The sequence below is a fragment of the Mustela putorius genome, unplaced genomic scaffold (genome assembly GCF_011764305.1).
Source record: "Mustela putorius furo isolate JIRA1106 unplaced genomic scaffold, ASM1176430v1.1 tig00000640_pilon_pilon_pilon, whole genome shotgun sequence".
NCBI lineage: Eukaryota > Metazoa > Chordata > Mammalia > Carnivora > Mustelidae > Mustela > Mustela putorius.
In genome coordinates this window covers 7,956,238-8,078,133 of record NW_025421432.1, presented here as the reverse complement: position 1 = coordinate 8,078,133, position 121,896 = coordinate 7,956,238, and the positions used below count along the sequence as shown (strand labels likewise).

The 121,896-nt window shown below is 41.3% G+C and overlaps 2 protein-coding genes across 7 annotated transcripts; both read left to right on the top strand.

Annotated features, from left to right (window-relative positions):
* Nucleotides 1-928: 928 nt before the first annotated feature.
* POC1B (POC1 centriolar protein B) lies at nucleotides 929-98,284 on the top strand. Of its 6 annotated transcripts, none has more exons than XM_045082977.1 (12): nucleotides 929-1,296; nucleotides 1,879-1,963; nucleotides 22,908-23,079; nucleotides 27,542-27,721; nucleotides 45,782-45,889; nucleotides 46,018-46,133; nucleotides 47,274-47,407; nucleotides 49,469-49,537; nucleotides 50,246-50,398; nucleotides 58,340-58,417; nucleotides 92,702-92,923; nucleotides 96,928-98,284. In XM_045082977.1, exons 1-12 carry the CDS (start codon nucleotides 1,225-1,227, stop codon nucleotides 97,030-97,032), a joined length of 1,494 nt encoding a protein of 497 aa, XP_044938912.1. In that variant the 5' UTR covers nucleotides 929-1,224; the 3' UTR covers nucleotides 97,033-98,284. The 6 variants fall into 6 exon arrangements, with proteins under 6 accessions (XP_044938912.1, XP_044938908.1, XP_044938909.1 ...); XM_004748566.3 differs by having other exon boundaries at nucleotides 1,064-1,239; XM_045082975.1 differs by having other exon boundaries at nucleotides 1,248-1,539.
* LOC106005447 (polypeptide N-acetylgalactosaminyltransferase 4) lies at nucleotides 1,982-7,583 on the top strand. Its single transcript, XM_013054210.2, has one exon. The coding sequence runs from the start codon at nucleotides 2,495-2,497 to the stop codon at nucleotides 4,229-4,231; it is 1,737 nt and encodes a 578-aa protein (XP_012909664.1). The 5' UTR covers nucleotides 1,982-2,494; the 3' UTR covers nucleotides 4,232-7,583.
* Nucleotides 98,285-121,896: the final 23,612 nt, after the last annotated feature.

Sequence of the window (121,896 nt, the reverse complement as noted above, 5' to 3'; positions counted from 1 at the left end):
CCTTCAAGTCAAACTGAAATACTGAATCTAAAGTTATTTCCTAGCTGCTTAGTTGCTATGTACAGTATTTACTAAAACTAAATTCTATCACTAGGTAACCAGAGCACCTATAATTAAAAGATGCAGCACACCTTTCATCTACATCGAACATGCATCTTGCCAGGTGTGGTCCATTATGCCATTTTTTTGCTGCCAATAATGTTTATCTTATATGCAGTTTCCAGCTCTGAGTCCTTCCTGCTTTGAGGGAGGGTAAAAAAGGATACAGGTTTAAAATTCGAAAATGTGACTCTGGGATCTTTGACAATTATACGTAAAATATCTAGGAATGAAGTTTATAACTTGTAAACCTCGGTAACATTTTGTCACTCTATCGACCTCATAGTGTTGCCGAAGCGCAGATACAATGTGTAAGAAAGCCTGCTGTACCAGGGCTATAGTTACCATGTGTCCTAATAATTTAAACAAGACAACAAGTTTCTTTCTAAGGGTCCCAACAGACTTTCAACATGCTGCCCTGCGAGTCTGGGGCTCTAAAGCAAACGGTAATGCGCAGAGCCTAGAAACCCATTAACAGAAAAAACAGTAAGTGGATGCATAGCATTCCGTCTTCATTCAAGTTCATCCAGCATCCATATTTATACCACAAAGCCTAGTGCGTCAAAAGCAGTGATTCAATAAGTTAAAATGTGTCCTCCAGAGGCTTAGTTCCTGTGTGAATATTAATAACTATCGAGCTGCCCAACTTCAGCTCCAAACTCCCTTACCCGGTCATTAAGCAGTTGCGGACCCTCTTCAAATTCGTGGGCGCTGTCTCTTTAACGTGCAGCAGAACTCCGATTGCATCGATCACAGACTCGTCCCCCTTCCCCCCCTCGGTCTCATTTCCATCTCGGTAACTGCTCTCTACTTCCCAGTTTCAAGCAGAGGAGAGCGCGTGCGTTAGTAAACTTTGGCTTTCGTGGGTGGTCACACCTGACCCCGGAGCGTCCCGCTTGCCAGCCCGCGGCGGCCCGGCTTCGGGCCGCGCCGGCTACGTCTCGGGGTTCGACTGGCCACGCCTGGAGCGCGGGGTTTGACTGGGCCGCCGTTGTTGTAGTGACCGGGAGGCGCCGCCGCTCTGAGCAGACGGTTCCGGGCGCCCCACGGTCCCCCTTCCTACCCCATCCCCTCCCTTCCCCGGCTCCCCCCGCGGGCTGGAGCCCGGCGCCGACCGCGCCTCCCATGGCCTCCGCCCTGGTAAGGAGGGGCTGGGGGGCGCCTCCCCGGAGCTGGTGTCGCGGGCTGCGGCGCCAGGTCCGGGCAGCTTTCGCACCTGGCGGGAGATGGAGGCGGCGTCCGCAGCCCCGTCCCGAGAGCCCCTTGCCCCTCGCCCCGGGGCGTCCACATCCCACTCTCTGCTCCTGGGGCCGAGTTCTGGCCAGACCCCGGGCGCTCCTCCCCCGCGTCCCGGAGCCCCGGACGGAGCCGGGGCAGCCCCATGGCCCCTAGAATTCTCCGAGGGTTTCCGTGGAGCGCCTGCGTCAGAATCACCTGCAGGTTTAAAAAAGTAGCGAAGCCGGAGCCCGCGGCCGGGGCCCGGGAACGCGCATTCGGACGAGCAGCCGGGGGGGGGGGGAGAGCCCCGCGGGCACGGCCGACTCTGGGAAGCGCCCGCGGCGGGCTTGGCAGGTTTCCGCGCGGGAGGCCGGCGCCCGGCGTCCCCCGGCGGGGGTCCCAGCGTGTGTCCGCAGGCTCCCGCCGGTGTGGCCGCTCCGGGGCTGGGCTCCGGGGCTGGGCTCCGGGGCCGGGCTCCGGGGCAGGGGACCGCCCTGATCCCGGAACCCCCGCGTCGGAGGTCTGCACCTGCCGGCAACCCTCGGCAACTTTCCTTCCCAGGAGGACCCGGTTCTGGAGCGCTATTTTAAGGGCCACAAAGCGGCGATCACCTCCGTGGACTTCAGCCCCAGCGGCAAACAACTCGGTAAGTGTTCTTCTCCCGTTTTGTGAGGACGGACACGCTCGCCGGGTCGGAAACCGGGCCGCCCGTGCGCCCTGCGCCGCGGGAGCACCCCCGGGGGGACCCGGGCGGGGGTCGAGCGCGGCCGGAGACGCGCGCACCTGGGTCGCGTCGGTCCCGCCCCCATCCCGGGCCCCGGCCGGAGCCTGGCCGGCGACTTTCGCGAACTCACCACCAGGAGGAGTGAGTGGGAAGGGGAGGGGTTTGGTCCTCGGCCCAGGGAGGGTGGGGTGCTGGCGAGAGAGTTTGTGAAAAGTTGTGAGAAGAGCAGGAGGAAGCGGGGACCGAGGCGCGGGGGCTGCGCCGGAGGCCAAGGACTGAGAGGTCGCAGGTCACCCCGGGGAGCTGGAAAGGAGCCGCGCGTCTGCGTCAGAGGAGGGACCCGCTTCGGAGTTCGTCCCTCCCTGAGCCTGGAGCTCCATCTGCGGGTCCCCAGCCCTTCTCCTGCGTGGTGACTCTGGTGGCCGCGTCGGCGCCCTGGCCGTGAGGATCCGGATGGCCGTGAGGTGGACCTGGGCAGGCAAAAGCTGCCTGTTGCTGGCGCTTTTAACAGTGGCCTATATCCTGGTGGAACTCTCGGTCTCCACTTTCCATGCCTCCCCAGCAGCCGACCTTTCCCGGGAGCAGGGGCCCAAACAGCTTTCAGACCCCTGGGAAAAGGCAGAGGATTTGTCTCGACCGCTCTACAAGAAGCCGCCTGCAGATTCCCATGCGCTTGGGGAGTGGGGCAAAGCCAGCAAGCTCCAGCTCAGCGAGGGTGAACTGAAGCAGCAAGAAGAACTTATTGAGAGATATGCCATTAATATTTATCTCAGTGACAGGATTTCCCTCCATCGCCACATAGAGGACAAGAGAATGTATGAGTGTAAATCCAAGAAGTTTAATTATAGGAGACTTCCCACCACCTCTGTTATCATTGCTTTCTATAATGAAGCCTGGTCGACTTTGCTGCGCACCGTCCACAGTGTTTTAGAAACTTCTCCTGCAGTCCTTTTGAAGGAGATCATCTTAGTGGATGACTTGAGTGACAGAGTTTATTTGAAGACACAGCTTGAAACTTACATCAGCAATCTTGATAGAGTCCGCCTGATTAGAACAAATAAGCGGGAGGGGCTGGTTAGAGCCCGCCTGATTGGGGCCACTTTTGCCACTGGGGATGTCCTCACTTTCCTGGATTGTCACTGTGAGTGTAATTCTGGTTGGTTAGAACCACTTCTGGAAAGAATTAGTTACGATGAGACGGCAGTTGTTTGCCCTGTTATAGATACCATTGATTGGAATACTTTTGAATTCTATATGCAGACTGGGGAGCCCATGATTGGTGGATTTGACTGGCGCTTAACCTTCCAGTGGCATTCTGTCCCCAAGCACGAAAGGGACAGACGGAAATCGAGAATTGACCCAATCAGATCGCCCACCATGGCTGGAGGACTGTTTGCCGTCAGCAAGAAATATTTTCAGTACCTTGGAACATATGACACTGGAATGGAAGTGTGGGGAGGTGAAAACCTTGAGCTGTCTTTTAGGGTCTGGCAGTGTGGAGGTAAATTGGAGATCCACCCGTGTTCCCACGTGGGGCATGTATTCCCCAAGCGGGCGCCCTATGCTCGGCCCAATTTCCTACAGAATACTGCTCGGGCAGCAGAAGTGTGGATGGACGAGTACAAAGAGCATTTCTACAATCGAAACCCTCCAGCAAGGAAGGAAGCTTATGGTGATATTTCTGAAAGAAAATTACTCCGTGAACGGCTGAAGTGCCAGAGTTTTGACTGGTATTTGAAAAACGTGTTTTCTAATTTACACGTCCCAGAGGATAGGCCAGGTTGGCATGGAGCTGTCCGCAGTATGGGCATCTCTTCTGAATGTTTAGATTATAATTCTCCTGACAACAACCCCACAGGCGCTAACCTTTCCCTGTTTGGATGCCATGGTCAAGGAGGCAATCAATTCTTTGAATATACTTCAAACAAAGAAATCAGGTTTAACTCTGTGACAGAGTTATGTGCAGAGGTTCCTGAGCAAAAAAAATATGTAGGAATGCAAAATTGTCCAAAAGATGGGTTCCCTATCCCCGCAAACATTATTTGGCATTTTAAGGAAGATGGAACCATTTTTCATCCACACTCGGGGCTATGTCTTAGTGCTTTTCGGACACCTGAGGGTCGACCTAATGTTCAAATGAGAACTTGTGATGCTCTAGATAAAAATCAAATCTGGAAGTTTGAGAAATAGAAGAGCACAATGGCACTCTCTTCCTGAGCTTAGAGCTTTGGGAAAGTCAAAGAGCTGGTGAAGAACCTCAGTAAAGACTGTATTTTATCAGAAATCACCCACTGGTCTTCTGCGAGAGTTCTGTGAAAGCTGTGTTTCCTTTGGTATAGAACACTGAGAGTGGGTGCATAGAGAGCTGCTGTTTAATCTCTCAAAGTGCCTTACTTGGGTTGTCTTGTTTAAGGGCTTCATCAATATGGTTTCTTCTCCTTAAAGATGTTGACTGTGAATTGAGATACACAAAACATTTAAGTGACAGACTTAATAGTACAGAATATAAAAGTCCAAGCAGAATGAGTGATGAGTTATGTTGATGGGTAAGTTCAAGGCCCATCCTTTTAAAAACAAAACTCATAAATATGTGGTTGGAGCTATTGCTATTTTGATTGTATATGGGTTTTGAATTTCTTTTAGCCAGTACATTAAATTTTAGGTGTTTTTTTCTTTAATTTTAATTTTCCTTTAATCAACTAGAAATCAAAGAAAGTTGATCTTAAGGAAAAAGGCCTGGCATAGATGTATGTTTCATTGGAAGAGGGCATTAGTTTGAATGTGAGTTTGCTGGTCTTTTTAACATGGAGACATCTCAGAAAAGTAGACCCACATCTGAAGGAAATGGGGAGATACTTACATTCCACGCTTGGTGAACTGGAGCTATTAGACTTCACTGATTTGTATTGATACCTCATATTGTTCTGATTTTGTAAGCTGTCCTCTCTGTGAACTCTTTTTCGTGTGTGGGACATTTTCTGTTTGCACTTCCTTAAGTTATGAATGTACTGGAGAAGGACTCATTCACAATACTGTGCTTCCCTTTGTTAATGCTTAATCATTTAAAGTAAACACAGTTGTTGGCTCTCTGAAGTTAAACCCAACTGCATTTACTGAAATGTGTGAAACTGAAAGTGGATCTCATGCTAGAAAGGCCGTGGGATTCTTCTAGGAGTTCTTCCTAATTAGGACGTTTAAGGATTTATCTTAACACAAAGAAAAAGACTGGGCACTGGTGTCTGCTGCCTGGCAGCCTGTTTTCAGCACCTAGCACCCAGTAGTGGGTGGGTGGATGGATGGGTGGATGAATGAATGAATGAATGAATGAGTGAATGAGTGAATGAGTGAATGAATGGCTCAGCCATGGAATGTGATTTTCGTCCTGTCCTTTGACCAACTGTTTGGGCCTCAGTTTTCTCATCTGTAAATGTGGGTGCTGGATTTGATCTCAAAGATCCCTTCCAGCTCTGAAATGTGGGTAATGACACGTTACAGTCACTCTTGCAGTGTTTATAACACTTTATATCTCTTCACTTTTAACACAGGTAATGTGAGTGAACAACATTCAGTCCAGTTATGAAGCTGGAAACGAGGGATGGTTTTAAAATAAGTGAGGTGAGGGTCGCCTGAGTGGCTCAGTCAGTTAAGTGCCTGACTCTTGATTTCAGCTCAGATTGTGATCTCGGGGGTCATGGGATTTGAGCCCCATGTCGGGTTTTGCACTAAGTGGGGTGTCTGCTTGAGATTCTCTCTCCCTTTGCCCCTCATTCCACTCTCCCTTTCTCTCTCTGTCTCTCTTTCTCTCAAATAAATAAATAAATCTCTAAAAAACAATTAAGTGAGCTGAGCTCAACTGAAGTGGTTTGGTTTGGATTGAGTGGGAAGTTGTTGTGGTCAGTGTTTGTATTCATTTTATTTTGGCAGTCGTTGAACCAATTTTCTTTTTATCTTTACTCTTCAAACTCTAAAAGTAATCTTCTGGGCTAAGAAGACAAATATTTACTAAAACAAATTATCTGAGAAGTAAGCATATTTTTTTGAAGAAAAAAATATGTTTACTAGTTTTATTTTAGTGCTATATCCAGAAATCACAGGCTGAATTGAGAATTATATTAGTTCACTTTGGTCTAAATTTATGGAAAATGCATACTCCATAGAAAATTAGATGACAGTACTCATAAGTAAAGTTGTTTTCGGTGTGTACATGATGACCAGAGAAGGAACTTTGCAGAATGTGAATTTAAGAAAAGCTTTTAGGGTGACCATTTCAAAAATTAAAAGTGTTATGTATCTTGAACAGCTTATTTCTCTTTTGCTTCTTAAAATGTAAGTGTGTTAATAACTTTCATTAAGTTATTTAGCAACCTTAAAGTTTATCAAAGAAATGTCCAGATTTCATATGCACTGTGTATGGCCATGGGTGTAATTTAAGAAGGAGTTATAAGAATACTCCAGATTTTGCAAAAATGGTTGGTTGACAGCAGTTGTTCTAAACCCACCCTTTCCTCTTGCCCAGTCTACTTTTTAATTTAAATTACCCCTTTTCTTTTTACTCATTTTTTTGTTCTTGTTAGCCTCCTATCAAGTGGAAAGACTAAAATTGATGTATTCTGGAAGTACTTACTGAAATTATTTTTGTTCCAGTGTCTTGCTGCTCCTATCAAAAGGCGAAGGGGGCATTGAAAAGCAAAGTACTTGATTTTTTACCTATTGCCTAAATTGTAGGCTGTGACCCATTAATCTTTTTGGAAGGAATTTTAGGATAGTGCTTTATTTATATCAATAACTTGAAAGTGTCTGGCTCTTCATTCCTCCTGATAGTGTAGGTAACAGAGGAATGAGACTTTCATATTTTTATCTATAGGCATTTCCAATTTAATTGCAAAAACATACTGTAAAATTATAAACAAAATTTATTTTGATTCTCTAATTCCAGTTTATTGGTACCAAAGCTGTCTTTTGCTGTAGACAATGAAGAGTTGACCTTTTAAGTTCTTTAACATACTATTAACAGTTTCAGTGAAATATTTAGTAGACTAGAGGTTTCCATTTTAAATGGTCATTGTCATGTAGTGTCCAATTCTATGAGTAGATTGTCTAAATAGGCATTTCTAGCAGTCATCTTTTAAGCAAATGACAACCTAGTCATCGGCAGGATCTCTGTAACTCAGAATAACTTGTTTGTATGAGAAAATCTGTTTACTTCCCAGGGGTAGGCTCCTCCATATTCATTATATGTTGGCAAATCAAACTTTTCTAGGTTGATGTCAAGAGGTTAAGTTGTAGAGTCTTAGTGGTTTTAGGATCTCAATTTTAATGGATAAAATATTTAGTTTTGACTTGTTTGTCCTTTTAAATTGCTGTTTTAATAATATTTTTAAATGAGCACGAAGAATATTGAGGTTCAATTAATCTCTTTTGAACAATGAATTTTTTTCCTTAGTGATGAGCAGTTTCCATCCTTTTTTTTCCCCTTTTGTTAATGGTTTTTGCAGTATTGATCAGACATAAAATAAAATGTGTGACTAATTATTTTTGCAAATGGATTCTAATAATTTTAGTCTATGGCATCATTGTTTCTATGTACACATTTGTTGATGGTAACAGAGGTGAGTTAAGCTCATAATAGTTTTGCTTGTTTGAAAATACAGACAAAATGTTAAAAAGTCACAATTCCGGAATTATATTGCAAGGTGTCATTAACCAACAAGCATTCTAAAGTGGTGTTAGCACGATTAATGCATGCATTAATTACTCATAAACAAACAGGAAATGATCCGTGAGCTCTGGGACCTATTGGGGGCACATTAACACAAATTTCAAAATGCTAGGCCAAAAAGAAATATGCCTATTCTATAAACCACATTGCCTCACGTTTTCCTTAACCTTCTCTCTGCATCACGCGATCCTAAGTACAATTCCTGTCTACCGGTCATATCTCTCTTCCTCGGTGATTCTGCCTAATGCCCTACACCCTGCCTCTCCTAGCCTGAGACACTGCCTGGGAATCACTATTCTAAGTGAATACTGGGGATTCACTATGCCAAGATGTCAGAGGTCTTATAGCCACGTTTAGGATATGTATAGTTGAGCTAAACAAATTTTTACCTATCTTTTGTTTTGTACGTATAGTCTAAAGTGTTACTATAAATACGTATGTTATAATCTTGCTGTCTTACTAAGTGACGGCAACCCTGTGCAAATCATTTTATCTCTCTTTCAGTTTCATGGAAGTGAGAAAAGACTGGGAAAATCATAGAAACAGTATATAATGTTTGCAAGGGGCTGGGGAAGGGAGACGTAGAGAAGGATTGCTAATGGCAATTTTGTTTTGTTTTTTGGGTTTTTTTTTACATGTGTGTGGGCAGGGGGAGGGGTGTGATGAGAATGTTCTGAATTACATAGTGACAATGGTTGTACAGCTTTGGGTAAAACACTGAATTATACACTACCGAAGGGTGAATTTATGGTATTTGAATTATATCTCAATTATTTAAATAAAAAAATTAGAGGAAAAGAAGAGGCTGGAGAATTTCATGTATCCCAGAAAAGATTTCCGTGTCCCTCTGTGCCTATTAGACTTTAAAACAGGCCAGCAGGATTTATTAACACTTGAGTCATTTTGTAATTCATCAGAATTAAGAAAGCTAATATATATGTGAATTAGGCTGTGAGTACAAATGAGTTTGTATTGGGATGTTTTCCTAAAACTTCAGAGAAACCTCAGTCAATCCTCTTGAACAGGAAGTGGGGATTATTATAAAAAGTGAAATGAGTTCCTGAATTATATAGTTGTCCACGGCAGAACTGAAGAGTAGACAGGTCCTCACAACTTGCTAATAATCAGACGCTACTTTTCCTTTTGTGCCAAATTCAATCACTTTGTCAGGCTGACCTGAGAGAGTTGTCTGCTGCAGGCCAGCGGTGTCCTTGGCTCTCTGGTCATCCTGCTAACCCTCTCATTTGCACGTATATAATCTTGTTCAAAGAGGGAAATGGGAGGTACTCTATTTATTTAGTATTCCTTTATTTTGTTAATGCTACTGGTGCCAGATACTGGCTTGTGCTCTGGGTATACATACAGAGGTGAACAAAACACGTGTGCTTTCTCAGGGGGTAGGAAGAATTCACAGTCCAATGATAGATACTGGGAAGCACATAAATCATATACCAGTACAATGTGAAACAGGAAAAGAGGGGCATGGTATGAAGGAAAGGAAGAGTGCTTTGAGGAAGAACAGTGGTGACATAAGTTTATGGGGTTAAGAGACACTCCTTTGTTGGAGTTAGATATCACTCAAGACCTGAAGGAGGAGTTAGCAAGGCAAAGGCTGGAGAGAGAATAGCATACGCAGAAGCCCAAAGTGGGAAAGAACTTGTCCTTGATCAAGGAAATAGAAGAAGGCCAGAGGCACCTGGCTGGCTCACTCAGAAGAGAGTATGACTCATGGACTCTGGGTTGTGAGTTCAAGCCTGGCACTGGGTGTAGAGTATGTACATATGTACATAACGTACATACATACACAAACATTTAAAAAATTTCACTTAAAAAGAATTCCAGAAGGGTAAAGCCGGAGAGCAAAGGAAGAGAGAGAGCTTTGGTAGATGAGTTTGCAGGGGAAGGCAGAGGCAGCTCAGCTAACGTCTTGGAGGCTAGAGTGGGTCAAATGGTAGCCCTTTAAACATGTTCCTGAAACCTGTAAATATAACTGTATTGGGGGGGAAAATGTTCTTTCCAGATGTTATTAAGAATCTTCAAAAGAGATTATCCTGGATTATCTTGGTGAGCCTTCAATCCAGTGACAAGTGTTCTTATGAGAGACACACAGAGGAAATACGAGGAGGCCACATGAAGCCAGAGGCAGGGATTGGAGTCCCCCAGCCTCAAGCCAAAGAACTTCTGGAGGCCTCAGACATTGGAAGAGGCAGGGAATGGAATTCCCTTTAGAACTTTAGAGAGATTCCTGCCAACACCTTGATTTTGTACTTCTGGCCTTCAGAACTATACAAGAGAATTTCCTTTGTATTAAGCCTCTAAGTTTATGGCAATTTCTTTTTTCTTTCTTTCTTTCTTTTTTTTTTTTTAAGGTTTTATTTATTTGACAGAGAGAGAGAGACCACAAGTAGGCAGAGAGGCTGGCAGACAGCGGTGGGGGGAAGCCGTCTCCCTGCCGAGCAGAGAGCCCGATGCAGAACTGGATCCCAGAGCCCTGAGATCATGACCTGAGCCCAAAGCAGGGGCTTAACCCACTGAGCCACCCAGGAACCCCATTGTGGCAATTTCCTATGGCAGCCACAGAATACTAAGAGGCCATGTTTTAGGATTTTGTTCTGAGAGTTCTAAAAAGTTGTTGAGGGGTTTTAAGTAAGGGAATGAATGGCATGATGTGATTTATACTTCAAAAAGATCATTGTGGCTACTATGTGGAGACCGAACTATTAGTAGAGAAATCAGTTAGGAGCGATTTTAGTAATAACAGTAGGAGATGATGATGGTCTTCAAACTAGGGTAGTAATCTGGGAAAGAGAGAAATCTGGGAGTTATTAGCATAAAGATGGTATTTAAAGTTGTCAAAAATTCAGAAATAAGAGGTAAAACCAAGCAATCCCTGGAACAGTTGTTAATAAAAGTTTATTGTGTGCATACCATAAAGACAGTTTGCAAACTGGGAGCAACTCAAAACATGGCTGGCATGAGGCTCAGAGGTACATTATGAAGCAGCTTTTATGGTAAGAAAGCAGTGACTTTAGTCTTCACACTGATTGCTTGTAATATTAGAATTCTCTTAAATGATAGGGTGTTGGTCTGCAGTTACCTTGGGAAAAAGTTCAAGTTTTGCTTAAGATTTCCAGGGACATAAGCAAGAAATGACCCAGGTCAAGTTAGTTTTACAAAATAAGCTACATTAATCTTTGTATGACTGAATGGGTTTTGTCTGCTCAGGGAATTTTCAAGGCTGGTCTCCATTTGTTTTTGATTTTAGCAAAGTCATGGGAATATTTGAGGTCACCTGGGAAGAACATAGAACAATGAGGGCAGATGGGCCAAGGCTGAGCCCTAAAGATCTCCACCCTCTAGACCAGAAGAAGAAATGGCAAAAGAATCTAAGAAGGGATAATCAGAAAGATAGGAGAAAAACCATGACAGCAGGGCATCATGAAAGCCAAGGTCCAGGGTGGGGTAGAATTGTTGAATTGGGAGGAGAAGATATTACATAGTCATTAGCAGGGGCACCTGGGTGGCTCAGTTAAGCGTCTCGGTCTTGATTTTGGCTCAGGTCATGATCTCAGGGTTGTGCGATTGAGCCCCCCATCAGGCTCCATGTCATTAGGAGAGTGGGGAGGGGACTCTTGCAGAATGAGGCACTGCTGGACAGTATGGAAGATCCATGTGAAATTAGTGGTTCTGAATTTACAGTGTTTCCAATCTGTTTGGGGTGCATCTAGCCCTTTTGACGGGTACAGATACCGTCCCAGGAAAGGCAGAGTGATTGGGACTTGGCTGGGGAAATCTGAAGGAGGGAGGGAGGGCCAAGGGGTTGAATATATGTGTAAGAGAAGGATTATCAGTTGGATAAGGAGAGAAATGAAGATTATTAAGTGGAGGGAGACATGGAAAGAGCCTTGGGGAGAATATAGGTCAATGGATTGGAGTTCTTCATGCGATAGAAGTTACTTGACTATGCTATAAGGAATGCAGGTTGTCAGAGGATGATGGCTTTCGATTCATGATCTGCGAAGTGTTCAGGTTCTGCTGATGACAAGATGCAGGGTGTGCCATGAACAAGGTGCGGAGGAAGCGTGGAAGTAAAGGGCTTTGGAGAGTCTTAGTTATCCCCTTAGTCTGAAATGCTCTTCACTCTTCACTTGGCTTGGCTGACTCCTTCTTGCCCTTGATGCCTCTACTTAAAATGCTACTGATAACTCCATCTGAATTAAGTATTCTACCCCCCACACACACTATTCTTTTATTTATTTATTTGACAGACAGAAATCACAAGGAGGCAGAGAGGCAGGCAGAGAGAGAAGCAGGCTCCCCGCTGAGCAGAGAGCCCAATGCGGGGCTGGATCCCAGGAACCTGGGATCATGACCTGAGTGGAAGGCAGAGGCTTTAACCCACTGAGCCATGCAGGCGACCCCCCCCCCCCCACAATTCTTATTGGGACTTCCTGACTTATCTTTCACATCTGTTAGCAGAAGGTAAAATGGTATGTTTGCCTGTTGTTGGCTTGTTTTCCTCCTCTTCATCTGAATGTCAGTAGCTCCCCATTTAGAGATTTTGTCTATTTTGTTACTTAGGACTTTCCCTGCCCTTGCCACAATGCCTTACGTGTTATGTGGGGGTGAGATATCTTTTGAATGAACTAATAATATCGGGAGTTGGAGAGGAAAACTGTGACCTGGGGTAGGTGAAATGTGAAAGAGAAGATGATTGTCACTTGAAAGGGTTTCAGGGCACTTGGGGTTCCGAAGTTGAGAAGTGGTTGAGAAGAAGGGACTTTCAGGGAGGAAGTGGAGGGTGTAAGGGAGATCATCTAGTGGATGTTCCTCTGGGCAAGTGGTACCTTTCAGAAAGCAGAGAAGGCATAGGTGTTAGGGTCACTAAAGGTTAACTAAGGGGACACCCAAGCATTGTGGGAGTGAGTAAATGTGACTGATGACCCGAGGGGCTCAGGGCTTCAACTTCTGGTCATGACTGGGGGAAATAGAACAATAGAACATGACTGGGGGAAATAGAACATTTAAACTTGGCAGTCTTTTAGAAGGCTGGGTTTCACAGGGTGATTTGGGAAGGATCAGAGGAGAGGGGAATGGGAAAAAACAGTAGCCTATGAAGTGTGTCCATTCCTTGTTCTGGATGAAGGTTCAGTGACTTTCTGAAGCTCTGTAGCCTGGCTGGGCCTGGTTTGGAGTCTGATTCTGGAGCCACATTTTTTGCATTAGGCTAGTTTCTCAGAGGGCAGCACTCAAGTTTATTTAAACATTAGAAAGTTTTAAAAGTACTGTCATGTGGTTTGTAGAATCTATGTTGTACTTTAGAAGTTTTTATTTAAACTTGTATAATTTTAACATTGTGAAGTTGTCACTCTTCCCCCCTTTTTTTCCTTCAAGGTTATCCTGTCATCAACTCAATTCCTATTTATTAGCCTTTGGGCTATTTGTAGAATAAATCATTCTTTAAAAAAAAAAACAAGTTAATTTCTTTCTTTCTTTCTTTCGAATAGGAGCAGAATGAAATTTAGAATTTCTAAGTTGTTTTCCTCTTGGTGAAATCATAGTAAAAGTTTGCCAGATATTCTTTTTCTATTAGGGTTCTTGATGTCAATCTGTGTAGTAGCTTTGTTAAAGTTTCTCCTACTGTTCTAGTTCAAAAAATTACTCCCAAGTACTAAAGTAATCTAGTGTATGCCCTGAAAGGCAGTAGCAGAGTGCCATATTTCTCTAGTTTTGAAGTACATCAGACTTAAATGAGAAAGTGGTTTAAAAAAAAAATTCAGATTCCTTGGTCTCACCCCAAACAATGCTTAATTTGCTAGAAATACACATTTTTTAAAAAACAATTTTACTTATTTATTTGACAAAGAGATAGAGAGAGAGGAAGAGCGGGGGCACAAGCAGGAGGAGCAGTAGACAGAGGGAGAGGGAGAAGCAGGCTTCCTGGCTGAGCAGGGAACCCAGTGCAGAGCTGGATCCCAGGACCCTGGGATCATGACCTGAGCCGAAGGCAGATGCCTAACCAACTGAGCCACCCAGGTGCACCTGGAAATAGACATTTAAAAATATTTATTTATTTATTTATTTGAGAGAGAGGGAGGGTACACACGAGAAGAGGAAGTAAACTCTGTGCAGAGCATAGAGCCCACTGTGGGGCTGGATTCACAGCTCTGAGATTATGACCTGAGCCGAAACCAAGAGTTTCGGAAAAACATGTTTTAAACAAGGTTCCCAGTAATTCTAATGGAGATAATCTATAAATGCCCCATGCTTCTCAAAGCACCAGATTATTGGTTAATTGCCCAGACTTTGGAGTCTGATTGAAATGGGTTAAAAATGGACTCCATTACTTTCTTCATCCATGATCTTGGACAAATTACCTAACCCTGCTAAGGTTTATTTCTTTCCTCATCTATACAAGAAGAAGAAGAATATTCACCTGTCTTGTTATGATGGTTAAATAAAATAATGCTTATGAAGTCTTTAAAAGTACTTGGCCCATAGTAACAACTCAGTAAGGGTGCATTCCGTTATGACTGTCCATCCTCATAGAGATGTGGAATTTGAATAAGTTAAATTAAGTTTCTCCAGGTTATCATTACTAAAGATTATTTTTAAAGCACCCACAGCTCCTTTTAGAACAATCTTACACTAGTAAGATAATTACTTAGTGTCAGCTAGAAGGAAAACATGATTAAATAGTCTCTCTTTCAGGGCAGAGGAATGTTCATTTAGTGCCATCATTTACTTATATTATTACACAGTACTTGGAGAGTACAAACTAATTCTGAAGGTATTAGATAGGTATTAAAGTTGATCTAGCGAAGATTAGAATATTATCTTTTTATTGGGCAGCCTTCTCTCTTTTATCTAAGTTTATAGATATGTGTGCTTGGGAATTATTTATTTTTTTCACTCCTTAAAAATAGTTACAGAAAACTCCTTCTTGTCAATTTCCTTAGAAGATGTCCTTTTTTATTCTTCCTTGGAAAAGGCAGCCTGGAGTCTCTTTTGGGACCAAAAGGCAAGCACGAACCTGGAAATGCAGAAGGAAGTCCAAATTCAGGGTGCCCTCAAATTAGAAATCTGAGTTTACTTCTGGCAGTGGAGTACAAGTGGGACATAATTAGGGTCCAGAATATATAGAAAGACCTCTGAAATAGTTGAAAGATTCAATAATTTCTATATGGGGGTGCCTGGGTGGCTCAGTGGGTTAAAGCTTTTGCCTTCAGCTCGGGTCATGATCCCAGGGTCCTGGGATCGAGCCCCACATTGGGCTCTCTGCTCAGCAGGGATCCTGCTTCCTCCCCTCTCTCTCCTCTGCCTGTCTCTGTCAACTTGTGATCTCTGTCTGTCAAATAAATAAAATCTTTAAAAAAATAAAAAATAATTTCTTTATGAAGGTAACCTGAATTTTTGGGACTCTCATGAATATGGGATAAAAAAGTCCAAGAGGGATATAACCCAAATGTATAAAGTTGTGAAAGATACTATATTATGATCACAGACCTTTTTGTAAGTTTAAAAGCATGTACTCTTAGACCCATTCAAAATTCTTTTGGGAATTAATCATAGTGATATACTTGCACACACCAGAAATGACACATGTACAACAATATGGCATCGTTTGTTGAAAGGGCAAAGCTATACACAATTAGTCTGGTTAAATAAGTTAAGGTGTAGCTACACAATAGAATACTATGTAGCTATTAGAAAGAAAAAGGCATCCTTCCATCTCTAGTTAGGACAGGGTAATTGGTAACTGAAATTGCCCTCCTGCCTGAAAACCACCGAAAAATGAGACAAAATGTATGAGGCAACTGTATTCAGGCATTAAGCAACAGAGAGTGCAAAACTGTGGTGATTACTACAAGGAGGGAAACACACAAGGTGAGCCCACAGTCAGGTAGAGCCGAAGCTGTGACATCCTAGCTGAGCGGAGGCAACAGAGGTCATAGTTCTAGAAATGATTCTGGAAGGTAGTACCTCAAGAATGAATGACGCTTATTAGAGAAGGTCACAGAGACTAGTTTAAGGGACTCTCGCCAAATTTCAGACAGTGTGAGGGTCAAAATAAATAATGATAGCTATGGATTATAATTTGAGTCCATATTGATAAAATAAGTTAATGAATAAGTAGAGAAACAGAGGAAAAAGGGAAATTCTTCCTTGCAATAACAAATTAATTAATTATATATTAGTTCATTAGTTAAATTATTAATATAATTTCTAATTAGTAAGTTATGGAAAGAAGGATGTGTTAGAAGAGCATTAAGGGTGCTAAAATTAGTTGTGATAGCTTATTAAGGAATAGGGTTTATCTCGTCCTAGAGTATCGTCCCCACAAACAACTTGTTGATTACAGAGGGGAACAATACTAACTTCACTAGGCAAAACCACCTAAACAAAGTGATGAAAGTAAATCTCACCCCTAATATGATAAGGGCACAATAAAATTTGTGAATTTCCTATCAAAAACATATATCCTAACTCTAATCATAAGGAGCACCAAGAAGAAAATTGATGAACACCCCACAAAAATAATGGGTCTGTAGTCTTGAAGAATATCAAGGTCTAATAAATAAATAAAATCTTAAAAATAAAGGGGGGTCAAAAATCTAAGGTGGAAGATACAAGGGAGTTTCTTGTATGACCTTTGTAACTGTTCTGTAAGCTTGAAATTATCAAAATAAAGTTTTATCACAACTAGGGAGGAAAAAAATAAGACAGTTCTATGTACTGATAAAACACGACCTCCAATATATACACTAAGTGGGCTGGTGGAGAAGGAGATGCAGAAGCAGAATGGCCCGAATCACATGTTACCATTTGCATAAAAAGGACATGTGAATAGACATGGATGTGTTTAAGCACACAGAAGGATATTCAAACCATGGTTAACACTGATTGCTTCTAGGAAGGGGAACTGGATAGCCAAGGTGTGGAAGGAGATTTGGGTAAATACCAGTGTTAGGTACATGTATCACCAATTGAAAAGATAAGACAATTCAACAACAAACTCAAAAACTGGAAGCAGCACCTTTTCTTTCCAGGATATAGTATTTCTGACAGAACAGACTTCTGAATCCCTTCAGCTTTGGGCAAACCAAGGAGTGAGAGATCTTTGGGTGACTCAAGTTATTGCTACTTGGGGTGACACAGGAACTTTTGGACATTGTGGAAAGCAAACATGTTCTCCATTAGTTTGTTCCTTGTTACTCCAGAGACCCGGCGCTGACCTAGGTGAGCGTGGGTTTTGTTTTTTCTTTTGTCCTAATGAGGATTTCTTGAAACAGTAAATTATTGTTATAGAATATAAATAGTTTTTTTTTAAATGAGTACATTTACTAGTTAACATTTTCTCTTAGCTTCCTGCCTTTGACATTTTATCTCAAAGCAGACCAATCAGATGATGAAGCCTTGACATTTGAAATTATGTAGTAATGTTTATATAAGGTGTGGCTCAGTAGAAATGTATGAAAGCAAATTCCACGTTGACACTATGCAACATTGACATCGATAGTCCAATACCTTTTATTATCATGGTATGAGAATTTGGTGGGAACAGGTAAGGAAGGAGGAAAAATTCAGAAGAAATCTAGAGTGTACCTTGAGCCACACAGTGGCGATCAGACATCTCTGCTTCTGGGGTCTCATAGTTAATAGGGCCTCTGAAGTGCCACCTTGCCCAGAGGTTGGGTTGTCCCTGCCCGTGAAGCACTTGTTCTTTCTGCTCTCTCACTTCCCTTCCCCAGAACAGCAAACACTGCTTTAATGTGGGCCATGCAACCATCGACTCTAATTTTTGAGCACCCACTCTGGTTAAGATGGTCTTTTCCTCTTCTGATGAAACATGTGAAGGCTTGAGCCCTATCCTGTGTCACCTTCTCATTTTAGCTTCTTATTCTTATCCCTCTGAGCCCACCTTACCCCATTAATTTTTGCATCACCATGAGCATCCTATAATACCATTTTTTCCCAGACCTCTTATCATATTGTTAGGGACCCTGCAAATCTTCAGTGAGTTAAAGAATCAATCTCACAACCCCGAGGTCATGACCTGAGCCAGAATCACGACGAGTTGAACCCTTAACCAACGGAGCCACCCAGGTGCCCCTACCTTTAAATATATCTTAATTTTGACTCCTTCTCCCACTTCCATGGCCTCTAGTTTAGTCCAAACAACCTCCTTCTTCAATTTTGTCTCTCTGCCCTGTGTGTATTCTGCATAGAGCAATCCGAGTGATATTTAAAATTTTTTTTCCCTAAACGTTTCATTGAAGTATAAGATACGTAACCATTGGACAACTTGATAAGTTTTCACAATGTGACATGACCGTCTAACCAACAGCCAGAGCCAGGACCCCAGAAGTCCCCGGTACTCCCTCGCGGCCACTGTCCTCCGTATACTGGTTTCTAACTCCACTGACTAGTTTTACTATTCCTTGAACTTCATATGAAATGAAACTTCATGATTTAAGAGGTACACAGTGTGGATATATGACGTGTAGGCATCCATCTTTGATGGATAGTTGGGTTTTTATTTTTAGTCTATTTTGGATCCTATTGCCACAGATGATATTATTATGCATCTTTTGCTAAACATACATAAGAATCACTGTCAGGGATGTATCTAGGAGTGGAACTGCTGAGTCAAACGGTCAATGTATATTCAGTTTCAGCAGATACTCATAACAATTTCCTGAAATGGTTGTAACTCTCAGCATTAAGTGAGAGGTCCGGGTGTCCCACATCCTCATCAAGGTTCGGTATCATTTCTCTCTTTCCTTGTAGTCCTTCTGACGAGTGTGTAGCCAACTGTGCAGTGCACTGTGTTCATTATACTTGCACTGCTGAGCTACTCATGGAATGGACTCCCTTTTCATATGTTTGTTGACCATTTGGGTATCTTCCTGTATGAAGTGCCTATTTAAGCCCTTTACCTATTTTCTTGCTCTTTCTTATTGATTTGTAGGGCTCTTTACAGAATCTGGGTTCAATGCGGATGTCTTCTTCCACCCTGTGGCCTGCCTTTTTACTCACGTGGTAGTATCTTTCCATGAACACAGTTTCTTAATTTTGGTGTAGTACAGATTATTGCTTTTCCTTTGATAATTTAATCATTTTCATGTCCTGTTTGTTGCCTACCCCAGTGGTCATGAAGGTATTCTCTAATGTTCTAGTCTATTAGCCTGTCGTTTTACCTATCCCATTTTTTAGATCGATACTCTATATAGGATTATTTTTGTGTTTAGTATAAAAGGTAAAAGTCAAGATACATTCTTTCCCCTTATAATATCCAGTTGACCCAACATCATTTTTTGTGAAGACTACCCTTTTCTTACTGTAAAAGTGGTAATTTTCTTAACTCAGATCATGAGTCCTCCTTGCTCAAAACCCTTCAAAGTTTCCCACTGCACTTAGCATGAAATAGACGTGTCTTCCAGTGGCTCTTTGCCTGGAATTTGCTTTCTTCTCAGCTTTTGCCCCACTGTTCTCATTGTCTGCTCTCCACAGTGGGCATGCTGGTCTCCTTGCTGTTCCTCAGTCTCTCAAATACGTTATTGACTTGGGCAGTCAGGCATGGGGTTTGTTCTGCCCACGCGTCAGACTGAATTCCTCCTCACTGCGCTCAAGTCTGTGCTCAGATGCCCTTTCCAGAGGCACCTGGGCGGCTCAGTTGGTGAAGTGTTGGACTCTTGGTTTCAGCTCAAGCCATGATCTCAGGGTTTGTGCTCAGTGCAGAGTCCGCTTCAGATTCTTTCTCCTTCTCTCTTTGCCTTTCCCCACTCACACACACTGTCTCTCTCTCAAATATATAAAATATTTTTTTAAAAAGCCCTTTCCCAGGGAGGATCACTAACCACTCCACGTAACACTAAGAATGAAGAATATATGAAAATCCTCTGAACGTGTATGATATTATTAGTGAACTCTTTCCCCGTGATATCAATGCCTGCCAGGCGGCCTTTCCATTCTGTGTCAGATTCATCAGATCTCACTGGATTTGGAAGTAGGACTGATCATCATCTTTGCAACAGGCAGCAGCTCTTTTAAGCCAGTGCAACTGTGCTTTCTTCATTGTTTTTAGAATTTGAAGAAGTGCTTTTGAAGACTTCCATTTTAAGAACTATGAAAATTTTGCTTCCAAAAACCTTCACTACTGTGTGCTTAAATGAATGTTAATTTCTAAGGTTTGGAATTTTGTGGATTTGCCCCCTCTTTTTCTTTTCTTTCCTTTTTTCTTTCTTTTGATGTTATTTGCTGTACATGCTGCACATCCAGATTGTGTATCAGAAGGATATGGATTATTTTTATGCTTTCTTAGTGATAACTGTTGTTAGAGTACCATTGCTGTCTGTCATTGCACTGTTTATTCTCCTGAAATCAACTACTTCTAATTCCCAGTTAAACAGATCATTTTCAGTTTTGTCTGTTGTCTTTCTAGCCATTACAGTCATTTGGAATAAAAATTCAATTTCAGTGAAAAAAATGGGCTAAAGACCTAAATGTGAGCCCAGAAAGCATAAAACTCCTAAAAGAAAATATCGACAGTAAACTCTCTGACATCAGCTTTTAACAACACTTTTCTAGATATGTCTCCTCAGGCAAGGAAAACAAAAGCACAAGTTAACTATTGGGACTACACCAAAATAAAAAGCTCTTGCACAGGGAAGGAAACCACCAACAAAACAAAAAGGCGACCTAGTGAATGGGAGAATATATTTGCAAATGATATATCTGATAAGGGATTAATATCTAAAATATATAAAAGACTTATGCAACTTAACACCCCCAAAACAAATAATCTGATTGAAAGATGGGCAGAGGAGCTGAATAGACATTTTTCCAAAGAAAACATACAGATGGCCAACAGTCATATGAAAAGATACTCAACATCACTAATTATGAGTGAAATACAAATCAAAACCACAACGAGATATCACCCTAAAGCTGTCAGAATGGCTAGAAATGAAAAGACAAGAAATACGTGTTTTGAGGATACGAGGAAAGAGGAACCCTCATGTACTGTTGATGGGATCATAAATTATGCAGCTACTATGAAAAAAAATATGGAGATTCCTCCAAAAAATTAGAAATATATGATCCAGTAATTCCATTACTAGGGATTTACCCAAAGAAAATAAGAACACTAATTTAAAATGATAAATATACCTCTGTGACCTGTAGCATTATTTGTAATAGCGAAGATATGGAAGCAACCCAAGTGTCCACTGATAGATGAGTAGATAAAGTTGTGGTACACACACACACACACACACACACACACATACACAGGAATATTACTCAGCCATATAAAAAGAATGAAATCTTGCCGTTTTTGACAACATGAATGGGCCTCAAAGGTGTTATGCTAAGTGAAATAAGTTGGATAAAGACAGATACCATATGATATTGTTTGTATATGAAATCTAAAAAACTAAACAAATGAATGAACAAATAAAAAAAGAAACAGACCAATAAATACGAAGAACATAATGTGCTTGCCAGTGGGGGAGTGGGCACATTAGATAAAGAGAGGTTGGAGCTACAGAAAATAGAATGAATCATTTGTAAAAGTCGTCTGAGCATGTATATTATTATTATTATTGATCTGTCTCCTCTATGATGTTGCGATTTCTTGAGATTAGGGATTGTGTCTTATTTCTTTTTGTAGATCTTATTTGCGGCATAATACTTTACATTCGAACAGGGTCCTTAGTATGATGCGTGTGATAATACATTGTTTTCCCTATTTTGTCTATATTAGCTCCAGATCATTCAGATTCTAATATAAATATTTAATAATCTTACGAATTGAGGTGGAACATGAGCTTTTTGTATTTTTTTAAAAAGGGGTTAGTATACAGCATTATAGCCTGAAACTTTAAAATTCACTTTAACTATTTTATATGGGAGCAACGCATAGGCCAAGTCCAGGCAAATGTTATCTATGGCTCAAGAAAGTAGAAGGTTTTCAGTGACTTTGTATTCTCTTCTAACAGCAATAGTAGTTGAATTTCACGTTTATAAAGTTGCATTTTTTTCTAGAATTCTGCAGTCTAGACAGTACTTCTCATTGATCTGGTTCCTATTATTGGTGCAATTTGGGGGCTACATGTATATATAAAATTTGATTTGGGACAAGAGTTAGATTGATCTTTCATTTATTTATTTGTTCATTCTTTGTCTGAGGCATTTATTTCCACTATTGGTTGCATTTGTTTTTATTTTCTTAAAGCCTTAAGCTATGGCTTAACATACACGATTCTTTGATTAATTGTAGAATGTCATACCAGAGCAGAAAGAGACTTTCAAGATCACCTTATCCATCTATAAAAGAAATTACGGGGTCAGTTAACAGAATGGGAACACTGTTGGTAGATTCAATTATTATAAGTGATCAGCTTCCTGAAGTTGATAGTGTTACGGGCATATAAGAGAGTATCCTTATTCTTAGAAAAACACAATGAAATATTTAGGAATAAACATGCCATGATGGTGTATTTACTTCCAAATGGGTCAGGGAAAGGAAAGTGTGTGTGTGTGTGTGTGTGTGTGTGTGTACAAGCTCACTTGCATATGGAGAGAAAGAGGGAGCACAAATGAGCAAAGAGTCAATTATAAACCAAATGGAGAATAATATTAACAACAGGTAGATCTGGCAAAGGGTATATTAATCTTCTTTACACTGTTATGTGTTTCCTCGTAAGTGTGAAATTCTCTCCATCTAAACAGTTTTAAATACTCATCTCAGCCAGCCCTCTCAGGAAAAGCATTCAGTCTCTGTGACACAGAGGTTATGTAACTTTCCCAGTCACCCCGAGAGTTAGAGATGGAACCTCTCCGAGTCCCGCGGGCCATGTTACGCTGTGCTGCCACCTTCTAGTAACTTGTCATCGCGCTCCAACCAGATGCAAGGGCCAGTAATCTCGACTTGAGGTTTCATCGGACGCAGCCAAACTTGCACAATAATGATGTAGCTCTGGGTGACTTTTAAAAATACTTTTTCCATCATCTGGTCAGCCCTACAACCCCCAGCCCCTGTGTTACCTGGACATCTTGTCACTAGATATGCTGCCCGCTGTAATGAGACATGCCTACATTTGCATATTAATAGTCATGGTTTGTTCTTCTCTCTCCTGATAGCTACTGCTTCTTGGGATACGTTTCTCATGCTATGGAATTGCAAGCCACAAGCCAGAGCTTTCAGATTTGTGGGTCACAAGGATGTTGTAACCAGCGTGCAGTTTTCCCCACATGGAAACTTACTGGCCTCTGCTTCACGGGACAGAACTGTCAGACTGTGGATTCCTGATAAGTAAGAGAAATAAAGAAGTACCTGATGTGCTCTGGATTTAGGAATGTGAACGAAAATGAGCCTGGCCTTTCCTTCTGCACTTCTTGAGAATGCCGGCGCTCCCAGTATGTGCACCGCACCTAGTCTGAGTCACGTGCAGACGTGGTGCCCTTGTCGTAAAGTTGGCAGACTACCTCATATTGTTTTTTCCCCATTTTAAACTCATAATTATCTCTTCTTTTTGAAATCTATGTCTAACCATGGAAATATACTTAAGGTTTGTTTTTTGGTCTTTTTTTTTTTTTGACAGGGACCTGGTTGTCTGTCCCTTTATAAATCTATTGTAAACTTCAGACTGTCTCGCCAGAGAGACACATATTGACATTATAACTGAGATTTCATAGTTTATTAGCCTACTATCACCCATTTGTGGATTTTTGGGGGGCCTTTGGATATCTGTTAATCCCTGTTGCAGAACTGACTTTTGGTGCATATCATATTATTGGGCTCCGGAGTTTTCTGGCTAAAGAAAGTTTCTGACAAATATATAAATCACTGTGTTTGTGTAAAGTCCTATTCTAGTCTAACAAATCCCTCTTTAAGAGGCTTTTAAAATCCTAGCTGATAGCTTATCTATTTTAAGCAATTATTGAGCCATGTTTTTTTAAAAAAAAGTCTTTGAACTCTTTTTTTGAACTCTTTTAATTATATGTTTTCAAACACACATGAAAACAGAAGGAGTAGCACAGTGATCCCGCCCCCCCATATTCCTCCACCACGCCCAGCAGCTTTCGGTGTCAGCATTTATCAGTGGTTTCACCCATGCCCCCGCTCGCTCTCTCTCCCTCTCTCTTTTTTAGCGAGAGTATTTTTAGAACAAATCCCACACACCATTTCCCGCCATAAATAAGAGTTTGAGCATTTGCCTTGGCGCTGCTGTGGCAGGACGGGATTTGTGGTGCGTGACTGAGCAGTCCCAGGCACCCCCACATGGACGTTCGCAGGGCATTTTCCTGCCAGGAGGCACTTTGTTTTCACCACCACCCAGGGAAACTCCGTGCTGAGAAACTGCACATCACCCTGATGGTGAAAACTACCCGAGAGAACCTGCGTGTTCTCTTGACGCTGTGGGTGGCAGGGTGCAGGGTAGCTGCGGGGGCGGGAGACTGGCTCGGAGTCCAAAAGGGAGAGTGTTTTCTAAAATCCTTAACTTTGGGGATTTAAGGCCAGTGGTTGTACTTTCTTCAGCACGACACCGCTCCCGTCTCCCACTACTAATTCAAGGAGTTCTCAGTGAATAAGCGCCCTACAAGGGTAGAAATGCTTACCACGCACGGCCGTTAGTTGGTACGGGCTGATAAAGTGCCGCAGTTCAGCCTGGGTAGATGTCTCTGGTTCCTCTTTCTACATCATATCCTCGTGGGCCAGCGAAATCGTGGGTCATGGCAGTGAGATGGAGACTGATTGCTCTGTATTGCTGTATAATCATCCTCAAAACTTAGCCGAACACAGTAACTGTCCTTTCCCATAATGTGTGGGTTATCTGGATGGTTCTTCTGCCCCATTTGACGTTAGCTATTACTCAGTTTCACTAGGCCAGGGGGTCCTGCACCCCACTCACACCTGTGGCCTGTGCCAGCTGTTGGCCAGGGCTCCGTGGTCCTCCGTATGCCCTCTCTGCGCCCAGATAAGGACTTCCCTACAGCCTGGCAGCTGTGTTCTAGGACAGTAAAAATGAAAGCGGCTAGGCCTTTGAAGGGCGAGGTCTGACACTGCCACAGTGTCACTTTTGTATCATTCTGCTGGTCAGCATAGGTCACAGCCAGCCCAGATGTGAAGGAGGAAAAATGGGCAGATTCCACCTTGTGTGGGGGGTGCTGCGTGTGGTGCAGTGATGAGAGGGAGTAGGCAGGGGCCGCACTTGCAAACAGCACACCTGGTCACTGGCAGGCCAGGGGAAGATAGTAGGACCAAGCACGGAGGCAGTTCTGGCCCAGAGGCCATCACCATGGGCAGTCACGAGAATGTGGGCAGAAAGGGGACGTAAATGTGTGTGGGCACAGAACCAGTGTCAAGGCAAGGTGAGGACCGATGGAGCCGTTAAGCAGCAGCACAAACAAGGCACTCCTACAGTGGTTTCTTACAGGCTTCCTGTTGAGACCAGGTCCAGGGGTCACAGCAGACGAGAGCCAAGAGGCGGGCCCTTTAGAAAGACGTCCAGCCAGATAGCCTGATGGAGTGTGGAGCGTAGAACTAATGATCAGGGCGGATTTGAATGATTCCAACTGTCTCCTGGCTTCCTGGTCATAGCGGATGCCAGTCTAGTCTTTGTCTTTTCTGTGCTGTATTCTTTGTTGTTTGTTTTGTTTTGTTTTGTTTTGTTTTAAGATTTTACTTATTTATTTGACAGACAGAGATCACAAGTAGGCAGAGAGGCAGGCGGGGGCGGGGGGGGCGGGGAGCAGGCTCCCCGCCGAGCAGAGAGCCCAATGCCAGGCTCAATCCTAGGACCCTGAGATCATGACCTGAGCTGAAGGTAGTGGCCCAACCCACTGAGCCACCCAGGCACCCCTCTAGGCTATATTCTTGAATTCGGGCCAAACTATACTCCTAACTGCCACCCATAGAACTTTCCCTTGAAATTCCACTGGACTAGAGCCTGAATGCTCCTTCCTATTTAAAAAAATATATATCAATTTTAGTTTTTCCTGGTATAATATCATGTATCAGGTGATGGAGCTTTATTACAAAGTCACTTTACATTCTACAGACCACTGGAAGGATAAGCCAGGATGGATCTAAGAACCTTAAGTAGTGAGTCTTCCCAGTGCAATTGAACAAAGTGTATTGAGCTCTTTTTATATGCCTGATATTTTGCTAGATGCTGATCTTATAGGGATGAATAAATCATCATTCCTGTCCTCAAAAAAAAAAAAAACTACAAAAAAACACCCCCAAACTTGGGGCTTCATACAAGAGAAACAGGTCTATTTTTTTTTTTAAGTACTGTATAATGTAATACGTAAAATAGATACAGCAGACAGGGAGCAGTTAAGCCTGCCTGGGTCGGTCAAGGCGGTGAGGGGTGCGTGGGGGGAGTGTTTGAGTGGAGGAAGTAATCCATGCTGAGAAAAAGCAGCGAGTGCAAAGCCAGAGGTGTATTTGAAGCTCGGGGATTGTTCTGAGTCCAAAGTTCAGTGTTGGAGCAGGATGCCTTGCTGAAGAGCTTGGGCATTGTGCCTTTTCTTGGAGCACAGCCAGTGACACGTTTATGCTAAGATTTACATGCACAGAATGGCACTTTTAGGGAGGTAATAAGCACCGTATGTTGGGGACTAGAGGGGGATAGCAGATTAGAGCAGGGAAACCAGTTAAGAAGCTTTTGCGATAATCTCGGTGAAGGATATGGAAGGTGTATCTCCCTTAATGTGAGCGTAGCTGGGATAGAAAGAAGAGGTCCTGAAAGGATATTTGGGCAGTGATAGCAAGATCACTGTCAGTAGATCCATTTGTTGGCCTACTGAGTGTGGGAAGAGAAGGGGAGCCGTTGAGTATGACTTCTCCCTCTACAAATTCTGTCGCCTGCTGTTTTTCAAACAGTTACATATAAATGACTTTCTGAATGGAAAGACACTTGGAGGTGTCTTGGGAACTTTAGAATGCTACCACAAAGTAGTATTTCCCCAGTGCCACCTTGGAACTCCAGCTCTCTCTGCTAGCCTGCTCCTAACTATTTTAAAGTTTTTTTGTTTTTTTTTTTTTTTCCTGGTGCTTCTCCTTAAATAGCACACATCATTTTCTCCATCTCTTCTTTTCCTGTTCTCTTTTGCTCACCCTAGTCAAGAAAAAGAAGCAGCATCTGAAATTCCAGTGTTGAGAACTGTGTTATTACCATTTGTCATTTGTTTTGCTTATGAGCATAAGATTGGGCCTGGCCTGAGCATGGCCTTGGATATACCCCAGGGGTCTCAGTTCTCATTGCTGGTGGGTGCAAACACAAGTGGAAACAGGAAAGTCAGATCACCTAGAGCTACGTTCTGGAGAGGGGAAAATGGCATAGGGGCCATCTCTTCCCTCCCAACCCGAACTGCCAGTCCACACGTGACCTTAGTCCGAAAGCACTTCCTTGGAGCTATTCATTTAACCTGTCTTAGCTTTTCTAGGTTGCAGGTTCTTTAAACTATTTTGCTCTTTCTAGAGGAAGAACAGTAACTTAAAATTCATGGTCGAGATTTGTTCAAAATATTATTCTCTAGCTTCCAGTTAAAACAGCAACTGCATTTCTGGGTGGGACCACCAGGGTCTTTCCTGTTAAGTATCAGTTGTGACTCTAATACAACCAGCTATAAAGAGTGTTGATGAAGAAACTTCTCACACTTTTCTTAATTTTTTAAAATTTTCATATATTTCAAAGTCTGTATGCTGGTTAGATGTTGATAATATTGAAACCCAGAGTTAGAAATATTGAACTGTTTATTTCCAGGAGAGGGAAATCCTCCGAATTTAAAGCTCATACAGCTCCCGTTCGAAGTGTAGACTTCTCAGCCGATGGCCAGTTTCTAGCTACAGCCTCTGAAGACAAATCCATCAAAGTATGGAACATGTTTCGCCAGCGTTTCTTGTATTCCTTGTACCGACATACGCACTGGGTGCGCTGTGCCAAGTAAGTATGAAGTTTCGTCGTAAGGTTTCCACATTTTTTTCCCTGCTGTAGTTCATGTATACCCTCCCCTCTCCAACCCCCAGAAAAGGGGATTGAGGACAAATTCATTCATTCATTCATTCAGTAAATATTTATTGTGTGTCTGCTATGATGTGCTGGGAAGAATAGGAAACAAAACAGTCAGAACCTCTCGCTGTCATGAAGCTGATATTCTAGAAAGGGGAGACAAACAACAAACAGGTAGGAAAATGGATTGGAAGGGGGGGGCTGCAGTTTTAAACAGGGTGTTCAGAGACTGCGTAACAAAAAGGGTGGCCTTTGAGCTGAGACCTAATAGAAGGGGAGGGGGCAAGGCTTGAATATATTTGGGAAAGGAAATGTCCTGGATACAGGAAACCAGTACAGAAGCCCTGGGGTGGGAGCCTGGGGGCTGTTCGAGGACCAGCAAGAAGGCTGGTGTGGAGCAGAGTGTGGGGAAGGAATTGGAGAGGCCCCAAGGGAAGCTTCAGCCAGGTTGGGAACAGCTGACAGGCACTGAGTGAGGCGAGATGCCCCTGGAGCGCATTTCATCCCCCTGACCAATGTGTTGTAGGGTTGTTCTGATTTCTGTGTGGAAAATGGACTGTCAAAGTCAGGGCGGAAGCAGGGAGTGTTGCTAGGAGGTTATATGTAGTGGTTCACATCCAGGCTTGGACCAGAGTGGTGGCAGTGGAGACTTCAAGAAGTGGCTGGAGTCTAGACATAGCTTGAAGGGATAAGCAACGCTACTTGCTGTCACATAGGATGTGAGAGACAAAGAGAGGAACTAAGAATGACCACAGTCTTTCTCAGTAGTTTATTGGGACAAGTGCTATTGTAGGTGTCCCTTTCTGTTCTTAAGAACAGAAAGTACTTAAGAAACACACTGCTGAAGTACTTAAAATATTTCCCCAGCTGCCATGGGAAGATAGGGCTATTACTGTTTTATTTTCCCAGTTTTACAGATAGGGGAACTGAGTTTCAGAGTTAAAATTAGCACTCATCTACTTGAAAGTGATAGAAACCCAAATAAACTATTTTTTTTCCTCTCAAGGTGGTTAATTAGCTGATGTTTGATAACATTGGAGTGAAGACAGGGAACACTAGAAGCAGGGACTCCAACGCCTCCAGTGGCTCTGTAGGCCTCCCTACATGCCGGCTCTATTCTCTCAAACACCCCGCTGCTGAGGTCACTGCCAGCTCTTGGCAAAGTCCTCACAGCTCTGTGACTGGACAAGAAAAGCTCCTCCTAACACCAGTTAGAAAAGTGCCAGGGGCAGCTCTCAGCTTGGATCCCGTGCCCATCCCTTCAGGCAGTGAGACACTGGTTGCGTCAGGTTAGGCAGGCGCCCGATGAGACCAGTGACCCTGGCTGGCTGAGGGGTGAGAGTACATACCAACCATGCATTCTGGTGGTGGAGAGAGAGGACAGCTCGCCAAAGGAGGGGGCTAGCATAGTCATGGCCTTTAGGGGACAATGTGTGAAGCTTGCAGCCAGCAGACTTGGTGCACGCTGGAGGAAACAAGGTGTGACGGCATCTCCAGCCAGGATATGGGGCAGGGGGAGCCCAGCCCTGTCTGTCTCGCCTTACATCCCGCGTTCCTGTTAGCATGCTCTCCGTAGAACATTATCATTCAGGTGTTGATTATAATCTAGGGTAATGAATCTAAGGAAAATAAAAATAAGGTCATACTTTTAGTCAATAGTTTGTTTTTGTTTTTGTTTTTTTTCCCTTCAAAGGTCTCCAGTACTTTTGGCTCTGGCCATCTCAGTCTTCTTTCTGTATATGCCAGAGAGCTGTGTGGTCAAGAACCTGACCTTGCTTAGTGCACATCTGGCAGGTCTAGACTGAGTTTCCTGCAGCCAAGGTATTAATGGGATGATGGTGGCTGACGTACTTTTGTATTCCTACAACAAAAAGAAATCCTATCAAGCTGTTCAGATAAGACAAAATTTTTCCTGTAGTAAATTCTAGGAGGTATTATTCCTTGCCCTTGTCCTGAATCATCTAGTATAATATACATGCAGAAGAAAAGTTATTGCTAATACAAGACAGAAGCACTTAGGAAATGTTGAAAGGTCACCAATAATGTAAAAATCTGGTTTTCAGAATATTCCTTTAATGAGCATAGCCCTGCTATGCACTGCACATCTGTGCTGCGTGTTAGGTAGGTAGAGATCCACAGTCTGGGCCTCAGGGAGCTTTTATATTCTATAGTTCAATAGGAAAAATGGATACAAATTATACTTTTAAAAATTATAAACTCAATGTACCCTGTGGGAAGGTGATGCACAGGTGATAAGGGAGTGGGCAGTGGGGCACTGCACTAGACCTGCACGAGGAGAAGCCGGGGAGGCATTTCAGGCCCAGCACCGACAGACGGGCAGGAGAAGAGGCAGCAGCGTCTTGTCAGATGGGGAAGGGTGGCAAGCCATTCACAGTGGAAATCAGCCAGAGGACGCCCTGTGGCCTGGGGAAAGGTTTTGTGCTCTGGGAACATGAATTATTCAGCTGTTGCCAGGTGTGAGGAGTGAAATGACAAGTGGGGAGGAGGGGGGAGAGCTGGGGAAGGCTCATTGTCATGGATGTCATGAAAAAGACTTTGGACTTCATCCTCCCGGTGACTCCGAGATACTAGAGAGCTTGGAATGGGGAGGAAGCCTGATCTTTCCGGAGCTCTCGGCTAATTGGTCTTACATCCCACAGCACCCTTGCTTTAGAGCGTTGGCATGAGCCAGGCCAAGACTCATAGGCCTCCCTGTGCCGCATCATTACTCTTCAGCAAGTCAGTCTACGCTCTCAGCCCAGTGGGAGGTGAGGGTAATGGGGCATCTCAAATAGACTGTTGTGGGGATGAGAGAGACTGTGCAGGGCTGAGTGATGCCAAAAGCCTGCCATTCCTCCGCCTGGACAGCACTGGTTAGGGAGAGACTTAGGCATTGGGGAAGAGCCCCGAAAAACATTCTCCCTCATCAGTTAGAGAGGAGGAGGTGATGGTTGAACCCTCCTTGTCTGTCTGCCTAGCATCTGTTCTGTTTTCTGGAGATGGTGCCAAGTTTTCCCCGAGGAACCAGTGCTCCCCCGCAGTCCCTCATGTGATGTACCATGCTGGCATGGCCTAATCTCCAGTCCCAGCGGAGGGTATTGAGCTCAGGCTTGCCGCCTGGAACAGGGCATCTCCTGCCTGCCGGAGTTAGTGAGTCTTGTTAGAACGGCAGGCCCTTGCCTTGGGATTTCTATGTCAGGCTTATTTCCTTTTTCTTTCCTTCTTTTTTTCCTTAAGTTTATTTATTTGTTTTAGTAATCCCTACACCCCAAGTGGGGCTTGAATTTATGACCCTGAGATCAAGAGTCACATACCCTTCTGACAGAACCAGCCAAGAGCCCCTTAGGCTTATTTAAACCTGCGGCTGCTGAAGGACAGTGTGGGCAAAGAGCTGACTTGGGGCATTAGACTGTGAGCTGGAGAGAGAGAACATTGCTGTCTAATTACCTCTGCGGTTTCTGGAAAGGGTCATACCTGGTTTTATGAGCATGTGTTTGCATGTGGGCATGTATGTGCGTGTGAGAAACCAGCCTTAGAAATTCTCACTTTATTTTTTAAAGGCACTTTTTATAAGATGTGATAGTGGAACAGTGTTTTGGAAAAGTGGGAGTTATTGTGGCACCCGGTGATGTATCCTCTCCACAGATTTACCTTCCTTCCCCACTCCACCCCCACCAGCTCTGCAGTCTCCATGGAGACCCTGGTGAAATGCAGATCCGGTCACAGGGCTCCTCAGGTTAAAACCACTCAGTGATTCCTTGCCCTGGCACGTCTGCTCTGCCTTGCTGTTACAACCTTGTCTTTTGTCCGTGTCACCATCCCCTTCTTGACTCTATGCAGAGTTCCCATGTGCGATGTTCTGTTATGTTCTATGCCTTTTCCACATGCTGCCTGCCCTGTCTACAATGCCCCCTAAATCCACGCTCCCTTCACAGTCCTGTTCTGCATCTCCCCCCGCAGGAGAGGTTTCTGACTCTCCCAAGCCCAGCTTATCTGAAGCCCTTTGTGCCACTGCATTGTCCCTTTGAGGAGATCTGTCTGCTTCAGCCTCTCTTCCCTGTCGGACTTTGAATTACAAGTATTTTATTCCTGTTGTATTCCCTTGACAAGCACTGTTCTAAATTCTGTAGCTACCATAGAAAGCAAACCAAAATTCCCAGTCTTGTAGAGTTCCTTCTACCAAAGGGAGGTAGACAATTTAAAAAATATGTTAGTGATACGTGCTCTGCAGAAAAATTCTCTAGGGTAACCAGATAGAGAGTGCTGGGGTTGCAGGGTGCTCTTACATCCCAGTGACAAGGCATCTCTGCTCAGGTGACCTTGCTTGAAGGCGGGAAGGCAGTGGTGGGGGAGGGGCAGGGGGCAGAGATGAGTGTTGGAAATAGAGTCTTACACAGTATGAGAAGCACCGTCATGTTAGTATGGAGTGGAGAAGGCTCAGAGGAGGTGTGTAAAAATGTAGGTTGAATGAATCAGTGAGGGGTGTGCAGGCAGCTTAGGTGGGAGTTTTCATGGGCTTCTTCAAGGAAGAGTCATTTCTGTGTATTTTTAATATCAAATAAAAGAGGACTATACATGCATGTTGTGATGGAGAATGTGTATGGGACTTCACTTTTTTTTTTCCCATTTTTTTCCCAATCCCTGTTCAGATTGATAATTTTGTATTGAGCTCACCTGCTCTTTTATAGAATGCCTTATTCTCACCTTGTCTACCTTGTTCTGAGATGGATTTCTTGTTTTCTTTTTTACCTGGCGTTTTCTTTTTAATTTATTTTTTTGAATTTCTCTTTTCAGTGTTCCAGAATTCATTGTATATGCACCGCACCCAATGCTCCATGCAATACATGCCCTCCATAATACCCACCACCAGGCTCCCCCAACCTCCCACCTGCACCCCTTCAAAACCCTCAGATTGTTTTTCAGAGCCCACAGTCTCTCATGGTTCGTCTCCCCCTCCGGTTTCCCCCAACTCCCTTCTCCTATCCATCTCCCCATGTCCTCTGTGTTATTCCTTATGCTCCACAAATAAGCGAAACCATATGGTAATTGACTCTCTCTGCTTGACTTATTTCACTCAGCAGAATCTCTTCCAGTCCCATCCATGTTGATATAAAAGTTAGGTATTCATCCTTTCTGATGGAGGCATAATACTCCATTGGAGATATTGACCATATCTTCTTTATCCATTCGTCTGTTGAAGGGCATCTTGGTTCTTTCCACCGTTGGCAACTGTGGCCATTGCTGCTATGAACATTGGATTACAGATGGCCCTTCTTTTCACTACATCAGTATCTTTGGAGTGAATGCCTACTAGTGCCATTGCAGGTCATAGGGTAGCTCTATTTTTAGTTGTTTGAGGAATCTCCATACTGTTTTCCAAAGTGGCTGCACCAACTTACATTCCCACAAACAGTGTAAGAGGGTTCTCCTTTCTCCACATCCTCTCCAACAGTTGTTGTTTATTGTCTTGTTGATTTTGGCCATTCTAACTGGTGTAAGGTGGTATCTCTATGTGGTTTTGATTTGAATCTCCTTGATGGCTAGTGATGATGAACATTTTTTCATGTGTCTGATAGCCATTCATATGTCTTCATTGGAGAAGTGTCTGTTCATGTCTTCTGCCCATTTTTGGACATGATTATCTGTTCTGTGTGTGTTGAGTTTGAGGAGTTCTTTATAGATCTTGGATATCAGCCCTTTGTCCGTATTGTCATTTGCAAATATCTTCTCCCGTTTCGTGGGTTGCCTCTTTGTTTTGTTGACTGTTTCCTTTGCTGTGCAGAAGCTTTTGATCTTGATGAAGTCCCAAAAATTCATTTTCACTTTTGTTTCCTTTGCCTTTGGAGACATATCTTGAAAGAAGTTGCTGTGGCTGATGTTGAAGAGATTACTGCCTATGTTCTTCTCTCGGATTCTGATGGATTGCTGCCTCACATTGAAGTCTTTTATCCATTTCTAGTTTATCTTTGGTATAAGAGAATGGTTGAATTTCATTCTAATATACATAGCTGTCCAGTTTTTCCAGCACCATTTATTGGAAGAGACTGTCTTTTTTCCACTGTATATTTTTTCCTGCTTTGTCGAAGATTATTTGACCATAGAGTTGAGGGTCCATATCTGGGCTCTCTACTGTGTTCCACTGGCCTGTGTGTCTGTTTTTATGCCAGTACCATGCTGTCTTGGTGATCATAGCTTTGTAGTAAAGCTTGAAGTCAGGCAATATGATGCCCCCAGTTTTGTTTTTCTTTTTCAACATTTCCTTAGCAATTCAGGGTCTCTTTGGATTCCATACAAATTTTACGATTGTTTGATCCAGCTCTTTGAAAAATGCCAGTGGAATTTTGATCAGAATGGCATTGAAAGTATAGATTGATCTAGGCAGTATAGACATTTTAACAATGTTTATTCTTCTGTTCCATGAGCATGGAATGGTCTTCCATCTTTTTGTGTCTTCTTCAGTTTCTTTTATGAGTTTTCTGTAGTTCATTCAGTACAGATCCTTTACCTCTTTGGTTAGGTTTATTCCCAGGTATCTTATGGTTCTTGGTGGTATAGTAAATGGAATCGATTCTCTAATTTCCCATTCTGTGTTTTCATTGTTAGAGTATAAGAAAGCAACTGATTTCTGTACATTGATTTTGCATCCTGACACATTACTGAATTGCTGAATGAGTTCTAGTAGTTTGGGGTGGAGTCTTTTGGGTTTTCCATATAAAGTATCATGTCATCTGCAAAGAGAGAGAATTTGACTTCTTCACTGCCAATTTGAATACCTTTTATTTCTTTTTGTTGTCTGATTGCTGTTGCTAGGACTTCTAATACTATGTTGAATAAGAGTGGTGAGAGTGGGCATCCTTGTCATATTTCTGATCTCAAAGGGAAGGCTGTCAGCTTTTTCCCATTCGCTGTGGATTTTTCATAGATAGATTTTATGAAGTTCAGGAATGTTCCCTCTATCCCTATACTTTGAAGCATTTTAATCAGGAACGGATGCTGGATTTTGTCAAATGCTTTTTCTGCATTAATTGAGAGGATGATGTGGTTCTTCTCTCTTCTCTTATTGATTTGTTCTGTCACATTGATTGACTTACGAATGTTGAACCACCCTTGCATCCCCGGGATAAATCCTACCTGGTCATGGTGGATAATCTTTTTAATATACTGTTGGATCCTATTAGCTAGGATCTTGTTGAGAATCTTAGCATCCATATTCATCAGAGATATTGGTCTGAAATTCTCCTTTTTAGTGGGTTCTTTGCCTGGTTTGGGGTTCAGGGTAATGCTGGCTTCAAAAAAGAGTCTGGAAGTTTTCCTTCTGCTTCAATTTTTTGAAACAGCTTCAGGAGAATAGGTGTTATTTCTTCTTTGAAAGTTTGGTAGAATTCCCCAGGGAATCCATCAGGTCCTAGGCTCTTGTTTTTTGGGAGGTTTTTGATCACTACTTCAATCTCATTACTAGGTATCGGTCTATTCAGGTGGTCAGTTTCTTTCTGGTTCAGTTTTGGGACTTTATAGTTTTCCAGGAATGCATCCATTTCATCTAGGTTGCTTAACTTACTGGCATATGACTGTTGATAATAATTTCTGATGACTATTTCTATTTCCTTGGTGGTAGTTGTGATCTCTCCCTTTTCATTCATAATTTTATTAATTTGGGTCTTCTCTCTTTTCTTTTGGATTAGTTTGGCCAATGGTTTATTGATCTTATTGATTCTTTCAAAAAACCAGCTTCTAGTTTCATTGATATTTTCTACTGTATCTCTGGTTTCTATCTCATTGATCTCTGCTCTAATCTTGATTATTTCCCTTCTTGTATGTTGAATTGGCTTAATTTGTTGTTGACCCTCCAGTTCTTTAAGGTGTAAAGAGAGCTGGTATATTCTGGATTTTTCAGTTCTTTTGAGGGAGGCTTGGATGGCTATGTATTTCTACCTTAGTACTGCCTTCGCTGTATCCCATAGGTTTTGGACCGAAGTGTCTTCATTCTCATTGGTTTCCATGAATTATTTAAATTCTTTGATTTCCTGGTTGATCCCAGCATTCCTAAGCAAGGTGGTCTTTAGCTTCCAGGTGTTTTAATTCCTTCTGAACTTTTTCTTGTGGTTGAGCTTCAGTTTCAAAGCATTGTGATCTGAGAATATGCAGGGAATAATCTCAGTCTTTTGGTATCGGTTTAGCCCTGATTTGTGACAGAGTTTGTGGTCTATTCTGTAGAAAGTTCCATGTGCACTCGAGAAGAATGAGTATTCTGTTTTTGGGTGGAATGTTCTGTATTTATCTATGAGGTCCATATGGTCCAATGTGTCATTCAGTGCTCTTGTTTCTTTATTGATTTTCTGCTTAGGTGATCTGTCTGTTACTGAGAGTGTTATATTAAGATCCCCTACTATTAATGTATTCATATCAATATGACTCTTTATCTTGATTAACAGTTGTCTTATGTTACCCATTGTTTTCTGTTTGGCATGAGTGGTTCATGGGAAACTCTGTAGAGGCCTCTCTGGAAGAATGTTCTTTGATAAATAATTTGGTTAAATTTAATGAATAAGGATATCATCTTTTGGGCAACTTTCCATTTATGTGCTTACAGCATACTTAGAGATTCTTTCTCATGCATTTATTATGTTTTTTTTCTTGGTTCATGCTATTGTAGTTAGATTAGAGGAACGTTGAGAGGGCCCAACTGACCATTCAAGCCCAGCCTCTGCAGTGTTTATGCAGCTTTCTGTGAGAACTTAGCCTTGCTAGGGTCAGCCCAGTCCAGAACTTTATTCCAAAGCTCTGAAGGACCAGAAGTTCTATTTCACTTTTTAGTCAGAGGTGAGAATGTTCTGAGGCACTGAGTCATGCATAATAAACTGGAGGAGAGTCGAAACACAAGCCACATGCCACTTTACTTATTTTCAGAGGGACTAGAATATTTGCCTGCTTCCGTCAAGGCCTTCCTCCTTAGCTGACAAAGTCAGGATAAGGGCTTGAAGTGTCCTGGAACTAAAGCAAGGAAGTTTGTTGAAAAATTATCTTGATGAATAGTTTTCTTGGGTTCGGACCGTGTGATGGGTCATCTTGGCCACATGCACACACCAGCCCAGGAAGCTACATGATCAGCTGGTTGGGTCCTCGACCCGCTTCCCAAGGCCAGGCAGGAGACACACTGACCACTCTTGCCTCCTGCCATTACTGGACACCTCCTCTCTGGTGACAGGGTTACCTCTCAGGTGCAGCAGTGTGGTTGGTTCAAGTCTGCGGAGAGGCAGAGGCTCCCTGGCATGTGATCTGCTAATTCCAATGTCTATGCCGTTTGGGTCAAGATTCTCTGCCGCTTTGTAGGTCTTGTAATTTTTTATTTTTAATTGTGTGCCCAAACACTGCTAAGTGTTTGAGATTACTCTGTCATCTCTAGAAAGTGATGAGTTTTGTTCTTGTAAGCAGTTAGCTTTCTGCTGGTTCAGCTAGATTCTCTTAAGGCTTGGATTTGGGCTCTTTTAGGGTATATCTAGAGTAGCATTTACATTTGGGCTGTAGTACTAGTGGCCTTTCTAGGGCCTCAACCAAATGCCTGAAGCATTTAGCAAGGTCTGCCCAGAACTTGAACATCTTTGAGTACTGTGTAACATCTGGCATCTCTGTTCAGCTCTTAGTCTCCAGTGGTTGCTCACTGTCAAGCCTTGTCAGAGCATAAGCAGCTTTGTATTTGACTAGACTCAAGGGGGGTTGGAGGCAGATTTTTGGAGGGTTTCTGCTCTTTGTAGCTCCTCTCTCACACGCCTCCAAAATTCTAGCCCTTTAGTCCAGTTCTGAATTCTGATTTCTGTTTCCTCTGCTCAGTCAGACTGGACGGTCTCCTTGGACCCTATGTTCTCATGCCATGGTTTGGAAAATGCTTGTAGGTACGTATGTGGGATAGATCTCATCCCACCTCATATTCCTTCTCTCGCAAGATTCACAACGCCGTGAACCTTCACTGGTGCCTAAAAATAGTTGCTTCATATATTTTGCCCAGTTGTAGGTTTGTTTATAGGAGAATAAGCCTGATAACCATTACTCCCTCTGTCTAGAAGTTCTGCCAAATGAATTTAGTGGAGCCTACCAAGCCAATTTCAAAATTCATATGGATGAGTTATATGTGTAAGAATAGCCAAGAAAAAAATGAGAAGAAACTTGTCCAACCTGCTGTCAGAACACAGTATAAAATTATACAAATTAAAATATGGTGATAATGGTACGCTATTAGGTAAATAAGCCATAGAAAGTCTAGAAGCAGGCAGATATATGCCTTAGATGGTGTTTCCAATAACTGGGGAAGTGGATGGACTATTTAATCTATAGTTATAATTGGATTTCTGTTTGGAAGAATATAAAGTGGGATCTTTATTGTATACCATCATGTACAAAATTTGTAGATGAGCTAAACATTAAAAATGGTCCAAAGATACTGCTTTTCCTCCTAATATGTAAGAAGTATATGTAAACAAATATAGAGGGTCAGCAGAGTTTTTCTCCTAAGTATATTCGTTTTAATGTATGGCATGGACTTAAGTAATTAAAATTCTGTGTCTGTCTATGCTTGGTACTTACCATAATTTTGTTCTTAGAGCCTCTGTGTGGCATAGAGATGGTACCTATTCATGTAAGAAGTGATGAATACCTTGCTACGTTCTTTGAAGTGGCTGCTGTTTATAATCATACATTTTAATTCACAGAAATATTTTTAAGGTACTCTCTCTCTTGGGAAATATATTCATGCTCTTAAAATATAAATTAGTATAGTCTTTTTAGAAATCAGTTTGCAAAATCTATCAGGTATCTTTGTTGCAATGACTTCACAATTGGAAATATATTCTATGTAAATACTCTTTTATGTGCAAAAGAAAAAGCTTTGTATTCCAAGATACTGCTTTCAGTATAATTTATAATCGTGAGAAGTCAGAAAGAATGAATTTTTCCCCAAAAATCTAGTTAAATAAACTTAAACTATTGTATAGCCATTAAAAGGGGACTATATATAAGTAATGACATGAAAATATTTATGTGAGGAAGGGAGAGCAAAACTCAGAATTCATTATAATATAAAAGATCAAGTAGCTATCATACATACAATGTTAAGTGTGATTTTGAGTGATGGGACGATAGACTATTTTTACTTACTGTATTTCCCATTTTTTTAACATTCAGTTTTTCTTTAATGAGTATTGAAGAAAACATTTATCATTTGATATCTATATCTATATTTAAAATATGAGCAATATGTTCTCTTTCCAGTGGCAAAGAATTTTTCTAATAGGTAAAACTTATTGTACCCCCCCCTTTTTTTTTTTAAGATTTTATTTATTTATTTGACAGACAGAGATCACAAGTAGGCAGAGATGCAGGCAGAGAGAGGGGGAAGCAGGCTCCCCGTTGAGCAGAGAGCCCGATGTGGGGCTTGATCCCAGGAAGCTGGGATCATGACCTGAGCAGAAGGCAGAGGCTTTAACCCACTGAGCCACCCAGGCACTCCTGTAGCCCTATTTTCTTAAAATCATGTGTACTCTAGCATTCTGTATGCTTTTCTATGGTATCCTCCATTAAAAATAAACATAGCCGGGGCACCTGGGTGGCTCAGTGGGTTAAGCCGCTGCCTTCGGTTCAGGTCATGATCCCAGGGTCCTGGGATCGAGCTTCACATCGGGCTCTCTGCTCAGCGGGGAGCCTGCCTCCTCCTTTCTCTCTCTCTGCCTCCTTGTTATCTCTGAGTGTCAAATAAATAAACAAACATTTATTTAAAAAAATAAATAAACATAGCCTTTTGAGATGTTTCCAACATTATCGCTTTTCCAGCATTACTTTTTAGGGGGAAAAAAATCTACCTTTAATTTTCACTTGTTGGTAGTGTTACAAGTGATCTTTGACCACCTGAACTACAGAGGTTTTTTCCTTCACAGTGGTAAGATACATATATTATAGAGCTTACCGTTTTAACTATTTTAAAGTATAAAGTTAAGTGTCATTGGGTATATTCATGCTGTGCAACAAATTGCAAAGATTTTAAACATCAGCTTTCATTGGTTAAAATATTTTAAATTGGACCCAATTTTCTTTAAAAAAAAAAAAAGTCTTTTAAATGCCTGAAATATTTACCTAGACCTACTCAGTGCCATCTACTGTGTCTGGAAGTGTAACAGTGAACAAGACAGATGTGGTTTCTATCTTCTTGGTGTTTACATTTGTTGGGGAAGACAACAGAATGTTTGGTTACAAGTGTGACCTAAGTGCGACTCTGAGCTACTCTAAGGACCCACATTGAGGAACTAAGCTGCGAGCGCAGGGGTGGTCTAGAAGACTTCCTGAGGAAGTGATGCTGAGCAGGAGGCTTACAGGACAAGTAAAATCCTCTTAGGTTTTTTAAACTAGGTAAAGAGTAGGGGGCAGCATTTGAGGCACAGGGAATAGCACGTGAAGACACTTCCTGAGACAGGGGCAGGGACCTGAGAGGAGAAACACACGTGTCAGGAAGAGTACGCAGGATGATGGTGAGACAGGAGGGGAGACTCTGGAGGACCTGGTAAGCAGTGGGAAGGATGCCAGGCTTTTCCTCAAGGGAAATGCAAAATCATCAAAGCATTTTAATCAGAGGAATTTAATTCAGTGTTTAAAGATCACTTTTATTGCCTGCGGAGAATGGAAGACAGTAGTTCCCATTATGGTTTGAAGTGACAGGCCTGATAATGGATTGGAGTGGGGGGGTGTGGAGGAGGAGAAAGAGGCACAAAACATGACTCCTAGGCTTCTCAGTATTCCTTTTAAGGAATACTGAGAAGGAGCAGTTTGGGAAGGTAGACGATGAGTTCAGATTTGGACAAGTTCAGAGTTGGAGGAACCTTCAGGGTATCCAAGAGGAGACACCCAGTAGGCAGTTGTATTTATGGGTGGAGATCCCCGGAGAGAAGTCTGGGCATATAAGCGGTAAATGACCCAACGAGTAATTAGCATGTTCCATGGCATAGTTACATCTTTTTATATCTCTTTCATCTGCTTTTTGTCTCTCAGCAGCTGTAGGAATAAATCCTGTTCCTGTCATTAACAGATGTGTTCTCTTCTGATGCTGACCAGCACTTAAAAAAAAAAAAACACCGCACACACACAGATGTTTTGCTTATTTCCTTGAACTTCACCTTCAGTATGCAAACACAAAATCCCACCAAAGCAAACTCTGAGACTGCCAATATATATATATTTTTAATGAGTCTATGAAAGTTTAGGTCTGAATGCAATCCAAACTCCCTCATTATACAAATAGAAAACAGTGGCCAGTGTGGTTTTGAATTTCACAAGGTTACAGAGCTGGGCAGTTGCAAAATTGGCCCTAGAATCCAGGACCATGTACTGACAGTCTTATTTCCACTACTTTTTACTGCTTCCCTCTCCTATTGAATAGTTGCTGACTTCAGAGTACCAATTACTGATTATTTGTTTCTTAAGGGACATGGAACAGTGCCTACTCTGGTGTCAGAGCCCTGAGGGCTGGAATGGTCATTTTATAGAGAGAGTATTCATTCCAACGATAAGAAATTTCCAAAGGAAAATTTTGATTTCTTAGAAACACTGAAACTTCTCATGATTCATGAACCCCTTTGGCTCTCTAATGAGTTAATAACTCTATGGCTATGCATATAATAATATAATTCTACATACAGTTTTAGGAAATCCATAGATTCCAAGTTAAAGAACTTCTGTGATATTATTGGGCTATTCTCAAGGACCTGTGAACCAGTTTTTCTAGAAAGAAGTCCAGTAATTTTCTGATTCTCTCAAATGAGTATCACTATGTTGAAGTAATTTTAGTTCAGTTAATTTCCCAGGTACCTTATAGATAATTCATGTGTGCTAATCCAGTAGTCACTACTAATTAATGTCCATGTCAGTGACACACTCTAGAGGTTTTATTTATTTATTTATATTTTTATTATGTTATTCACCATAAAATACATCATTAGTTTTTGATGTAGTGTTTCAAGATTCATTGTTTATGTACAACACCCTGTGCTCCATGCAATACGTGCCCTCTTTAATACCCACCACCAGGCTAACCCATCCCCCAGTGCCCCCCTCCCCTCTAAAACCCTCAGTTTGTTTCTCAGAGTCCACAGCCTCTCATGGTTGATCCCCCTCTGATTTCCTCCTATTCACTTTTCCTTTCCTTCTCCTAATGTCCTCCATGTTCTTCATTATGCTCTACAAGTGAGTGAAAACATATGATAATTGACTTTCTCTGCTTGACCACTTCACTCAGCACAATCTCCTCCAGTCCCATCCATATTGATGCAGAAGTTGGGTATTTGTCCTATCTGATGTCTGAGTAGTATTCCTTTCCTGATTAAAACTCTTCAGAGTATAGGGCTAGAGGGAACATTCCTCAACTTCATAAAATCCATCTATGAAAAACCCACAGCGAATATCATTCTCAGTGGGGAAAAGCTGAGAGCCTTCCCACTGAGATCAGGAACACAACAAGGATGCCCACTCTCGGCACAGTTGTTCAACATAGCACTAGAAGTCCTAGCAACAGCAATCAGACAACACAAAGAAATAAAAGGTACTCAGATTGGCAAAGAAGTCAAACTCTCTTCACAGATGACATAATACTTAATGTGAAACCCAAAAGACTTCACCCCCAAATTGTTTATTTTTATTTAAAGATTTTATTTATTTGAGAGAGAGCAGGGGGAGGGGCAGAAGCAGAGGGAGAAGCACACTCCCCGCTGAGCAGCCACCCCCCCCCTTCTAGGTTTTAAAAGGTAGTTAAATGGTGCTAAATTAGGTTGAAATCTGTTGATATTTCAGTAGAAATTTTATATACTTTTAACATTCTTAAAATTAATAACCCAGTTAGATGTTGTTTAAGTCCTGATAAAGGAAAGAACGATCCTTTGCCCCAAAGTCAGGGCAAAGAGAAGCCTGTTTTATTGGGGCTATCCTCTTTTCGATGTGACTAATTTAAAATGAAAGGGAAGAAAATAAGATACAAACCACTGTCCTCACTTTTAACCCCTCCCAAGGCAAACAACAACAGCAACATTTTTGAGAACATATGTTGGGATCATAATGTGGTATCCAGAGGAAGGGGACAGCTTCAACCCTGAGTCCTCTCTGGTTGTGTTGAGCTGGGGGTAGAACCCCTCGCTCCCTGCCCCCGCTGCCCTTCACTCTAGGCTTATCTGACTTCTCATCCCCTTCGTTTCTTTAGCACCTGGAAATTCTCCCAGGCTCTAGGTCCTCTGGCTCAGGATGAATTTCTAGCCAGCCAAGATCCCTTCTTTAACTTACTAGTGAATTTCTTTAAAGTCCCTTTGCTCCATTCTAACTTCTACCTACAAATTGGCACCTTTTTGTTACAGACTGTTTTCTTAGCACTATCTAAAATGCTATTATTTGTGTGCCCTTCCTAGAATGAAAAACCTCATGAGGGCCAGGATCTTACCAGTCTCCTTCACCACTTAATCCCCATTACCCAGGACAATGCCCAGGTTTTGGCAGGTGCGCAATAAATATTTGAACGAAAGGATCAATATTTTCCCCATAAACTCCCCAAGGACACTGACAGTGTCTAGCAGCACAGACAAGTTTTTATTAAAGGATAGTCTGATGGCTAGCCTGCCAGTTATAGCTCAGTCACATAGCCTCCTCAGAACCCTGCCTCATGGTTTCCCTTCACCCTAGAACTTTGTGTGATTACCCAGAAGCCACACTGAACTGTGCTATAAATCATTTAGCTGGTTGAAGAAAGTTTCCTTTCAGGGACTTCAGCAGAGTGGCTGAGAGGTTTGGCTGTGGAGCCAGACTGCCTGGTCAGACCTTCCTGTCTGTGTGACTCTGGCAGTTTCCTGATCCTTTATGGGGCCGGGCATTCTCACCTGTAAATGGAGGATACCAGTAGCACCTGCTCTGTAGATTATTTTGAGGATTAAATGAGTTGCTATAGGTAATGTGTTAGGAAACATTCTAAGACATATGTGCTCAATAATGTAGGCAGGATAATGACGATAATGGAAGTGGTGGTATTTGGCAGGTAATGTCAAAGGGTGAGTGTTTTTAGACTTTATTTTTAATCTGGTCATTCCATTAGCCATTCTTTAATCATTGCTTTCTTAAAATGTATGAATCAAGTAATCTCTTAGAAATACTTTTTAAAATATTCATAGTAAGTGATTTTTAAAACATAAGTTATTAAGAAACAATGGATTCCTTATATTAGTTGCATTATTATGCAAAATTTATTTCTATGAGGATAGTGAGTAGGTGTTCCTTCCCCGGGATCTGCGTAAAATACATATCTGTTTGAAGCATTTCTATAATACTGCCTTTCATATGTGAGTCTTCCTGACATATTTTCTGGAAGAAAAGATTAATAAAATATTATATTATCATAAAATCAAGTGGTGCCTGCATGGCTCAGTGGTTAAGCATCTGCCTTTGGCTCAGGTCACAATCTCATGGTCTTGGGTTTGAGCCCTGCATCAGGCCCCCTGCTCAGTGGGGAGTCTGCTTTTCCTCCCTCTGTGCATGTGCTTTCTCTCTTTCTCCGTCTCAAGTAAATAGATCAAATCTTAAAAAAAAAATCAAATCAAATCAAGCTGAACTACCCAGCATGGAAGGCATTTCCTTGCAAGGTTACTTTCCAGAATTTTATTTTATTTTTAAAATGTTCTTTATTTATTTGTCAGAGAGAGAGCAAGAGAGCGAGCAGCAGGCAGACGGAGAATCAGGCTCCCCACCGAACAAGGAGCCCGATGCAGGGCTCAATCCCAGGGCCCTTGGATCCTGACCTGAGCCAAAGGCAGATACTTAGTCCACTGAACTACCCAGGTGCCCCACTTTCCAGAATTTTAAAAGATTACTTCACATAGAACTGAATTGTGCTTCTACGCCCTTTTTAAAAATATGGTAAGTCCATAAATGACAGATTCAAAGTTTCTGTCAGGAAGACTTCTTTTTAGGTCAGTCTTAAGAACAGGGAGGGAGGAGAGAAGAGAGTGAGAGAGAACAACAACATCAACAAGAAGCTCTTCAGTTACAACCCACACCCTTAATTAATGACCTTTACAGTCATCTGGGCATAGAGGGAAAGTACAAAGAAAATTGAAACATCATTGGTCTATGACCTAAGTCCTTTCTTCTTTTTTTTGTTTTCATTATTGCTAAAGTATTAATAATAAAAATACTATTCATAGTTTCCTAATAGTCTAATTTTTTTTTTCTTGGTCATCTTTTCTTCTGTTTTTCCCCTACCACTTAGAAGAAAAAGAATAACCTCGAGAAGGTTCTTAAGGGAGGAGAGTGCATAAAAGCAGTAGATGAGATGTCTGAGAATTGTCTCATTTGTTTTTGAGTGGGTCATGTGGATGATAGGTGTGTCCATGAATGAGCATCTTCAGTTCTGTATAAATAAGCTATCCACTGGAGATTTCCGGCCTCCCAAAGTCCAGGAAGTTACAGGCTTAGGGAGGTGATTCTTCTGTTGGTGGTATCATTTAATTTTAATCCTCAACATGCCAATCCTTTTCTTCCAGAAAGCTTCACTACAGGTTAGTGGGATGAGTAGTAAAGGCTCTTGTGGGTCATAGGGATAGTACCAGAAAATGACAGAAGTAGAAGAAAGAAATAATGAATGCTTTTTGTTAAAATAAGGTATTTAGCTTGGGAGGAGTGAAGAGTTGAATCAAAGACCTAGAACAAGTGCCATAAAACTAAATCATTTAAATCAACTAATAAAAGGAAAAAGGAAAGTTGGTTGGTCGGTATAGTGTATTTTGATATGGTCTGTTATTGTCATTTGTCCTGCTTATTTGTAGCTAGATAGATGGTTGTAGAATATGACCTTGCTACATGGTGTGGTAACTGTGGTCTCTGGTATTTAATATGTCCAGCCTGACGTGTGTGTGTCGGGGGGGTAGGGCATGTGAGTGACTGTCAGCAGCCTTTCACAAAGGCAGTCTTCTTTCTTGTGCTTTCCAGATTTTCACCTGATGGAAGGCTAATTGTATCATGCAGTGAAGATAAAACTATTAAAATTTGGGATACCACCAATAAGCAGTGTGTTAATAACTTCTCAGATTCTGTAGGGTAAGTCCATTCCCTTTGTGCATTTATATGGGTTGGTTTGCTAAGGCGACATTTCATTATTAAAATTCAAATAAAGAAATGAAGGGAAAGAAATCAGAATATTAGGCTACCTTATTCTTTCCTCCTAGGTTTGCAAATTTTGTGGATTTTAACCCTAATGGTACATGCATAGCATCAGCAGGTTCTGATCATACCGTGAAAATCTGGGATATAAGAGTAAACAAGTTGCTTCAGCATTATCAAGGTAACAATTTCCATGACAACAAAATCCAGTTGACGCCTGGCCCCTTCCAGGAAACCGTTAAGCCGCAGCCCATGCTTCTCCCTTCTTCAAGGGAGGCAGGGGGCTGCCTTTGAATGGACTGGACAGCAGTTAGCTCCGTCAGCAGCATGGTGGGAAGCTGGGACAGGTGTCAGAGTGGAGAGGGGTGGGGAGGGGCCTCAAAAGTGATGCCAGGGCCGCTAAAAAAGAAGCTGCAGTGAGACGTTCACAGGTTGGTTCTCTGCATAATAGGAGAGATAGAAACTAATTCTGAATTCCGAATCAGAAGTTCTGTGAGCACAAATAGGTGTTATAAGTGGTGGGAAATGGCGTCTTCCTGTGCCTATGTATTGCAACTAGAAGAGAAATGAGTTGATTTCTTGGTTGATACTGGATTTATATTAAATTCACATTTCCCTTTTAAAATAAGTATAATACTGTGCTAAATCCTTACAACAACCCTGGGACATATTATTATTATTATTACTATTATTATTATTGTTACTGTTATTATTGCCCCCATTTTATAGATCAGTAAATCGAAGCTTAAGGAGCATAAGTAACTTGCTAAAATAATTGCTAGAACTAGCTTAGGGTTATCTGTTTATAAAGTACGAGGAAGAACAGCCTTCTCATGGCTGTGTCATGCTGCCTCCTGTTGGAAAGATGGTGTCCAGGAATGAATTCTCGGAGAAGCTAGCAAGACTGCACTTCTGCAAATAGACTGCCACACTCTTCATACCCAAGCCTCAAGTCACTAATCGGTTATGAAATTTCATTTAAGGCTAGATTGTATGCCATATGTGAGCTCGTTACAATCCATTTTTGGTTATATTATATTGGTAATGTGTCTGAAGACTTCATAGTTATGGCTAACTAGCTTATCCTTCCATGACATACTTCCAGTTTTAAAGCTATTCAGTCTCATTGCTGGGAGTTGAATCTATGATCATAAGCTACTTACTTACTTGTTTTAGTGACCTATGTGGAATTTTGGTATCGTGGAGACATTGGCTTTAACGGATTATTGTTTCCAAGCTAATATTGCTAACAGAGCAAAGAGACATCTCTAGAATTAGAAATTGTTCTCTGAACTTGTTGCTTTTCTTTCCCATGAATTAGTTCACAGTGGTGGAGTTAACTGTGTATCATTCCATCCTTCGGGCCACTACCTCATCACGGCCTCTTCAGACGGTACACTTAAGATTCTGGATCTCTTAGAAGGAAGGCTCATATACACCCTTCAAGGACATACGGTATTAACACTAAGATTTGTGCTTTTTAAATAACATATATTTTAAGGCGTTGGCCCAGTTTATTATATATCTTTTTGATCTTTCCAGGTATAGCACACGTTACCATTATGACTCACATAGAATGTTTGCTTTCAGGGCCTTGTTTTTATCCTCTGGAAGCAACTCTTAGAAATATTACTTATTATAATTCTTATCAAAATCAGTGTGTATCTTTCAGTAGCCCTGAAATTAATCCTCCACTGCTGGCTTCCTCAGTATGTAACGTAGATTTGCCTGGTCTGATAGCGATGGAGAAGCATTTTCCTGACTTCTGATCTTTCCCCTCATGTGGAGGCTGTCCACGGCTCTGCCACTTCGCCTTGCACACCCTCTCACTCATTCCTTTTCATTAATCTGATTGGTGAGTTTAGAAGGAGAAAGTCAACAAGGAGAGCCCAGTGCCTTCTGTTAGGAGCCTGTCCTCAGTGTTTTTCTCTGGTATTTCTTGTGGGCATGCCTGCCTTTGTTCAGTCTTGCCTGTGACAGGGTACTCAAATGTGACTCATTCTGGGATTCAGTTCTTCAGCCCATTTGCCCACAGATAAAGCCACATTTTTTCTTTATAAGCCTTCAGCAGCAAGAAAGATGACATTCCTATGTGTTAATTTTTAATTGACTTAGAACCCAGTGAGGGAGAGGCTTATTATTTATTGAGCCTGTTCAATCTCACACACATACACACAAACACACCCAGCATACAATGCACTAAACAAAAACAGCTTTTAAGTGTAAACTATTCCTTCTTTCTGGGTAAATATTCAAACTTCTTTAAATTTTTTAGAATACATCCTGCATCCTCTTTTTTTTTGTTGTTTTTTGTTTTGTTTTGTTTTAAGATGTACTAGGTACTTCCTTTTAACCAAGTATGATCTGTTTATCTCCATAAATAGAATAGGCTTTGTGGTTTAGGGGAGAAGGGGTTCTTTTCTGCCTTCACATATCCTGTCTGGCTTCCTGCTTTGCTTTATCATTTGTTCTGCAGCTGTGTTAGAGCAAAGCAGGAATAGACACTAACTAGTTCAGATACATGTATATCCATGGATTCAGGCTGAATAAACAACCAATAAAAGTGGTCAAGGGTTAAAATATTCGTAGAATAATATAGGGTAATAATAATTCAGAATAATAGGAAAAATATATTTTAGGAGGAAAACAATGTACACAAAGATGAAAATTTTCAGTCTAGAGTGAAGATGTTTAAGAGTCTATAATAACCCAAGTCTGTGTGATGATCTACTTGAAAAATACAAAATGATTCCCCCCCCAATGTTGCTTACACCAATTAAGGACATTAAGAACAAACCATCTAGTAATATATTTGAGATGAGAAAGAGTTACTCTTGATGGAAAAATTGACCTAAAGGCCATGCATCTTGTGACTTGCCCAACTCCACAGTCATTGCTTAATTTCAGGTTCTCCCTACCTCTCACCTCGATAACTGCATTCATTTCTCAATGGGCTCCAAACGTTAATTCTTGCCCGAATTCATCATTCTGACAGTCGTGATCCCAGTGTTCCACAGTCACAGCTCTCTGCCTGTCTCCCGCCTGCTGGCAAAACTCTCAGTGACTCCCTATTCCCGCGTGAGGGGAGAGCTCTGCGAAGCCCTTTGTGGTCAGGAAATGGCCTTTGTCCAGATTACCTTACACACTTGTCCTTCGGTTTCTGCTAGTGATCTGATGAACAAAGAGTCCAAAACCAGAAAATCTTAACAGACATTCTTATTCACTTACACGTTTAGAAGCTTTTCTTTAAACGGAAAGAAAGTGTATTTTCATAGTTGTATTAGTATTGCCTTTTTAATCTAGTATCATTGGTATGTGTTTTGATATAATTGGGTTGGTTCCTTGATTATCTTTACTCCGCCTACATTAGTTGGCACTGACTGGATACGTTCTATCAGACTTACTGCATACATCGTCTACATAGATTAGGATGAAAAATTCATACAGTCTTTCTGGCTATGAGAAAACAATACCAAGTGCTTTTTTTTTTCTTTCAAATCTCCATTTATTTCCTAGGGACCCGTCTTTACTGTTTCATTTTCAAAAGGTGGAGAGCTGTTTAGCTCAGGAGGTGCAGACGCACAGGTTTGTAAATCTTTCAGCTCCTTCTCTGATTTGGTGAGGGTAAAGGGATCCAACACGTTGGCTAGGATTCTTAGAACCAGCTCCTTTGTAGGTGTTAAGATGATTATCACTGAGTTTATATTTTACTTTAATGCCAGGAAGTCTGCTGTCTCATTGCTGAACTAGTACCGGTTCTGACACTTTCTGGAACTCAAATAGTGGTTATTTCTTGTGCTCTTCTTGACACTTAATTATATGTGGGATTTCCTGAGGTCCCAGTGCGGGTGTGGCACTTCCACTTGAACTCTTGCCTCACCTTTTATCTCTAGGTCTTTTTTTCAAATGTTAAGCCCCTTGAGGATGATAAATATAAATTGTTCATGTAGCAAATCTGCATTTTTGAGGAAGTGTCCAAAGTCATCCATAGGCAGATGGACTGAGTGAGGTGGACTGCCAAGAACATGATTTTGAACTTTGAAAACATGAGAGTATTTTAAAGGAATACGTTACTTTCTTAACATAAATTCTAAATTGGACACGAAGGCAATTGAAAGTGCTAAATCTCTCTCACCCTTAGAAAAGTAGTAGTGGGAACTAGTAGCACAGTTGAAATGTATATTTCAGCCTTCCTAGTCTGAGGAACAATCATGTAAACTTTTTTTTTTTAATTAGTTCTGTTGGTTTTATGTGCAAGTCAATTTTAAGTGCCAATGTATTAATTTTTTATAGGTCTTATTATGGAGGACTAATTTTGATGACTTGAATTGTAAGGATATGATAAAAAGAAATCTCAAAAGGTTACATTTTGATGCGTCACCTCATCTTGCTGATATATACCCAAGGACACCACATCCCCACGAAGGGAAAATCGAGACCATTGAAGTGAGTACTTTGCACCCCAGTCAACTGCCTGTTTGCAAGTGTACATTTTGGGGCAACTGGTCAACTAGATGCTTGAAATTATACTTTACTATATAAAACTTAATTATGTCTTAAAACAGCAGGTCTTTGAGAAACACTTATTTTCAATAATACAGCAAAACTATAAGTAATTATAGTGTGTAATTCTGTTGAAGCCTCAGATTCACGGCTTGAAGGTCTAGAAATAAAGCTTAAAAGTTGTGTCAGTGACACAAAAAATTTTGTAATAGGAAATGAGAAATCAAACCTAAGGCCAGAGTTGACCGTTTAGCTTGGATTAGCTCATACTCTTCATGTGTTTAGAGAGCATCTGTGATGGCTATCACGAGAATGGGGATGAAAGGCAAGAGTTTTTATAACAGTTCCTGGAATAGGTATCTTATAGCCTCTTTATGACCATAGGAGAAAAAAATGTTGTGGACAGTAAAAAGAAGAGAATTTAGGCATTAAGCCTAATCACTGAGAATCATTTTACTATTTGCCTACTTGGTCTACATGTATTTTCAAATATGCAATTATCTCTTTAGCTGTAGGTCATTGTTGACAAGTTCCCCTAGGTCCTATAGATTTAAATGTTCTACTCTCTTCAGAGTCAGAATTCATCTTTGCTGGATACTTGGCTAGTATTTGTCTGTTTCTTCCCATTTTGCATAATTATTCTTAAGCCTCTTTCTCCTCCCAAGAGCTGATATTGGAAATCACTATTACCTATTTATCTGAATTGTTTTTCCATCATCAACAGAGCCTTGCTTTGCTTTGAGAGTAGCTGTTTTGAGTTCTTAACACTTACTCCTGAGTGGAAACGCAGTCACCCCACACACTGTTTATGTAGTGGGTCCATACTTCTTTCCACGATCCCCATGCCTGCCCCCCAGTCCACGCTTTGATTTTGGTTTTGGTTAGTCACAGTGTGCGTGTGTGTGTGTGTACATTTACATTTTTGAAACTTTTTTGAGTTTTTTGGATTATTTTCTAGATTTTGTTTAGCCTCATTTGGGGATTTCTATTCTAGTTTTTTCTTGGTTATAATTTTTGTCCTTCCGTCTTCTGACCATCTTTCCAGTTCTTCTAAACAGATTATTTACCATGTCTTTACTTCTTGTTACTGTATCATCATGATTATTGATGATTATTGTATTTTTTTTTATTTCTTTGAAAGAAAGAATGTAATATAATTTGTGGTTCATCACATTTTTGTTTCAGTTTCTACAATGGTGTATGTATTTGTGGATTCCCTGGGATCACATGTGTTCACATAATGTATATGTAAAATATATTTGAAGTTCCCTTTTCTTGTTTTACCCCAGCTGGTTATTGACTCGTGGTATTTTTTACTCTAGCATTTCTGGGGCTTGGCTGGGCTTGGTCCTCAGTGTCTATGCTGCCCAGTCAGCCAGTCAGCCACCTTTCCAGAGTCGTGGGGGGTAGAGCTGCAGGCTGAGCCCAGGTCTCCTGGCTCCTAATTGAGTGATATTTCCATGACACCACACTACCCCTGCAGTAGACACCCAAGTTATTTTCTCTGTGATTTGCTGTCAGCCCCAGCCCACTTAAGAGTGCTGGACTTTGTTGAAAATGTCAACAAGTTGTCTGAGAAGCTCAGCTCTGACAGCAGCCAGAAAGCAGTAAAAGTGGCTGGGCTACTTTACTTGGCTGGGTCAAGATGACCCCAGTCATGCAAAGTCACTCTCAACCATAATTTTCACATGTACACTTGAAAAATCTATTAAAAACCAACCTTTCCTCCTGGAATTAGAATTCAGTTATACTATAAAGAATGTCGAGCAGTATGACTGAATTATGTTTGTGGCCTTAAGAATGTCCGCCTCTGTGCACCTCGTTTAAATGATCTATCAAGCACTCACGGCTGCTTCAATTAAGTACACAGAGTGACGTATATTTGTAAAACATCCACAGACCACGTGCTATAAAATACCAGAAAAGTGATAGGATGCTGCATATGAACAACCGTTTGCCTTTTTTTTTTCTTTTTCCTTGAAAAGTTCTTATAGTAAGCAAGGGTGTAAAGTTTTCTGGACAGAGGATATCTTTAATATTAGAAATAAATGGTAAATATCAAATTTTTTTGAAGGCTTCAAGTTAATGTCCAAGGATCCCTCCTAGAACCAAAAAACCATTAATTTGACAATATCCCCTAGGATGGAAGGAGATGAATCAGAATAGATGTCATACTGCTGTGTCCATTTATGATCAGCATATTTGACCTTGAACTGCTAAATGTGCGGGATTGATTTTCCTCCCCTCAAAGATTTAGGCAAGGTCAGTTTATATATGATCGGCTACTCTGGAAATATTTGAAATTAGAAAAAAACTTTTTGAGGTCAGAATTCATGATAAAAACGTATAAAAAGGTATTATTGAAAGATGTAGGAAAAAATGGCTCCTAAATGATTTAGTTAATTTTCCTAATTGGCTCTTTTTATAGTAACCATGAGTCTTCTGTTTTTGAGTTTGAAGCAACAGAGAATTCCTGTGGTTTATATTTTTGTGTGTTTTCTGTGAAGCTCATTTGAGTGGCATAATCCCAGCCTTCTGGGTGACAGAGGCCCTTTACGAAAGTGACCCATTTGCCAGCTTCTGTGCTTTGCTTGTTTGAAGGTGGAGTCTTAGACCTGGGTTCCAGCTGAGGAAATGTGTAAATTACTAATTACTACATGGATAGAGAGGGTGTTAGCAGGTTGCTTTTAGAATGAACGAGAGAGAGAAGGCCACGTGAAAGAAAGCACGCAGCATGCAGTCCTAGCTCCAGCTGCGCGGGACAGGTCCCCCCCATGTGCTTCCCACTGGTTTGACTTGCAGATCTTTGTTGTGGCACTTCTGGCTCGGCCACTCCATCTTTTGTTTTTTCTTTTAATATTTATTTTTATTTATAGTTATTTATTTATTCATTAAAGATTTTATTTATTTATTTGACAGAGGGCGACACAGCGAGAGAGGGAACACAAGCAGGGGCAGAGGGAGAGGGAGAAGCAGGCTTCCCGCTGAGCAGGGACCCTGACGCGGAGCTCAATCCCAGGACCCTGGGATCATGACCTGAGCCGAAGGCAGACACTTAATGACTAAACCATCCAGGTTTTAATACAAATAATAATTTGTGACAGTCTGGCCATGATCCATTGTTGAAAAATGACCAATTTAAGTCTTCAGGTCTGAGATTGGGTTTTTATCTCAACCTTTTCTTAAGGTTAGAAGCATAATTTTGGATAAAAAATGATCACTTCTCTACAAATCTTGTATTTTATTTCTAATCATGGCATATGTTTATGTTGTTTCGGGCCTCAATAAATGTTCTTCAGAGATTACATAATAATATTAGTAATAATAGCAATATTAAGTACATACAGAGTTACTCTAATTAGCCTATATAAGTTGTCATTAAATCTTCCTTTAAAGCTCTATGAAGTACTGTTTTTGTTCCTTGAGAAATTGAGGCACATGTAAGTTAAAACTTAAAGTTAGTAAATGGCAGTGCTTGCATTTCAACCCAAACACTCTGGTTCCATTTTGTGCTTTTAATCATTTTGAGGTAATGCTTCAAAATAATCAAAATTAAATGCTGCTGTGTTAGCAGTAAGTACGGATGTGCTAGATGTTGTACTAGCTTTGGAGTATGCAACAAAGAACAAGATAGGCATATTCCTGTCCTTCTGAATTTTGTTAGTAGCAGTCCTTGTGCTTATGGACACCTCATTGTGGCGGTACACAGGGCTTCAGAATGGGATGCTGCACAAGGTTTCTGTCCTGCACAAACCCCTCAATGACACGGTCAGTGATAGAGAGAACTCAGCCCCTCAGAAGGCAGTCTACTCCACGTCAAGGCGAGTGTAGTTATGATGTGGTTCTTTCCCTTAATAAGGACAAAGAGCTAGGATGGACTGTTGATATTCCTGGAGGTTAGCCGGTGAAGAGCCTTACCAGAAGCATCTCCCTGCCCGCCACCGCCGCAACACACACACACACACACACACACACACACATTCTCTTTTGGAGAAGACTGTAGAGTTTTACTCAGTAAGAACGTTCTGCTCCATTTAACGTATGTGGCAGCAACTTGTTAGTCACATCAAGAGTTTAACACCTTGGAGAAGTTTACGGATTGCTCTGTGAGAGATGCTGTTTCCACGGGATTTAGATTTTCTGAGCAGTTCCAATTTCAGAGGGTAAAACCAGATTGTATTTTTCATAGGTAAGTGATTTCATGTCTACACTAGGTGGCAGTAGATAAAAGAGAATAAAATATCTGCAGGCACTCTCTGGCCAGCTAGGCTAAGATTGGAAGGGAGGTGTTTCATCCTCAGGTTTCTTATTGTGGCCTACCCTGTGGACTCAGAGCTGATAGGAGGAGGCTGTGTTTTCTGTTATCTGGAGCAGCCAGGAAGAAACAGAGGTGCTGATAGGCCCTGGTCCTCATCCTGCATGGTGCTAACTCCTTTCCTGGGACACAGACACTCCTGGGCACGTACCTCTAACACAAGTGGCTGGATAATTATAAAAGTCTCTTATTGTTTCCAGAACTCTAGCTATACCCATCAAACATGGTAAGTGTTTTTAAAATCATTCTGCTCCTCTGTGTGTGTATACACACATACACACACACACACACACACACACACACACATATTTATATACCACATCTTCTCAGCCATTAAAAGAAATGAAATCTTGGGGCACCTGGGTGGCTCAGTGGGTTAAAGCCTCTGCCTTCAGCTCAGGTCATGATCCCAGGGTCCTGAGATCAAGCCCCACATTGGCCTCTGCTGAGCAGGGAGCCTACTTCCCCCTCTATCTCTGCCTGCCTCTCTGCCTACTTGTGATCTCTGTCTGTCAAATAAATAAATAAAATCTTTAAAAAAAAAAAAAGAAATGAAATCTTGCCATTTGCAATGATGTGGATGGAACTAGAGGGTACTGTGCTGAGTGAAGTAAGTCAATCAGAGAAAGACAACTATCATATGATCTCTCTGATGTGAGGAATTTGAGAGGCAGGGTAGGAGGTTGTAGGGGGCAGGGAAGGAAAAAATGAAACAAGATGGGATCAGGAGGGAGACAAACCTTATGAGACTCTTAATCTCACAAAACAAACTGAGGGTTGCTGGGGGGTGGGGGCGTAGGGAGAGGGTGGCTGGGTGATGGACGTTGGGAAAGGTATGTGCTATGGCGAGTGCTGTGAAATGTGTAAACCTGATGATTCACAGACCTGTACCCCTGGGGCTAATAATACATTAAATGTTAATAAAAGTAATTTTTTAAAAAAATCATTCTGCTCCTCTTTCCCTGGGCTCAGCCCTTATCAGCACAGTCCTGGAACAGCTGTAGCCGTGTTCTCGCTGTTACCCGACGTCCTTCTTGGTGCTCTGCAGGCCTCTGTCAGATTCACCTTGCTAAACCGCACTGCAGGCCCCAGCTTCTCTGTGTCTTCCCCAGTTCCTTCACCCTTCCCAGCTTGCCCCTTGCCAACCTGTCTTATTGCTGCCCTCTCCAAAAGGGTCATGTCAGCATTCTGCCTCTGTGCTCAGGGATGCTCTTCACCTCATTTCTGTCTCCGGTTTGTTTCCTAAACCTTTGTTTTTAGGGATCCATCTTAAGCCCTTCCTATGCTTCCTCCATAGAAAAGGTTTTCTCCCTAAGTGCCCAGTCAACAGTTTCTTCTTTGAGGTTCTTGTATACTCATTGCTGGTACCATTCATTTGATACAGAGTTCTCCTACCTTTGTTGCCCTTTGTTAACTAATTTATATGCACAGTCTTTATAAGTATTTGGTGATGATGTGGTTTTATTTTTAATTTTTTTCCTTTGGTCTTCTTGAATTCTGAAGTAACCTCCTTCAGAAGTAATCACCAATCTAGTTAATTATTCCCTTGCTTTCATTTTTTCATATACTATAACATTTTAACCTATAACTAGATGTTACTTAGTTTTAGATGGTTTTAAGCTTTATAGAAATGAAATCATACTGAGTCTATTTCTCCATAAACTGCTTTTTTTTACTTAAAATCCTGTGGGGTACCTGGCTGGCTCAGTAGATTTAGCTTTGGCCTTTTGCTCAGGTCATGATCTCAGAGTCCTGGGATCGAGCCCCACGTAAGGCTCTGCACTAAGTGGGGAGTTTGCCTGAAATTCTCTCTCTTCCTTAGCCCCTCCTCACTGCTCATGTGTGCTTTCTCTCTCTCTCAAATAAATAAATAAAATCTTTAAAAAGAAATTAAAATCCTGAGAGTCATACATTTGGATTCTGAATTTGTACAAACGTATGTTGTACATAGTTGTATTTCATTTATTTTCACTGCTGTATAGGATTCCAGTGAATGTAATTACCATGACTTATGTGTCTTTTCCGCTGTTGATACACATTAGGGGATTTGGAGCTGTGGCTTTTGTTTTGTTTTGTTTTGTCCTCACCATTATAAACAGTACTGCTATAAAGAAGGCTGGCATCATTGAGCTTTCTCATTTTCAGAATCTAATAGGTGTCAAGTGGCATTTTGCTTTAATCTGGTCTAATTACTAATGTTTCTGTAAACCTCTCCATATTGCTGGTCAACTGTTAGGTTTTCTCTTCCATAATTTTTTTTCTTGGGATCACTATCTTTCACAGTGATTTGTAGCTGTGTAAGAAAAACCTACTTTTTCAGTTTTAGACCGCACAATCTGTTTCCTTTTCCATGATCAGATTATTAACTTTGTGGTGTCCATTGTTAAACAAATTGTTAATTTTGATGTCATCAGATGCCTTAGGTTTTTTAAAAATTTGGTGTTGTTATTTTTTACCTTATGGCTTTGCTTTTGCGGCTCTTGTTAAGATGTCTTTCTTGACCCCATGTGACAAAGATATTCTTATTTACCTTATAGTTTATAAGTTCCTAGTTTTAACATAACATTTAGGTTTTGTAATCTATCTACTGTCCACTTTTGTATGTCATATGGTGAGCCAGTTTTCTCAACTATAATCATCCTTCCTCTATTGATTTGTTGTGCTATTTTTCATATACTATATTTATTTTTTGTATTTATTTCCCATGTACATAGGGTGCCGTTTCGGAGCTTTTGGTGGTATAGCCTTCTATTTATTCAAGTCTTTTTAAATATCTATCGTGTTAGTTTTATTATTTTTCCCATGAGATCTTACACATCTTTGTATGTTTATTGTGATGTATTTAAAATTTTTATAGTGTTGTAAATGATGTCTTTTTATTCTTTTTTAAAAAAATGTTTCTTACTGTTTTTAAAGTAAGCTCTATGCCCAACATGGGACTTGAACTCACCACCCCGAGATCAAGAGTCATATACTCTACTGACTGAGCCAGCAGAGCGCCCCATAAATGATGTCTTTTTCAAATTTACATTTTCTGTGTGTTGAAGTATAGACGTGAATTTGATTTTGTGTATGGATTTTGGATCTCATGAACTCTCTTGTTAGTCCTAATGATTAACAGTAGATTCCCTTGGAATTAATCCATAGATAATTACATATGAATGACAATTTTATTTCTTCTGTTCTAATTCTTACATCTTATCACCTTTTATTCCTTTTCTTGTTTTAATGAACTGGCTAGGACTTTTTTCTGCATCTCTGGAGGTGGGTCATTTTATTTTATTTTATTTTAAAAATTCCTTTATAAAGGTGAATTATATTGATTTTCAAATGTAAAATCAACTTTTTATCCCTGGAATAAATTCAGCTTGGTCCTAATGATCTGTTTTTATACATTGATAGATTTGATAGGCTAATATTATGTTTAAAATGTCTGCATCCATATTCATAAATATGGCAATATATTCAACTTTAGAATATTAGGAAATACCCTCTAGGTTGTTACAAATAGCATCCAGTTTCTTATGGTAGAAAAAACTAATGTTAACTTTTCTTATCTATATACACAGATTAATCCAAAGCTTGAGGTAATTGATTTGCAGACTTCTCCCCCTGTTGTGGATGTCCTTTCTTTTGATTCTACCACAGTAAGTTTTCTTTAACATTTAAGTGGCATTAAATTATTTGGCAAAATACATTTTTCTTAAAAAGTGTGTGGGAGGGGCGCCTGGGTGGCTCAGTGGGTTAAAGCCCCTGCCTTTGGCTCAGGTCATGATCCCAGGGTCCTGGGATTGAGCCTCCCATCAGGCTCGCTGCTCAGCGGTCAGCAGGGAGCCTGCTTCCCTTCCTCTCTCTCTGCCTGCCTCTCTGCCTACTTGTGATCTCTGTCTGTCAGATAAATAAATAGAATCTTAAAAAAAAAAAAGAAAAAAGTGTGTAGGAGAGGAGATAAAAAGTGGTCTAAATAGCCTAACATTTTAGTATTAAAAAAAAAAAAATTTGTACAGATTCATATTTACAATGTGCCTAAATAGCCACAAGGGGGAGCAGCACCAGTTTCTCAGAAAAGCCTTCACTTCTGATGACCTTAAACTCAGTCTAACCTGTACTCACTGTCTCATTCCCTATTAAAGTGCCATCCAGGTGACATTTCACTTTGTTGTCACAGAACAGATTTTCTTCTCTGTTAATTGCCTTTCAGAGATGCTAACCTCACTTATAGTTTTCTCCTGAGAAGCTATAAAAAGGGCGGTCCTAACTCTTTGTCCATCCCTCTTGATGGTTTATGTGGGGATTAAGAATTTCTAGTACTTGAAACTTTGTTTATAATGACTATATACATATAATTTACTTACTCAGTGTAAAGTCATACACTGAGAGTTTCAGCCTTTCAGTCTGAGTCTGTTGGCCTTTGCAAGGCAGATCATTACTGCCATCAGTTCCCACTAGTCAATGCAAAACTAGTCCTAAGAATGAGTGGGAGGAACGGCATGCACGCTCTGTGGTCACACTGCTGTGATGGTGTCAGTGTAGTTGAGTATTTTGGAGAAACTGTTAATGGGTGGCCAAAAAACAAACAAAAATGCTTGACATTATGACATTACACCTTTTCCAGCAGATCTCAGGAATGGTGTTTTTGGTAGAGGAATTCTGTAGAGGGACTAGTCCACGTTGAATCTATCCTGTACCAGAAAGAACTGTACTTCTTGGGGCACCTGGGTGGCTCAATTGGTTACCTTCAGCTCAGGTCGTGATCCCAGAGTCCTGGGATCAAGTCCCACATCAGGCTCCCAGATCCGCAGGGAGCCTGCTTCTCCCTCTGACCTTCTCCCTCATGCTCTCTCACTCTTTTTCTCTCTCTCAAATAAATAAGTAAATCTTTAAAAAGCAAGAAGAACAAACAAGCAAAAAACCTGTACTTAACCCGAGGCAGAGAAGACTCATAGATCACTCAGGAGAAGTTTCACAAAAAGACATCCCTCTGGGTTGGGGGAAGGAGGGTAACCAACAGGCTGATTGTCATGTAGAATTGTCACGGAATCTCGGGCAGGTCCGTGGTCCTGTCTTTTGTAGTATTCATGTTTATAAAATATTCCTCTTAGCACTTCTGCATTAATAGCTTACTTATGGCATTAAAAATTAAGTGGACATCTAATTGTTGCCACATGGTTTGGTGGCTTATAATAGGTAGTCAGTAGATGTATAGTCAATGATTTACTTGAAAAACATAAATTCCAGTGAGTTAGGTTTTTGCCTCTGCTGTAAGAGGACCAAAAGAGAGGTGATGCCTTCTGATGAAGCTGTTATTCTACAAGATTTGTGTATTCCTGGCTTAGAAGTTATCCTAGATCATCAAAATTTGGTCTACATTTTGAGACTCAGGCTTCCTGCTGGTTCCGTTGAAGTTTTGCAAAGTCTCATGATCTGAATAACCCAGCTTTTTTTTTTTTTTTTTTACAGTTTGCTGTGCAAGTAGCCTAATTGCCACCTAGCCAGTGATAGCAGAGTATCTATTCCTTGATGGTGATCCAAAGGTGCCCAAGTCAACTAGTCCGTGTCATAGTAGCCTAACTCAGGGACTGCAATGTATGTGAAATTCTGAGAGGACAGTTCTGTGTGATGAATACATGATAATTTGCAGCTATGCTAGTAAACCTTTAATAAGACTGAAGAGTACAAATATGTCCACATAAGGGATAATATAAGGTTGGATTATAGGAAATTGCCATTTTGTAGGCAAAAATAGTCTAATGTCAGTGATTTCCAATGGTTCAACCCAGTAGTGACTATTATAAAAAAGTCTCTACTGTTACTTTGAGTTATGTGCTTAATGCTTCATAAAAATAAAACAGACAAAAAAAACACAGGAAAACAAAAATATATTTGCCATAAACCGGTTTAGGATTAGGCTAATGAAGTCCCATCTAGGTAGATTCTTTTATAATCTGGAAGGTAGCTGGTTGCCTCGAGGGCAAGTTATAAGGATTCCTGATTTTATTTATTTTACTAGGACATTCTCTAAAGATATAAATATATGCTCATAAAGCATCTTTTTTATAAAGAATATCTCTAAAACTTTTCCCTTTAAATTTTCAATATACATATATATATGTATCTTCCTTTTAGCTCATTGGTAGATAATTGGGTAGAAAACTAAAGTGAAATCACTTTAAATGTTCATCTTCTCATTAAGTAATTCTTATTCTATAGTCTCTGTACCTTCGCTACTTTTCTTTTGCTTCTGTACAACAAACCAGGCACAACTGTAAAGGAGATTTGTTTCCAGTGTGGCGTGAAGCATAACTGCGTTGAGTATTTGTGATTTGAACTTTGCATGTGATTATAATTTTAAAACCCAGAGAAATACCAGAAGCCAAAAACAAACAAACAAACAAACAAACAAAACCAAACAGTATTGGTAGGTGGTTTTGGTTTTTATTGTGGTGGTTACTCTTTATCTGGGGGATTTATTTGTTCGGTTTTCATAGAAGACTGGAAGAAATTTCCCTTGGAATTCATTTCATCAAGATGGGACATAAAAAAGATTTCTCTTCAAGCCTTAATTTGTCATATTTCCTAGTAGGACAAAAGCCAAGGTGGTTACGATAGAGGTAGTTGCCTTTTATTCCTACTTTGACTTGATTTTATATTACATTCAGAATGATTTATAGATCTGAGAGTACTGGTATCTGGGCTCTGATGCTTTCTTTCTTTTTTTTTTTCTTAAAGATTTTATTTATTTATTTGACACAGAGAAAGAGATCACAAGTAGGCAGAGCAGCAGGTAGAGAGAGAGAGGAGGAAGCAGGCTCCTTGCTGAGCAGAGAGCCCGATTCGATGCAGGGCTTGATCCCAAGACCCTGAGATCATGACCTGAGCCAAAGGCAGAGGCTTAACCCACTGAGCCACCGGGGCACCCTGCTCTGATGCTTTCTTATTACAAGTCATGGCATACAGTATAACAGTTGGAATCTTCCCGGCTTGTACTTGTGCCTCTAAAAGCAGGCAGGACATCTGATATAATATTTCAGGATCAAAATAAGCTGTAACCAATATGCATTTTTTTTTCAGATTTTATTTATTTGAGAGAAAGAAAATGAGAGAGAGGGCACAGGAGCAGAGGGGGATGGGCAGAGGGAGACGGAGAAGTGGACTCTCACTGACAGGGAGCTGGATGTGGGGCTCCATCCCATTAGGACTTGAGCAGAAGGCAGACACCCAACTGCTTGAGCCATCCAGGGGCTCCACCAGCCTGCATTTTTGAAGTTTTGCTATAAACAAACAAACAAACAAAAACAGAATTGGGGGGACAGTTTGTAAAGGGACATACTGGCTGTCAAATAGATGTAATTTTTTAAATGTTGATCTCGAATCCCTAAATCTCCATTCTGATTGCATTCTTACTCATTATTTACTGATTTTTTGAGGGTTTTCCGGGATTCCATTGGGTCTTTTAATATTTTCATTTATTCAGTTAGAACTGGACCAACCATTTTAACATCATGGTTGTAGAGCAGCATTTAGCATTAGCACTGACATTGGATGTGGCCCTATGGGATGTTCCAGACCCTCCCCTATTCTCACCTCTCTCCTATAAAAGGCAGGCAAGATAGGAATTTCTCTTCTGTATCCTAACAAAGTCTTTTTTTAAAACAATACTGACTATAGACAAAATTTATTTTAAAATATTTTAGGATTATTAAAATGTTTTATTCTAGGTCAACTGTATTCCTACATTTTGATGTATTAATTTTATTATTATTTGTCCTACAAATGAACAAAATGAGGTTGATAATCTTGCCAGTGTTTCCTCCGACTGATTGTCAAAACATGGACTCTTCACTGAGAGAGAACCAAAACAGTGTTCTCATCTTCATTCTGGCAACTGTGTAGACTATGAACATAATGTGGGTGTCTTTCTTTAGAATTGGGGACAGTGTTTCAGGTCAGATTAGTTCTTTACAATTAATGAGAATTTGCAATTATATTATAGGAAAAAAATCATGGGTTTACAGTCTTTGGTTGCTCCATCAGTCAAAATATATAAGATTATAGTACATGAAGACAGAACATGAGATGCTCAGTGAGCTGACTTCAAGAAACTTAGAATCTAGCCCAACAGAAATAAGAGTTTAGGGGCCCCTGGGTGGCTCAGTGGGTTAAAGCCTCTGCCTTCGACTCAGGTCATGATCCCAGGGTCCTGGGATGGAGCCCCATGTGGGGCTCTCTGCTCAGCAAGGAGCCTGCTTCCTCCTCTCACTCTGCCTGCCTCTCTGCCTACTTGTGATCTCTGTCTGTCAAATAAATAAATAAAATCTTTAAGTAATAAGAGTTTAAGAAATAAGCAACACTTGGAGTATAGTAGATACCAAGTGTATGTGATTGTCACGAAAGTTTATTGATGGAAGTACTCAGAAAATATCATTAATGGGCTGGAGGAAACTAGAGAATTTCTCTGGAAGGAATCTTTTGATGAGTTCTTGACCTGACCAGAATTGGATAGGATTTTAATAGGGACATTCCAATTGGGGAAAGAGCAAGGTGTAGGTAGATGTCTCAGAAGTAATTGAAAATATATACCACAGCAATCAAAGTGCATCAGTCTAGTTTGGGATCTTTAAGTTGCTTGACTCAGTGGGTAGCAGATGTGGCAGAATGCCAAGAACATGCCTACCCACAACATATATGTCTCTTAATCCGTATTGTTGAGTAACTGTTCTGTGTCATTCATCGTTCTTGATTTTAGAAAAAGGGAATGAAACAAAAACACCTGCCCCCGAGTAGCCTGCTTCCTACATCCTAGTGGGGAAGACAGGCAATTCCCAGATTAAAAGATAGACCGTACAGTATGGTAGGGCATAGCATATATACCCCCCCCCCCCCGCCCCTAGAACGCAAAGGTATAGAAAGTGCTGAAGGCAGACAGGAGGAGGGATGTGCTTTAGGTACGGCCAGGATGAGACTCACGCGAGAAGGGACATGTGAAAGTGAAGGGGATAAGCCATGTGGATATCTGGGCAGGTACCCCCCGCAAGTGGGAGCAGTGCTGGAAGGGCAGATTGGGAGTGAGAGAGGAGCCAGCAGAGGCTTTCCTTCAGAGGCGGAACTTGTTTGACTTGGGTTTTAGTAGGTTCAGTGCAGCTATGACTGTGTTGAGAACCGGCCCCGGGGGTGGTGGTGGAGAGAAGCAAGCAGACTGGCTAATTAGGAAGCTACTGAATAGTCAGATGGCCGTCCGGAGTTCCTTGACCCACAGTGGTAGCGGAGGAGGTGGTGTAAGTGATCTGATTCTGGATGTGTTTTGAAGGCAGAGCCAAGAGGATTTCCTGACAGGTTGGATGTCAGCTGTGGGATTCCCTACCTCCTTTCCCCAGGGATGGGAAGGTGTAGCCTTGAGTAACCTCAGGATAGCTGGGATTATCTCCTGGCTCTGCGTCATTTTGCCAGCAGGATTGCTGAAAGAACTGTGGCTTTACCACATCCTTTTTTAGGCTCAGGAAAGCGATCAGATCAGTTGAATCTGATACTCTGCTGTTGCTGTGACTTAGGGAAGCACAGTGGTAAAACACTCCTCCCTCCTAGACGTCATTGAGATGGGTGTTCTTTCAGCAAAGCGCACTCGTTTCCCTGTTGGAAAGACTTTTTTGTCTCAGCGTATTTTTAGGAAGAAAAATGTTGCACGTTTCCATGGAGATAGCCATATGGTGTATGCTCTCTGAAAAATATTAATGCATTGATAAAGTATATGGACATACAAAGGGTAAACTCGCAGATACAGAGGGAATATTTCCATGGATGTTGTGGCAACAGTTTGTCCTGGTTACTGAACAACATTGTGTAACTAGTTCAGTTATTCCAGTTCCTAACTGCTTATGTAAGCAAAGATTTGGAAAGACTTACTCAAAAAAACACCGTGTATGCAAACCTAAATGTCTCAAAACTAAAATTTATAACTTTAAAAGTGTAAAATGGTAATATGCAATTTATTGTCCTCAGACTCCCCATTTACTTTTCCAGGAAAATAAGTAAAAATCAGGTTGCACAATCCTCCTGCTTTCCTGTATGCTAACATTGCTGGACTTATGTATATAAACCACCTCCAAATTTGGAGGTAGGGGAGATTCTTTTTGAAGTTTTTAAACTTTGCAGTATCTTTTAAGATAGCATTTAATTTGTAAGTTTAGTGCATATGATTTCTGAAACTAGGTATGTTTGTAACTTTGTTGCTGCTTACTAAGCTTTAAGGAAACAGACATGTGAACCGTATCTGTAGACATTGGTTCAGTGGCCCTGTGCTATCTTTCTCCTGACCCTTGGTCTAAGCATTTGAAGGGAAATGAACATAGATATTTGTAGAATCTATATCCGCACTCACTAGCTGGTACCTTCCACATTTTGTCCACCTTTTATTAAAAGACTTTTAGTCTTCATTTCAAACAATAATGAGCCTGTTAAGTAGGACACAGTGATTTTTTTTTTTATTATTTTAAATCAGGAACTCCAAAAGTTAAATGTAACTCTTGAAATGCTTAGTAGGAATAAAAGAGGAATTCTCATCTGGGTTGAGAAGTAATTTTAAAACGTTGTCCTTCGAAATTGTAAGAAATGAAGTAATTAAATTGTCAGACATTTTAAAAAGAAGATATACATGATAATCAATGGAAGTAATGAAGAAAAACGTTTTCCCAGAACTATTACCATTTAGACGAAAACAGCACATTTTTTTTTCAGATACAAGTTATTTTAGAGATAGGAAAGAAAATATTAGAGATAGAAAGAGACTACTTCCAAGTTAGTTGTGTCTTTGCTTTTGAAGTATATCGTGACCCATATGTTAGAAAACTACCAACAGTTGTGGATGTGATAGCTGACCTTTAAAAAAACGTGTTTTTGGATTGTAAAAAGGAAAAAAAAATCCAACTAAAACTTTTTAACTTTTTAGTCTGTTAAAGGAACATGACTTTTTTCTTTTTCTTTCTTTTTTTCTTTTATTTTTAGATGACACAGATCTGATAATCTGTAAAGTTTACCAAGATAGTACAGCTAGAAAAAGAGATTAATAGTGTAGATCAGAGGCTTTCTTTTTTCCTTCAAATAAAATATATTTTTAATAAAAAATCATAATGATTTTAAGTTCCAAGGTTTGACTTAGCTATATTGAAACATATATTAATTTTTGAGTTTTATTCACAGTTTCAAGGTCACAGAGAAAGAAAGCTTACATTAATGTTTCCTTTCACCAAAAAAAAGTTACACAAATTACATTTCAACAAAAATGATTTAAGACTTAAATTCTTCTCTATAAAATGTACAAAAGAAGAAAGAAAAAAAAAAGGAGAGGCTCTCCAAAAAGATTTTATAAAATACACTCTCTGGCAGCCCAACAGGGTACTTTTTTTACAATTTCCTTTAGAAAATTAGCACGTTTCTGGGAACTGGAGGTGTTGAAGTTCCAGGTATTATTTCTGCCTTCTAGCTCCCTGAGATATTGTCTGTCTAAGCCGTGACCCCTAACTGCTCCAGTACTACCCGGGGTCCCGGGCCTGGGAATCTCAGCTGCACCCCCAGTTCCCACAGCTGAGCCTGAGGCATGCTGAAAATGCCCCACAGCTCTCTCCGCCCACACATCCAGTAACAACTGGTTCCTTCCTCTTCCTGTGGAAGAGCAACATCCTCTGAGATGAGAAGAAATGCACCCTGAGGAATGCAAGAACAGCAGTGAGCTTTTCACACAGGAAATTACTCCAGTAGCGCTCTGAAAAGTGCCTGTCTCTTGGACTGTCAGCCTGGAATGAGCTTCCTGTGGCTGACCCAGAGGATGGTTCACTGTGGAGCTAAACACCACATGTGGGTCTCTCAGAATTTCGTGGAAAATCGTGAACTCATTGTTCTGTCCATCCCTACCTATCTGGTTTTGAGTTATTTGGTGCTGTATACATGGGAAAGCTAGTTGGCTTTGCCCTTCTATTTAGACACTTGATTGTTAATTACTTGCTGGAAGTAATCAATAATCTGCTAATAGAATTTTCAGTCATTTCATTGTACTTTATGAAATCAGGATTGGTAAAACATGTTAGGACTTTAAAGAAATTAAAACCCTTACAACTGGGACGCTTGGGTGGCTCAGTTGGTTAAGCAGCTGCCTTCGGCTCGGGTCATGATCCCAGGGTCCTGGGATCGAGTCCCACACCAGGCTCCTTGCTCAGTAGGGAGCCTGCTTCTCTCTCTGCCTCTGCCCGCCTCTCTGTCTGCCTGTGCTCACTCTCTCTGACAAATAAATAAATAAAATCTTAAAAAAAAAAAAAACCCTTACAATCAGTGACGTGGCTATTAAGGCCAGTGCTGGTCCTTTTCTAGTTCCTCCTGTGTCTTTTCATTTCCTTTCTTTTACTTTCTGAAGTGTAGGCATCAGTAGAAGGTAACATACTGTGTGCACAATCATGCATTCTCAAACACCAATACAACTGTTGCTTTGAACCAACCAACCAACTCCTATCATTTACATTTCAAATGGATTTTTACAGTTGAAGAATGTTTTAGTGTAACTTGATTTTTTTTTAACTAACTCCTATAGCATTTTCTCTTTGCGTGAGATAATGATGGCCACTACAAAGCCCAGTTTGTATATTACATGTACATTTTAAATTGCTTTCCAAATCATTGCAGAATTTTGCTAGGTTTCAGTGCTTATGGTCACAAAATTCTTTTACTTTTCGTGTGTTTGTTTGGATTATTTTACTAAAGCACATACAAGTCAACTTGTTTGTTCTAAGCTGAAGGGGAGATGGAGAAGGAATGCCAGGCATTTCCTCTTCCTTTTCAGAATGTCTTTTTAATGAACATTCCTCTTCTCTCCTATGAACAAACCGTCTCAAGTCAGCCAGGGGCCTCTAAGTGCCTAGGGTCCAATAATCCAACACATTTCCTTTGTTCCTCTAGTGCTACTGAGGTCCTTGTTCCATGAATTTACTATTTCTTCTTCCCTCTGTGCTTCCTTTCAACCTTTACAGACTTCCAAACCTGCTTAACCAGCTCCCTATATTAAATTCTCTCTGTTAAAATAACTCTTGTGGTTTCTGTTTTCCTGTTGGATCCTAAATGATCATTCTAAAGATCCTAAATCATCTTTAAAAAATAATAAGACTGACAAAGACTTCTATTCAAGTACGTTTATTCCAGCATGACTCTTAATACCAAGAGGGTGGACACAAATCAAATGTCCTTTATGAGAGGAGTGAGGCTTAAATAGAAGGATAGTATATCCATGAATGGAATATTATGTAGCCATACCATATTTAACAACAACTAAATACAATGTGTGTTATTCTAGATTTGATCCTGGGTCAGTGGGGAAATTGCTACCTAGGACATGATTAAGACAGTTGGCAAAAATGTACTATCAATATTAGATAATAATATCAATGCTAAATTTCCTGATTTTGATGATAATACTGTAGTTGTATGGGAGAATGGTCTTGTCCTTAGGAAATACCCACAATAGTAATTAAGGTAAAGAGGCATAGTGTCTATAGCTTTTCTCAAAAGATTCCAAAAAAAATTAGATAAACAGATACTGATATAGAAGATGTGGCAAAATGTCAGCACACGAATCTGCATGAAGGATATATGAGAGCCCTTTTCATTATTCTTACCACTTTTTTATAAGCTTGAAATTATTTCAAAATGAAAGTTAAAAAGCACTTATATGTCTATTAGGGGTATTATTTTTATTTTTTAAAATATGATTTTTGTTTATCTTTTTATTAAGTGAAAAAAGAATATCACAAGCAATATGATTCTAATTTTATCAAGGGACACAAATATGTGTCTCCATTCAGTGGAATTCTTTCTGAGCGTCTTATATGTCTTGGATACTAACCTGGGCTTTTGAAATTTACCCAAGGTCATCCAGCCAGTAAGTAACAAAGCTGGATTTTGAACTCTGTCTAGTTTTACAGAGTGTGCTTTTAACCACTTTGTAATGTGCATGTGTATGTTTTTAAAGCAGTAACTTTCCTAATTATACAAAGAATGAAAAACAAGGAGAGAAAACACAAGAAACAAAAAGTTACCAGGAGACAACTGTTGTGAACATTTAAAATATTGTCTCCCAGGAAGAGGTTGCTGCTGTTAGATGCTAGAGGCCTGGAGAAGAGGCCCCGCCCTCCAGCCTCAAGAGTTCAGAAGGCAGAGCCTGCAGACTGAACCCAGACTTCTGAGGGCCAGTGGTCTCCTGGTTTGTGTGCTTCAAACTGTTTTCATGACTTCCGCTCATTCCTATTTCTCAGCGTTGCTTTTTTGTGTGTTTGCCCATTTTTCTTATTGTTTTGTTCATTTTAAAATTGATCCTTAAGCCATTTTAACTGATAAGGTTGACCATCTTTGGTCAACTTTGCTACAAAGTTTTCTTTGCTATTTCTCCTTGAATTCTCTTTCTGATTTTTGATAGGTTTAGTTGCATTAACTTCTTGAAAAGTATCATTATTTTAATTTTATGATTTCTTCAGTGTTTTTGCAAAGAAAGTCCTTCCCTACTTCCCAGATACATCCCTAGCTACTCTTATTAAGTGTTTTTTTTTTTTTAATTTAATTTATTTGAGAGAGAAGGGAGCAGGGAGAAGCCGAAGGAATGAGAGAATAAGTGTGTGCAGGAGCTGGAGGGGCAGCAGACACCCCACTGAGCTCAGAGCAGGACCCTGGGATCATGACATGAGCTGAAACCAGTAGTCAGATGCTGAACTGATTAGGCGCCTCTTAAAGTTTTATTTTTAGCAATTAAATCTGAAATTCTAGATGAATTAATTTTGGTGTTATAAATCGCATATATATAGTTAACAAAGTCATCCTCCATTTGTATTGTTTCTTTCCTCATGATTTGAAACCTCCTTAAAACTAAATCCTTATGTACTTGTCTATGGGGATTTTGTCTTCTTATTGATCTGATTGCTCTTGATCTATTTTCATACCTTAATTATTGTAACTTCAAAATATTTCATTAAAATACAGTGCACACGCTTTCCCTTCAAATGTTTCTTGGATATTCTGACCTAGTATTTATCCATATGAACTTCAGAATTATTTTGTCAGTTGTCCAAAAACATTCTTTTGGAACGTTGATGAGAGTTGCATTTTATTTATAAAATAATTTGAGGAGAATTGCCAACTTTACCATCTTATTTGCTTATCTAGGAATATAGTATTCTTGGTCTGTATTTTAAAGTTTCACTGAATCAAGTTTAGGAGCATTCTCCTTACATGCCTGTGGTATTCACAAAAATAGTCACCATTTCTTATGCACGACTAAGCATGTTATCTCCTTACTAAGGATGCACATAGACTCTATCCACAAATTAGCTCTAAAGAGGTTAAGGAAGTTTGCCAAAGGATAGCTGGGTGGTTCAGTCAGTTAAGCATCTGACTCTTAATTTTGGCTCAGTTCATGATCTTAGGGTCTTGAGATCAAGCCCTAAATCAGGCTCTGTGCTTAGTAGGGTGTCTACTTGAGATTTTCTCACTCCTTCTTCCTCGGCCCTCCCCTTGTTCACAAACTCATGTACTCGATCTCTTCCTCTTTCTCCAATAAATAAATAAATATTTTTTTAAAAAGAGGCTGAGGTAACTTACCCAAAGTCACACCAGATGTGAAGTGATAGAAGCAAGGGCTCGAGTGGGACTAAGTTCTGAGCCCACACTCACCCCTGCACCCTACCACTCCCCAAAGAGTTCAGCTACCCACATCACATTCATTCTAAATCCTAGTTTTAGCATCCTTAGTATCAACGGGGCTTATTCTCCGTAAATATTTCTTCACTGTGGTATAATACAGTAGCCAAAAAGCCTGACAAGTATTTGTTTGGGGAGAAAAAGGGGACAAGTTTTGAGGATCCCAGTACTTGGTTAGGAACATAGGGAGAAATGGGCCCTAGTGTCAATGCTTACAAGTAATTCTTGTGGAGCCTACTTTGGGATTCCATACATCCCCCATTCCTATTTGCCAAGTACTTAAATCCTCAGCACATGCCAGGCTTTAACAAGCACAGATCCTTAACTTAGTACTGGAATCCTGACGGAGAAGAATTTTGTGTAGCAGATGCACTGTCTCTGACTGACTGTCCAGGAAGCATTCCCTGTTGTCTGCTGGTCACAGGTTCTTCCCACCTAGCTGTGTGGATACAGCTTCCTGGTAAGAATAGTTATTGAGGGGCACCTGGGTGGCTCAGTGGATTAAAGCCTCTGCCTTCGGCTCAGGTCATGATCTCGGGGTCCTGGGATCGAGCCCCGCATCAGGCTCTCTGCTCAGCGGTGAGCCTGCTTCCTCCTCTCTCCCTCTCTGCCTGCCTCTCTGCCTACTTGTGGTCTCTGTCTGTCAAATAAATAAATAAAATATTAAAAAAGAAAAAGAATAGTTATTGAGCTCTCCGATCTTTAAGTCTCTTTCCCAACCATAGAATGGCTTAACCTCCTTAACAGGGCTTTTTCGTTACTTTTCTTTGACTCCTCGCCCCAGGAGCCCAACCTTATCCTACTAGGATATTTTTTGTTGTTGTTGTTGTTTTTTGTTTTGTTTTTGTTCGTTGCTTTTGAAGAAAGGATACTCTTTGTGGCAAGGATCGTGAGTGCGTAAGTTTTCTTTGGTGCTGTCATTGCTGTTTATTCTGGCGGTTGCAGGTTTTATTTCCTTTGTAGAGTGGATGATAACTTCGGTTTCCATCAGATTTGGTTATGTGTGATTTCTATGAAGTGAATCCTGTTTTCCACTGCCTTTATTTTTAAACAGAGCTATGTTTTCTTGGTAAGTATGCTTAGTTTGCTGGGCTGGAAATCTTGTGGGCAAGGCTGGAAAGCTCACCCGAACTCATACTTTGTTTGTTTCTATTGATTTGAGGCATTTTTGCAAATATACATCCATTTGCAGAACCCGGGTAAGTCTCCTCCAACCTTTTCTCCTCTTGCTGTTACTATTGCTCAGATTCCAAGTACTTGCCGTTCCGAGGGATCCAGTCCTTCCATGTTCACTGCTCCTCAGCCTCCGCTGGTATCCCCTCTTTGGGAGCCATTATGTAACAGAGCTGTGTTTCCATGTTGTACCTTGTCCCCATAGGTGGGAACTTCCAAAGACATTTCCTAGTTCACTTGATCAAGTTCTGTTTGAAGCTTTAGGTTCAGTAAAATGGGTCTGTACCCACTTTGTCCATTCTGTGCATAATTAATATTATGTAAAATGAATTAATTCTAAATGACATCTAGCATCAGGCAAATTACCGTGCTGAGGAATGTTATTCCAATTAATAACAATGAAATTTGAGAATGGTAACTAAAATAATTTCTCATCTTAAATAGAACTGGAAATGCATTATTAAGACAAAGTGAAGACATTTGTGTGCTTTGGAAAACCAATTGAAAATCTGAAAAATTTGACTAAGCAATGTACTCTCCCAGATTTGTACTTTTAGAAATTATACTTTCTGTATAATTCTGTACACAGTAAAATTACTGAAAAAAATTCAAGATGTTAATGCTATTTTAAAAGTTGTTCTTTCTTTTTCAAGAAATCACTTCTATACTTACGTGTTCTGTAAATCATGAATGCATAGAACTATGCCTGTTTACATTTTGGACACTGATGTACCAGAGAGTCACATCCTTTTCTCTCACCTCTAGAAAAGCAATTACTTCCTGGCCTACAACTAGATGACATGAACAATTGCACACAAATAAGATTATTTCTTTAAAAAATTCATCACCATTTTTCAAGTTGAGTATACTAGTAGGTTTACCAAACAGAATTGGGGGGAAAATTGTTTTAATTTCAAAATAAATGATCTCTTCCCTTAAGTATACTTAAAACTTGTTATTCAGAGAGCAATAGTTATCTCTAAGGTATACTAATAATATTTTAATCAAGTGTTAATATTTTTATTTGTGCTACTATGTGCTTTTGACTATTTTTATGTATTTATAAGTCAAGGGAATTGACATTCGTGGAGTTTATATCTCAGACTGTGTTTTGCTTATTTTTAGTGTTCACTTTGGCACTCCTAGGCAGTTCTCTTGGCAACAACAGTGTTTCTACCTGTCGTGTGTCTATGCAGTTAAGCTCTTCCATTAGCTTCCCATCACAGCTTACTTCATGTAAATGTTCTAGATGTTGTATCCAGCCATTAACTTATACAATTTTCCCTATAGTATTTTTAGTCAAGTTTTTTTTTCCCTAAACACGAGAAAGAATAGATTTTATGAGAATCTAGGCAGTGAATTTTAAATGGAAAACAATCAGAGTGCACTAAAAGTTTTTGTCTTTTCCTCCTGCCCCATTCCCTCCTGGTGCCAAAATATTTCTCACACCAGGGTAGGAGATTTGAATCTGGCCACAATAAGTAGAATTTACTTGATAAACTCTGCTTCTTATATACCCAGCACAAAGAATCTGGAGTACCTAGTAGACGGTACACGAAGACTGTGTCCAACCGTGCTTGTTATAAGGAACAAAAAGTCCTATGCATGTGGAATCATTTACTCTCTGGCCATAGCTCAGCAGACCCCAGACAAGTGAATCTTGGGAAGGAATAGAAAATCCCTCTAAGAACGAACGATGGACGAGTTGGATTTCTGTGAGAGCTGAGCTCTTGTTGTGTTAGTGTGGTTTGGCCTGTCAGGAGAAGGCTCAACAGACTTTGTTCATTCATTTCTCAGAAAGGATTGTGCCAGGTCTTAGGTGGGAACTGGGGAGAAGGATGCATGTAGGTTGTAAATCTAAGCAAAAGCTATTGTGGAGAGTTACATGATATGGTGAGAGTCTATATTGGGGACATTAGACATCATTAGATCTGTGGATGAGGTGGAATCAGAGACAGCTCTTCTGGAAAGATATTTGAACAAGATATAAAACCTTGCTATTCAGGGGCACCTGGGTGGCCCAGTGGGTTAAGCATCTGTCTTCAGCTCAGGTTGTGAGCCCGGGGTCCTGGGATCAAGCCCCTGAGGTGGGCTCCCTGCTTCTCCCTCTCCCTCAGCCACTCCCCCTGCTTGTGTCAGGCTCTCTCTCAAATAAATAAATTCTTTACAATATTTAAAAAAACAAACAAACAAACAAAAAAAAACTTGCTCTTTAAAATGTAGTCCATGAATAGTCTGCTTGAGCATCATCTGGGACCTTATTAGAAATGCGGATTCTCCAGTCCCATCCTAGACCCTCTGAATTAGACTCTGCATTTTAATAAGACCCACAGTGGTTTACATGTACATTGAAATTTGAGAAATGCGATCTAAAGCTTCAGAGACAGTTGAGATGCGAGGGTTAGGAGTACTGGAGTGGTCTAGACAGAGAGAACCTTGTGTGCGAAGACCATCTTGCAGGGGGGCTGGGTATTCCCGAGGGATTGAAAAGAGGGGGCTGGAGCCCAGGGATGGGTGGGAACATGTAGTGTCCTGGCAGCCAAGAGAGGAGTGTTTCAAGGGCTTGGGTAGCAATGTAAATGAAAGCCAGGAGAAGGATGAAAAATGTTTGGTGAGTTTGGCAGAGATTTTTGGTTACCATTTGGAGGGCTTTTTTGATGCAATAATACAGGTGCAAGCCAGTCTGAAGAACAATGAGTGGAAACAGTGTCTGGGGGAAGGGTGAGCAAAGGAGATGGCTAGAACAGAACTTTCTTTCTTTCATTCAGTACATTTGCTGAACACTGTTATATACCAAGCAGTGGGAATGTACAGATGAGGGACTGTGTCCAAAAATAGCGATATATGCCTAAGTTGCTATGGGAGTCCAGGAGCAGAGTGGCTAAATAAGGAACGTGCGTGTGTGTGTGTACGCATATGTGTGTGCAGACTAGAAAAGTAAAATGTGGAACAAAAAGTTAATCAGAAATAGCCTCCCAGATGGGTTGATACCTGAGCAGATTCTTTAAGAATTTGCCTGATTATATGGGAAGCAAGGACAGAGCTCAGTTTGCATAGGCAGGAAGGCTTGAGAGGGCATGATGAGTTCAGAATACTGTGGGCGTTCCTGATTGGCCGCAGCACTGAGGGAGGGGCTTGAGGGATAGCAAGACTGGAGGCCCCAGAGAAGAGATGAAACTGGGTCATGAATGACCTTGAATGCCCTCTGTAGGTGTTGGGATTCGCCCTGAGAAGTTCAGGTGGACCAGTGAAGGATTTTAAGCAGGAGAGTGACAAGGGAATTTGAATTTCAGAATAGGTACTCCGAAAACATGATAACGGAGGGGTGACAGGGAGGTGAGACCGGAGGCATAGAAAAGTGGGGGCCAGTTGCAGTAGTAGTCCAGCTAGAAAGCAGGGCGTGCTTGATCGAGAGCAACAACATAGGGTATGGCGAGGAGGTGACTGACCTTAAATTTGGAACTGCTGAGTAAACAGTTTACCAAGATAGGACACTGAGCTTGGGGATAGAGCCTCCGGTCCAGATAGAGATGTGAGAGTGCAACTGATTGATCGAGGCACCAGGTCACACAGGATGACCCCAAACTGCACCCCGTGGTACACACTGTAGCAACTATGATGAACTGATGGTCCACATGCATCCTGTCCTGTCCAGCGGGAGGGACCATCAGAAGACGGTTTACTTGAGAAATGCTGGTTATCTGGTAAACGCTGTGACTGAAATAGGAAGCAGCTAAAACTGGGTCTGTTGGATGGCAGGAAATATTAGACATATTTTAGCGGTAGCGCGGCTGCTCCTTTCAGAACTGCCTGCCTCCTCCTGGGTTTGTGTGCCTGCACAACTTATCACGATTGCTAACCACTCTTACGGAGTTAGAGAATCGAGTTCATATTCTCTCTGACTCATGGCATCTGTGAAAAGTATGTTTGAATTTTTATGGTATAATTTTTTCAAGAGGATATTAAATCATTTATTAATTACGTGTACTATCTGTAATTTTATCTGATACCGTAATTCAGTTTAGATTTATTGCATAGGCTGTGCCAGCGATCATATTAATAACCAGAGAACCAAATAAAGTCCTTCTGACCATGAACTCCAGGTGCCAACATATTAACTTGTCAGTTCAGTCATACCAAGGTTTCCGGAGACTGGCTTCTGTGCCTGAGCAAGTTGCAAACACATTTCAAATGGAACCTGGTATCCCCTTGAAGGGATGCTGACTTCACACTGTGAAGGTAGTTTACCAAGGTGGCTTCAGAGTAGACTGACTTTACACAGCACATTTTTTAAAAAGACACATTTATTCAGCACTACGATCAGACTATCTCATTTAGCAATTGGCAGCATGGGTAAAACCAAAAAAAAAAAAAACCTACATTAAAAACCCTTTCTTGGAGTGCTTTACATCTTCTGCAGAAAAGAAGCTAAAATAACCCATTATACAATTAATCATGAGGGTTTTTTGTCCACACGCGTGAGTATTATCTAAAACATGTCTTCTTTGTGGCAGCTTGGCTCTGCCACCACTGTGCTTGGCCAAGTTCACAAACCTGTTGTGACCTGTATCTTTGCTCTCACATCTCTGGCTCTCCTGCTCAGCTTTGTTTCCTGGCAGTCATGAAAACCTCTGCCACTACTTCTGCTGGAACCACCGTAGCCACCTTGGTTTCATGGTCTGACACATGTTGGCCTCCACCACCCTAGCGACCGGAGCTTTAGCCTCCAAAATATCCTCCTCTCATGGGTCCAGATTTTGAAGATCGATTATTGCAACTGCCAAAATCATTCTAGCATCCACCACCTCCAGAGTTGCGTCTAACATTACCAAATCCATTATAGCCATCCCCACTGCCACCATATCCACCACCACCTCAACTCCCAGCAAAGCCCCCTCACCACTGAAGTGTCCTCCATGACCAAAATTGTCATTCCCACCAAAACCACCTGCACGACCACCACCAAAGTTGCCAGAACTACTTCGACCTCTTCAGCTGAATGAAACCCTAGCCACCTCTTCCTTACACAGGGCTTTTCTTACTTCATAGTTTTGACCATTCACGGTAGGAATTTCTCAATGACAGCCTTGCATACAGAGTCATGGTCATCAAATGTTATAAAAGCAAAGCCTCTCTTGTCACCACTGCCTCGGTCCGTCATGACCTCAGTCACTTCAGCTTTCCCTTACTGTTCAAAATCATCTCTTAGGTGATATTCTTCAGTGTCTTTTTTAATGCCACCAACAAAAATCTTCTTCACAGTTAAGTGGACACCATGTTTTTGAGAATCTTCTCGAGAGGCAGCCATCTTTGGTTCCACAGCTCTTCTGTACGCCTGTGTGGCCTTGCATTCATGGCTGCCTCCTCCTCCTCCACAGTGGCATTCGTGGCAAACCCAAAGCCTTTGGAGTGCCTGGTGTTTGGATGTCTCATGACCACACAGTCTGAGAGCATTCCCTGTTGTTCAGAATGGTTCCTGGGAGTTTCATCAGTTGTTTCAAAGCTCACACCTTCGATGAGAGCTTCGACAGCTGTTGGGGCTCTGGGAGACTCTGACTTAAACATGATGTGTCAGGAGAGGAGACCTTAATGATAGTAGTAGTATTTGTAAGTTATTTTCCTAGACCATCTTTCCCTATGGTAATTGATTAAAAAGAAAGAAAAAAAGGAAAATCTTTCATTATAAATGCAGTCATTTTTATTGTCTTTGGTTTCTGGGTTTCTTCCACCAGCAAAATAAGAAAGGGAAAAATACCTACAGCTCTCTACACACAAAAATCTTGAAAAGGAAAATATTGTATTTCTATCAAACATACACTATTATCATAGCATCTTGTTTTCAGCTATTTATAATGAAATATCTGTTACTGAAATTCTACTCATAAGCTGTTCTTCCTGGAGGCTTTATGCCCTAATTTTTAACTGTGTCTATATATATAATCTTCATCAAGGGGTTAAATATTTCAGATGAGATTCATAGATTTAAATGCTTGATGTTAGATTGGCTTCCTGTATTAATTATTAGGAAACCATTTTTATCCATGAAAATGACAAGATCAGAATTTTTTAATAGCTGTTGGATCTTTGTCTACTAAATGTCTTTTTAAAATATTATGTACATTTTTCAGGAACCTGCCTGAAAATGGAAACCTTGTTTTTTGTGTGTTTTTTTTTTAATTACATCTGAAAATGTCTTAATATTTTATTATGGATTTGTCAGTGGTTTTTATTTTAAGTGTGTATTCAGTGTATACTTCTTTACTATCAGCATTTATTTATTATGGTTCATCCATTTATTTGTTGAACTACACCTGCATTTTATGGCTTATGACCTAATTTGAGAAAATAGACATATAAAGAGGAGAATTAAAAAACAAACAAATTTGGGATATACAGCATAGAGAAGTATCTTTAATTCAACAAATTTCATTAATTATGTTATGTGTGCCTTACACATAGGAGTTACTCAGCAAGTTGTCAGCTGTGTGAAGGAAGGTAACCTGTAGCTTCTGCCCTTCTAGAAACTTGCAAATTAGATTTTAGAGGACTTGGGGGAGGACACAATATGATGATACTGATGATGGTAGGTAAGTGATTACAGACTCTACATTAAACTCTTTCAATAAATCTACATTCTCACAACAGCCTTATAATGTAGCTCAATATCATTTTCTTCATTTTATGGATGATGGAACTAAGGGCTCTCAGAAGGTCAAGTAATTTGTCCATGGTCACATAGTTACTGCATAAAAGATACAGGGTTAAAAGTCTGTGTGACTTGATGTCCCATTCATATATGTCCCATTCATATTCATATATTATATGAGAGCATAGAAAATTATATGATGTCACAAGTAGCGGAAATGTAAGGAAAATTGATAATTGCCTTAAGAAGCAAAAGCTAGAGATTTAGATGATGGGCAAGTTTCATCTATTTGGGAACGATAAGGAAAGACTTCATTATTTAGGAAATGCAAATTAAAGTCAACTAATACAATGTACACTGTGTATATTGAATTCTAATAGAAAGCTCTCATTCTCTGTTTTTTGAATGATTTAATGAATAATTAATAGACAGAAGGGTGGTTTTCAAACCCAGCTGTGAATATATATTACTGTTACAATCATAGTTATTATTAATTGTTCTATAATATTCACATTATGCTACATGATGAATAGAACAATAAGTAAATACAATATTTGCTCTCCAAAAGATGTTCTGTAAAGCTTGCCAGTTTTCTGAATGTAGCTTTGTTAAATGATTGGATAAATTCTTGTCTTAAAATTGCCTCTTCATAGCACTAAAACAAATACAGCAAGGGAGCTAAAGTCTTATTCAGTTGACTAAAGCATGATATACTTTGTGTGTACAATTTAAAAGAATTATCTCATGATTTTTAAGCTCACTTCTTTCGAATCTGGCATTTGAAAAGTTTTGAGGAATAGAAAGTAGGCCCTCCAGGAAAGGCTAAGAAATGGTATTATTTATCTGAAAGAATAAGCAAGCTCAGGAAATAATTTTTCAAAAATACATTCTAAATGATGTCCCTGATTCTTTGATAACTTTATGTTTCACAGAAATACTGAGGATAGTTATTTGAGGATTTATTTGACTTTGGATTTGGTTGGCTGGCTGTGTACCGGTCTTCCTTAACTTACAATGAGGTTACATCCCAAGATCCTGCATTTAAGACACCTAACCTACCAAACGTCACAGTTTGGCCTTGCCTACCTTAAATGTGCTCAGGGCATGTTAGCCTATAGTCAGGCAGAATCATCTAACACAATGCCTATTTTGTAATGAACTGTTGAAAGTCTCATGTGAGTTATTGAATACCGTACTGAGAGTGAGAAACCGAAAAGTTGAAAGTATATTGATTGTTTACCCTTGAGATCGTGGGGCTGACTGGGAGCTGGGGATCACTGCTGCCGCCCAGGACAGAGAATGTCATATCCCATGCACACTGCTAGCTCAGGGAGAGATCAGAATTTAACATTTGAAGTGTGATTTCTACTGAGGGTGTATTGCTTTTGCACCACCATAAAGTTGAAAAATTATAATTTGAAACATCAGGGTAAGTTGGGCTCTGAATGACTATTACAATGCTAACCTGGTGGCGATGTGTTTGCTTTTATTTATTTATTTATTTGATAGAAGACACAGCAAGAGAGGGAACATGAGCCGGGGAAGTAGGAAAGGGAGATGAAGAATTCCTGCCGAGCAGGGAGCCCAGTGCGGGGCTCAGTCCCAGGACCCTGGGATCATCTCGTGAGCCAAAGGCAGACACTTAACGACTGAGCAACCCAAGTGCCCCCAGTGTGTTTGCTTTGAAAGCACATAGACTAAAATTGAAATGATACAGAAAGTATAGAGTTTAAGGCCTTCATGTAAGGATAACATGAAATTTAGAAAATATTCCATGTTTTTTGGAATACCAGGTTTGTAGATCAGGTGGCTCAATGTCATAAAGATGTTAGTTCTCCTGAATGAATCTATAAATTCAAGGCAATTCCAGTAAACATTCTAGTAAGATTTTTAATGAAACCTAAAAAGTTGATTTTAAGGCTCAAATAGAAAAGCAAAGGACCAAAAATAACCAATTTTTGGAACAGGACAATTTTGAAGAAATATGGAGGTTGGAGGTTCGTTAAGCTTAAATGTGGTGCTATTACAGGCAGAGCCAGAGCCCACGATTGGGAGCACATAAACAGACCCACACGGAAATAGATGGTTGGTGGGCCTGGCTTTGCAGACCCATGAAGACAGATTAGTCACTGAAGAGACTGTTCAATAAATGTTGCTGGGACAACCAGCTAATTGGAAAAAATATATAATTATTTTCATACTTTTAGCCACAAACAAAATCAATACCAGGGGAATTAGAGGTTTAAATGTGAAAATACTTCAGAACCTCTAAAAGAAAACAGAATGTATTTATACACTCCTGGTAGGCGAGGATTGCTTAAACAAAATACAAAATACACAAATTACAAAGGAAGATTTGAACAATTTGACTACATTTATAACAAAAATTTGTACGAATAAAGAAAATCCCACTAAACAAGTGAAGACAAACCACAAAGTGGAAGATGTATTATACCTATTATCAACAAAATACTCGTATCCAGAATATACACAGAACTCTTAAATTTAAATTAGAAAAAAGAGATGTAGACCCGTTAAAAAGTGGACAAAGGATTTGAAAGGCAATTTACAGAAGAATAATATACAGATAAAATACGCTTGTTAGCAGTAATCATGGAAATGCACAATGAAATATTACTGATTTTGTAGAAAAAGGGGAGACTGCCTTCTGCTCATACAAGAGTAAGTTTGGACAATGTCTGGACAATATTTTGGACAATATCTAATAAAACTTTGACTTAACTTTCCCATTCTAGAGAAACTCTCACACTCGTATCCAGGAGACATAACACTGCTCATTGTAGCATTTAATGCAAGTTAACAATAGACAGAATATATAAACTGTAGAATAGTTTTCAATGGAATACTATTTGGCAGTGAAAATAAGTAAGCTAGACTTACCTGCATCCCCACAGACAAATCTAAAAACGATTAACAAGAAGTTCTGCAAGGAAACACTACAAGACCATTTTATGAGCAGTTCTATACATGCAAAAACACTACTGTTGTTCAGGGATATCTAGAGAGTGATAAAAGTACAGGGATGTGAACTGGGATGATGGATACCACATTCAAGATGATGCTGTTCTTTACAAGGGAAGGGGAAAAAGATAGATCCAAAAATGGCACACTTTATTTCTTAAGATAGGGGAGAGGACTGCTTTATTATTCCTTATACCTTTTAATTGAAAGTTTTAAAGCAGAGTTGGAACTTAAAGAAAAACCAGCTCTTAGATAAAAAGAGAGAAATCACTGATTCATTCAAAGATGTTAGAACTGCAGTGAGTTTGCATTTCTTACTCAGTCACATATTAATTTCCCTTGACTGCTGTTGTGCACACAGAGAAAGGGGCAGCTTTCTGAAAGGTGAACAGATGGCTCTTTTGAGACACGTGGGTGAAACTAAACCAAATATGGCTTTCCACGTCAAACTTCCATTTTTTCCAAGATATAATACTTACTTGAATATAAAACATCTTCAAGAAATACATCATTGTGTAATATAAGCTATTATTTGCCTCAAAATTTACGCATGCATGCACCTTTTTTTGAACAATGAGTGAAGAAGCACCATGCTTTGGTTTTGCCTGATCGTGTAAGAAATGAAACAGAAGGAAATTTTTGTACAGATTTTATTTGTCATACTTGTATTCTGCACATTCATGTCTTCAAAATTAATAAGCTTCTCTAGAGATGAGAATAAAGATGAAAGACAAAGACAGTTTGTTGTGGCAGCTGCCTTTTTCAAGGGGACTGAATTAAGCATTCAGATGTTATAGTTGATAGCTGCTTAAGAGTGTGTTTTTCAAGTCTTCTGACAAAAACGAAATTTCCAATTTGGTTTGAAGAAGAAAAATCAAAGCCCTCTGTATAACCTTATCCCTAAAGCCTGAAGGCTCTTTCTTTAAGAAAAAGATGTATGATTTCTCCCAAGGGACAAACAGAAGTCTTTTTCAGCTCAGCCAGGGTAGTGTGAGAGACACAAATTTCACATGACATTCTCTGATTTTATCCCAGAGATATTTTTAGATCAGTAAGACTTAAGCAGGTGGGTATGTTTTTACAAGGATACACGGTACGTTGTGCAGATATACGAAATAGAAGACTTGCGGTTTTCTTCAGGATTTCTTCCTAATGATTTTAGAAATTGGGACTGAATCTTTTGGTGTGGTCCTCTGACAATCCCACATTGGGTGAGTGTATAGCTCCTTTTTCTGTTTTTCCTGATTGGTTCACCCATTCTTGGTTAACACAGGATTCTGACCTCAAAGAGAGAACTAAAGATAGAGCAGCAGTGAGTCACTTTGGAAAGACAGCCATACTGTCTCTCTGTCAGGATTCTCAGATGAACTCAGTGACTGTCTGAATCCTTTGTGCTGATGGTGAACTCAGTGTAAAGCCTGCTAGTTTTTGCCACCACTTACTTCCTCCAGTCCTCGAATTTTGATATTTCATCAACCCCAGAAGGGTCTCCAATCCTGGTGCCTTTCCACTGCCCACCTCCTCTGTCTGTGTCCCTCTCCTCTACTTTAGGTTCTGTAGTCCACCATGACAGCCATGCCCTTATCCCTTCCTACCGCTGTTGTACCCACCTGAAAAATTTAAACCTGGTTAAATCTATTTCTTTGCCTACTGTACGCCAACACCCAAACAACTGATTTTGAGTAGACAGCCATGCTGACTGATTGCACCTTAAATTTATACAAAGTTCCAGGGCACTTAGTGCTGCCTAGCCAACCCATTAGCTGAGTAGTTATCCCCTCACTGTCCTATGACATCAGTGCTCTCTTTCTACCAGAACTTTTCCATTAGCACACATTTATACTGTATCTGCCATCTGTAAAAAGGAAAACTTCATTTGACCCCCTCATCCCTGTCCAGCCCCGGTCTCCTCACTCTGGCCCCTTTCAAGCACAACTCCCCAGAGGAGTTGCCTACATTCGATCTTCATTTCTTCATTTTCCACTCTTCTGAATTCCCAGGTAAATTTTTGTCCCCACCATTCCACTCATGTCAAGGTCCCAGTGCTTCGTTAAAATCAGTGTTTCTACAGCACTTGCTCCTGGTGATCACCCTCTCCTCCTTGAAACTCTTCTGTCCCTTGGCTTGCTGGGCCACTACCTTTCCCACCTCATGGGCCCCTCGTCACCTTTCCTGCTCCTTCTCTTCCTGCCTTTTGAAGTCTTTGCAGCTCTTTCCTTGTTTGACTCCCCCTGAGTGATCATAGGCCCATGGCTGTAATATTTACATGTTGAGGACCCCAACTTCAAGGCAACAGAAGTTCTTATATTTGGGACTTTTCCAGACCTTGCTCTGTGTATCTCTTCATCTGGCTCTTCATTTGTATCCTTTACAAAAACTGGTGAATAGATAGTTAGATTGCTTCAGATAACTCTTCACAACTTCTCCACAGAAATCTAGAATTATATACGTCTAGTGACAGTCATGACTTTTCCCTTTGGAAGTCTAATAGGTATCTCAAACTTAACATGCTTAAAATTTATTTTCCACCTTTCCTGTTTAAAAAAATACAGCTTCGAGGGGTGCCTGGGTGGCTCAGTGGGTTAAGCATCTGCCTTCGGCTCAGGTCATGATCCCAGGGTCCTGGGATCGAGCCCTACATCAGGCTCCCTAATCAGTGGGGAGTCTGCTTCTACCTCTCCCGCTCCCTCTGCTTGTGTTCCCTCTCTCTCTGTCAAATAAATAAATAAAATCTTTAAAAAAAAAAAAAACATCATCAATGAAGCTGTATCATAATATCATGTTATCCGCTTTATTTTTCCTTCATAACCCTTGTCATTACCTGACATTATATCACATATCTGTATATTTATTTTCCCGTTTCACCCACTTGAGTTTAACCCTGTGACCACAGGATCTCTCTTGTTTATTCATTCCTTATAGTAGGCAGCCAATAGTCCTTTAAAGATGTCCATGTCCCCATTTCTAGAATATGTGAACGTGTTTTTTTTTTACATGGCAAAAGGGACTTTGCAAATGTGATAAAGTTAAGGATCTTGTGTTGGGGAAATTATTCCGGATTATTGGGATGAGCACAGTAAATCACTAGGGTGGGAAGGAGGGAGGTATGGGAATTAGAGAAGGACTATGACAATGGAAGCAGAGATTAAAATGATGGGGTTATGAGCCAGGGAACACCAGGACCTCTAGAAGCCAGAAAAGGTAGGAACACAGCTCTGCTGGCTTGTCGGTTTTAGCTGTGTAAAACCTATCTTGGACTTCTGACCTCCCGAGCTTTAAGTTCATATACTTGTGTTGTTTTAAGCAACAAACTTACAATTTGTTGTAGCAGCACTAGGAAACTAACACAGTTTTGTATCTCTGCTGTTTAGAATTTTTTTGGCATGTAGGTGCTAAATAAAATGTCATTTGAATGGGTTTTATGACTTCATTATTTTAGATCCCATATAGAGATTATTAAGTTCCGAATTCATACTCTAAATGTTATTGAAAATAAATGACCCATTCTTTATTTGGAAAATAATATCTACCTTTATTTTTATCCAAGCAAAAGATATTCTTTGTTATCCTAGTCTATTTCAAGGAGGCATTTCGTGTGTGTGTGTGTGTGTGTGTGTGTGTGTGTATAGTAATTTAAAAATCTCAGAATATCCGGAATGGAGAGGGCTTTGAAGGGCATTCATTTGAATTTCCTGACCTGATGTTTGTATATTTTTCAGAATATCACCAACAAATGACCATCCCATCTCTATTTTAGAATTTTCAATGATAGGAAACTCACTTTAGCTGGAGGGGTCAAAACCACCCTTAGAAAGGCTTTTCTGACTTTTGTCTGTTTTGTTCTCTACTCACAGAATTAAACCAAGACTAAAAATAGTAGTTCTAAGACCAAACTGACTTATTTTAACCCATTCATTAAAGATATATCTGAAGAGCAAGTCATTGATTACCTTTACATGTGAAATGCCTACTTTGCAGAGTCTTTATGCCAGGCCATCAGAAACCATCAGATACGCTGTAGGGGGAATGGTGAGGAAAAATCCAGAAGGGATCTGCAGATTTGCGGTTACGTGCTAAATGCTTCCACTGCTCCCTCAGAGGAGGCACCTCAGACAGTAATTTTTAATAGAGAATGGGATTGGCTTAACTTTGGGTTTTTACTTGTCTCTCAAACTATCAAATTATTAATAATACTATTTTGTTGGTGGTTCACCTGATACAGGACAGTGAATTCAGTGAATTAGAACCCATGATTTCAGCTCAGTAACTGGGGAGTCCTGCCAGCGTCTCATGGACTGTGCCAGAACCCTGAGGGAAAAAGTTGGGAAAGTGGTGGCTCCTGCCCTCAAGAGACTCTCTCACAAACTAGTTGGGAATGTAGACGTGTAAACACAAATACAACAGGAAAGGACAGCGCCATGGTGAGGGAAGAGGCGCCAGGGATTAGTTCTAGCTGGCTCTCCCAGACGGGGAGTGGGCGAGGGCCGGGCGAGGGCCGGGGCAGGGAAGAAGAGGAAAGGAGGAAGGAATAAAATGATGCCTGAACTTCTGTGTGGAAAGAGCAGCACAGGGTCGTGAATGTCCCGTTGTTAATTACATAAATAGTAATAGTTTAAATGTGGACCTTGATTACATCATTGAATGGTTAATTTCCTGATGAAAATTTGCTTGTAAATGCCACCATTTTCACTTTCTATTAATGTACTTTTAAAAATTCCTTCTCAGGGCGCCTGGGTGGCTCAGTGGGTTAGGCCGCTGCCTTCGGCTCGGGTCATGATCTCAGGGTCCTGGGATCGAGTCCCGCATCGGGCTCTCTGCTCGGCAGGGAGCCTGCCTCCCTCTCTCTCTCTCTGCCTGCCTCTCTGCCTACTTGTGATCTCTCTCTGTCAAATAAATAAATAAAATCTTTAAAAAAAAAAAATTCCTTCTCAGGGCTCCTGGCTCGCTCAGTCAGTTGGGCATCTGCCTTTGCTCAGGTTGTGATCTCGGGGTCCTGGGATCAAGCCCCGTGTCAGGCTCCCCACCCACCAGGGAGTCTATTTCTCCCTCTCCCTGGGCCCCTGCTCATGTGCTCACTCGCTGTCTCTCTGGCAAATGAATAGGTAAAATCATTTTTAAAAAATCTAAAATATTCATTTTCTAATGTACGTGACAAATGAAAAATTACGCATTAATTTTTCCATGGCGTCTAAACAGTCTTTTAAGAGTCAGTTTTCCAGGGGCGCCTGGGTGGCTCAGTCAGTTAAGTGTCTGCCTTCGGTTCAGGTCATGATCCCACGGTCTTGGGATTGAGCCCCGTGTCAGGCTCCCTGCTCAATGGGGAGCCTGCTTCTCCCTCTGCCACCACCCCTGCTGTGTTCTCTTTCTGCCAAATAAATAAATAAAATCTTCAAAAAAAAAATTTCTTTTAAAAAGAGTCTGTTGTCCCCAGAATGTCAGAGGTTTTGTGTCTAGCTCTCAGGACTATCAAATTGTTGGCAGTCGTCAACTCTGTATCTCTTACTTTGTTTTGTATGCTTAAAGGGAGCGTTTTCTCAGCCACTCAGATTTATTCTGCACTTGGCGCATTTTCTGCATATTCTGCATTTCCTATCTTTGACATGGCCACCATGGACCCATCCAAGGGAAACTTAGGGGTGGTGATTTCTCTGCCATCCTTCTGGATCAAGTGGTCTCTCAGAGAACTGTTAAGCTCCACAAGGGGAGGTACCACATCCCTCTTGCTGTTTTCCTGTAGCTTTAATTAAAGCCCAGCACAGGAGGCCTCTCTTTGCAGAATCATTCAAGGAATGAGTTATTCTTACCTCACTGTACTTCAAGCGTTGGCAATAAAAGTAGGAGCTAAGGGAACAGAGTGTGGTTTCTTCCTTTCAAGGAGCACCAGAGGGTCGCTCTTTTTGGCAGTCTTCTGGTCACGGGTATGCTCCTGTTTCTTTTCCATTGTGCCCACCAGGGGTGCGCCCAGCCCTGTGGGCGTTCTAGGTCTCACTCTGTCTTAATTCTCTCCCCACAACAGAATCCTCAAGAGCAGGCCTTGCACCATACTCCTGTTGAACCTCAGTCAGTGCTTGCTGGAGTGTCGGCGCTCAGTAGGCATTTACCCAGGAGAAGAGTAGAAGCCACTTGGAGAGGGCCAGGGTGCGTTGGGAGCAGGGGAACAGCAGCCTCATCTTGCTGGACTTCTGATAGCCCAGAATCTTCAACCTATTTTTTCCCTTCTTGACTGCTTAAAAAATTTCATGAATGAGTGTTTTGAAACTTCCCTAAGCCATGCATCCTTCCCTTTTCCTGTACAAGCAGGATGCAAAGTCAGAGTTGGTTGGTGGGAAAGAATCTGCTCATTTCGAGGTTCCAATACCTCTGAGAGACGGAAAGGGAGATACGTCAGTTGGCTAACGTTGTGGGATGTGGGATGGAGACCTCGTACTTTCCCCATCTCCCTGACCGTCCCCTTGGCTGTTTTTCATTCACCTCCACATGTCATATGATAGTAATTTATTTGTTGCTGGTCCCAAACAAGAAGACCATTATTAAGGCTGTATTGAGATCTTTTATGGCTTAGACTGAGGGACTTAAATCTTTCCTTTGTCTATTTCCTATTACCCTTTATTCACTAACCACCCTGACTGTAAAACCCCAGAGTTCAAAGATGGTTGCTTAACTAGCCTGAGGCCTTTTCCCATGGGTGGCCGGAACAGTTGCTGCAATACCCCTAGTGATACTTGCATGTACACTCGGAGGTGTGTCATGCCCCGTGTAAAAGACTGTCTTGGTTATATGGAGCATTTGGTTTCTGTCAGTGAGAACAGTAATAAAATCTGTATACAGGTGGTTAACGTATTACTCAAAAATATTCAAGTTCCTGCTCAGTCCAGGGTGTACAGTGGTAAGGGTTCTCACTGCTCAGAGGGGTGCCTAACAGAGCGAGGCCCTGGGACCATGTGCTGAGGGAACAGAGAGACCGTGAGCAGACACACTTAGCTAGGTAGGAGTATGAAGGCGTGTTTTGTACATCCTTTTAAAATAAACTTGAGGGCATCTGGGTGGCTCAGTTGGTTTGTCTCGGGTCATGATCCCGGAATCCCAGAATCGAGTCCCACTTCGGGCTTCCTACTGAGCGGGGAGTCTACTTCTCCCTCTGACCCTCCCCCCCACCATGCACGTGCACTCACTCTCTCTCTCTCTCATTCTCTCTCTTTCAAATAAATAAATAAAATCTTTAAAAATAAAATAAATTTGAATTGCAGATGATGGATTTTGAGTTTGTTTTTATTATTTTCAACAAATGGTGAATTTATGAAAGAGGGAAGCTTGAAAGTTTTCATCTTCCTAAAAACTGGCTGGGAACCTCATGGGGAAAGTGGCTTTGATCCCAAAGTTACACACCTAGAATATTTCAGCATCTCTGAGATGTATGCTTGGTTATGGTTCATACATCTTTCCTATGTGTATAGGCTATTCAATCTCTCTGTATCTGTTCCCTCGTTTGTAAAATGGGAATACTAGTAGAACCTACCTTATAGGATTATTGTGAGGATTAAATCAATTAATAGAGGTAAAGTACTTGAAACAGTGCCAAATACATAGTAAGTTCTGTATGCTAATGGTCATCATGAACCATCATTAGAAGTATACTTCCCATGTTTGAGGGAACCTCACTCAGGAACTCTCCTATGATAGCGAAAAATGTGAAACTGATTAAAATATTTTAAAAAAAAACCCTCTGTAATGTGTGTATTTATATTTTTGCTTGTTTTCATAATAGTTTTAATAAGATAAAATTCACATACTATAAAATTCGCTTTTTTAAAGTATATGATTCAGTGGTTTTTGGTATATTCACGAAGTTGTGTAACCATTACCACTACCTAACTTTTAAATATTTCACCATTGCAAAAAGAAATTTAGAACTAACTCCCTTTTTCCCCTCCCCCTCCCTCCCCCCCTCTGCTCTCCTCTTTCTTTTCTTTCTGTCTCTGCGCCCAACATGAGGCTTAAACTCATGACCCTGAGATCAAGAGTTGCATGTTCCACCAACCAAACCAGCCAGGTGCCCCGGAATTTTAGAATATTTTCATCACCATCGTAGCATTACCAGTATCTCCCATTAGCTCTCTCCTCCTAGCTCCTGGCAACCACGGATCATACTCTGTCTTCATATATTTATCTACTATGACCATTTCATGAACGTGGAATCATACAATGTGTGATCTTTATATATAGCTTCTTTAACTTAGTCTAAAGTTTTCAAGACTTATCCACATGGTAGCATGTATTAGTACTCCACCCCTTTTGTGAGTAAATAATACTCATTATATAGATATACCACATTTTGTTAAAACATTCATTACTATAGCATTTGGATGCATATGGAATGTTTTCATTTTCTTGGCCATCAGGAATAATCCTTCCATGACATTCATGTACAAGTTTCATGTGGATGTATGTATTCATTTTTCTTTGGTATATACCAAGGAATTTAATTGCTAGGTGTTTTGGTAATTCTATGTTTAACTGTTTTCCAGTGTTTACACCTTATACAATCTCACTAGCAAATATATGAGGGTTCCAATTTCTTTATATCTTTACCAACATTTGTTATATTCTGTCTTTTTTGTTTCAGTCATCCCAGTGGGTATGAAGTGATATCTCATTATGGCTTTGATTTGCATTTCCCTGATGACTAATGATGTTGAGCATGTTTTCAATGAGCTTATTGGTCATTTGTGTTTCTTTGGAGAAACATCCATTCAGACCCTTTAACCATTTTAAAATTATTTTTCTTTTTATATTTGAGTTGTAGGAGTTACATGTAGATTCTTCAAAAAATCTCTTATCAGGGTGCCTGGGTGGCTCAGGTAGTTAAGTGTCTGCCTTCGGCTCAGGTCATGATCCCGGCGTCCTGGGATCAAATCCCACACAGGGCTTCCTGCTCCACAGGGAGTCTGCTTCTCCCTCTGCCCTTCCTCCCACTCATTCTCTCAATCTCTCTCCTTCTCTCTCTAATAAATAAATAAAATCTTTTTTAAAAAAGCTCTTACCAAATTTATGAATTGCAGATGTTTTCTCCCGTTCTATGGGTATTTTTTTTTTCAGCTTCTTGATGGTATCTTTTGAAGTACAAAAGTTTTTAAATTTTTTTTTTTTAAGATTTTATTTATTTATTTGACAGAGAGGTCACAAGTAGGCAGAGAGGCAGGCAGAGAGAGAGAAGAGGAAGCAGGCTCCCTACTGAGCAGAGAGCCAGATGCGGAGCTTGATCCCAGGACCCTGGGATCATGACCTGAGCTGAAGGCAGAGGCTTTAACCCACTGAGCCACCCAGGTGCCCCAGTTTTTAATTTTTATAAAGTCCAATTTATTTATTCATTTAGTCAGTCATTTGTACTTTTGGTGTTGTATCTAAGAATCCTGTGTCTAATCCAAGGCCAGGAGAGTTTACTTGTATGTTTTCGTCTAAGAGTTTTATAGTTTTCATTCTTATTTTTAAGTCTGTGATCCATTTGAGGTAATGGTGTGAGGTAGGGTCTAAATCCATACTTTTGAATTTAGACATCTAGTTTTTCCAGCACCATTTGTGGAAAACACTATTCTTTCCCCATTAAATTGTCTTGGCAGTCTTGTCAAAAATCAATTGATCATAAATGAAAGGGCTTAGTTCTGGATTCTCAGTTCTGTTCCATGGATCTATATGTTTGTCTTTATACCCATTGCCATACTGTCTCGACTACTATAGTTTTGTACTAAATTTTGAAATTGGGAAGTGTGAGTCCTCTAAGTCTATTCTTCAGTATTTTTTTTTTTTTTTTTTGGCTATTCTGGGTTCCCTGCATTCCCTTCAGGATTTTAAGATCAGTTTGTCAACTTCTGCAAATATGGCGGCTCGGATTTTGATAGGAATATTATTGAATCTGTACATATCAATTTGGGGACTCTTGCCATCTTAACAGTATTAACTGTTCTGGTCCACAAACATGGATGTGGATGCCTTTCCATTTATTTAGATCTTTAATTTCTTTTAGTGATGTTTGCAGTTTTCAATGAGCAAGCCTTGCGCTTTTGTTAAATTTATCCCAAGTATTTCATTCTCTTTGGAGCTGTTGTAAATAGAGTTGTTTTTTAAATTTTATTTTCAGATTGCTTATGACCATATGTTTGGAGGGCTTTTTGGCTTTTTATTGTGATAAAATATACACAACATAAAGTTTACCATTTTAATCACTTTTAAGTGTACAGTTTACAGACGGTAAGTATCACAGTGTTGTGTAATCATCGCCACTATCTATTTTGAGAACTTTTTCACCATTGCAAGTAGAAGCCCTGTCCCCATCAGACAGTAACTCCACCCTCCCCCTCCTTCCAGCCCATCGTGACCTCTACTGTTTCTGTGTCTGTGAACTTGCCTGTTCTGCACACCTCTTATTAGTAGACTTGTGCACTATTTTCCTTTGTGTCTGACTTATTTCCCTTAGCATAATATTTTCAGGGTTCATCATGCTGTAGCATGTATCAGCATTCCAGTCATTTTTGAGGCTGAACAATCTCTGTTGTATGTCCAGACCACATTTTGTTTCTACACTTACCTGCTGATGGATATTTGTGTTGTTTCCACCTTTTGACTTTTGTGAGTAAAGCTGCTGCGAACAGTGGTATATAAGTGTCTTTAAGTGTCTGCTCTCAGTTCTTTTGGATACATACCTAGGATTGGAATTGCTATGTCATATGGTAATTCTGGTTTAACTTTTTGTGGAACAGCCAAACTGTTTCGTACAGCAGCCACAGTGTTTGCTGCTCCCCCAGCAATGCCCGAGGGCTCCAGTTCCTCCACATCCTTATCCACACTTGTCGTTTTCCATTTTTAAAAAAATAATGGTCATCTTGATGTGCTTGATGTGCATTGGGGCTCCTGGGTGGTTCAGTGGGTTAAGCCTCTGTTTCAGCTCAGGTCATGATCTCAGGGTCCTGGGATCGAGCCCCATATTGGGCTCTTTGCTCAGCAGGGAGCCTGCTTCCCCCTCTCTCTCTGCCTGCTACTCTGCCTACTTGTGGTCTCTCTCTGTGTCAAATGAATGAAATCTTTATTAAAAAAAAAAAAAAGAAGAAGATTTAGACTGCATCTAAACTATCGTTTTAGTGGTAAAACACCTCATCTAGCTCCAGCAGATGGGTACATACAAAGTGTATTTTATGTAAAAAGTCAAGGAAAATTGGAATTTTATCTCTTCGTTGTTAGCTTTATTTTCTCTCTGTAATTGTAATTTTTATAATACCGTAGTTGGTAAACAATTAAATGTAAGCTGGGTATTTAGAAGGAAGATTACTAAATACTTTATATCTATCTATCTATCTATCTATCATGTTGAGGTTTGGAAACTATAACTCTTCCTATCTTTTCTGTGATGTCAAAGACAACAGATACCACCACTGTAAGAACCTTAGCAGACAAGAGCGAAGAGATCAGTGGATATTTCTTGAACCCTTCTTTACTGTCAACGGAATGTTGCCCAACGGCCTTGAAAAAGAAAACAGAAGACGTGAGTGACTTCCCTTCTGAGAGCCAAAGAAGCATACCGCTCGCTCTGACTGACGCTTTAGAGCATATTATGGAACAACTCAATGTTTTGACCCAGGTAGGCCAGTGTGCTTTGTCCTGAGGGGTAAGTTATTCAAAACAACCCAGGTTACAGCACCCTGCAGAACTAGCAGAGCCAGGGGGAAAGTTCTTAGAAAGGTAAGCTCAGGGTGGTAATCAATACAGCAAGGCAAGCTCTGCTGAGCTGCTCTGGTAAGATCTTGTAGAGGTAAGATCAGAGTCCGCGTGTGCATATGCATGTATGCATTTACATGCACACATGCACACACGTGTGCACACAACACTGCCCTTGTGCTCTCTCCACCATCTGGAGGCTGGAAGGAACAGTGGAGACTGGGAAGAACAGCAGTGTTACTCCATGCTATAAATGTAATATGATTCTGCTCGGTAAGGTTTTACCTGAAGATTTTTGATGTAGTGTGCTCAGATCAGTGCATTATCAAAGAAATATCCAGGGCCATAAGAAAAACGATTAACAATTTCTGGCTAGAATGAAATTTTGGCAGTGCTTATAGTTCTTCACCTGAAGATATTCTTATTATCCAGGATATAACTTTCCTCATTCCAGAGCTTATTACGTTGATGCTGTGTTCTTCTGGAGGTGATGGTTTTTGCATACCTGTTTTAGAATGTTACCTCGTCATTTGATGCCTTTTTACCTTTGCAAAGAAGGTGTAGTATGGATCTTTATATATCAAAGGTCTTCCAACTCTTGTCATAAGATACAGGTGTCATGTAAGGGAAGTGGTTGTTGAAATGGTTACCTCAACGGTTTCCCCTCCAGCTCTGCTGATTCAGTGTTTCCTTTGAAGATGTCTTATTGTTCCTGTATCTCTAGAATGAGGTTGCCTGTATCTGTCAGAGCAGACCTTGCTACAGGTTATCCAGAAAGAGAGGCTATCATGTGAGCTAGAGAGATGTCAGTTCCTTTTCCAAAATACATATTTCAAGTTCAAATAGCTCTTGCATAGAAATCCTCTCATTCTCTTCTCAATACTGGCTGTGTATTATCATCACTGGGGCAGTTGTAAAGCTACAGATCAGGATGGCCAGTTCTCTTCTCCCGACAGCACATTGCCATTGGTCTGGGGCAAGGCCCTGACATTTGTCCTTTTAGGTACCTCATATGATTCTATTTTATAGCCAGGGTTTAGAGGCAGTCATTAAATGAATACTAAAAACCTGTAGATGACATCTCAGGGCCTTTAAGAGCAAGGGCCATGTATGTGGATTTGGGGTCCTGACAGATTGTGGAGAAAGGCCACGTGAGCACTTGGAGTCATCACAAGATTTGTTCGGTGAAATCATATTAAAATCACTAACTTTCACTTTGCATTATTCAATTGGAGGTGACCTTCTCTGTATTTATCAGACATTTCTTCCCTTTAAAGACATCTTCCCTTTCGGCCTCATGCCAGCTTTAGTTTTGGTTGGCTTATTTCCCATATGACTTCCTCACCTGCACTGTCCTCGTCGATGTCAGGTCCTTAGAGCCTCTCACAAGTGAATCTTTCCACCTCTTTTTACCTGATTCAGGGTTGAATGAATCATTTAAGATTTATTGAATGTCTCCATGATTTTTAATTTTGAAAGACTGGCTTTCTTTTATAATTAAAGAGGTTAAAGCAAGCACAACACACTTGCAAAATAAAAACAGTGAATTTCTGGGCAGTAGCAAATAAAAGAAACATGTTCTGATTCACTTTAATTACAGATGACTGAGCATCTCCTAACTCATTCACAGTGTTTTAACTTATCTGCACTGAACTATAATCAGAAATCAAGTAAAAGAAAATTACATTTTATGTGGTAGATAAATGGAATTAGCCAGTGTTAAAGATGTCACTCTTATACACCTCAAAAGCTTTAGCATGTGGGATTGTGATAATGTATGCAAAGTATATGGCAAAATGCTTGCCCCCTATAGGTACTCAAGAAAGGATAGAAAATATTATTAGCATCATTTTTAATTAGCCATAGTCTATAGTAGGAAATACGAAAGCAATAGCTATTATATTATGATATCTTAAAAATTATTTACCTTCAGAGGATGATAGGGAATCAGTTCATTTTCTTGACACTTGCTGACTAAAATAATCAAGTATTTATCTTGCCTTTCCTATATGAACTCTACCACTGGATAACCAAGGAGTAGATGAGGAAAGCATCTCTTATTTATAAATTATCCCAGCTAATAATTTTCTAAATGATGGAATTAGAATATCTTCATTTATAGTTCACAAGAATGAATAGTTGTAGGCATTGAGCAGGTCCAACATTATGAGAAAAGAAATGATCAAACCTTATTACATGCGTTCTGATGAAATAGAAGTCTACCGATAGCTTTAACTTTCGGTCTTGTTAGATCCATAGTCTTACAGATCTCATCTGAGTCCAATCAAGCCTTTGAATCCAGCTGCCAATTTGTAGAAAATACAGAGAACAAATCAGACTGACCTGCACCCTTAGCGCGTGGACCTGAAGATTCAGCCTGGTGGAAGCTCTGCAGGCAAAACTCTGTTCTCCGTGGCCTGAGTTTATCAACAAAGTGTTTTATTTTATTATTTAAAAAGATTTTATTTATTTGATAGAAAGAGAGTAGGCAGAGAGGAAGGCAGAGAGCGAGGAGGAAGCAGGCTCCCTGCTGAGCAGAGAGCCCGATGTGGGACTCGATCCCAGGACCCCGGGATCATGACCCGAAGGCAGAGGCCTTAACACACTGAGCCACCCAGGCGCCCCAACAAAGTGTTTAAAAAAAAAAAAAAGTAAGAGGAGAGGGTGAGCAGCTGTCAATTAAAAGGAACTTTAAATGACATCTCAAACTTTGAAAATGGGTAAGACAAAATTATAGTGTCTAAGAATGTACATTTGAAAGATAAAACCTTAAAGAATGTAGGAAAGAAGTTACTATAATGGTCAGGATGGTGGCGGTTGTGGGGGTGGGGCGGGAGTGGGGATTCTGAGAGGCCCATGGAAAGAACTTGGGTGGCTGGCAGAGTTCTCGTTCTTTTTTTTTTTTCTTTTAAGATTTTATTTATTTGTCAGAGAGAGAGCCCACAAGCAGGGAGAGCAGCAGAGAGAGAGAGAGGGAGACGCAGGCTCCCCACTGAGCAGGGAGCCCAATGCAGGACTGGATCCAAGGTCCCTGGGATCATAACCCGAGCTGAAGGCAGACGCTCAACTGACTGAGCCACCCAGGCACCCCCAAGTGCTAGTTCTTGATCTGGGTGCTAGTCATCAGGGTATTTTTCTCATAAGGATTCATCCAGAGACATGTGTTTTGTGCAGCTTCTTGAATTCACTTTATTTTATAATAAAACGTTTAAAAGAAATCTAAAAGATCCAAGATGAAGTAGTCAGTATCAAATTAGATTTGCGGAATTTAAAAGTAGCCGTGTGTGTGTGTGTGTGTGTGTGGTCATATGCTCATTTATTAGCCACAGGAGGCAAAAGGGCTAAGATTCCTCAAGCCCTATGTGCCAGACACTTACGTAAGCATTTTATGTGCATTACTTCGCTCAGTCTTCCTAACAACCCTGGGAGGTGCTGTCATCATTTTTAAGGTGTGGTGATGCCGATCATTATAACAATTTAAGGGAAACTAGGGATCCAGCTGGTATAGAGAGGGTCCATCATGGTTTGGTTGTGACAGAGTGACAGAGCTCCTGGGCTGGGCATGTGGCATCCCCCATTCCCCCATACTGCCGTGTAGCGTGTGGGGCTGCGCACAGGCTACCTGGGGCCCCTTCCTGGCATTGGTGCTTTAGGAGACCAGACAAGAATGGTCTATACAGAGGCCTCATCTTTTACTCTTTTCTCACGAAAGGCATCACTTCTTCATCTTTTCCTCAAATTGCTTCACAGCACATTTTGCCAGTGGTAGTGCCTAGAAGCACAACAAGTTCTGGGGCTAAGTTATGGCCCCTTCCTGGCAAAGGGGTGGACATTCCAGTTGCTGAGAGGATCTCCTATGTAGAGATGACTGTCATTGTCCTCACCATTGGGTCACCAGGCATTGATTATTTTGTCCTCCTTTTACAGACTGTTTCAATCTTGGAGCAGCGACTGACTTTGACAGAGGATAAGCTCAAAGACTGCCTTGAAAATCAGCAAAGGCTTTTCAATGTTATCCAACATAAAAGTTAAATAGAAAAATATGAACAGAGGCTTGATAAATGACCACATGTACCTGTGCTCAGGAAGGCAGTGCAAGATGGTTCCTCGACTGTGTACTCACTATCATGGCCTTTCTTAGAAGGGCGAGCAACAGAACAAAAGGCAGAAAAGGCATAATTAATGACCAATTTAAATACACAAATCAATGTCAAGGACTAATTCAGATCATTAACATTTATGATTGCAGTAATAAAGTAATAAGTATCCAAGCGGCTCTATATTTCCCCCCATATTATTGTAAATGCCAGTTGTCATTTATAGTACAAATCCTGCCAGGAAAGTAACCAAATCTCCGAATTTCACTGTTAAATCATTTCAACTGACCACGTTCAGGCGATTGCTTAAAGCAGTGAATGTGTTCTCTTCATGAACAACACGCTTGGGGTGAAGTAATACAGTTACCTCTCCTGCATCCTGGACGCAGGGAATGAGCCAGCGGTCTGGCCCATGGGTCTGTCAGCTCAGAAAAAACTTACTCTTCCTTAACCATGTCCCGAAATGATGATCTTAAAAAATTCCTAAAGCACAGACTTTCCACAGCAAGAACACACTTACATACATGACACAGGCCCGTGGGTTTTTCATTTATGCTGTACACGGCTTATCCTTTGCCCTCGTGGGTGAGTGCCCGGAATGATTGGGGTTGTGCCCAGAACTGTGACCCCAGGTTACAATGATGGCGTCAGTGGGATTTCCCTAGGCTCTGGTGCGTCAATGAGGCAACAGTGATACTTACAGACGCGCGCGCGCGCACACACACACGTATGTCCACATGCTTCAGAAATGTTGCTGCTCAGGGTGATTTTGGTGGCTGGGTAATAAGTACGTATAATATTCACATCATTGTCTTCCTTTTTTTTTTTTTTTTTTTTTTTAGTGAATTGTGATTTAAAACAAAATGAAAATGAGCCTGACATTCCAAAAAATGCTCAGGGTGATCTGGTTACAAATGAAGAATTCTGTTTTATCTAAAAAAAAAAAGAAAAAGAAAAAAAAAGAGATTAAATTGAAGAAAAATGAATTTTTGCTTGCTTTTCTGTTAACCTAAATCAAGAACAAAGGTGGGAGAGGGCAGTCTGTATTTATGCTGTCTGTAGGTAACATGGGGAAAATGCTCTCTATGTTTTGAAAAAGAAGAAAAGGTCAAGTCCTATTTGTGTAGGAGTCTGTGTTGATAAAATTTTCCCAAGCAATTTCAATCATATCTATAAGGTGGTTTTTTTTCAAAAAAAATCATCTGGTTGTGTGTTTTAAGTGCCTTTTTATATTATACCAAGTGTGAACTTCTAGACATTTTCAAAAGTTTATAAAGACTAAGTGGCATTGTATTTTTATAACCTCATTCAAAAGACTAAGAAATGAAATGTCATACCGATTTTTGTTTACCATTTCTTAAGTTTCAAACAATAAAGACATTTTACCTTTAAAAAAATTGTGCCTTTCTTTCTAGGTGGTTAAAACCTTGACATACGAAACTTCTTATTCAGCCCAGTCACCTTTCATTGTGCATAATAGTCTCCTGGAGCATTTGTCCAGGTTTCTTGGGCCCTATCCAGTTTGTAGGATCATGGGGGTCAGTCAGGGCCCATCATCTGCATCTCTAAGAAACTCACAGGTGCCCTAGCTGCTTGTCGGCCTAAGGCCCACACTCTAGAAACCCACGATGGAGCTATAGCCACTTCTTAGAATGTGTGGTTGCCACATTTTTGCAGGTATCGCGGACCTTTATAAGAGATCTAAAAACAGTGGTGATAGAAATTAAAATGCCTTGAAACTTTTTCAAGAGGGTCATTTTATAATCCCCCCCCTTTTTTTAAGCGTTTGCAAATTCTCTTTGCTTTTCCTCTGATTTCCAGCCTCTCCTCCGCCCCAACCTGCATATTCAGCTGCCTCATCAACATCTCCACTTGGTGAGTAGGCGGCTCTGAATCTGTCCTAAACCAAACTCGGCTCCCCCCTTCCGCACCACCTGCCAGCTCCTCCCCTAGGTCTCCTCCTCTGTCTCTGCGAGTGGCAACTCTCCCGACAGGCGCTCAGCTCAGGCTGACCACCTCAGAGTTAGGCTTGCCTGCTTTCTCTCACACCTCACATTCTATTCGTTCAGAAGATCTGGTCAGAATGGATGAAACACCCCGTCACGTCTCACTTCCTCCTGTCACCTGCCGGGGCCTAAGCCACCGTTATCTCTTACTGATGACGACCCCCACCTCCCTGCAGGTCTGTCTGCTGTCCTTGCAGTAGGCCAGAGTACTCACTGAAGAGCGAGTTTACCCATATGGCCCTTCTGCTCCAAACCTTCCAGGGCTTCCCATCTCAGCAGCGTAAAGGCTCAAGCCTTGGCAGTAGTAATGTGACCCCCTACCCCCTTCTTGTGGAACTCCTCTCCCCCCTGCCTTGGGTCACCCTCCCTCACTGCCCTCTGGCCTTAGGGGCTTCTTTGCCTTCCTTTGAAGAAGCCAAATCACTCCTGCCTGAGGGCTTTTGTACTTGCCATTCCCTCCACCTGGAACTCTCCGTCCCCAGCCCTCCTAACATTCCAGCCCTGCTCACAGGTTGCCTTTTCAAAGATCTCTTTTTGTAAAAATATTTTATTCTTGGGGCTCCTGGGTGGCTCAGTCAATTAAGTGCCTGCCTTCGACTCAGGTCATGATCCCAGGGTCCTGGGATGGAGCCCCGCATCAGGCTCCCTGCTCAGCGGGGAGCCCGCTTGCTTTTCCCTCTCCCTCTGCTGCTCTCCCTGCTTGTGCTCTCATTCGTTCTCTCTCTCAAATAAATAAATGAAATCTTTTATTAAAAAAAAATTATTCTTAAGCAATCTCCACACCCAACATAGGGCTCGAACCCACAACTTCATGATCAAGAGTTGCACACTCCAGAGACTATGCCAGCCTGGTACCCCTACAAGGTGCATTTTCAGAGGTGCCCTCCGTGACCACCCAGGATGAAATCATTCACTTCCATTCATTCCCTGCATGTCTCTGGTCCAACACAGATGGCAATACCATTGCAATTCTGCCCTTTCCACTGTGGCTCCACCTTCTCAAAATGCAAGTGCTGTCATCTCTAGGTTCCCCCGCCAACCACATAGCAGATACTTGTTGAGTAAATGGGAATTTTCATTTATTTGAGGGCTTTAAAAACATTTGTCAATTCACTTCCAGCTGAAAGTAGTTAAGACTAGGCTGAGTGGACTGGCAGAAGTAACATAGGTAAAAATTTAGATGCTTGGGGCAGAGTGGGTATTGCTCTGGCTTACTATGTGTTGTATGCTCATAGGTACATGGACAGCCTTCTTTTTAAGACACCCCCCCCTTTATAAAAGATTTTATGTATTTGAGAAAGAGAGAAAGAACATGAGCAAGGGTACAGAGGCAGGTATCATAAGGAGAGGGAGAAGCAGATCCCCTGCAGAGCAGGGAGCTGGACGTGGGGCTTGATCCCACCACCCTAAGATCATGACCTGAGCCGAAGGCACACACTTAACCAACAGAGCCACGCAGGCGCCCCACATGCAGTCTTCAAAGCCAGAAACGCCTGGGTGTACATTCCGGCTTTGCTTTTCTCTAGCTGTATGACCTTTAGGAAAGGTATTCACAGAGCTTCATTTTCCTTACCTATAAAAGGTTGAAAATAATAATCATGTTTGTGAAATGATTAGCACAATAGCTGTCAGAGAATTAAGTGTTCAGTAAATGTTAGATATTAATGCTCTTTATTAATCATCTTGATTCCTTGGCCTGTATTTTCAAGTAATATGATTTCAACTGTAACTGTGGGAAGGATACAGGTATTAAGTGCTAATGAATGAAAGCATGGTATTTAATCCAGAATTAATGTTTTCCTTATTAAAAGTACAAATAGAATACTATGTAAAAGAAATTAGCCTTCCATACACAGAAAACCTCAGGGTTCAGGCCAAAAGCAAGTCTCTGAGCAACTTCAGAGGGATTCAGCCCAAGCATACAAATGCCGTAATTATCCTAAATAGAGGCAGGGCAGAAATGAAAAGTGGGAGAAGGGACTGGATTGTGAACCAAGTAAGTGCCAGTGAGACAAAGACTTACCGGAAATTCATACGGTCCCTGCCCTTTGACATTTTGGAAAACAAGTATCATTTGCTTTCTGCCTTTTCTTTTAAGACAAAGCAATCCAGAACCTCACTTAACCTTTCATTCACATGAGGAGCAAACTTGGTCTGTTGTTCTCAAAATAAATTCTGTGCATCTAAGAGGATTGAAAGATAAGCCCTCTCTCCATGGGTAGAAATATTTGGCTGCTGAGAGAAAAAGGACTCCAATATTTGGAGGTTATGGACAATCATGTTCAACTCATGAGCAAATTCAGTAATAAGTATGGATGGGTCTGTAATAGATTTTCAAGTGGAATTATAGCTTCAATACATCGTATGCTTCATATTCCGCTATGGTTCATACAATGTCATTGCCTGAGCAAGTCACGCGGTTTTGGACTTCATGCACCAGAGGATTTATGAATGTACATGGAATCTAGAAACACTGTGTAATTGTCAGGTTGTCCTCCCTAAGTCCCAGCTGGGACTCTCGGTCCCAATGGCAGCTTGGGCTCACTAGGAAAATAGGTCAGTGGCTTGCCAAGAGGCAGAAGTTAATGGGGACAGAGAGGGTGTGCACAACTACTTTTTTTCTTTGCAAAGTACAAAAGTTGTCTTTTGGGCCAAATCTCACACATGTTCCTATTAAAAATAAAGGCTCTGCTTTGAGGGTCTTCTAATAAAGTAGATTTCACAACAAAAGCAGCAGGAGAACTAGCTCACTCATCTAAAATTTCTGAATTTATAAAGCAAAACATGTATGAGAGGAAAAGATGGGCAGAAATGCAACATAAATAATTGGGAGTATCCACAGCTCAGAAGTAGAATTTTAGTAATCCATGATACAGTCTTACACAAAACTAATGGGGCAGACTTAACGTATGTACAAAGAACTACATGGAAAGATAAGCAAATTTTCTTTTTTGGTCAAGTGGGTTTTTAATCAAAATTTGACCATGTTCTAGATTACATGATATAAAGGAAGTTCCAATGCTATATTCCATGTATCCCACAGAGCAAATCATAAAGTTAGAAATAACCAAATGAAATGCTCAATCACACAGAAAACACGGAAAAGAAAACTTAAAATCCCATAATACTCGGGGCAGTGAAGAAATTCCAAAATGTAATGAAGAGTATTTTTAAATGCAAATAGAATGTAACCCATGAAATTAGATGAGATACCACTGTAACCATGAAAGTATGAGCCAAGGGTTTTCCTTAAAAATGTAAGAAGTGGGGGCACCTGAGTGGCTCAGTGGGTTAAAGCCTCTGCCTTCGGCTTGGGTCATGCTCCCAGGGTCCTGGGATCGAGCCCCACGTCGGGCTCTCTGCTCAGCGGGGAGCCTGCTTCCTCCTCTCTCTCTGCCTGCCTCTCTGCCTACCTGTGATCTCTCTCTGTCAAATAAAAAAATAAAATCTTTTTAAAAAAAATGTAAGAAGTGATCATAACAAGGTGAAAGGAAAATATAACAAAGTTCACATAAAAAATGGGAAAAATAGTTGGCTCTTTGAAAATTTTAAAGTCAAGCATTAACCAAAAGGAGAAGAAAACTTATTTTATTTCAAAAGTAATTAATAAAAATGTCGCTAACTTAAACTTTGGTCCTTCAGGTTACCGTGAACATTTTTTTTTAAGATTTTATTTATTTATTTGACACAGAGTTCACAAGTAAGCAGAGAGGCTGGCAGAGAGAGAGAAAGAGGAGGAAGCAGGCTCCCCACTGAGCAGAGAGCCCGATGCAGGGCTCGATCCCAGGACCCTGAGATCATGACCTGAGCTGAAGGCAGAGGCTTTAACCCACTAAGCCACCCAGGCGCCCCCCGTGAACATTTTTAAAGTAAATGTCAGTCACTCATCAGAGTGGAAAAATCGGGAAAACAAATGTAATAGGAATGTGATTTATGTAATTGTTCATTTCAAGATTTTTCCATGGCTCTCGGGTAGCGGCGTGTGTGTACTTTTTATCTAGCCTTGTGTTGATGGATGATGGGTATGTCAGGCTGCTGTAACTCCTTTGACACAAAGCCTTTTCTTGACTGTCATACTCCAATCCTTCTGCAGACTCCTGGTTTGGCATAAAAAGTGTGGCTAGGACAAACTTGTAGAGCGGCACATTAACCTTCTGGGAGCAGGAAGAGTATTTTTAAGAGCCCTGTGATGGGTATTAAGGGGGGCACGCATTGCAAGGAGCACTGCGTGCTATATGCAAACAAGGAATCATGGAACACTAAAAAAAAATTTTTTTAATAAAAAAAGAGTATTTCTCTTTTGTCATATTCTTGGTACAAATGTATGATTAAGAAAATTAATCATCTGCCTCATTCTAACCTCTGTTCCTTTCAGTGACTCAAAACCATGACCAGGTAGATAAGAAGGGCACTTAATGATTTTTAAATATCTTTTCAAAATGATTTTGTGTTAACAAAAGGATACCTGTAAAACCTTTTAAAAAAAAAATACAAAAAAAAAAAAAAGGCAGCATGCCATCACTTTGGGATGAGACACGTCTGTGTTTGCCCAGGATCCTCCTGTGGCCCAGAGAACGGACACCGCAAAACTCAGATGGGCAGAAGCTGCGGAGCTCTCTGCTGGGAAAGAGAGAGAAGGTCCGAGACGGGGGTGAAGGGCTTCTTGCTCAGTCAGACTCCAGGATATCTCGCATCTCATAATTCTCACTATCTCCGCCTTAGGGTGTTTCCTCTGCTTAATCCCCAAAGGAAATCCCTTTGCTTTCCAGAGATAAAAAGTTAGTAGAACAAAGAGAAAGTCAGGGGAAGTGCCTGGGTCCCTTGCTCTAGAATTTCACTGAAGCCTTTCCAAGCCCCAAGGATAGACCCTGAGGGCCACACTGTTTATTCCTACACCTGGATTGAATATCAAGGTCTGTGAGAAGATGAATCATTTAGAAACCTGATGTTCTTGTAGCGGGTTGTTGCCTTTTGAGAACTCACTTAATAATAACTGTGTCAAAGGCAAAAATCACGTAAAAAGTTCAAAGTCGTTAAATCCTCTTTGCACTGCTTTCAGCGAGTGAGAGTAGTAAGTGCCAAGCGCAGGGGGAGGGGGGTGTCTCCCTGTCACTGTGATGTTGTGATGTTGATCACTCTTTCTCTGAAAAGAAGAGATTAAAGACCCACGGAGTGGGGGGGGGGGCATTGAAGAGAACAATTAAGGTGGCTTAAGGTGGCAGCTTTTACTCTGGGGAACACCTGTCTAAGACTTTCATCATTTTCCTTTCCAATTTCTCCCTAAACCGCGAGCGTCAGGCAAATGACGCAGGATGGGATCTTGCTTGGACCAGGTGGGATCATGAAAGATGCATATAAGAGGAGTTGTGGCCAAGGAGGGTCCTGACTCTTTTCCAGTACACTGCGTATTCAGGAGAGCGTCTGTAAGCTGGTGGGGAGGGGGGGCACTTGCAATGGGAAGAAGCAATGGAAGTCCCTATCTGGCCGATGGAAGAAACCAGAGGCGATAAAATCCTAGACTCCATTTATTCACCATTAATATAAGCATTTGATGTCTTAGACTTTGGGTAATAATCCAATTGCTGTCCTAGAAGGGGCTCCTCAGAACACCCCTCTCGGTGTCCGTGTACCTGCCATTGGTCAAGTTGGTCACTGGTGCAACTGGCATTGCCAGCGGGCGCCGGGCATACGGGTTCTGTTCCGCCTCTGCGGCTTTTTGGTTTAGGTACCGATATATTTTTTTTTTTTAAGATTTTATTTACTTATTTATTTGACAGATAGAGATCACAAGTAGGCAGAGACGCAGGCAGAGAGAGAGAGGAGAAGCAGGCTCCCCGAGGAGCAGAGAGCCCAATGCAGAGCTTGATCCCAGGAACCTCGGACCATGACCTGAGCCGAAGGCAGAGGCTGTAACCCACTGAGCCACCCAGGTGCCCCCAGGCACCGATATTTAAAAATGAAACAACTGCTCATGAAAATCCAAGCTTCTGGGTTCTGTTCAAAAACGGGAAGATCTGGTACTCTATGATGGTCATTTACTCTGGATTCTACGTTCTGTTAGTCCCTACAGGCGGCCCGTGTCACGTAGCGTCCCCTTCCAGACACCTTGTCTGCTTGTTTCTGTGGCCGGTCACTGCTCTGTCCAGTCAGTGTCAGAACAGTGTGCCTGTGTGGCTCAGAGGGCAGCTCTCACGATCCCGTGGACTCGGAAATGGGAGAAGTGAGGAAACAGCTCCTCATCTTGAGGAAACGGAAACTCAGGATAAATGTGTGCCAGGACCCAGGCCGTAGCCAGCCCCTCTCCGGCCCTGAGCCAGCCCTCTTTCCACTGGTCTCTGCTGCCTCCTTTACTTTGTATTTTAGTTCAAGGCAGTAAACATATTTCAAAAACCATCAAGCTTTCAAATAATCGTATGTTCAGTGGGGAAAAAAGAAGAAAGGAATATCCTTCTTTATGTACAATAGGATTAGAACAGTAGTACATAATGCATTGAGAGAAGACGTTGGGTCTTAGGAAATGTTTTTTTCTTCGGTTTTCCAAACGTTCTTAAATAATGACGTATTAACTTCTAGAATAAAATACAACTCTCTTGTTAAGCATTCTGAGCTCATTGAAGCAGCTGCCTTACTGGTCCTAACAATCCCGCTTCCCTTGGCCAGAAACTCCCTTCCTCGCTTCCCTTATAGCTCCGATTGGCCCACGGGCCGCGGTCCTGGCTAACGACTTCCGGTCGCTCAGGATTCTCAGGACCTGCCGTCTGAAACACAGTTCTGTGAAAATGTCAAGCAAAATTCTGGAGGCAGAATTTTATCTTCTGATCTTGAGGGAACAGACCCTAAACCCAGTTTTAGATACCCCAGTGAAGAATGTCCTGTGGTTTATGTAATTAGTATGATTTCTATTACTTGCAGCCAAAGAAAGTGAATATTTGAACCTTTGAACATTTGCATGTACATTTTCTATGAACATTGACATTTTCTTTCAGTTAATCCATGTAGACACATTATCCAGAGTTCAGGGGTTTTTTGTTTTGTTTTGTTTTGTTTTGTTAATTTCCTTTCCCAATACTATCTAAGTAAATTGAAATGAGAGCCAGTATTTCCGATAATCTCATCCAGTGAGAAGGAGTTGTCAGGAGATGAATAGAAGGCTCTACGCCGTATTCCGTTTAAGAGAATGCAGATAATCGTTCGTTTAATTCAGGTCACAGGTTTGGTTCTAACAAGCTTTGGGTTTCATGGGGCTGATCAAGTAGGAAAATCTTTCCATCGATCATTCCGAAAATGGAAAGAAAATAGACATTTGATTTCCTACAAGTATTCGCATGAGGTAAGTCACCCTGTGGATAAACGGACACAGGCTGGAAGGCAGAGCTGCGAGAACAACCAGTGTCCTGAGGCCTCACTACCTTCAAGTGGTTCCCTTCAGCCTCCCGAATGGCTCACACAGCCCTGGGGAAAAAGAAAACCAGGAGAAACACAAGTGTCACCGGAGGGCATGGAATCAGCGATTTATTAAGTGGGAGGGAAAGCCTTCCATGGCCAAAGATGTCCGCCAAATACCAAATTACACAAAATGCAACCATCTGTAAAACATTTATAAACTAATGCATACTCTAAGTGTCCCGGAAGTTTGTCAACTATACTTAAACAACAACAACAAAAACAAAAACAAAAAAACCTACTTAAAATAAGGAAATGAAGGGGCGCCTGGGTGTCTCAGTGGGTTAAAGCCTCTGCCTTCGACTCAGGTCATGATCCCAGGGTCCTGGGATCGAGCCCCACATCGGGCTCACTGCTCAGCAGGGAGCCTGCTTCCCCCACCCCACCGCCTGCCTCTCTGCCTCCTTGTGATTTCTGTCTGTCAAATAAATAAATCAATCTTTAAAAAAAAAAGAAAAGAAAAGAAGTAATTGTCCAGGAAGAAGTTAGGGTAGGAAGCATGATATAGACTTCTTCAATCCAAGGACCAGATGGGGTTTGGATTTTGTTTTCATAGAACACAAATGTCTTTGAGGAACACGGTTTGGGAAGCTCTGCCGAGTCATTCATTTTCAGGTTTTACACCTTGGTGAGTGAAATAGCGCACAAGAGAAGACAGGAAGCAGAATTTCTTCCTTCCCAGACCTACCGAAGAGCTCTCAGAACTGGCAAGACTTGCTTAAAGGGAACTGTGCCATGCTGGCTGTGAGCTGTCCTCTCCCCTGGAGCTTCTAGAAGCATCCTCGTGTTCTGACTCGGCAGGTCTGCCAGATCCCAGGCAAATCGCACACATGTGCATATACACGGTAGATAGATGCTCCCTATCTATATCTTCTATAGAATAACATAGATACAGATATTTGCCATTTGTCTTATGGTGATTGTGAACATTCTCATTTTAAGAATAATGGTAAGTAACCTAATGACTCTTGGCTTTACAAGACTCTTTAACATTTCTCTTTTTTTACTTTTTATTTTGGAATAATTTCAAAAGTTGAAAGAGTAACATGAAGCCAGATACTTTTATTGTTAAGATTTTATTTTTGAGTAATCTCTTCACCGAAGGTGGGGCTCGAACTTACAGCCCTAAGATCATGAGCTCCACCGACTGAGCCATCCAGGTCCCCCAAAGCCATATCCTTTTTATCCAGGTTTCCAAGTTGCTAACACTTTGACACTTTTGCTTTATTATCATCTATGGATCTATCGTTCTTTCTATATCTATCATCAATCCATCCATCTTCTGTCCGTCTGTCCTAGATCATCTGTCCCCCCACATCTATTTTCCTGAAACAATTAAAGAGTTGCAGACACGACGCCCAATCCCACTAGAAATGTCAGTGTGTATTCACAAGAAGACAAGGACGTTTCCCCCGTAACCACAGTTTAGCCATCGAAGGACGCTCACACACAGAACCACCACGTAATCCACCTACCCCTATCTGGATTTCACCTGTTGTTCTGGTACGTCCAGAAAAACACTTTTCTAATCTTTTGGCTCCGGTCCACCATTCTGTGTCACATTTCCTTTTGATGTCTCTGTAGTATTCCTCAATCATTCTTTATGTTTCATGACTTCAGTGTTCTTGAAGATGTCACACCTCTTTTTTTTTTTTTTTTTGGTAGAATTTCCCTGAGTTTGGCTTTGTAGACTGGGTTTCTCTATGATACTATATGCATTTTGCCAGGAATATCACGGACGTGGTGCTGTTCCTCTGTGCGTGTCATACCAAAGGACACGTAATGTCAATCTGTCCCGTTATTGACAACGTTCATCTTGATTTCTGGTCAGGGTCAGGCAGGATATTTTTTTTTTTTAAGATTTTATTTATTTGACAGAGAGAGATCACAAGTAGGCAGAGAGGCAGAGAGAGAGAGGAGAGAGAGAGGAGGAAGCCGGCTCCCTGCCAAGCAGAGAGCCTGATATGGGACTCGATCCCAGGGTCGGGCAGGTATATTTAAAACAACACACGAGGTTAAATGCCACCATTCCGGGTGTAAGGCTGCCTTTGCTCCAGCCCTGCAGGAGAAGATGAGAGAAGAAAGGAACACAGGCTGGAAAAAAAAACCTCGAGAAAATTTGCTGAGGACAACCAGGTTTTCTCGTTCAAGAATTTCCTGGATCGTGAAGGAGAAGAAAAATAGAGTTTCCCTTTTCTCCCTGCTAACAAAAAGGGGTGTGTTCTGGTTGACACATTCAGGAAGTATCAAGTTTGCTGTTAAACAGATTATAAGACATGTTTTTGCCATATCAAACCATGAGATTATTCTGGGTCATGTTTTTACTGCTGACTCAGTCATCCATTTACATGAATCAGTTTTAACCTCCAAATTCATCCAGTATAATCCAAACATTAATAGTGCATAAGTTACGAATGGATCAGAGAAATGCCAGCTCGGGGCTGGAATTTGAATTCTGGAGCAACTGTTTCAAAGGTAAGTGGTATGTTGTGGGCAGAAGAACTACCATGGGGTTGAGTGGGGGGCTGTGCCAGAGCAGGGGTCTGGGGCAGCAATCTAGTTAAAACAGGGATGGCTGGGGGTTGTTTTAAAGGTAGGTCATAGGCAGCGCACTTTTAAAGCTTAAATTTTGTACACAGGTCCAAAAGGTAGTAAAATTGTCCAAATATGCTTTTTTATCTACCTTATATACTACTGAGAAAATGTCTATTACATATATCAAACAAGAGGATTATTTTCACTTGTAGTGAATGGCACAAGTCAATATGATCAACAGAGATTGTGAAGTTCTTCCTGGTAAATTGCAGTTTCTTCCAACTAGCCAGTCGCCATTATTTGAGCCCAACCACTTGGTGGGTCATGATCCAAGCAAGTCTCAGAGCAAGTAGGTCAAATATATGCACACAGGGGCACCTGGAGGACTTGATCGGTAGAGCAGGTGACTCTTGATCTTAGGGTTGTGAGTTTAAGCCCCGTGTTGGGCATCGAGTTTACTTAAAACACAAACAACAAAATCAACAGATGCACACATTTTAGCTAGCTAATGCAAGGCAGGAGCCCTCATGGCTCTGGACAGCTCCCTAGCTGTGGCCATACAGGTCAACCAGCATTTTACCAGACAATCATCTTACCTGGGATCTGCTTCCTGACACACCCACAGAAGGATTGCCTAGGTAACATCTGAGTGAAACCAGGCAGGAAGGGTCATATGTGGAGTGGAGGGACCCCGGGCTTAAGAAACTCCAGGTCTGAGTGGGCGTGTGCTGCTGACCCCCTGAGAGTGTCGCCCGTGCAAGGTCAGTGGGTCCCGTTTCACCGCTGCTCACTCATAATTTCCCTACAAACCTTGTTTCTAACACTCTTATGTTCATCAACTACCCTTAATTGTTGACCCATAGAAGCAGGCTCCCTATGCTAAGTAACCAACCCCAAGGTGCTGATTTCAATTAGGACTCCTCACATCTAATTAATCTCCCCTTGCATTGATTTGAGTTAATGCCCCCACCCCAACAAAATGGCCTATATTATTTTAAAATAGATTACAGATAAAAATATCACATCATTTTTGGTGGAAGTGGTTTTAGGGGTCATGGTGTGGCTGGTGGGGGCTGTAGGTAAGAACGTCCCCAGCCTGCGTCATTAGCAGGGTTAAGTTCCTTCGGTGTAAGGAAGCTCAGGGGAGGCTGAGGCTGCAGGACACCTTCAGTCACAGACACACTACAGGTGCCACATAGCAGAGATACAGGGGCACATCCCCATGTTGTTGCTTCCTCATTACAAATCTCTCACTCCGCTTTTTACGGAAAGGTCAGAAAACACAACCAACAAAAAGAATCAGCCGTCCATTATCCAATTTGGTGGGGGTTTTCAATTTTAAAACAGAGATAACATAGGTAGATGCAAATTAATATTTGTTTTCTTACAAACATGGAAGCTATCCTTTTTTTCTAAATATATGGTCAGTAGTTTTTGATAGCAATGTATACCTTTGAAAGGCTGCACTAATTAATAAATTGGTTAAATATAACCAGTCTGCTGTTGTGAGTCTCTTAGAACGCTTCTAACTTTTTGCTCTTACAGACAGCCCTGCCAAAGAATATCCTGGCAAAGTTCCTTGATCATTTTCTTGTCTTTCTTTCTCTTTCTTTCTTTTTAAGTGCTCTCTACACCTTGCATGGGGCTTGAACTCACGACCCCAAGATCAAGAGTTGCATGCTCTATGGACTGAGCCAGCCAACTAAGCCAACCCTGATCATTTTCTTAACAAAAATTCCTGGAAGTGATGTTGCCAAGTGAAAGAGCATGCATATTTCAGTTGTCTTTCTTTAATTCCTTGTCCTGAACGAGTATCAGTTTATCTTCTTAATACTTGCTTCCTGTTTCAGTGAGAAATAGATGCGACCAGATCGTTTCCACTGCCCTCACCACTAGATCCACCCACCTTGCAATATGGCCATAAGCCTCGCCCCCTTCCTTCTCTTGCAGGAGACCTGGCCACCCAGGGGGGCAGAGTTTGGATACCTCTTCACTGTTTAAACTCAGTCCTTTGGGGATCTCTGGTCTCGTAGCCTTAATACAGACGTGTTGACAAACTCACAGACCAATGTCACCCCAGTCCCAGGCTCCTTCTCCTACCTTCCCCCCGCACCCCAAATCCCACTGCCCCTTGACACTGCAAGTCTAGCACGCCCCAGTCTTCCTCCAGATCTCCTCCTCCTACCGGGGTCCCTATCTCAATCAGTGGCAACTCCACCGAGGCCAGAAACCTCAGAGCCTTGCTTGGTCTCTCAGACTACCCACGCAAACCTGCCGCAAATCCCATCAGGCACACTGTCAGAATAATTCTGGTCCCATACCACGGTCACCACTGCCCTGCTCTGAGCCCCAAGTGCCCGGATGAGTGAAAGAGCCTCACAGCTGGTCTTCTTGTTTCTGCCCTTGATACCCTGCACCATCAGAGGGATACCATTAAAGAATGTGCCAGATGCTAAGTCTTCTGCTCAAAATCAGACAAGGCTTTCTGTGTCAGGATAGAACCATACTTCTTGTAAAGACCTTTGAAATCTCACATAATCAGTCCCCTTGCCTTGCTAACCTCAGGTCCTGTTACTTCCCCTGCTGTGCCTACTCTCCCCCAACTCAGGCCTTTGCAATGCTGTTCCTTCTGCATGAAAAGCATTCTCCCCTCACACCGAAAGCTTTCCTCTCTCACTTCCTTTCAGTCTTTGCTTAAATACCGCTTTTCTCTGAGGTCTTTCTTGGCACTTACTCATTAGCCACCCCCTCCCTGGGACCCTCGCTAGACTTCTCTATTTTTCTCCAAATCACTACATATTTTATGTATTTCCTTTGTTGCCTAGATCCCCTCATTAGAATCTAAGTGCCATGAGATTGGCTGCTGTGTCTCCTGTGCTTGGAACAACCCCCAGCATGGGACAGGTACTCTATAAATGTTTGTTGAGTGAATACAGTTTTCAAAAAGAAAACGAAAAAGTAAAATAAGAGAATTTGGGGGAGGGGACCCCATAAATTTAAAATGGCATATTAGTCAGCCATGAAAAGGAAGGGAGTGCGGCCATTTTTTTAAAACGGGGATGGACCTTGAGGCCATTCTGCTAACTGAAATAAGTCCCATGGAGAAAAACAAATGCTGTATGAGATCACTTACAAGGGGAATCTAAATATGCTGACAGAGAGACGCCTGGTGGCTCAGTTGGTTAAGCATCTGCCCTTAGCTCAGGTCATGATCTCTGGGTCCTGAGATGGAGGCCCACATCACACTTCCCTGTCCAGCAGGGAGTCTGCTTCTCCCTCTGTCTCTGCAGCTCCCTCCCCTCTTGCTCTCTCTCTCAAATAAATAAAATCTTTAAAAATAATAATAATTTAAAAATAAAAATGCAGGTAGAAGAGGGAGTAGAGGGTAGTTACAGGGACTAGTGGGCGGGGGAAGTGGGGAGATGTTGGTCAAAGGGCACAAACTTCCAGTTATAAGTTCTGGGGATCTGAGTGCAACGTGGTGATTATAGCTAATAGTACTGTGGTGTATACTTGAAAGTTGCTAAGAGAACAGATCTTGAATGTTCTCGCTCCCGGAAAGAAATGGTAATTATGTAACATGATGATGTTCGTTCAAGTTCTAGTGATAATCAGTTTGCAAGATATATATTTATCTGTCATTTTGCAAATCAACACGTTGTACACCTTAAATTTATACAGTGCTTTAGATCAAGTAGATCTCAATAAAGCCGGGGAGGGGGGTAGGAAATCACCCATAACCACACTATCCAGAGAACCATCATTTAAATGCATACAAACACCATTCTTTTTCCTAGACATAGTTTTAAAGCCTGCTTTAAAATTATTTGTATGTGTATAATTTAGATTTTAAACACATAGCCGCATATAGCCTTTTAGAAATACCAGTCTTACTCGGGGTTTATGAGGGTCTCTTTTGACATCTTCTCCTCCAAAACTTGATCTTATCAGATTTTTTGTATGTATAATCCAACCAATATAAGTTTGACTCTGATCTTAAAGTCTTTCAGCTGATGGCTTTCAGTGGCTTCCTGGATTCCCCTGTCACTTTAATGGCTTGTCGTTGTACACACACGCACTTCCTTCGTCCCTAATAATTACAAGGATCCAAGGGAATGAAAGTTGAACACTCTCGCCAGAGAAAATTTTCAGAATTTGAAAATCTAGCTTGCTAAAACGGAAGGAGCCTGATAGTTTGAGTCAGGATGCATGGGTTAGGAAGCCTGAATTAGTCAAATACGGACAAGAGCTATTATTTCCTAGCGGATATTTAGGCAACTGTCATAAACCATAGCTGTGTTGTCAATGACTAGGCATCGTACGACTCCAAAGGGTGCCACTTACACAGACCGCGCGGAGAGGTCGCCCCCTGGAGCTGGACGTTGTGATGCCCTCCACCATGGAGCGGCTCACTCTCCTTGCCTGGGTCTGCTAGAACCGATTACTCCATTGTTGTATAAACTGGCTGTTTTCTTGTTCCTCATCCCTCTGAGGTTCTGTGCCCTCTGAGGAGAAGGATCATGTCATGCTCAGCTGTATCCCCAACATATTAAATACACAGTAGACATTTAACCAACCTTTTTTGAGTAAAATGAATGGAGCCAGAAACTACTGGCCATGTTTTTTGTTTTGTTTGTTTTGTTTTTTTAAATGTGGCTCAACCTCCAACAAGCCTATGATCTTGGGCAAAACATAACATCCCTGGCTTCAGCTTACTCATCTGGACAGGAAAGACGTGGCACTCTCGAATGTCCTTCTGTACCTCTCTCTAGAAGTCATTCGTCTGTAGAAGCCGGAGTCTTCCCCGACAGTCCCTGCCTGCACTTATCAGTAGCAACACGGCAGCTGCGAGCGTGCTGGTCTTTTGTACAAGATGTGAGAGCAAAACTGTGCAGCTCTCTGTAAGATGCCCTTTGGGCCAGATGATGGGTTTTGAACTTATATTTTGCTGGGACTGAACCTAAACGGCCATTTAGAGGCGAATTTCTCTGGTAATGCTGTCCTGATTGGGAAACACAGGCATTGCCCTCTGAATAAATCAACATATGTTAAAAAATACTTTTCTCCTTCTGGTTCCCATCCTGTTGGCCTGTTGCCTTTAAATATGGGGAAAGATGGTAGAAGTACAGAAAAGCACATTATGCTTTCCCACTGATGCAGCGTCATTGAGTGCAATGGTCAAGAAAGAATTCTTGAGACTTTTTGGGGCAAAAACGTGCTTTAACTATAGCACAGGGACAGGATCCATGGGCAGAAAGAGCTGTTCTGTGATTGTGCGGGGTGACTGATTATATATTTGGGGGAAGTCTCTGAAAGGATTCCTCTACGTTCGAGAAAACTTCCCAGGTCCTGGTGGTCTGGCTCCTGTGGCCTTAAGGTTGCTTTTAGTCTCCAGCAAAGCATTAACTTTAAGGCAGCTGTGAGTCCCTTGAGGAACGTCCCACTTGGCAGGTCTTGGGTATTCATTCATGGCCTGCCAGTTGTAAAGAAATTGAATTTTACCTGCATTTCTCTTGCCCTGGTTCTCCTCATCACCACTACCCAGGCTATGTTATCGAGAGGGAGGAAAAATCACACAAGGCTGAAGCAGTTCATTGCAGGAATGGAAACGCATGGCCGCCGCCACCTACGACTCTCTCCTCTGTCAGAAAGATCACCTCAGGGGGGAGTGCCGCCCACACCGTTCCTGTCCTCAGTGAGTTTTTAGAGCCTTCCAGGAGAGAAAATATGAGCCAGTGCCCTGGGTTTGTTATGTAATCAACCCCGAGTCAGTCAGAACGGTGGCGGTGGGGAGGGGTGGCATCTGAAGGCCGACTTTGACAATCGTCCCTCTTGGAGTCTTTGTAACTATCTTGCTGGGTTAGGTGTTAACATCTCTAAAGCGCTGAGGCCGGGAGCAAAAGCCAATCAGAACACGTTGCGGGCTTTCCCAGAGAGTTCGCACACAAGTTCTACTGTGTTTGAAAGCAATTACTTGACCTGGGAACGGTGAAGTTCAACTGGGTAAGGAAATACTTTTCTCTGCCTTTCTCCCCCTCCCGTTGCAGGCCGTGGCTGGGCACCTGGCTTTATCGCACCGTCTCCTTCAGGAAGTGTCTGCCTGTTAGAAGATCTCACCCGGGTTTGGAAAGTCCAGTTGGGGAACTTAAAACAGGCCACTAGTTTAATTTTCACACAGAATACGACTTGGGCCTTGCCAGCGAACCATCAGGAGCAAAGGTTTCCGAGTATTATGTGGTCGCTCCGAAAGCCCTGGTTTCATGGCCAAAATTCGCCACCTGGCTCCAGGATTTTTCTTTCTTCTTTCCAGAGGTGGGCTAGCTCCTCGCTGTTTCTACCCCAGGGCTCAGGTGGAAAGCTGCCTCCTCTGTCCTTTTAAAGCCATAACCTTGAAATGGCAGCTTTGAAGCAGCAAAACCTGTAAAACTTGTTTGGTGTTTCCTCTCTCCCTCGCTCCCTCTCCGGGTCTTTCTTCTTTCTTTTTTAATGAGTTCGCCCTGTTGTTGTTGTTCTACCGCTCGCTCGTGCCTCCTCCACCCTTGACCCCAGGCAGTGGGAAAAGGGGTTAGGATTTAACCATCCGTGAACAATGGCAATTTTGCAGGCTTGGAATGTGGAGGTCGTTTTCCATAGAGGTCAAATAGGAGGCCAGAGCCAATACCCACAGCTTGTGTCTGACCCCCCCTGCAGAGGACCTCCACAAGGCTCGCAAAGGTTTGTAAGATATTGCCCTGTGTGCCCACGAGGTATTTCTACATTTTAATAAAATTAAATGGCTCAAGAGACAACAGTAACCACCCAACATTTGCCGTGTTTGACGTAGCTAGCAATCACATCAATATCAAGGAGGCATTTTTAAAAAGTGACTTTGTTTCTGTATGATGATGATTAGAACTTCTCTTCCAGAATTGCTCAGTGAATTTTGTTATTATCCAATGAAATCATGATGGAATTACTGGGGCAGAGATTTTGAATATAAAAGGCAAATTATCATCGCAAAGTTTAAGAATGTGAAATAGCAGAAAGATGGTATTTGATGAGGACCGTGGAACTTCTATGTAAGTGATCTGGATGGTTCCTTTATGCAAGCAGCCCATACTTACTTTGAGTCAAGGGCATGTTTGTCTGCCTGGGTCTCGGGTCACAGCAGAAAACGCCATGCATGCATCTTTCCACGGCCACACAATCTTGCTAGCGCTGGTGGACGGAGCGCACCCGGGCTGACCAGTGAATCAGCAGTGTCCCCCACTGTTTAGAAACACTCTTTAGCGTTTCAGCGAACCATAGGGACAACAGCAGACCCCTGGGGAAGAAGGCAAATGAAGAAGAATCTCTGGTCCCTAGAAAAGGTTGTAATTCATTTGCACAAAAAGAAACCACCTTCAGGGGTGCCTGGGTGGTACAGTCATTAAGCATCTGCCCTGGGCTGGCTCAGGTCAAGATCCCAGAGTCATGGGATCGAGCCCTGGATCAGGATCCCTGCTCAGCAAGAAATCTGCTTCTGCCTCTCCCGCCCCCCCCCCCACTTGTGTTCCCTCTCTTGCTGTATTTCTGTCTGTCAAATAAATAAATAAAATCTTTTAAAAAAAGAACCCACATTCAGAGAACTTCTCCCCGGCTCAAGTAGAAGATTCCTAAGACACCCAAGCACGGGGGCCGGAGTGGGGGATCTCGGGGGCCGTCGTATCTGTCTCTGACCTGCACCACCACTCATACAAACCGGCATGCCTCTCCCCACCTCCCCTCATCTAGGTAACTTCCACGTAAGCCAGCTTTTCCAGGAAACCTTCTGACACCCCAGAAAATGATGGTCTTTGTGTTTCTGCCCGTCTCTCTCCACGCTTCCCCTTAGTGCCTTTTATCAGGCTCTCCTTTGTGTGTGGACTGTGACCTGCATGAGGGCAGTGCCTGGGGACTTACTCATCACGGAGTAGCAGGACTGAGCCTGGTGCCGAGCACAGGAAGAAACCAGCAACAATCAGAGGTTATCAGGGGACACTTCTCAGAGGAGTTGAGTGTTGAGTAAAATTTTAAGGGTGTGGAGCATTTATGGCAAATGGCAGTAGCTGCATCGGGTGACTCTCAGAGACCACTGTCCCGGACATTAAAGAGAAGAGGATCAATCCACGAAAGAGGAGGATCGTTGGAGGACTTGAAAGTGCTTTGTATTGTGGATTTGATGGGCAGACCGTGTAATTCTTTCTGCTACTGCAGGAGAGGGTGAGCCACTGCCAGTGTGCCCTGATCAGATTCTCACCAGAGAGTCTATATTCGGCTTATTTAAATCCCTCTGTGCTTTCTGTTTAATGCAGCATTTCCTTCATTTCCTGCTGGAAATCCTTATGCATATTTCAACGGTGGCCGTGGCCGGCTTCTCTGCTCTAGTAAACCTATCCGCATAGAGGTCCAAGCCGATTCAAGTTTTTCCTTAAGGATGCACGTTCTTTATCCGCAAACAACCTTAATCTCACATTTACTATGACTCAAGCATCATTTCTGATGTACTCTCATGTCACGAAAGCCTAACTTGAGTCCTGCAATCACAAGGGCACCGTCAGGAAGAGGAAATGACAGGGTTGTGAACCAGAACACGCTGTACCTTTTTAAACATTAACCATTGTTCAGGTCTGCAGACCTGGCTGCTAAAGGAAATGATGGGAATCAGGAATCAAATGCAAAATAAGATAATACCTATGGAAAATTTTAGAGTTCTCAGATCTGCCTTGATTCGCTAAAGTTTTATTTTATGTATATTATATGTAATATACATATATAACACATATATAATATATGTTACTTGTAATATGTAACATATATAATACATATTATCTGTAACATATATAACACAAATGTTAACTGTAATATAATGACATATATATATAATTTACATATTGAAGAAATAAAAGTATAACTAAATTGACTTCATCTCTGAAAATAGCTCTGTGTGACCCATGTCATGTTCCAAAGAGTAAAGTCATTCCGTGTGACAGCATTCAAGCTTGGATGACATTGTGGCGTTAGAACATTACTATGGAAAGGGCTTTTGTTCCAGGAGGAACTTTGCTTTAGGAATTAGAAGGAATTTGGTAATCTTAACGATTAGCCTGGGCATATATGGGTCCCCGTTGAAGTCTATCATTCAAGGAGCACTTCTGGTGCTGTTTTGATTTTGGTTTTTTTTTCTATAAATGGGCATCATGGAAACTAGTATTTAAATTATTCTATCAGCCATGTGATGGCTGCAGTCGTCATCATTGTTGTCTGCGCTGTGCTGGGTACCATGCACGTGATTTCAATGACTTGGTTCATAGAACCTGGGGCTTATTTCTGTTATTGTACTTCTCAAGGTGGACTAAAATATGTCGTCTAAGCATCTGCCTCCACGCTATCCCGGCTCCATTAACAGTCTCGCGAACACAAAGCCTGTATCTTCTTCATTCCAGTATCCTAGCACCATACACGTCTGGGACACCCAGTAAATGTGTGTTACATAAAGAGAAACAACCGAGGTAACAAAATCATAGTGTTTCCAGGCTCTCAAAAAAATTGTTTTTATATAGGGTTGTATTGCTTTGATCCAATGGTATTTTTAACAACAAAATCTGGAAGCAAACTATTTTCAAGCTATAGGGGAATAGTTAAATACAAATAACAGCACAACTAGTCTGTGATATTAGAGTGACTTTAGAAATAAAAATTTCTGGAGAGAAACTTGGCAACCCTGAAAAACTTGGAGAAACCTCAGGTAAAATATGCTCAGCTATACATACAGTTCATATACAGGTGGTATAAAGGCAACCCTGTGAAAGAATATTATATGTAGAGATGGAAAAAATACCTGAAAAAAAAAAACCCACACCAGAGTTCTGATAGCAGTCATAGTTGAATAATTATAGGTGCTTTTTTCTTCTTCTTCACATTTTTTTATTAAACTTCTATATTAAAAATGTTAATACAGGTTTTTCTTCCATTTTTTGTAAACACAGTTTTAAAAGAAAAAACAGGAAGGTTACCATGGGTTAATGAGATAACAGTTGATATTTATTTAGCTGGTCCTTGCTGCCAAATCTGTCACCATAAACATGTCTGTCTGATTAAAAAGTTTCCCCAAATAATACAGCAAGGACACGTGGCAGTAAAACCTTTAAAATCCATGTCTCCTCCCTGACCCCCATGAGGGGCTCAAAAGGCCCTCCTGTGTCAAATGTATCAACATCTCCGTAAAATCCCTCAAGATCAAGTTTGGTCTAAATGACAGCTTACATGACAGCTGTCACGGTAACATTACAATGAAGACCCTGGAAAATAACAACACCAAGAGTCTGGTTGTTTAATCCAATCTGGTTGGGTTTATAGGGAGATAGGAGATCTAATCACCACAGAAACACATTTACCGGGAAGGTGGCCACTATTCAGAAATATAAAGGCCTGTGTGTTGGGAGAGCTTTGCCTTCTGAGCCCCCATCAAGGTTTCAGGTCAGAATGTCTCCAGTCTTTGCCCCTTCAGGGGGTCTCTGCATTGAGGGTTCTTTTCCCCTTCACTCCACATGGCCACTTGCATTTTATTTTATTTTACTTATTGTATTGTTTTAATTTATGCAAAATATATATATTGCTTTGCTTCTTTCTCCCCACTACTCTTAGGCTTCCCAGGCACCATGCACCCTGCGTATTTGTTCCCACAGTTCTACAGAAAACAGTGGCATCATTCACAGCAAGGTGTCCTGTTAGCAGGTAGTCCCTGTCTGGGTTGGAACAGTCCTTTCTTGTGTGTACTTTGTGTAGCTCCTGAATTCAGTTGACCTTCATTGTCCAACAAGAGAGCTGTCCAATTTTTGGAATAAAACTGGACCTTCCCACTGAGTAACAACAAAATAATAATAAATAAACACACACCCTAAGGAAGCAGTTGTTTGGTTCTGCACAAATTCTAAGAGATTATTTGCACCCTTCGGATTAATGATCAATGAATTAGCAGAATTCCTGATCCTATTAGAAATGCTAATCTTGTGAGAACAGAGAGTGCCATTTGCAGAAGGGGCTGAGCTGTCCTGTGCCTGTCTCCGTTGTCCTGGCTGTGTGAGAAACAAAGAGAAAGGGGAGGGAAAACAATATTTGTTCAGCACCTACTGTATTCCAAACTTGGGCAATGGGCTCTCGCATACTCTGGGTGGTTAATCTTCACAGCAATCCATCATAGCAGGATAATGACCAGTCTTGTTCCTGATGAAAAACCTGAAGATCAGTGAGATTAAGTCACCTGAGCTGGGCCACACAGCTAGGAAGGGGCGAACTTGGATGTGCAGACTTGAACTCAGGATTTTATGAGTCCAAAGTCTGTCATATCCTCATGGTAGCAGTTGCAGAAATTGGTTAGATAGCTGGCGGCAACAATCTCAGGCTATTAAAGACCAAAAAGCAAGGTACAAGTTGACTCTGCAAGGCTGACCCCCGTCCCCTGATGTCACGGACTCCAGGACTCACTCCCACACTGACTGGATGGCACGTAGCAAGATGAGAAGTCATGTTATCCCTGATAGACTCCAGGAACTCATGACCTTAGGAATCGGGACTTATGGCCGCTACCGTAATTCAGACTGACTGAGGTTGTGTCATTTGAGTAGTGTCTGGCCCAATGAGTAGAGGACCAATGGAGCCATCCTTTTTTTTTTTCTTTTTCAGTGTTCCAAGATTCATTGTTTATGCACCACACCCAATCAATGGAGCCATTCTTTATCCTTACCCAAGTTCTTCTCAGTTTGGAAATTCTACCATTAATGAAATCATTGGATGAGGCCCATAATGCCAGGTGCTTGGGTGGAGAAGCAAAGTGAGGAGTTCTGGAACAGAAACTTTACCTTTACCATATGAACCCTCACCTTGTGTTCAGTCCTATCTCTGTGTGTCAGTTTTCCACTTGGTCCAATATCAGTAATAATGGGAGACTGGGAATAGGAGTTGAAACCAACCAGAAGTGGAAACCTGTAATTGGACTCAAATGACTGGTTTTGCAGAGCAATGAGCCAAACTAACTTTTAACCTTTAATTTTTAATAAACATTTAATTTTAGAATAATTTTGGAATTATAGAAAAATTGTGAAGATGGTACAGTAATTTCCCATATCCTCCATGCCTGGTTTCCCCTAATGTTAACATCTGTCATCAAACATGGCACATTTGTCACAGCTGCTGAATCAAAAAGAATACACCATTATTTACTGGAACCCACAGTTGATTCAGACGTCCTTAGTTTTTACCTGGTGTCCTTTTCTGATCTGGGATCCCATCGAGGACACCACATTACCTCAGTTGTCATGCGCATCTTTTGGCTTCCCTAGACCTCAGACTCTCTTTGTTTCTGATGACCTTGACAGTTTGAGGATTACTGGTTAGGTAATTTACAGGATACTTTTCACTGGGTTGCTGGGTGCAAACTATAGGGTGTCTGATGTCTTTCTCATGGTTTGACAAGGATTATGGATTAGGGGGAGGATGTCTACACAGGTAAAGCCGCCATCTCTTCATATCAAGAGTCCATGACCTAGCGCTGTTGACCTAACATGGATGTCTAAAGAAAATAAATCACGTGGCTAGCCAATCTGAACCGGAGCTGGACCTGTACCTTTTCTAAAATGACCCAACTGGTGCAAAATCGAAAGGAACCAATGTTTCATTCAGTCCAAACCCCTGGTGACAGTTTATACAAGCTCCTTTTGCGACATTTGGAATCCCTAAGGAAAAACAACTATCTTAAATACAGAATGTAGCCAGGATGCCACGTAGGAAGAATTTTGCGGAACTGAGAGCCGAGTGAA

Excerpts from the sequence above, each read along its gene's own strand:
- LOC106005447 (XM_013054210.2), top strand. The coding sequence starts at position 2,495 with ATGGCCGTGAGGTGGACCTGGGCAGGCAAAAGCTGCCTGTTGCTGGCG.
- POC1B (XM_045082977.1), top strand. The coding sequence starts at position 1,225 with ATGGCCTCCGCCCTGGTAAGGAGGGGCTGGGGGGCGCCTCCCCGGAGC. Across the intron at positions 58,418-92,701 it reads TTTCTTTTGATTCTACCACA|ACAACAGATACCACCACTGT; the intron begins GTAAGTTTTCTT and ends GTGATGTCAAAG. Across the intron at positions 92,924-96,927 it reads AACTCAATGTTTTGACCCAG|ACTGTTTCAATCTTGGAGCA; the intron begins GTAGGCCAGTGT and ends CTCCTTTTACAG.